At 48.7% G+C, this 121,896-nt stretch overlaps 7 protein-coding genes across 12 annotated transcripts; 3 read left to right on the top strand and 4 right to left on the bottom strand.

Moving 5' to 3' along the window:
• Nucleotides 1–516: 516 nt before the first annotated feature.
• RHCG (Rh family C glycoprotein) lies at nucleotides 517–8,722 on the bottom strand. Its single transcript, XM_032123459.1, has 10 exons — nucleotides 8,289–8,722; nucleotides 4,746–4,932; nucleotides 4,141–4,291; nucleotides 3,652–3,799; nucleotides 3,087–3,253; nucleotides 2,296–2,433; nucleotides 1,804–1,940; nucleotides 1,129–1,253; nucleotides 838–911; nucleotides 517–742 (listed from the first exon to the last, which is right to left on the bottom strand). Exons 1-10 carry the CDS (start codon nucleotides 8,497–8,499, stop codon nucleotides 677–679), a joined length of 1,404 nt encoding a protein of 467 aa, XP_031979350.1. The 5' UTR covers nucleotides 8,500–8,722; the 3' UTR covers nucleotides 517–676.
• A 4,679-nt stretch (nucleotides 8,723–13,401) lies between these two features.
• On the top strand, nucleotides 13,402–30,576 carry TICRR (TOPBP1 interacting checkpoint and replication regulator). The gene is made up of 22 exons (XM_032123452.1): nucleotides 13,402–14,100; nucleotides 14,649–14,934; nucleotides 15,493–15,734; nucleotides 16,001–16,244; nucleotides 16,757–16,892; nucleotides 17,616–17,758; nucleotides 18,462–18,674; nucleotides 19,320–19,468; nucleotides 20,204–20,298; nucleotides 20,658–20,751; nucleotides 20,919–20,998; nucleotides 21,323–21,559; nucleotides 21,974–22,070; nucleotides 22,291–22,363; nucleotides 23,069–23,209; nucleotides 23,696–23,786; nucleotides 24,302–24,363; nucleotides 25,176–25,331; nucleotides 26,063–26,220; nucleotides 26,407–28,669; nucleotides 29,859–29,963; nucleotides 30,102–30,576. The coding sequence occupies exons 1-22, from the start codon at nucleotides 13,453–13,455 to the stop codon at nucleotides 30,218–30,220; spliced, it is 5,832 nt and encodes a 1,943-aa protein (XP_031979343.1). The 5' UTR covers nucleotides 13,402–13,452; the 3' UTR covers nucleotides 30,221–30,576.
• Nucleotides 30,577–31,675: 1,099 nt separating this feature from the next.
• Nucleotides 31,676–43,547, bottom strand: KIF7 (kinesin family member 7). 4 transcript variants are annotated; one of them, XM_032123453.1, is made up of 18 exons: nucleotides 43,232–43,547; nucleotides 40,925–41,125; nucleotides 40,263–40,674; nucleotides 39,165–39,696; nucleotides 38,729–38,866; nucleotides 38,363–38,587; nucleotides 37,751–37,953; nucleotides 37,362–37,468; nucleotides 36,908–37,063; nucleotides 36,402–36,604; nucleotides 36,089–36,286; nucleotides 35,767–35,892; nucleotides 35,113–35,289; nucleotides 34,596–34,811; nucleotides 34,188–34,394; nucleotides 33,522–33,720; nucleotides 33,280–33,429; nucleotides 31,676–33,077 (listed from the first exon to the last, which is right to left on the bottom strand). In XM_032123453.1, the coding sequence occupies exons 1-18, from the start codon at nucleotides 43,530–43,532 to the stop codon at nucleotides 32,692–32,694; spliced, it is 4,137 nt and encodes a 1,378-aa protein (XP_031979344.1). In that variant the 5' UTR covers nucleotides 43,533–43,547; the 3' UTR covers nucleotides 31,676–32,691. The 4 variants fall into 4 exon arrangements, 2 of the variants coding, with proteins under 2 accessions (XP_031979344.1, XP_031979345.1); XM_032123454.1 differs by having other exon boundaries at nucleotides 31,676–33,074; XR_004242931.1 differs by lacking the exons at nucleotides 31,676–33,077; nucleotides 33,280–33,429 and adding an exon at nucleotides 33,824–34,027 and having other exon boundaries at nucleotides 33,629–33,720.
• A 55-nt stretch (nucleotides 43,548–43,602) lies between these two features.
• LOC116450728 (ras-related and estrogen-regulated growth inhibitor-like protein) lies at nucleotides 43,603–47,289 on the top strand. The gene is made up of 4 exons (XM_032123462.1): nucleotides 43,603–44,485; nucleotides 44,900–44,953; nucleotides 45,219–45,295; nucleotides 45,854–47,289. The coding sequence occupies exons 1-4, from the start codon at nucleotides 44,236–44,238 to the stop codon at nucleotides 46,277–46,279; spliced, it is 807 nt and encodes a 268-aa protein (XP_031979353.1). The 5' UTR covers nucleotides 43,603–44,235; the 3' UTR covers nucleotides 46,280–47,289.
• A 217-nt stretch (nucleotides 47,290–47,506) lies between these two features.
• PLIN1 (perilipin 1) lies at nucleotides 47,507–53,580 on the bottom strand. Its single transcript, XM_032123458.1, has 9 exons — nucleotides 53,476–53,580; nucleotides 52,786–52,844; nucleotides 51,954–52,152; nucleotides 51,741–51,823; nucleotides 51,115–51,367; nucleotides 50,650–50,930; nucleotides 49,984–50,130; nucleotides 49,063–49,296; nucleotides 47,507–48,574 (listed from the first exon to the last, which is right to left on the bottom strand). Exons 2-9 carry the CDS (start codon nucleotides 52,828–52,830, stop codon nucleotides 48,197–48,199), a joined length of 1,620 nt encoding a protein of 539 aa, XP_031979349.1. The 5' UTR covers nucleotides 52,831–52,844; nucleotides 53,476–53,580; the 3' UTR covers nucleotides 47,507–48,196.
• Nucleotides 53,581–56,632: 3,052 nt separating this feature from the next.
• On the bottom strand, nucleotides 56,633–62,794 carry PEX11A (peroxisomal biogenesis factor 11 alpha). 2 transcript variants are annotated; one of them, XM_032123460.1, is made up of 3 exons: nucleotides 62,627–62,794; nucleotides 61,235–61,350; nucleotides 56,633–59,699 (listed from the first exon to the last, which is right to left on the bottom strand). In XM_032123460.1, exons 1-3 carry the CDS (start codon nucleotides 62,767–62,769, stop codon nucleotides 59,134–59,136), a joined length of 825 nt encoding a protein of 274 aa, XP_031979351.1. In that variant the 5' UTR covers nucleotides 62,770–62,794; the 3' UTR covers nucleotides 56,633–59,133. The 2 variants fall into 2 exon arrangements, with proteins under 2 accessions (XP_031979351.1, XP_031979352.1); XM_032123461.1 differs by lacking the exon at nucleotides 62,627–62,794 and adding an exon at nucleotides 61,856–61,972.
• On the top strand, nucleotides 62,699–73,567 carry WDR93 (WD repeat domain 93). Of its 2 annotated transcripts, none has more exons than XM_032123457.1 (15): nucleotides 62,699–62,984; nucleotides 63,718–63,913; nucleotides 64,534–64,598; nucleotides 64,840–64,918; nucleotides 65,763–65,890; nucleotides 67,386–67,473; nucleotides 68,054–68,231; nucleotides 68,435–68,502; nucleotides 68,956–69,042; nucleotides 69,363–69,494; nucleotides 70,011–70,242; nucleotides 70,907–70,967; nucleotides 71,684–71,840; nucleotides 71,968–72,169; nucleotides 73,294–73,567. In XM_032123457.1, exons 1-15 carry the CDS (start codon nucleotides 62,724–62,726, stop codon nucleotides 73,403–73,405), a joined length of 2,046 nt encoding a protein of 681 aa, XP_031979348.1. In that variant the 5' UTR covers nucleotides 62,699–62,723; the 3' UTR covers nucleotides 73,406–73,567. The 2 variants fall into 2 exon arrangements, with proteins under 2 accessions (XP_031979348.1, XP_031979347.1); XM_032123456.1 differs by having other exon boundaries at nucleotides 71,666–71,840.
• The last annotated feature ends 48,329 nt before the right edge of the window (nucleotides 73,568–121,896 follow it).

Below are 121,896 nucleotides of genomic sequence, written 5' to 3'. Positions count from 1 at the left end.
TCCAAAAAAGAGGAAAGGATCCTGTCAGTCTGTGCTGTACATCCTAACAAGGTTCCCAGGGAGCTGATGGAGGTCTCAGTAGGGCAGTTCAAGGGAAGGCGATGGCAGAGGCCATCATGTAGGAGTATAGCTGGACTCACAGCTGGCCCTCATCCCACTGTGGATGGCACGATGAGTGCAGGGACAGCTGCTGCACCCCAGCATCCCCTCCTCAAAAAGAACCAGCCTGGCCCGTGCTTCCCATAGGGGCTCATCACCTTCTGAATTGTCATCTCAAGGTGCCAGCTCCCAAACCAAGCGTCTCCCCAGCCTGCACTGTCCAGTACAGTATCTAACTAACACACCCAGCCTCTATTGCCACCGTTCATGCCTCCACTTTGTCCCCGAGGCACCAGGAGTGTCCCAGCGCTTCCACTTTGTCCCGGGCAGCCAAGAGCTCTCCCGACAGCCGGCGGGAGAGACGGCTCTGGGCGACATCCCATCCCGCTCGGCCGCTGACACAAAGCAGCACAGCCCTGGAAAGAAGAACACGTCTTTATTATATCCACAGCAGCTCGTTACGAACGCGGCAGAGTAGGGCAGAGCCCTCGTCGTCACGGGGAGAAGGCGATCCTTCGGCCCCGGCAGCGGGGCGAGCTCCTGCGGCGGGGGAGGCGGGCGGGCGGCGGGGCGCGGCTCAGGGCGAGGCGGGCTTGTCGGGGTTGTGCATGTGGTACGCGTCGCTCTCCTCGTCCTCCGGCACCTGCGGCAGAGCCCCCTGAGCCCCCCGGGCCGGGCCGCGGGCCGACAGCGCCATCTCGTGCCCCCCGCCCCGCTCCCGCCCCGCGCCCCCCTCACCTCCCAGTACACGTCGTCCTCGAAGCAGTTCTCGGCCGCGGCGTCCCCCCAGATGGGCAGCTTCAGGATGCCCCCTGGAAGGAGGAGGGCAGGGCGGTGGGCAGGGGGCCGTGAGGGATGCAGGCGGCATGAGGGTGGTCCACCCAAGGGGGCAAACGCAGCCCTGGCACGTTGCTCAGTGCCGTTCCCCCAGGATGATCGCCCCGGCCATGGAGAAGGAGCAGACTGATGCCTCTGTTTCAGCTGCAGGCTGGCTCAGCCCTCCCCGCTCCGCGCTCCCCTCCGGCTTACCCACAATGGCACCCCCAGCAAATGCCATCAGCAGAGACACCACAATGCCGGCCGCCTGGAACCCTCCCTGGATGCTGGGTGTCCGCGTCTGGTACGCGCCGGTGAAGTCAAACGCCTTGATGAACCTGCCGAGGGCAGAAATGGTGACAACAGCCCCTGACAGGAGATATTCCCTGGCTCCAGAGGAACCATGTTGCCCTGCTCTCCTGGGAACTCTTTCCTAGCCCCATCCCTCTTCTACAATCGACCAGGAGAGTTTTGCAATGACCAAAACACTGCTCACTTCCTTCTCTGGCCCTGGCAAAGCTTTACCAAGGAGAAGCCCAAAATATAAACATTCGCTTTGTAATTCAGACTTTTAGCCTTACCTGACCCCACAAAACAATGCAGGGGGGAGGGAGAAGCACTTCCCTACCCATTGTGGCCCAGAATAATGCCAAACAGCAGGACTGTGGCTCACTTTATGAGGCCACCAGGAATCAGCTGCATAAGATGCTGCTATGTAAGATGGACTACAATTCTGTAAGCCCAACACAGCCAGTGTGCCCCACGTTTTTGAGGGACAACTCTGGGCAACTCTGAACTACTAACAAAAGCTCTTAATTGCTCCCTGCTCCCAGCCCACAGAGTTTCAGATAAAATCTGTTCTCAGGGAAGATTTTCAAGCCATCTTACCCTTCCTTTCCATATACATCTTCCGTGGCTGCGGCTGCTGTGATGGCCCCCACAATGCCCCCAATAAGGCCTGGCATGGCATGGAGGTTGTGGATGCCACATGTGTCCTGAATGTGCAACCTAGACTCCAAAAAAGGCTGAGGGGAAGGGAAGTAGAGACAGATGAGGGAGTTGAGCGTGGCCCGGGAAAGGATTAGTCCCTTTCATGGAGGACTGGGATAAGCAGAGAAAGAGGAGCGATATTGTGTCCCAATAAAGAGCTAAGGGCTTGTAGACAAAGATGTGAACCAAGCTCAAGGTAAAACAACAACAAATCCTCCAAACACACTCCTGTTGGGAGTATGAAACTTCCTGAGCACTTTGGGGCAGCAAAAGGAGTCAGAAGTGCATCTCATAAGGGATTCTGGAAAGCAGGAACCATCAAAGGGAAGTGAATCCATGTCTGGTCTCCTCAGCAGGACCAGGGCTGCAGACCCCTCGAGCAGCACTCACCGTGAAGTAGACATACCCCACCGTGGACACGATGCCAGAGATGGACCCGACAATGAGGGAGCCGTATGGAGTCAGCATCATCTCGGCGCTGGTGCCCACGGCCACGCCGCCGGCCAGTGTGGCGTTCTGGATGTGGACCTGCAGAAGCAACCGCCCTGCCTTGGCATCTCAGGAAGATTGTAATTGCTCAGGGATGGTGCAAATGGCAAAGTGGGAGAATCAGCTCTGAAAATGTTTCCAGAGGAAATATCAGGGCCCATTTTCCTGCTTGGTGGTGAAAAACAAGAAAAGAACAGGCGGCTTCTGTCTGTAGCACAGGAGCACATAGACTCCCACTCCCCGTACCACACACGTTCTTTGCATCCACAGATATGGGTGGGGAGTTGTGATGAGATGGAAATTGTCTCACCCGTGTGTCATGCAAGCTCTGCTGTCACAGAGACATGTCACCCACACATCTAACACGTACAAGTCAGCCCCCCGATTGCTCACGAGCTGCTGCGCAGGCCTGGTTTGCTGGGGAGCGCTGCCAAACACGCCCAGCAGAGCAAGTCTAGTCCCTGCTGTGACTTGGGTCCACCACAGATAGGGCATCACCCCACACCTCAAGCCCCGCAGGACTCATTCCCACTTTCTTATTTCAGAGCTTCTGCCTGGATGCTGGTTTCACCACCATGCCCTGAAACCCTGCATCTGTTCAGCATAGCACAAGTGCCAATTGTTTCCCGGACCCTTGATCAACCTCATTACATGTCCCCTGGGCAGTGCAGAATGCTCTGCTCCCATCTTACCATGTCAAGCTTGCCCTTCTTTTGCAGCATGCTGGAGAAGGCCATTGTGGTGAGGACACAGGCAGCCAGCGAGCAGTACGTGTTAATGGCAGAGCGGTGCTGGGCATCCCCGTGATCAGAAATGGCTGAGTTAAAACTGGGCCAGTACATCCACAGGTACAGGGTACCTGGTGGTGGGATGGGGCAGATGGGATGAGGAGGAGAAAGGGAAAAGAGAGAATACAGGGACTGAAAAAAAACCTCTAAAGAAGATACTTTTGCACAGGGGGAAATTACATCCCATAGTCCTCCTTCCCCCAAGCCGCACCCCGCGTGATGAGACCAGCATCAGGAAAAGCTGGCTGAAAAAGGGAACCAAAATGCATCCTTGTCTTCCCAGGCATCATCTCAGACCAGGCACTGATGAAGGGAGCTGAGTAACTCTGAAAGGTGAAAGCCCTCTGGGATGCAGAGCTCCTCAACTCCATATCCTGGGTTCAATTTTTCCCAGAGACACAGGAGGAACCACCCTGTGCAGCTGAGTGGTCCCCACGTAGCAGCACCCCCGAGATGAGGGCTGACTCACCGATCATAGCAAAGAGGTCGGAGTGGTACACGGAGCCCTGCTTGTCCTTACTCTGCTCCAGGTTGGGTCTGTACAGGATCCGTGTGACTGTGAGGCCGAAGTAGGCTCCGAAGGTGTGAATGGTCATGGAGCCACCCGCATCCTTTACCTGCAGCCATGGGAAAACAGAGGTTTGCTTCTGCAATCGCCACTCATTCTGGAGCTGAGGCCCGATTTGCATCCTGCCCAGCTTGTCTGCGCACTTGACAGAGGGACCCAGTGCTCCTGAATTGCCAAGCTTTCGTGTAAAACCCCAGAAGATCTCCCTTCTCAGGGAAGTACAACCCACTGCCCCTCTCCTTCATAATCTGTCTACTTTTGCTGCCTGAATTCTTGCATTTTAAATGCTTATGAAGGCAGTGGCTTGGTGGAGCCATAGCAAAGGGAGACAGTTTGGAGAGGTGCAGAGAGGAAGGAGCAGAACAAAGCAGGTACTACCTAAAGCCTTACATGAAGAAGGTTGAGGAGGATGTACTCGTTCACTGAAAAGAGCGTGACTTGAAACAAAGTCATGACAAGGAGCTGGATGGGGCTGGTTTTGCCCAGGATTGCCCCAAAGGCGATGCATACGGACCCCACGCAGAAATCAGCATTGATCAGGCTGGAAAACGGGAAGGAAAATTGTGGTTCAATAAAGAAATACTCCTCTGTGAATCACTCTCACCTTCACCCTGCTCTAGAGATCCCACCTGAAGACAAAGAGGTGATTAGGAGACATCCCCGGATTTCCCACTGACCTTCCTCCCATCCTCACACACCCACATTATTTAGATAACGCGGATGATACGTGCTCTCAGCACTGACATCCGTGGTGCTTGGCTTGGCACTAAGGGGTGACACTCATCTCAAATCTCCCTTTGAGCAGTACCACCACAATGGCAGGTACCTTTGGACTGACAGGTGGAAAGCAAGTGGACGTATGTGGAGGGAAAACAACAGTTTAGAGACTGATTTGATGTAAGTGAGGGACAGGTGTTGCCAGCTGCTTGGCTCTCATTCCAGCTCTGCCACTGGCCAGGCAAGAGGTGCCATCCCGGAGCCCAACTCCTCCTTACTTCTCCACTCCAATGAGGATCTTCCCGTTCTTGAAAGAGTGGAACCAGCCTTGCATCAGGAGAGCCCACTGGATCCCAAAGGCAGCAAGGAGGAAATTGAAACCCACAGCTCCGAATCCATAGCGCTTGAGGAAGGTCATGAGGAAGCCAAAGCCCACAAAGATCATCACATGGACGTCCTGGAAGGCTGTGCAGAGGGAAGGGACTGTTAGCTCTGTGAGGACAGCAGGGCTGAAAGTGCCACGTGCATTTGGTGTTGAATAGAAACTAATTACATCAGAAGCAGTACGGGGGAAATTCAAGCAGAAATGTGTGTTTGCCTCATGTCCCCACATTTCTAAGTCTGAAAAGGGCTCAGCTTTTGGAAACTGGCTTTTGGGTAAAAGGCTCAGCCTTTAAAGTAAATGTTTACTAAAAGCTGTGTGCAAAAGAAGACCTGAGAGTAATGGAGTGTACAGAGGAAGACATTTTTCTGTTCAGATGGTTTATTCCCCTTTTGTAAAAAACTCAAAAAAAATCATGTGAAATGAACAGTAAAGTTTTGTTAAAACATGTAAGTGGTCATTTTGGGTAGGTCCATTCATTGCAGGGTCCTGGTGATGGCTCAGAGCAAGGAGAGCACAAGAACAAGGAATGTTTACAAATACATTTTTAAATGCTTTGGAAATCAGCAGCAAAATACCCTTGAAACCAGAAACCCACTTTGTGAGATTTTTAGTGCTTAAACCAGAGAGACCCAGTTCTTCCCACTAATGGTCAGACCTGCTCACTCGAGCCCCTCAGATGCCCTTCCCCGGGGGAAACCAGATCTGTGTGAGCCTCTTGAAAGACCTTCTTGGTGCAGTAAACCCACTGTACTTTTTAATGCTGCACGTTTCTATCAGATAAGCATTGCTTTGCAATTAAGTGAGCTGAAACGCTTGCATACTTACAAATTGAACCATGCAAACCCTCACACTGCAGGCCACTCAGCCCATGGAAAGAACAGGAGGCCCAAGGCTGGGATCCCCCCTGGGAGGCTCCCACCAGCAAACCCATGCTGTAGGACAGATAAACACAGCATTGATGGAGCTAAACCAGAAAGTTCTGCATTTTGCAGTGCACAAATCATTGTATCCACTATATCCAGCAACATCTGTGCACCTCAGAGAGGGTGTAAGCTCAGGGCAAAGGAAATTCAGTGACTGCAAGTCCGCTCTACCCCGAACCTGTGCTGAAATCCATCAGCCCCTGGTCCATTTCCACAGAGCTTGTGTCTGCTACTTCCACTGAGGGCTGGTGAAGACTTGCATGAAGTGCAGCTCTGCAGAAGCCATGACTTTCATCCTTTTGTGCTTTAGAAGACCTTGCAACTTGTTTAAGATGAGCATTTGGACAGGCTTAAGCCATGTAGTGCCATGCTCATCTGCTTGCTCTTAAAAAATGCCTCCCATGCCTATGAAATCACTCTGAAAAAAGGAAGGAGGCGAGATCTGCAGCTGGCACTGTTCAGCAGAGGTCACTTCAAAAGCACTTCTCCACATGTCCTAAGAAGCAGCCTTCCTTACTGTGGTTTTTCCACACAATCCCATAGACTTTCTCTCTGCAGCTGTATTTATTTCCCCTCTCTCTTTTCCAGTGTAAGCAGCACAATATACTGCTAGAATTATCCACTGCCATTTGCATTACATATTCATTCTTTCTTCCTAAAAGCAGAAATACACACGTCAGACTTAAAGCTGTGGACTGTGTGCCTTCCAGAAACCCAGAGGATCCCACTGTGTGTTAGACCCTGTACGAACTCAGGAGGAAGAGCAGATCTTTCTTCAAACCGCACCCAGACTAAAACATTTTTCTAACCCTTGCCTTTGTTTTCCCTTAGTAAGAATAACACTGTTATCACTGAGAGGCAGAACAGGCATTGCCGTGCCCTAAAGGTTTTGTAAGCCCACTTTTGCGGGAGGACAATTGCCATAACTACCAAGAGGAAGTGTTTGGGCTTTGGGAATGCTACCCGGGATGAAAAATCGAATTTCTTTTTCCCTAGAGAGCAGATGAGTTACCCATTATGGAATATCCATGTGCAATCCAAAATGAGAAGGAACTGTCACACTGACTGGACCTGGCAATGGGCACCACTGACACAACCACGCACTGGCTTCCTGAAACCAGGACAACTTCCCTCTGCCCGCCTTCCCAATCATCTCTGGCTTGAAGGACCTTGTCAGTTTGTCACTCCTATCCCTCTGCCATTGCAGACAGGTCCTGTGGACAGCAGTGATCGAAGATATGTGGGTCCAAGTAATCTTTGGGTGTTCAGCCACCACATTATTCTGAGCAGCACTGGATGGACACAAGGATTAAAATTCCAGGGCTTGGCCACCTTGTCATGTTTGTCCGTCTTAGCAGAGAGAGAATATTTCTGATTAGATAAGGGAGAAAGAAAAGCTGCGCTTTTGGGCATGTGAACTCTTCCTCAGATCTGAAACAAACGTAATTCAGAGCTAAACTGAGCAGTTGCCCTTAGATTGACTTAGTTGTGTTGAATCCATGCAGCCATTTGAGGGGGAATATTTGGCACTGCAGAGCAGGAGTGGGATATGAGGACAGAAGAGATGTCACTTCCTTAGCTCCTACACGCTCTTTCTTGGACTCCTGATGTCCTCCCAGCACACCAGTGACAAGAGCAGCCCTCAGGCACTGCTTCTGTTCCACACCAACCTGCGTGGGGCTGGTCCCAGGAGCAGATGTCCAGGGAGAGCCTAGGGCAGCCACGACCGTACATGAACCTGGAGGCTGACTGAGCAGCAGGTTTCTGTAAGCCAATCCTTTTCTGAACTAGCTAATCCTCAGCAGCCACAGGTTGCTATAGCTCCTTTGATTTAGCAGGTGTTTTTAATGGAAATGTTCTAAATAGATGCATGACTCAGGCCTGTTGCTTCCTTGGAAACAATTGCCTACAGAAGCAGCCTGTTCTGAAGGGCTCACAAAGATGACCAGCCTTGGAGATCAAAGCCACCCAAAGGCACTGCCTGGCCAGAAGGGCTTTAACCTTCTTAATAATTTCTGTGTCACTACAATGTAGAGACCCAAGAACCCTGGGATCCTGGCAGCTTAGGAGGACTCTGGCATTGAAATGCCAGTAGCTAAAGGGTAATTCACAAGTGAGGGGGTGGACGGAGGAAGAGGAGGAAGATGTCACAGGATCTCGACAGCTGTTCCTCTGTGTGCACAGAAAGGCTTGCTCTGATCCAGAGCTGAGGGAGGGGGCAGCAAGCTGAAACTTTCAGAGTGCTGGGAACACGTCAGCCCTATTCCTGGAAAAAAGACATCACGATACCCTGCTGACAGAGCCCCAAGGCACTGGAGGGCCATGAGGCTTTTCTCTTGCTCTTTGGTGAGCCCCAAACCAGCCTCAAGGCAAGAGCGCGACTTTCCAGCCATCGGTGAAGACAGCGCCTATGACAGGCTCTGCCACAGGACAGGATGGATGGGATGGGATGGGATGGGATGGGATGGGATGGGGACCAGCCAGCACAAGGATTAGGCTCCCAGAATACTCACAGGGGTATCGGAAGTAGAAATCATTCTCTATGTCACTGGTCAGGTTCATCTCTCGCTTCTCTTCCTCCCAGTGTGCATCAGCTTCGGCACCGAAGTGCACGAAGACCCCAAAGAGGACGATCATGGCCACCTCCCAGAGGAGGCACACGAGCGGGAGCCGCCAGCGCATGTAGGTGTTCTTTGCCATGCCTTGGTGCCTCGGCCTCTCCATCCACAGGGATTCCGGGGGACCGTGCGAGCCCGCGTCCCCCGCGCCCGCCCAAGGCCGGTCACATATATAGGTCGGAGAGGGCGAGGTGGGGCCCAGGGAGGTGCCTCTGGCAGGATCACATTTCAGAGCACTGGAGCTTCAGCAGGGTTGTTTCTCTAAACCCACCTTCCTCCCTGGGAGGAGGGACAGGCTTCAGCACCTTTCCTCTGAGCTGCTCCGAGCACCTCTGAGCCCTGCCTCCACGGGGACGAGAAGATGTGGAGGCCAGTGCGAGTGGGGAGTGGAGGCAGCGTGTCCAGCCCCCTGCTCTGCCCAGTCCCACACCCCTTCCCAGCCCCTGGCAGGAGCACCCTGATCCCTGCTGTCCCCTCCCCCCTGGCTCTGGGTGCTCCCCTCACCCCCCTCCAGTTCTGCGAGCGCCTTTCCCCTGCTGGCACTGAGGGTGAAGGCAGGGTGCCCTTTCCTCCCGCTCTTGGCTTTTGGAAAAGCAGCGGTGCTGCAGAACTGGAGGAAGGGGAAGGTGTGTGCTTCAAACCAGGTACCAAGATCCTGCACTGAGTGCACAGACACGCGACGGCCCCGCCAAGGCTGCCACAGAGCTGTAAGGATGTTCAAGTGACACATGTTCCATAATTTCCCAAAGCGATTTACCCAGAGCATCCTCCTGGCAAGGCAAACGGAGCTGGGGCTGCATAACCAGGGCAATACTGTGAGATGGTGCTGGAGGCCTGAACGCCCCCTCCTCTGGTATGAGGTTTCCTTTAATTAACAAACATAAACACAAAACTCCGTTTTTCCTACTGTTTTGAATTATGTTCTCTTTCCCCAAAGAGCCGGGCAAGTCCTTCAAATGGATCCCAGCTCCTTCCTCTGCCTGCAGATCCCTGGGTTGCTTGTCAGTCTTCAAGAGATGAAAGACTGCAGCCCAGGCAAGCTGCCCAAATTTGCTGATGGCATCTAATTGTGGCCCGCAGGCTGAGCAAGCAGCGCTGATTTTGGTGTTGATTAGGCAATAATTTGAGTTTATTATTTTTTCTTGTGTGCTTTCTTCTCAAAATGACAGATGGCAGAAAAATGCTGTGGATGGTCTTGAAGAGACTGACGGCCACACAAAATCATTCCCCAACCTCATTTGAACCCCGTGCAGGCAGCAGGATAGAGACAGCGCTGGGAAAAAGAGAGAAGCCCATCTGCCTTAGCCCTTACCCTGCATGAGCAGAGCTCTGTGTGACTGGGGTCACTTTTTGGGGACACCTAAAGCAAGTGGATGTTGCTGTTATCTGAAGGATGAGCGCTCCCTCGAGCGATGCTGCTCAGGGTATGTTTTTGGGTCTCCCATTACACAGGGTTTCTGCAGGGCAGTCTCAGCTGTACACACCAGGAAACAAAAGATCTCCAGCTAGAAAGAAGCTGAAATCCCCAAACAATACTTGAGCTCTAATTGCTGGAGCACTGTTGACAGTTGCATGTTCTCGTGCCAACTATGTGGTAAGACCAGTATTCCACCCTGCCCTAGAGCAGCCCTTAAACACCTCAAAAAAGGCAGCACAGAGGAGCATTTTAAAACAAAAGGGAACTTGCTAAGGTACTGTAGCCACCAGCAGCTATGCTCTGTGATTATGGTAGCAAAAGAGTAACTACAGAGCTTTTCTAATCTATGGCATCACTGAAATGGCAGGGTGTCCAGAAAAGCAGCTTGCAAAGTCCTTGTGCAGCCCCAAGAGGCAGCAGTTCTGCCCCTCCTGCTGTCCCCAGCCCCTCTCCCCAGGTGTGGAGGCCAGGAACAAAGGCTAATAGTTTTTCTGCTGGCCTGATAGGCTCACTTTGTTGCATGCCTGGCGCTGCCCCTCCTTACCAACCCGCAGATCAGCACTTTGTCACTGCAGTCCCAGCAGGGCTGGCATGCTCCACTGGCTGTCCATGCCGTGAGAGCCCGTTAAGGGACCAGCTTCTCTTCAGGCTCCTCCTGAGGGCCAGGATAACACTGGGAAGGCTGATGGGGCTGTGCCAGCACCTGTCTGCAGCAGTGCTGGCAGAGCACTTCCTGTGATGCCTTAGACCACCATTGCATCCACCCTACAAGATACCCAACTGTGTGGTAGGACACACAGCGCAGGTTTCACCATGCCCCAGTCAAGAATACCAAGGTGCTTAAATGTCCTGTCGGAAACTCCAGGCTGGTGTGAGCTTGCTCCACCACAGAATTTCACTCATCACGTCCAGCACCCATAAGAGCTGCAAGGTTTCCCCAAAAAATCACTGGGATGATGCTGGGGGAGAAAGAACATTTGCCTTTCTGCTTAAGAGATGTGGGACTAGGCCTGGCAGTGGGCAGGTCTTAGTTGCCTTGGGTGAGGGTTGTACAGTACTGGTCCCAGCTGGGTCTCTCCCACTTTCTCACTTTTATGAGCACTAAAAATATTTGAAAGATGTAGAAACAAAATCAAAAGCACACAGAAATCCCTCTCTCCTGCCAGGAGGCCTTGGGGCAGCTTCACCCTGGATAGGAAGGAATGGGTGCTCCCCAGAATTAGTGGTCAAAGCTGCCACTACCAGTGGCCTTTGGGCACACGGGGTGGAGAGGGCACTGGAGAATGAGGATATGGGGAGGCTTGGAAGCCTTCATGCAGCACAAGGGAGACTCTGGGCACTGCCCAGTATCAAAGATGACTTGTTGCTTGTGCAGGTCCTTGAGGAGTGACCTGAAAGCAAAGCATCTGAGTCAATACAAAACAAAACTTTTTTTTGAGCTGGCTCAGCAGAAAGGTAAACAAACTTTCCACTGGGGCAGGACAGAGTGGTGGTATGAGGGGAGATCAAACAAGTTCACTTAAGTCTGGGCTTTCTCAGCCTTTTTTTTAGCCCCCACCATTAAGTATTGCTTGGAGATAAATGCTGGAAGCAGAATGAAATAAAGCGAGACTTTTTTAAGTTTAAAAAAATCCTATCTGGATCAAAGTGTCAACCACATGTGAGCCAAAGTTACAAATGGTTTTTCTTGCGCCCTCTCCTTCCTCCCAAGAAACAGCATTTATCAGCAAGTAAATGATTGTCCAGAAAGAACCCAAGGACTGTTTGAGAGGGAAGTCAGTGTCCTTGTGGAGCAGGCAGAGAGGGCAAATGTCTCTGTAAGCAGCACAAACACGGGACAGCGCAAGAAGCAGAGGTGTGAGCAACTCTGGCTGTCACACTGGGAAACACCATCACCTGGGCTCAGCCAACACCTCTGCTGGCTTTCCCAAGAGCTGGACAGGCTTCTAGAACAAATACACTGTAGTGGGCAGGAAAGGAGAAAGGGTTTGAGTAGCCAGCAGCAGTTCCTGTGTTGGAAGCTGTCAGACTTTGCTGGGAAACTCCCCTTTGCCCTGGGTTTGTTTCTGGTCCCAGGTGGACTGTGATAAGGCAGGTTTTGGTCACACTCTGCTAAGTGTCCTCAGCGGGCTGCTGGGACAGATGCCAGTGGCTGGACAATGGCAGTGACATGGTGTGGTTGGCTCTTCTTCAGGGCTCAGACAGCAGTGATATACTGGCAAGCAGCACAAGATGTCAACCCTCAGCCAGGAGAAGGGACCCACGGCTCCTCAGGGAGCCCACATCCCCAAGGCTGCAGGCTGCCCTCCGCACTTTCACCCAGGGAGAGCGGTTGTCCTTCTCCTGCTCTTGGTGGCAGGTTACTCCTGCCCACCCGAGTGGATCAGCTCCTTGTGTTCCAGCCCATTAAACCCACTTGTGTTCACAGTCACCAGCAGAGCCAAATGGGCAGTTTAGTGCCCGCTTGTCTTTGTTGCTTTATAAATACGACTGGCTGCTGGTGACACTGGTTTGGGCTGGGGCATTCAAGCTCTGGAGGCGAGGGTGGAGCGGGCAGCTGGGTGGCTCTGCTCTTTGGGGATTCCTCTGCCCTTACCCAGTGTGATCACACCTTAACCACCAACACCATGGGGCAAGATGTGCTTCAAGCCCTGCAGGGAGGAGATGATCCTGGCCAGGGCAGCTGATGACGACCCAGGGTCTTTGTCCTCCACAAGTGTCAGCCCCTGTCCGGGTGCCCTGACCCTACACTTTTTCATAGAACCATCAGGGTTGAAGAGACCTTTACAATCAAGTCCAACCATCACTGTAACTCCTAAACCACATCACCCAGCGTCAGATCCAGATGCCTCTTGAACACCTCCGGAAATGCTCTCTCCACCACTTCCCTGAGCAACCTGTTTCAATGCCTGACCACCCGAACACTACATTTTTTTTTTTTCTAATATGTAATCTGAATTTGAATTTCATCCATTCAGGCCCTGGGCTGTCTTTGCTGCCCTCCAGGGAGGCTCGGGGAGGAGGATGCCGTACCGGCAGGACCCTCCAGGCAGGCTCTGTGTGCCGCTGTCCCTGTCCCTCCTGCCCGCGGGCGGTAGCGGGGATGGGGAGGTGCCGTTGTGCGGACGGACGCAGACCTCTAGCGGCACTAGAGGAGCCTGCCCGGGTGCAGGGTGGGCAGGATCGGGCCGGGGCTCAGCCCCGGGGTCGCGGCCGGTGCCCGGCGAGCGCTGCCACGGCCGCTCGCTCCGCGGGTTTCCCCGCCCGCCCCGGTGACGTCATACCCTCGCACACGGTGACGTCACCGCTACGCGCGCCCCGCCGGCTTTAAATTTTAAACCGGTGGCGGCGGCCAATCGGCTCGGTCCGCGCGCTGGCCCCGCCCCCCGCTCCGTTTCCGGTCCCCGCCAATGGGATTGGCTGCGCTCGCCGCGCGGCCGGCCAATCAGCGGCGAGCGCCCGTCTCGCCGCCGCGCGGCTCCGCCCTCCAGCTCTCCGCTCTCCGCCAATGGGAGAGGGAGGCGCGGGAAGTGGGCGTGGCTCGTGCTCGGCGGCAGCCAATGGGGGCGCGCGCGGGGCGAGGGCGCGAGCGGCCGTACCGGGCGGGCGATGGCGGCCGCGGCGGCGTGAGGAGGCTGCGCCATGTCGTGCTCGCACAGCGCCGTGTTCCTGCTGGACACCGCCGGCCCCGCGCGCCGCGAGCGGCTCCAGCGCGGCGCCCTCCGCCTTCTCGCCCTCCTGGGCTGCCGCTTCGGCCTCTCCCGCCTCCGCTGGGCCTTCCGCTTCTTCGACTCGCTCGGCGGCCGCGGCGGCGCCTCGCGGGGCGGCGGGTTCCGCCCGCCGGGGCCCCGCGCCTGGGAGCGGTTCGAGGAGGAGCTGGCGGAGCGGCTCGGGGCACGGGCCCCCGCCGCCTTGCCCGGCCCCGCGCCGCGCGCTGCCCTCACGCACAGCGGGCTCAGGGAGACGCTGCTCGACTTCCAGTGGGACCGCCCGGAGATCGCGTCCCCCGCCAAGCCGCCCCGCAGGAGCCGCAGGACTGGGCTGGCTGCCCGAGAAGCCCCGGAGGCGCCGCCCGAGGGCTTCGTGAACGCCGTGTTCCTTTTCTCCCCCTGCCCGCACTCGCGGAGGGAGCTCCGGCAGTTCGTGTCCGGGAACGATGCCCCCTCCTCCCCTGGAGAGCCGCCCACGGCGCAGGAGCTGGCGGAGAAACTCCTGCCCAAGAGTGTCCAGGAGTTGCTTACGGAGCAGAAAATCACCCTGTTCTGGGTGGACACTGCCGACTGGGCCCAGGTAACGAGGTTACACCTCACAGCTTTCAGCTGGGAGCACTAGCGGGACATCTGCCACGCTACTTTCTGGCATAAGTCATCTTTGGGTGGTAGGGAAGCGCGCCAAGGTTCATTTACTGCCTCACAATCTTAGCAAGGGACTGAAATCTGGAACGGAATTATCCACCTGGAAGCTGAGATACATCTGCAGTGGAGTAGCTGTGCAGTGTTTATTGATGGGATGTCTTGTGCTTTGAGTTAGGGGGGTGTTACAGTTGTTCAGAATTGCGGATAAGCAGCCCGATAGTTCAGGTGTGTAGACACCAGATTTAAAAAAAAAAAGAGCTTGAAAATATTGCTAGCTTTTAGATCACTGGGAATAGTATAAACTTTGCTAGGTTCCTGTGAAGGCTGATAAAGTCCATAAAAACTCCCAGGAAGCACTGTGTTTAGATGCTTTGGATAGGTTTCCTATACCAGCTTTTCTGAAAACGTGCAGTCTTTATTTGTTTACATGGAAGTTCTCTCACTGCCAACCTTAACTTGAGACCTCTCTTACTTTTATTTCAGCTGATTGAATGCCCGGATCATGGGGGCTACTGGACAATGTTTGAAGTGATTTGTCAGATGGGAGGCACCATCTTGCCAGCTGAAACCTTGGTGCACTGTTTGAGTCACCCTAGGGCAGATGTTGCTGCTGGCTTCCTTGGGGACTCCAGGTTCCCAGTGCCACAGGCTGTGCCTTGGACCACGCTTCTGCCGCTGGATGCGACTTTGAACTGCTTGTTCTCGAGGCCATCCGTGTATCGATCAGTGTTTCCCCAGCAAGAAGGAACGTTGTTTCTCAGCATGCCTGGTAATAAAAAAAAAAATGAAAGAAAAATATAGATATATATGATAGTAACTGATCTCTCATGCAGGGTCCTTGATGAGCTTCCCTTTGAATAATATGTGTAGAAGTAACTTCGGATATTTAAAAGCCTAGGTGTTTTTTTTTGTTAAAGTTCTGCTTGTGCTCTATTTCTGATTTAGCCTCTTCAGTTTTCCATGCTCCTAGAAGTTTGGATGAAGAGCTCTTTGCTGGTCCCACCTTATAGAGGTGTACTCCCTTTTCTCATGCGATTATTCAGTTTAGCTAAAAAAACCCCACAGATTAAAAGCCCCTTCAAAATAAAACAGATCAGCTTTAAAGCAGCATGCAGTATGGGTGGGGTCTTTCTTTAGTGGTCGTTCCATGCACTCAGCTCCTTGAGAGCTTGGGAAGGAGGTCAGTTCTGTAACACACTTACTGCAGAATATATTCCTCATTTAATCTTGGAGCTAACTTTTTTACATTGAACTTGTCTCTTCACCTAGATGGAAAAACCTTTTTTACTTGCTTTCAGACTTTTGTTTTTATCCTATCCTTGCACAGGAGGGAAGAAGCAGGAAAGCTGTGCCGTGATCCTGGAACCTCTTGCCATGAGCCAAAGACACCTGCAGTGTCCAGTCAGCATCTTCCTGAAAGGAAGCTTGACAGGTTGGAGCTTGGCACAGGCTGGCCACTTCCTCACAGAGAGCTGGATACTGCAGAGCTCACAGGCTGAGCAGGGAGAATGTAACACATCTCTGTTTCATCAGCTGTTGAGGAGTCTAGTGGCTGAAGGACTGCACATGGTAAATCTTCCTCTTTGCCTTAAGCTAATATCTGCTCTGAAATGAGCTGTGACAAAAAGGGTGGCAGTATCATGTTGGGAAGACAATAATAGTAATAAAAGCTGCACTGCAAATTGTTCATTTGAAGCTAAATTCAGAACATTTTCATTGAGATCATGTGACTCTACAACCTGCTTGTAAAGTATCTGTGCTCCTTAGGGCTCTGTATTTCCAGATAATGTAAACTCTTCGCTTTTCCCCTTTTTTTTTTTTCTTTTAAAATGCAGGTTGCTGAGGTATCTCTGTCTAAAACTTGCTGCCCCTGCACTGCTGTTCTGTCACCACTTTCTGAGGATACTGCAGTTCTGACTGTGCTTGGTCCTGAGAAGACTGCTGAAATTCAGGGATGCAGCCTTGAAAGAGCTGTAGTGGAAGACTCTTCCCAAGACTGTGCTACTCACCTGCCAGAGATTGTGAATAGTGTGTTGAGTAAAATTGACATGTCAGTGGAAAATTCTCTGGCCAGTCTGGGTAGGTGTCAGGAAATGTAAAACTTGCCATCTTTTGATCATCTCCAGATCTGCAGTGGAAAAAATCTAAGGTTAATGATTTTGTCCTTGAGGAGTCTCCTTTTTGGGACTTGTTCATTGTGTCATCTGTAGCTGAGGCCTTGTGATGTGACACAGAAAGAAATCTGCAGGGGTGTAGCTTTCTGGCAGAGTGTTAGTTTCCATTAGCTTGCAGCTAAAGCACAGCTACATGTGCCTGGGGCCATGTTTTCAGAAGGAGGCTTCCTAAAATGTGTCACATGGGCTATCCCTGGCCAGGAAAGCCTTTGGGTGGGACGGCAGCAAGAAGGCTGCTTTTACTCGTGTGTTTTGTGTTTGAGTGAATCTTTCATCTTCTGATGTATTAGCAATGAAAATGCCTTTCCAGGATCAAAGGTTTGGGAACCTCTGCTTTAGAGCCTCTCTGAAGCCTGGGACCTTCTGCCGCTTCGTTCAGCTTTTCTAATTTTTATGTATGTGTGTGTCTGCTTACAGGAGAAGAAACTCCAGTGCCAGAGTGGGTCCAGCGGGAACTGTCCCACACAGGGGCCTGGCATCCTTCAGTGCTGGAAGCATGGTATCCTGCATCAAATGCTTGTGGAGCAAGCTCGGATCTGATGGAGTCATTCAGGTATTTTTCTGAATGTCTCTGAGTAGTAATCAAGGATTTCTGCTTCCAGTTAAAGGAGTATGGCTGTAGCATTGCTTAGAGTTCTATAATTAAGTGCCTCTTAATTAGTAGTGCTTTTATTTCTGTACTCAGTTTACTGTTGGCTTAAATCTTGGTGTATAGACAAAAGAAAATGGGAACAGGTTGTTTGGGTATCAGTTTGTGTGGATCAAAATCTTGGTAGTTTCAAGAGTTATACAGGTCACTTAAAATGACCTTAAGCTACTTGGGAAATTACAGACTTGAGCTTTTATGGCATGGTAGGATCCAGTGCAAGATACTGAAGATGTGGTTGTGTTCTCACAGTTGGTATTTATTTGGAATGAATGAGCTTGCTTTATTCAAAGAGCTTGCTGAATGAAACAAGAGAGTCTAATGCAGGGTAGTTTAGAAAGCACAAAGCTGCTGATTTAGTTTTGTGGTACAGGTCAGTGCCATATCCATTGTACATTAATGTAATGCTTGTTTCCAGCTTGCCATGACCCTTCTAAGAGGGTGGTTTGGGTTTTTCGCATCTCCTAAGTGTGTTGGGGAACAGATGCTGGAAGAGTTACTAGTGTGTGCTACTTGCATTGTATTGCTGCAGAGTGGAACCTAGAAAAACCTTGTTTCTGTTCACAGGGAAGAAGGGATACACCTCCTATTCCCACCTTTTTTTGATAACTGTAGTGTTCTTTCATATAGGCTCCTGCAGGCTCCTTGTGCTAACAGGAAGGATGATGCAGACCAGTCTGATGTGGAGCTCTCAGAAAGTCTATCTGAGCTGTACCAGAGAAAATTCAGTGAAACTTCTGCTGCAGCTGGACCAGGAAATAACAAAAAAAGACGTATGTATACTTTGGGATTATATGTGCATGTTGTCAAAAAAAGATAATGCATGAACTGCAGAGATATGTACTCTTAAGTAGTAGCATGCTTTGGATTATTTTATTTAGGGACAGTCTCATTTATCTACTAAGTATTAGGTTTGTCCTATAGTAGAACTTGAATTACTGTAATTCAAGGCTGTGCAGTGACTGACAAAGCTGTTAAAAGCAGCATGCAGAGCTCTGCAGTTTAATTAGCTGTTGAAACAGGGACTGCTACAACTACTAGTAAATATTGCAACCTCTCAATTTTGTTCTAATTAGAGAAATAGAACACTTTCTTCTAGAAGAGTTTAATCATTGCATTTCTCTACACTAACCATAGTTGACTTTACCCTAGCCTCATGTATCTGCAAGTCCTACTCTGTCAGCTGTTTCTATTTCTGTGACATAAGCTTGCCTCCTATATATATAAATTTGATTAAATCTACCTAAGTTCTTATGCAGAGCAATGTGCACCTGCTTTTTATTTGGAGAAGCAGCTGCCTACTGTGCTGCCTGTATGCTCATTTCATGAAGAAATGTGAACCTTTTGGGCCACACTTTCCTCTAGGAGGTTACTAATTTCACTTCACAGTTACAGAGTTTAGTGTTGTGCTCTACCTTGGATGGAGTACCTGTCCCAGCATGCCTGATGGTAGAACACTTTTTTGTGGCATTGCAGGTGGAGTTCCCCGAACTCCAGTCAGGCAGAAGATGAAGACCATGTCCAGATCCCTGCAGATGCTCAATGTAGCAAGACTGAATGTAAAAGCTCAGAAGTTTCAACCTGATGCTGTGCCACCAGCAGTGAACGAGAAGGTTCCACAGAAGCTTTCAGCAAAAAGATTGGATGAAAAGGTGGAAGGAAAGGAAAAGGCACTTAAAATATCAATTGGTGTGTGTTAAGTCCTGTTATCTTTCTGTCTTGATACATCCCATATGAACTCTTGATATCCTGATATAGGAGTCCATGCAGGATTTTTATGGAAGGGAGAGCAGAGAATAATGGAGTATTCAGTGCCAAGGAGCAGATCAGTGTTTGCGTTTCTGTATCTTCAGCATGGCAAACAGTAGACATTTTTTTCCCATCTTTACCCCATTTTGTTTCTGTCTCTTTACAAACTAGTGTTACAGCTGCTTCTGGGGTTAGTTTCTTGCCTTATATCCATCTGAAAAAAGCAATAAGGATTTACTTCTTTATTTTTTTAACCAAAAAAAATAGAGGGAAGCACCCATCAACATGTGACTGGAAATGTAGTCCTGTTTACTAATTAGGTGGAAATAAAGGGCATTTCTTGACTGCTACAGTAGCCTAAAAGTTTGCTGACCTTAAGCAAACTTTGTTGATTATAGAATTGATTTAGCTTGTAGTATGTCAAGGGCCTGGACCTGGGACTGCTTCTGTTAGTGTTCTGTGGTCTGGATGTGTCTTTGCTGGAGAAAATATTTATTACTTCCTCTGTTCCCCACTTCAGCTGGGGTGAGTATCGGTGAGGTGTGGGGAACAGGCATTTTGTTAATGTAGACCATTTCCTTGCAGACTTCCAAACAGAGGAGGAGCTGCAGTCCCACCTGACTGCGAGCTACCAGAAGGCTGTTGCTGAGGGAATTCCCTCACCTGCACGTGCCCAGAATATGATCATGGCCATTAAAAGGTTCTTGAAAATACAAGATGCCAAAGAGAAAGAGGTAGGTAAGAGCGTGTGAGCGAGGTTGTTACTGATCTGGAAGTCAGAATTTTTACTGTTTTGGGCTACCTTTCCTTCATGTTCTCTGAAGTTTTATGTGCAGTTGCACCCTGATCACTGACTGCTTCTATCTGTGAGGACTCAATAGTGAAAAACTGTGGATGGTTGTAAAGAACGTAGGAAAATCCAGTTCAGTTATCAGTTTACAACTTTGCTAAACGTTGCAAGACGTCTTTTCTTTATATTGGCCTCCTTAAAAATTCTAATTTCAAAGACAGTATTTTTAAAAATACATTCTTGCAAACTGTATTGTAAAGAAGGTGCATCTTTTGTTTTTCCATTACGTGGCAAATCTAGGCCTGGCTTTGCCAGCAAAGAGAAATTGTTCAAGGTATTTCTTAAAATCTTTAGCACTGTTTACAGGCTTACAACAATCTGAAACCAAAACTGGTAAACCTGTGATTAATTGAACAAAAATACCGTGAGAGACAAATCCAGAGTGAAGAAGGCCTGAAGCTGTGAGCAAGAAACCTCTGTGATTTCAAGCTCTAAGCTGTTCTGTCTCATCATAACTGTGCTACTGAAAAGTAATTCCTTTCCTTGAAAGAAAAGGAAAAAACTGAACTACATCCAAAAGAATGTATTGGGTTGGGGGGATAACTGGGGGACAAGGGAGGAACCTGCCCTTCAGACAGGGAACAGAGTTGAAGTTCTTGCTGTCATTATGTGTCTGCAGGTGGCCTGTGTGGAAAGAGTCAGAAACCATCTCCTGAAGACCAGCAAAATGCTCAGACAACAGCAGGGCTCACAGAAGGAGACCAAAGTCAGAGAGTATGAGACACTGTATTTACTTCAGCTTCTGAGATACTGTGGAGTTGGTTAGCAGTTTTTAATGGTGGCTTTTTTGTACAACTGGAAAAGTATTTCCATGGGGCACATGTTTCAAGGAGAATCTCTGGTTGCAGTAAAACCGTTTCATTAAATGCAGATATACCCATGCTGTGTGATAAGCACTGCAGCCTGTATCTGGAATGAGACATCTCCCTTGCCACCAAAATGAAATGCTAACTAAATTTTGCTGTCAAAAGGAACCACTTCCCTTCCCATTGCTTTTTTTGAGCACACCTTTTGCAGTAAATATGCTGTTTCCATTAGAAAAAGAGGTGATGGATAATTACTTGTTTTCTTAGGTGCCGACTTCAGGTATTTCTGCGCCTTGAGTTGTGCCTTCAGTGCCCTTCGCTGCAAAGCAACGCTGAGGAAATGGAGCAGCTGTTAGAAGAGGCAAGTAAAGTATAAACCAGGTTGTGTTTCTGCATGGCACTGGAAATGCAGACCTGGAAACTGCTTTTCCTTTGATTTTACACTAACACTTTATATTCTTCGGTAAAATATCTGGTGCTGCAGCTGTCACACCTTAATCCATTTTCCCACCTGACTTTCTCTTCCAGATGACAGATACGCTGCGCATTTTATGTCTGACTGAAGACCCAGCCTATCTTACAAAGTTTCTAGAGGAAATATTAGAATTGTAAGTTCTTTAGCATGACTTACGTGTTGCTGGGGACTGTGGTTTGGGTTGGATGTTGTCTGTGAGTAGACAGCAATCAGTAGCTTTGATTACTGCATCTTTGTAATACCCAGAAATTTACATGTGTTCTGTTTCTTATCTCTTGATTAAAGAAAAAGTAGCTGATAAGCAAGTAAACTAATTAAAAAACCCAGTTGATATTCAATTTGTTCTTTGTTTTTAAATTGACATGTAAGAACAAGGATTTAGCTCAAACCTTGGGATTGAAATACCAACAGTTTTGAGGAGGGGTGTATTTGATGTGGGTTCTCTCTGATGCTCCAGGTATATGAATTCTATACCGAAGACCCTTGGAGATATTTATTATGGTCTGGGTACACAAATACCTCCGAAGCTGGCATCTGTTCTGCCTTCAGACTTCTTCAGTGATGACTCCATGACTCTGGATAGCAAATCTCCAGGCCTTCCACCCTCTTTATCATCTGTCTTAACTCCCAGCGCTGTTTGCAGTGAGAGTGATCAGCTGGAGGAGCTGCGCACCAGATCTGCCAAAAAGAGAAGGTAATAATTCCGAACAGGAGGCAGCTTTTTGTTGGCTATAAAAATACAGTCTTGGTTCTGTATTTGTGTCTTATGCAAAAGTAGAGTTCAGGAGCATTGTCCAGGAGAGGAAAAGCAAGTTATGCTGTGCAGTAGCTGACCTATATTGTTAAAAGTGATTTACTGGAGATCTCTGTGTTGGGGATTCTGTGTTCATATTAGCAAATTGTGAATGAGTTCCAATACCAACCTTAGATAGGAATAGCTTTTTATATTGCAAGTCATATCTTAGTATAGTAAGTGAGTTATCAATGCAGTTTGCAATTTCAGTTTAGGTAAACACTTCCTATGTCTCGAGTCAAACCTGAGTTTAATTGTCAGTAGGTTGATAACTGTGCTTCTGATCTTATTTTAACTTTTGTTTGTCTTCTAAAGGAATAATGTGTTAGCCAGACACAGGAGCATGACAGAAGCACCACAGAACTTGCGTCAAATTGAGATTCCCAAGGTAGCCAAGAATCCCATCAGAAAGGTAAAACTCTTCCGGAAGGACTGTGTATGAGTTGTGATGCTTGACTGCAAAAACTCTTGCTCTGTATTCCCTTAGTAAGTGTGCCCTGTAGCAGCTGTACAGAGATCAAATTGTTTCAAAGGAGAAACTGAAATAATGTGTGGTTCAGAGCTTACAGTTAATATTCATACTTAAACATAACATTGCACTGCTGCTGAGGCTGATTTCTCATTTGTTTCAGGAGAACTTGCGTTCTTACCTTGCCACTGAGAAGTCCCAGCAGGTACCTTTGTTGCAGAAGGAGGCAGTGCAAGGTATATTGACTTCTGGCTTGTTCATGGAAAGGTGCATCTTCAGCACATGTTGTCCCTGTAAATTTTACTGAGCCATGATGAAATTATGCTGAGGCATGCTGGAAATGTGAAGGAAGTTTTGCTGAGTTGTGCAAAAACTTTGAGGGGGAAAAAAATACGCGATATTCTGTGTACTCATACGCAGAAAACTTAAATTCTGTGTCCTCAAAAGAAAACCTTGACTCTTGAAATTATTTCCGTCTTCTCTGTCCTGGAAAGAAAATGGGGACAAGAATGAACTATATCTGAAAATAGGATATATCCCCACAAATACTTAATAAAAATAAATCTCACGTGTTTTCTCTGAACCAAGATGTGCTTTGGTTGAGATTTTGTAGTACACCTAATGTTCCACATGGGACACACTGACTGTCTGCTTTTTCTGCTATGGCATCTGCTTGTAGTTTATTGCTGGAATAATGCAAATAATAGAAATTCAGGAGAGAAGGCTGGAATGGATTTAGAGGAGGACATGTTCCAGTAGCAGAAAAAACAACTTTTCAAAGCTTTGTAGCCTCTAAAAAGTTGTCTTTCCATGCTGGTAAATTGTTCCTATCCCTAGTGGCCTGGCAAAATTAACTTTGTATGATTTTTCCTTTCTTTCTTTTTTTTTTTCTTCTGCTTTTCCTTGTAATCTGATCTTTTCTTGCTTTTCTTGCCTCACAGAGGTTACAAAGGTAAGGAGGAATCTCTTCAATGAAGAGATACCTCCACCATCAAAAAGGTCACTGAAAAAGATGCTTAGAAGCCAGTCAGTATCTGCTGTGGAAGGCCTAAAATACAAATGCAACAGTGAGGGCAACAAAGGTAGGCTATGACTTGCGCATGTAAGATTGTTGTGGAAGAGCTTTTGCTAAAATTCCTATTTTTGCATTCTTAGTTCTATGAAACAATTAGGATCTGTTTTTAATAAAGGAGGAGGTCATCGCTGTGGTGCTTGGGGATTGAATAATGATGGTATTGAAGCTGAAACCTGTTTTTTACTGAACTCTTTACATATAAAGAAAATTAAAATGCTTGGTTGAAAAAGGACTTGTGAAATAAAGATGAAGAATGAAAGTTATCTCAGTAGGTTAACTGTGTCTGACATGGTACTATTAATAATATTGAGGGAGTGGGAAGGAGGCGTAGACACTGGACTGAAATAATGATAGCTTGTGAGTGCTGGGAGACAGCACAATGGTTCTATATTGACTGTCATTCTTAAGCTGAAGCCTGTATGAAACTGTATTTATTTATTTGTTCCAAGTGCTTATTAATTGTGGGATGTTACACATCTTGCATGATTTTTAGATCATCGCAAGTTACTGACAAGGAGAGTTGCAGAAACACCACTACATAAGCAGGTGTCCAGGAGACTCCTACACAAGCAGATCAAAGGCCGGTGAGTTCCTTCTGAATTTTTCAGTAAGTATTGGGTGTCTAATTAATGGATGTCTAATTAGTGGCTATGAGCAGAGTTATCAGGTATCGTTGTGGTCGAAGATCATCTTCACTTAAGGCAGCAAGGGAACCAGCGGAGGCTAAATGCCACTGGGGGAAATACTGCTTGCTTCATCATGTGAGTCAGGCTGCTTTAATTCCTGCAGCTAATGTCTGTCTGGGTTGAGTTGCTGATTCCAGGGCTTCTTCAGAAAAGGTTCCTGCTGTATCTTGTGGGCTCCAGGCTGAATTGTAGCATTTTCTTTCATGTAGAACTGTTACCTGTACAGCTAGGGAGCTACCCATACTCAATTACATGTTAATAGGAGGTGAAGTGCTCACTAACTGCTCACTTAGAGTAGCCCACAAAGCAATATATTGGTGTAGAATAGAGTACTGCTTTTCAGTCTCTGTGCAAGTTGTGTTCCTGTAAATGTGCTTACTATGCTAAGCCCAAAATGTCTGTTGTTTCTCAAGGTCTTCTGATCCAGGTTGTGACACTGGTGTTGTAGAAGAATCTCCAGAGAAGGCCATATATGGTAAGCACTGATTTTTCATTAAAGGTGGTTTGGCTGTGTCATAGCTCGTAAGACGAGTGTGCTTTGATTTAGTTAATTTATGAGAAGTCAGCCCAAAAGTGTTGTACTGTTCTGTTGGTGGAGCACAGCTGCCTCTGAGAGAACCACTTGCTGCTCATTGCTTTAACAGCTCTGTACAGTAGAGGTTAAGAAAGAGAGGTAGATAGTAAGTCTGTTAAATGAAAAAACATGAAGGACTTGAAGGGTGAACAAGATTCCGAGCTGCTATAATTACTGTCAAACCAGCACATGCTTATTTTTAATGTAACTTCACCATGTTGTGCTGTGACCCTGCTCTGATTTCTGCTGTAACAGACAGCCACTTGGCTCTGGGGAGCGTCTCTTATGTTGGCTACTGCTGTTCCTTATCCCCAGAAGGGAAGAAAAAGCCAGCATGTCTGGGCAAGGAGGAAAATGAAATTGGTAGCAGAAAGAGACAAGAGTATTAACCCATCTTTTAACCTGGATGTAACTTGCATTGAACATGGCTTTTCTAGCATTCCTTTCCATTTAATTGCTAAAGAGGAATGAGTGTAAACATGACTTAGAGGAGGGGGCATAATAATTTAGAAGAAGATTGGTATGCATAAATATTCCAAATTCTCAAGAAAGCTGAACCTTTTCTTCACCTGCTTGCCTTGCTGGGTGAGATAGGTATCTGTAGAGAAGTTTATTCTGAGAGTATGTTCCTTGCAGTTGGGAACTGTTCCTGATGATGTACCCATTGTTGAGGGAGAAAGAAGGCTCAATCTCCAATGTCCTTGCCTTTGCAGAAGCAGGTTTGAGAAGAAGTCCACGCATCAAACAGCTGTCTTTGAATAGGACCTGCTCTGGTGCTTTCTATTCCACTACACAGCCCAGCTCAAAAAATTCAGAGCACCTCTGCCAGAGACAAGAAAAGGAGAGCTGTAAACTGCAGGATGTAGAAGGTACTGAGTGGGATTTGAGCAGACTGATACTGCTGATCTGAAAAGCTGGCATGGATAGCTCTGAGTTTGATTTGATTTGGCTCTACAAGAGACTGTAAGAAGCTAAGAGCTGTCATGTAATATCTTCTGTAGACAGAAATTCATCCTCAGTAATTATTTTTTTTAATTGGTAATCTGAATTTTGAGGATGGTAAGGCAGCTATTTTGAATTCACTGCCAACTTAACAAACCAGTCAGGCTCATCTAACAGAATACCACTGATTGTCAGTCTGCATTCCTTACATGCAGTGAAATCCTTGTAAAATATGGGACAGAAATCCTATAGCTTACTTTCAGTCTACTCTGTGGCAGCATAAAGCAATGACGGATGGGATCTTCTTTGCGGGCTTTCTCAGTAGGATTATCAGCTAAAAATGGTGACAGTTCTTTATATTCTACTTATTAGAATCCTTAGTCATGAACCAGAACTATCTAAAGCTACAAGCTATAAATAGAATAAGAGGCTGAGGTATTTTGTACCTTTTTTTACCATTGGAGCACTCTTTCTACAGATGGATATTAATTTCATAATGGGAAATAACAATAATTCCGATGAAGCTTTAACACTTGGCTAGAAAAGCACATGCCAGGGATATGAGCTTTTTACACTACTTTTCCACACATCTGATGTGATTCAGACAACTGTGGCACGTTACTTTGTATTAGTTAAATTGTACTGTTCCATATTATAGGCCTTAACCAGCATTCAGAGAGCCCCCCTGTCCAGACTCCCAAGAGGTTTTTCTTTGGTGCAGTCATTGACATGTGTAGTCCTGCAGTGAAGCATTCACCTGGAAGGAGGAGAACAAGAAAAGATTCCTTACACTTAGAGGAGGTCACCTCATGTCAGGTAGAAACAGTTACCTCTTTCTTCCCATCCTTGTTTTCTATTAATGTTTAGTCAGACCTATGCATCTTAAATGTAGTGTTCTTTAAGTCTAATCCAATGGGTTTTTTGTTTTTCAAATCTTGGGAAGTAAATATGAAGATGAGTAGATGATTAAATTAAATTCTTTAATTTAATTTTCCCCTGCAGACTCCTAGGAAAACACCTCATAAGTTTGCCCAGAAGCCACTGAATTCTGCCAGTAAGCTCCCAAGGAGATCGCCTCGCATTGCCCACAGGACGCCACAGAAGCTGGAGAAGACACCTGGCAGAAGTCCAGCAGCTAAGCAGACTGTAGCTAAATGTTTGGGAAAGTACTTTTCTCATCCTTCACAAAGGGTCAAGTCTCCATCTGTGCTAAGTGAGAGCAAGAGGGTTCACTTACTGCAAGTAACTGCTGAGGCCTGTTGTGCAGCACAAACACTTTCCCCTCCTTGCAAACAGTCTGGCTTGCAAACACCAAAACGTGAAGGGTTCGCAGTGCTTAAAGCCTCAAAATTACCTCCAACAGATTCAAACCCAACTGCTTCTTCTTCCCCCTCTGCCATCCAAGAAAGGTGTTTTACAGAACTTCAGACTCCAAGACGTTCCTTGAGATACCTCTCAAAATTAGCATCTCCAGGTAGTGCTCGAAGGCAAATCCTCACAAACGAAATTCAGGTGCAGTTAGATCCGTTACCTCGAACACCTAAAAGGACTCCCAGGAAACTTGAAGATCCAGGTTCAGAGTTATGTACCATCCCACTGAGTACAGAAATACCTCAGCTTTCTGTGAGGCCAGAGCCTTTCTGCAGTTCTCCACTCCGTGAAAGTTCCACAATCACTGAGACAATCTGCTCTCCTTCCCACACACAGGCTGGGGAGTCTGGTGCATCTAAACCATTTTCTCAAAAGACTCCAGGCACTTCACTGAGGTCCCTGCTTCACACATCCAAGCTGGCCACACATGATCCAGATTCTAGAGGAGAGAGCCTCACACTTAAATGTACAACGCTTTCAGAAAATAAGGACAGTCGTCATGATACTGGTGGTAACTGTTCTGTTGAAAGCCTTCAGCTTCATCAGTCTGAAAATACCCCTGTATTGGAGAAAAACAAACAGATGGATAGAGTGTCTCAAAAGCCTCCTTCAGGGGAGGACTTGGAAAACCATTTGTCTCCAAAGCCTTTTGCTGGAGGGCAGGAACATTCACAGAATGCTGAGAGAGACTGTGAGCCATCAGTTAAGGGGGAGAACTGCAGTGCAAACACCTGTGAGTCCTTCCTAAGTGATTTGCAAACAGTTAGTGATGACTTGGAAGCCAGAACTCTGCTGAGGGAAGACTATATGGGGCTGAAGGCTCCAAGTCTCAAGAGACGCTCCAGATTTGCCCTGAATACGTCGCCTCCTATGCAGAAGTCTGCTCCTGCCTATTCCTTACGCTGCACTGCAGACAGGAGGCAGCGGGAGGCTGCGGCACGGATGGGAGAGCCTCCCTTTGTAGCCAAATTCTCGACTCCTGAAAGTCATTGCAAACTCCCTTCTGCCAGCCCACCGACGTACGAAGTGGAAATTGAAATGCAAGCTTCAGGCCTGCCCAAGCTTCGCATTAAGAAAATTTGCTCTTGCTCATCGTTGGAAGTTCAAGCTGAAGCAAGTGCCAGCAAACTCAAGGGAGGAGAAAGCCCCTTCGGTGATCTTGCTATGACCTGGTGCAGCAAGCACCCAGGAAAACTAGCAGCTGCCTGTGTTTCTCCGTCCTGCTGCCGTTCTTTCCACAGTACACCTGGGAAAGGTGCAGGACAGACGTACATATGCCAGTCATACACTCCAACAAGCTGTGCCTCTAATGTCACCTCCCCATTTCCCTTGGAAGCAGGAGTTCTCCAGACACCTTCTCCAAAGCAGAAGGGGAAGACTACTCCTGATGCCATCAATGACTGGCCTCGGAGGAAGAGAGCAGCAGGCAGCACTGCTAACGGGAGCTGTGCTCAGAGCGAGAGGAATGCTGATGAACGGACGTGGGTGTCAACAGGCAGAGAGAGAACGATGAGGGTCTCGGAACACTGCAGCAGCAAAGTAACGAATGCTCTTGGGGAATTTGAACTGGAAGGGATTTGCAGGCTCCAGGATCAGGCATCTCCTAGTGACTCTGAACCGAGGGCTGATGAGGACTCTGCCATGGGAGCTTTTGGCTTGAAATCTCGGAAGCGGGTCTTTACTTACCTATCACCAGAAAAGGAGGAGAGTCACGGTGCCAAGAGATCACGTGCTGATAGGTGCAGCTTGGACCGCACTGGCTGTTCCACAGATGAGGGCAACAGAAGCAAATCAAGGACAGACTCTGTACTACTTGAGAAGCCAGGAGCATGTGCTCTCAAAGCACTGGAGCAGCACAGTTGTCTAGGGGATGATGATGTCTTCCTTTTGTCAGGTAATTAAGTGGCATGAAAGACACTCCACTGACGTTCAGATGTGGTTAAAAGTGGAGGTTAGACAAAAACAAGAACCCAGTTGTTTTCTGTGTAATTATCTGAGGGAGAATGAGGTGAAAGGGGAATGGTTTGTAGATGACATGGAAGATACTTACGTGGAGAGGCAGACTAGATATGAGTATTAATGATGGAAGAGATATCAGAGAAATATGAAAAGAGCAGGAGGCTGGAGGAACTAAAAGGAAAGTTTGAGAACTTGAGAGAGGATTCCAGTGGCATCCAGCTGGTGATTTGTTCAGGTTTGTGTAGATGCCACTGGCTGTTTCTGCCCAGCATCCAGCTCTGAAGCCAGCAGTCTTAAGTTTAAAGCTTGGCTGCTTCAGTGTAGACTAGAGTGTTGGTGGGGTTAATCCTGTGGGTGTTGGTGTTTATTGGTGCTCCAGTTGTCTCTGCCTGTGGTGGTGGGCCCTTTGAAAGTGGCTACCAGAAATGATTCCCTTGCTAGCAGTAATGTTGTATCAGTAGGTGTATAGGTTTAAGCTGCCTCATTGCTTTTGCTGTGGGTACAGACGAGTCAGCTGACCATGGTGAAACAGCTCTGTAAACCAGGCCTTGTGAATTTCAAATACTTAATCCAGTATTGTTGTAGAAATCACAGGGGCTTTGGCAGGTGTTGTTCTGAAGTCATTGCACTTAGCTTTGGTGTCGTTCCTCTTGCAAGGAAAGATCTGTGTACAGAGGCAGTGTCTTACTCAACATTATAACAGAGGAAAAAGGCCAAACCTTTAAGCAACATTACTCCATATTCAGGACATGAAATAATAGCAGTGTTTAGCCTCAAGATGGTCCTGTAAGAGACATTCTGTACCTACAGACCTTGTGTTTATATTTCTAGATCATCGTGGTTATAATAGTTTTCTTCCAGGACATGTGAATTACCTGTGTTTAATACAAGTGAAGTGCCTTTCTGCTAAAACCAGCTAAGAAAATTAAATGTGCTAAGAGCTGATTCCAGACTGCCATTTACCTTTCTTGAATGCCAAAACCCCACTGTGCCAGCCTAGAGTTTGCTTCAGATAAACTCAAAATATCACTTGTATTGATGGCAGTTTTGAGGTAGCATAAAGGCTGTGTGTGAGGCTTAGCAGATGAGTGGTTTTGCTGCAGCATCTCACTGTGCTTCTCCAGGCTCCACACCACCCGTGGAGAGAGGACTTTCTGCCAGCAGCCTTCTAGCCCTGACCCAGTCTCCACTGCTGTCCCCACCGCCAGCTCGGAGAAGGCGTGTCCAAGGTAAGCACAAGTGAGGAAAGGGCTAAGTGAGAAGTGCAGCTTCCAGTTCTTGCTGTCTCCACTTGGTATTTGGCTTCTTGGAATCACCAGTGAACTCTGGTAAATTGTGGCTCTCATGTATTCTTTCTGTTTTTTTAGAAGAGGAGTCTGATGCTGTCCAAATTACTGCCAACCAGGAGCTGTCTCCATTCCACATCATGGTTTCCAGGAGGCGTCCCCTTAGCAGGACTTACTCACGGAAAAAGTTGCTCAGCTGAAGTTTGGAGCCAGAATAGTATGGGAAACTTTGTATTATCCCAGCTGTACAACACACCTTTTAACAAAGACCTGTATTTGGTGCTGGACTGGAGCTGGCTTGTGCTGGTAGGAGACTGGATGCAAGCACATGGCAGTAGAAATAAGGACCACTCTAAAAATTTATGGTTTCTTAAACATCACTTGCAGCATCTCTCCATCCATTCAAAGCCTGGCTCGGTCCTTCTCCTTGTGGAAGCTTAGAGTGAGTTCTGCACTCTAAGAAGGTTCAATTCTCCCAGGTCAAGAGGGAGAATTGTCAGTTCTCTACAGCTTTCTTGTAAAATAAACTGATACGAATCTTCTTTGTGTCCCTTAATCCAAAATCTGTCTTTGGCTTTAGGGATGGGGGCTGCAGGAAGGAGGATGCTGGAGGCGAATGGGTACAGAACAAGCTGCGTGCTCCTGCTGTGTCTTGTCCTGATACTAAATGGATCCCTCTGTTAATTGCATCCAGTTTGCCACAGCTTAGTGGGAAAATAACAAGGGAATTAATTAATTAGCCGAGTGCCAAGAGTACAGAAAAGGGGAAGATAATTTAACTGGGAACATGTTTGTAGATCATGAATGGTTTGGTGTATCCGCTCCTGGCTACTGCTGGATAAGCAGATGCTGATGGAATGACTTCATTGCCCTTTTCTGCAAACTTGCAGTAAGCAAGAGAGAATTGGCTGGGGAAGTGTCCTTGAGAAGTAAAACTTGGATGGAATAACTGGAGATGTCAGTTTCAAGACTACTCTTTACCAAACTGAGTCACGGATTAAATAGTGATTTAGTTGCCTGTGCCACATTTGTGTTCTAACCCCATGAAGAGAGCAGGAGCTGTGGTTCAGTGCCTGAGATGTAGCCTACAAGGGGCTAAAATAGTGCATAATATTGGAAGGGCTGAATTTTTTCCCTTGGGATAGTGATCTGTTTGTGCATAGCAGGATCTTGGGGAAGTCACCCCACTGTGTCTACTGACTGCACAGGAATTGGAGAGCTATGAAGATGGTGTGAGGTCATCCTAAAACAGGGCATGGGAAAGAGGTTTGTTAGGTTGCTTTAAGGCTTTGAGGGGCTAGATGGGATTGAGTGGAGCTTGTTTCCTGGACACACTATTCATTGCAGGAAAGCTGTTCGTTTCCCACTGGGAAGAGGGGTGGAATCCTGTGCTTAACAGGGATTGTTTTGCTTCTGGGAGAGCTGCACCTGCTTCAAGGACGTCGAGTGACAAGCATGGAGCTCTAAATCTACTACTTACTTCCAAGTAGGATGGATTTTTTATTTTCCCTAGTGAAGATCTTTGTTTTCAACAGCAGGAAGTAAAGTCTCTGAACTTAATCTTGTGCAGCTCAGCCACAGCCAGAGCCCTCAGTAATATCCCCCCTCACTGTGACACCACTACAGGCAAGGTCAATGATGCAGGAGATCAGAAGGTGGTTCTTAGAACAGATGCTGGCTTTTAATGTGCTGTGTTACCCCTCAAGTAGTGGTTGTGGTAGCTGTTCTCATGATTTCAGGCTGAAGCAGAGGCTTGTTTTTAGGGTCAGGTAGTCAAGCAGCCCTTTGTCCCTGCCCCTTGCCCTTCTTAAAGCAGATCTCTGGGCTTTCATTTCTTGCTCTGCTGGAGTTAAACTTACGTCCCCCTTCATGAGCTGTCAAGTGTTAAGATGCAGGATTATATTTAGTCTCCCTTAAATCCAGACTGGAAGTTCTCTCCAGAATATTAAAACCCTGCTTAAAAGCAGCTTATAGGCTGCAACAGAAAACCAGAACCACTGAGTTATCATGGATGTTTCAGACAATTCTGCTGCTGGCTGGAGATGCTCTTCCTGTGGCAATTTAATGTAGGAGGCCTACTAGATCTGGTTGGGACTACTTAAAGCAGGTATTTAGACATTAGGGCAACACTGTGACAGCAGCTGACTTCCCATGCAGTGAGATTTAAATACAACTCCTTTCCTATGTAGCTGGAGTACGTGGCCCCTCCGACAAGTGACCATTTCATAAAACTCACTCTGCTTTATTAGAAAAGTTATAGTAGAAATGTAAAAAACTCAAAGTTACTACAAAAATCTATGTACAAATTCTGCAGGACTGCAGAGCATCTCCCTCTGAAGCTGCCAGGGCTGAGCAAACCCTTGAGCTGAGGATTCCAAATTGTAAACAAGTTTTTAGTGTTAAGAGGCCTGGAAGGAAGGTGTCTCCTGCTTCACAGTGTTTAAGCTGCTGAGGGAGCAGAGAAAAAGTCCCATCAGTGCTGCCTGGACTGGCAGCACTGTGGAGAATGTAGGCTGGTGCTCCCACGCCTTACACCCTCAACTCCCTTAGGGTGACAACTCACATCTTTCTCAGGCCTCTGAAATGTAACAGGGTCGTAGTCAGGCTGGCGTGCAGGGTCAGCAACACCCGCTGCTCCCTGCCCGGTGCCAGGTGAGTGTGAAGGCTGTCTCTAGAGCGGGTTTTTCCTCACATCTATCATGGCTGGGTGATAAGGCACTGGGCTCATGTTCAGGCTGGCTCTGCGCAGCTCCCGGCGGGGTTTGGCAGCAGGAGCCAGGCTCCGCGCTGGCTGCAGCTCGTGGGGCTGCCCCGCTCTCAGCGCCTGCTCTACGTCCCTCTGCCGAAGGTCACCGGGGCTCTCGTTGGGCAGCGAGGAACGCCTCCAGGTCGAGGGCAAAGGGGCATGCACCAGGTCCCTGCTCTCATCCCTGGCCCGAGGGCTCTCTTCAGCGACAGCTGGAGGCATGGGCTGTTCCCTGAGGCTGGATTCCTCACAGGTGCCGAGCTCAGGGGCAGCTCTGTCCCCAGCCCCATGAATGCTTCTCTCCATCCCTGCTGAGAAAAATTGAGGGTACAGTGAGGTGAGTATCAGGATCCCTACTTTCCTCATCAAAGTTGGTGCCTGTATAGCAGTTGCTAAAGGATCTATACGTGGACTGCTCTGGACTGCTCCAAGCTCTCACTGCCAGGCATGGCAACTGAAACTCCGTTTTAACTTGGCAGGAACAGCAAAGCCCTAGCCTGTGTTTCCTCTCACCTTTAGTCTGTCCAGGGTGGGGGTTCATGTTACTCAGTCTCTGGTTCAGCTCCTGGTTTGCCCACATGTAACGGCTCAGCTCCTTTTCCAGCACCTGAATCCTCGCCTCATACTGCAGCTTGCTGCTGGCCAGCCCCTCGTCCATGTGCTCTACAAGAAAAAACAAGGCTATTCCAGCCTGGGCGTCCTGTGAAAGACCAAAGCAGTGGCACTGCTGCCCGTTTGGGCAGCTGGGGGGTTACCACGGCTCTGCTGCAGCAGTAACTGCATGTTCTGCTCGTGCTCCTTCTGCTGCAGGGTGAGCTGGCGATCCATCTCCAGGCGCTGGCGCTCCACAGCTGCCTCCAGCCAGTACACCAGCTGCTGCTGCTCCTCCAGCTGCATCTCCAGCTCTGAGAAGGCAATGTGCTGCCTGTGCTGATCCTCTCGCAGTGTCACCACCTGGGCAGGGCCCAAGAGGAAGGAACACTTCAGCTCCTTCATGCCTGGGAAGATTTCCTGCCCCACTGAGCCTCAGTCAAGTTAGTTTTTTGGTACAGCTTACAGAGGTTAGTACTGCTGGGATGTCAGAGCTGCCTCGTGGAGGGAAGAGCAAGATGTGGCTGCACTGATGTGGCAGAGCCACTGCAGGGATCCATGCATCCTATGACTAGTTAAGCCCCTCTCCCAGCTGGGGGTCATGGTGCTGTAGCTTTGTGGCCTGAGTTTACAGGAAAACTACAGTATGATGCAAGGAGAAAGCTTGAAACTGAGGAAAACAAGAGTTTGGTCAGATCATAGTTTCTGTTAACAAGTGCTTTCAAGCTGTGTTAATTTCATAATGTGTTCTGGCTGGCTAATAATGTAATCACTAAAAGCCAGTAAATGAAATACAGCTCCCACCAGCACAGAAGGCAGTTGTCTCCCACCTTGTCAAAGTACTTGCAGAGCAGAGCTCGTGTCTCAGAGGAGGAGAGGTAGCTGAGCTTGGCCATGAGGTTCATCTCACACTGGGACAGCAGGCTGGCCGAGGCCCGCAGGACTCGCTGCCTGCACGTGATGGACTCATTCTTGTACTCAATGGCTGCATCCAGAGCCTCGATTGCCTCATCCAGCTGGAACAAGATCCGTTCTTCCTGCCAGGGCAGAGCTGCAGTTACTAGGGAGCAAAGGGTTTGCTCTGTCTCACCCTGCTCTAACCTTGTCATCACAATAGTGATGGTGGGAAGCTGGGATATGCACTGTTTGGGATGCGGGGGAGCATCTGCTAATGACCTTGTGCTCAGGTTTTTACTTCTCTCCTACAACCTCCTGCTCCCCAGCCCCAGCAGAGGTACCTCTGGGGACAGCAGGGTGCCCTGACGCAGCTTGTTGTCGAGCTCCAGCCTCTGTTTGAGCAGCTGGTCCTTCTCCTGGCGCAGGCTGTTGATCTCCTGGCGGATCTGCTGCTGGTCGTGGGCACTGCCGTGACGCAGCTGCCCGTTCTTCTCGCTCAGCTCCTTTTCCAGGTGCTCCAGGCGGCTGGACACGCGCACGATGTCATCTGTCAGGGCCTGCAGCAGAGGATGCTCAAGGGGAGCTACTCTGAAGGCAAGTCAGGCCCTCAGCCCCGTTCTACTTCCTCTATAGGTCAAGTGACCCCCAGGCAGACGTAAGCCAAGGACTACCAAACCAATGAGCTCAGAGGCACAGCACAACCAGTCTTCCATAGAGACAGAGTTCCCACCCACTTTCCAACACCACCTAATCCTGGCCTGCAGCCCTCTGCCAGACCCAGGATGGCACCTACATCTTCCAGCCTCCACCTCTGCTGAAAATAAAGCACAGGGTTGAGGTGTCACACTCCTGTCCTACCTGGCTGGAGCGCAGCCGTTTGCTCTCCAGGCCATTCTTCTCCTGCAGCAGGGCTTCCTTTTTGGCCACAATAGCTTCCCGCTTCCTCAGCTCATCTTCCAGCTCATCCAGGGCCCGGCGCTGCTCAAGAACTTTATCCATCTCCATGTCCAGCCACTTCTTCTGTTCCTCAATTTTCTGATGGAGGGAGAGGCAAAAGGCATGTGTGTGAACAGACAGCAGCAGTAATGCCCAGGACTCCTGGACTAAAGGGCAGTGGGGTTGAGATCAGAACAAAAGTCTCAATTTCATCTCTGCTAACCCCTTCAGCCCAGACTCCGCTGGTTTTATCCTTCCAGCTCCTCCAAGAGGCAAAGCTAAACTAAATTCCCAGCTGTCAAGGAGTTCTTGGAGGGCACATCTCTCACCACCCTTCTGCTAGCAGACAAAATTTCAAAGCTTCTTTACCAATGCCAGGACTTAGGAGAGATCCTGGTTCTGGGGGTAAGACAAGATCTTAAGTCCTCTGCTACTAGATGCAAATGACACTATGGACTGTCCTTCTCAAGGGCAGGATGGGCTCAGGTCCCTGTTTTCAGATCTCCCCCATCAGCCTGCAGTCTGCCAAGCATCCTCTCTGAACAGGAATGCGGAGGCAAGGCTTGCTGTCTGTACCTGCTGCTGCTCCAGGCTGATGACAGAACCATTGCTGCCACTCCGCCGCTTCCTCTGGAAAGCCGCAATTTCCTCTGTTTTGATGCGCAGGATTTTCTGGTGCTGCTCATGCTTCAGTTCCAGTTCCTGCGTGTGAAAAAGCAGCCATGAGCATGGAGGGAGTGGGAGGTATGAGGGCTGAGGGACAGCTTATGTTCTCCTCTATCTCTTCGGATACTCTCCGTCTTCACGCTCTCCGAGAAAATCGCAGACCACATCAGAGCCCACCCGCTGTCATCCTCACAACCACCACAGAAGCACAGCTGCTCCTGCCCTCTCCTACCTTGACTCGGTGCTGTCCCTTGTGCACCTCAGTCTCCAGCCGCCGTTTCTGCTCGCTCTCCTCACGCAGCCGCCGCTGCAGCTGCCCCTGCTGCCGCCGCATCAGCTGAATGTTCCTCTCCAGCTCCTGCACGCGCTTCTCGCTCTGTGCCGACAGCGACACCAGCCTCTCCGTCGCCTGCTTCTTCCTGCACAGAACCTGCCGGAGGGTGAAAATCGTCCTTGCCCTCGGCATCTCCCTGGTGCCCTTTGCAGAGACGCCCCCAACTCTGCCCCTGCTCAGCGCCGGGGTGGGCAGAGCCCTTCCCCCTCACCTGTGCCTTGCTCTGCGCGGCTGCCACGCGTGTGCGGTACTCCTGCAGCTTGCGCTTCTCCCCGGGGTCCCATGGCTCTTTGCCCTCCAGCTCCTGGAGCTGCTTCTGGCTGTCGCTGAGCTCTGTCCGCACCTGCTCTGCTTCCTGCTCCAGCTCACTGATCTTCCGGCTGTACTGCCTGTTCAGAGCCTGGGCGTCCTTGCCTGCAACACAGTCCCCCTCTCTCACAGCCAGGATCCTGACCCTTTCTCCCCCTCCCCAAGTATTTCTGGCTACAGACACTGAATGTTCCCTTTCCTTCAGCCACTCCAGAGAAGCAAGAAACCAGTGGGAAGGGTTTCTGTCAGCTGGAGGGATGGGCAGACAAGGCCCTGCTGCTTACAGGGGAAGAGACTGAGCACAAGCAACACAGGAAGAGAAGACGGGGATGGAAGCAGAGACCACACACCAAGAGTAGGAGCAGGTTGCATGGGAAGTGGGTGTGTATCCCACCAGTAGTTCTGCACCTGTCTTAATGAGCTCTGTGATCAGCTCCTCTTTCATGCGGATGTTGATCGCCAGCTCTCGGATCTTCTGCTGTGCTTGCACCAGCCTCCACTCAGAGTCCTTCCCTGGCAGGCGCTCCCAGGAACCAAGCAGTGACTCCCGCTTCCCACAGACTTCTGGAACACAGATTCTCAGGTAAGGAAAGTCGTATCTTAGCAGCTGGGTGACAGAAGGATGATCTGTTATTGGATCTGTAGCCAGAGCCTGGCACAGCATTGCCCAGAGTCACCTGAAGCTTCCACCAAAACACACACCCTTGCCAGACCCTAGGAGTTCAAGTTTCTCCCTAATAAAAGCAGCTGGACTGTCAACTGCTCCATTTTTGTCCTCTGGGCTCAGGTGGGACATCAACATTACCCCGTGAAGCACCGCCAGCCCAAGAAGATTGTCCAACAACCTGTGGTTGCTACTTGCCTTTTGACAGCTCCAGCTGCTCCTCCTGAATTGAGTGGGCATTGCCTCCACTTGGCTCCTCACTCAACTTGAAAATCTCTTTCTTGCTCAAATTTTGGATCCCATTTCTAGAAGGAGAAGCAAATTAATCAGTTTGGTCTGGGCAGTGCTAAAGCTGTTCCCAGTAAGGACCCTTATGATCGACAGGCTTCAGGAGGAGATGGAAACAATAGCTGTGGTCAGGAGAGACGGTAATTAGCTCCCCAGGGAGCAGTGAGGTGTCTGGGCAGCATCACTGATCCCTCAGGCAGCATTTGCCCCTACATCAGACATGAGGGCAGAGCTGCAGCAGTGGGACAGCCAGCTCACTGCCCAGGGCACTGCACAGGGCTGGGACAGCCCCAACTCACCGGCGCTGGGACAGGGACCGTTTCTGTTCCCATTCCTCCAGCTCCTCTCCCGAGGACAGTTCTGATGGCTTCTCCAAGTCCTGGCTGAGCTCCCTCTGCAGCACCACATCTCTGACCTCAGGATCACCAGTCAGGCACTGGGTGTGGTTCGGCTGCCAGCCTGCCGGCTCCTCCTTCTGCAAGGAGGAGCTGCTGCTGAGCTTCTGGGGCACAGAATTGGAAAGAGGAAAAAAGCTGTGTGAGAGCCAGTGTTAGAAAAAGCGGCTCCCAGCTGAGCATCGCTGCTAGACATAAAGAAAGGCAACAAAATGGAGCTGAGTGTATTTTCAGGAGAACTGGTGTGTTGCCAGACCCAGCTGCCTGTGCTTCTGCTGCTCAGACACTGAACAAATCTGGGACTCACCCACAACATCAAAATAAAAGCCTCAGTTTTGAAGCTGGGCTGTTTTTGCCAAAGCTGTAAAACTCTGGATTTGAACACTGAGCACAGTCCTCTGGACTACGCTTCTAACAAGGGTCACGCTCAACATAAGGGAAAAAGCAATTCCTACAGTGGGGAGCAGACAGGTGAAGAGGCAGCAGTTCTTCGATGGCACAGCCTCATGCCCTCACCTTCTTGCAAAGAGCTCTTCCCGTCTGCTCAGGAAGCAGCCCCGAGGGAACCCCACCAAGGCCATGGGATGGGGCAGCATCCAGTGGGGCCGTGTGAGGTCTCTGGCTGGCAGTCACCAGGTGAAGATTTTCCAGCAGTCCTGGCACACACAGGTTTGGCATTGCCATCTCCAAGCGCACATGCAGCTCCGAGATCTTATCCTGCTGCTCCTGCAGTTTGTCACTCTAGGAAACAATGAGCAAAATATGGTTACACACATGTTGATCTGAGACCTACTGCAGAGGAACCTGAAAGCTGGGCTGAGTGCCCCTGGGCCAGGAGAGGAGTGGGGCAGGTCCTACAGAGAGAGCAGAGCCCAGAAATACCTGCAGCTTATACTGTTCCATAGCATCCTCCAGGGCAGCCAGGAAATCACGGTTCTCCTCCTCCAGGCGTTCCACTTGCCTCTGCAGCTTGGCCACTTGCTCGTCTTTGATGGACTCACACTTCTTCTCGGTGCTCACCTGCTCCCCAAAATAAAAGAGAGGCAGCATCAGCATCCACCTTGGCCCTTCCCATGCTGAACTCTGTAAGGACACAACAGCTCTGCAGACTCAGATTTTTCCTGTAAAATATATCTCAGCTGCAGCTGAATCCAATTTCTCCCTCCCTGCTGGGATGACCATGTCTTTCTGCCTCCCTAGGGCCTCCTGGACAGGTTGCTTCTCCTCCCATCCCTCTCCTGACCCTTCCATCATGCCACGCTGGGGCTGCTGTGGCCATGAGACGAACCCAACCTCAGAGCTGCAACACCCCCATCACCTGGGCTTTTGCCAGCTTTGAGCCTTGTGCCTCAGCGCCCTGATCTTCCATGGAGGTGCTCTCAATGCCGCTATCCAGCCCGGCTGAGGTCAGCTCGCTCCTCTCACTCTCCACTGCGCACAGCCACTCCTTAAGGCGCAGCACCTGCTCCACGGTGAGGTTGCTGTCCTCCTGGAGCTCCATGAGCAGCCGGTACGCGGCGTCGGTGCAGGTGCGGTAATGGGCGCACTCGGCCAGCAGCCGGGCCGTGGCGTCCGGCGCGCAGCGCTTGGTGCCGGCCGAGCGGTGGATGATGCGGGTCTCGGAGCGCTGCCGCTGCTCCAGCGCCTTCTGCAGGTTCTTTATCTGCAGGTGGAGCTCCTCGATGTGCTCCGTCTCCTTGCGGCAGTTCACCACCGCCTTGTTCTGGATGTTCTGAGCCCGGTTGGCGTAATTCAGAGTGTTGAGGCTCTCGTCGAAGTCAGAGGATGATGGGCTGACACAGGCTATCATCACGGTCTGGGCGTTCCCCCCCAGAGAGTCTTTCAGGATCCTAAGGGAGAGCACAGGGATTAAAATTGCGGAAATACAAAGTAACACAGGAAACAGAACGTTTTCAACCCTTTTCAGAGGTTAAGCTGAAGGAAAATGATGGCCTTGCTCTGTAGGTGGTTTGGCACTAGTGAGGTGAGTGGAATCATTAAGCAGAGGATTAACAGTTTGCACCACGGCAAATTTCCATCCACGTAACTCCTCAGGTTGGGAGCTCCCTGACTCTGTGATTGCTGCTAGGTATGTGCTGCCAGGGCTCCTGCTGGAGACTGCAAAGGCCACCTGCTCGAGCAAAGAGCTAACTGTGGACCATGAACTGAGCCTACTGTAAGTAGTTTTTATTCCTTGCCCGGCAGGAAGGGCAGGATAACCCACAGCAACACCTCATCTCAGCTTCAGCAGCACGACTCATGCAAGCCTCATCTTCTCCAGCACTGCAATGAGCTAGGCCTGCCATTTCTATCCTGGCCTCATTGCTCCTTGAGATTCCCTACACGAAAACCCGCAGAGAGGGCAGACCTGTTAACTGAGCCGGTGAGATGTGGGAAGTCCTGGTCCCAGAGGTACCTGGTAATTTTGGAGTCTCTGTATGGGATGTGGGTGGTCTTTCTCCGAGGATCTCCCAAGGCACTGATGACGTTGCCCAAGGCCAGGAGGCCGCAGTTGATCTGGATGCTCTCCTTCAGCCTCTCCCCTGTGTTTCCTGTCTTCACAATTCGCTCTGAGCCCGCCAGATCCACAAAATGAAACTTGGACACCAGGACCTGTCCGGCGGCGGGGACAGCGGGGGGGCGGTGGTGCAGGGGCAGCCGGCCAGCCCCACGCCGCTGCTCCATGGTCACTGTGAAGATGGTGTGCGAGCGGCTCGACTGCCTGTTGATGTGGGTGGCTCCCGTGTGCTTGGCTGTGTTCCCCATCTCCAGCAGGCTCAGCACCTCGTCCAGCCCTTCCACTTCTGACTCCTTCACACCGCAGAGCACTGCAAAGCAAAGGCAGCTGCGGCTGGGAGGGATGGGCTGCCCGAGGATGCAGCTCCTCTGCACAGCCTGCTGCTGTCACCCTGCCTGTAGTGGGCCTTGCCCAGACCGGCTTTCAGGACTAAATACAGCAAACTGCTGCAGGAGACAAAGGGATGGAGGAAGAAGACCTGGCTCTGCCTTCATGGATAGATAACCCAACTCTGGCCTACAACGTGGGGAGAAAAGGAGCCCGCGCACAGCCACACATACCAATGTTCCCCTTGTCATCCTCCCGGATCTGGATGTCTTTGCTGGCTGTATCCACCTGCAGCAAGTCCCGAAACTCCTCCTTGTACACTTCCAGGTAGGACACTCGGACTGTGTAGTCGATCAGGTCATTCTCATCGATGAGCCTGAAGGTCTCGGCCATGGCTCGTGGGATGATGCCCTGCTCATCCTCATTGATGGAAGCTGGCAAAGAGAGGCACACGCTCACAGAGAGCAGGGAATGTCCAGGGAGCCCACGCTGGCTGGGGACAGAGCTGTGGTCAGAAGCCTGCCTGCAGCACATGTCAGCTGGAAAGGAGCAGCCTCACAACTCTCCCACTGCTCAGCCCTCGCAGCCTGGGTTAAACATCCCACCAGACCTCTGGGCAAATCCTATCCCACTGCTGTGCTGGATTCCAGCAAAGCTTCCTGTTTCCAGTCCTTCCTCAAGAAGGAAAAAGCACCTAGCATTTTAGTGAGTATCAAACACCATGTCTGCAGCTACAGTGTGCTGTGCTTTGAAGCCAACATGGCTCTACAACTTTTTCCAGCTCCAAGAAGAGGTTTTTTTGATGCTTGCAGCTTGCTTGTATCTGACCACAGCACTCTGCTGCCTGAACTTTAAATGTTTTTCCTTTTGTCTCCAACAGCCATGTAAAATGGCAATTCCCAAATTTGGTGCAATGATAGCCTAAAATGGGAGACTGAAAACAGAGGTAGATTAAAAGTATGAAACAATTTAGTGTTTACAAATGATGCAATTAAGTAAAGATGACTGAAATATTTACAGTACATCCTCTGTAAGAAACCACAATGCCGTTAAATCAGAATGAAGAAGTTTCCTCTTTCTCCATTTCCTTCATATAAAGAAACTTACAGGATTAACACTTGCAAACCTCCCTCTCCTTCAGGTTTATTTCAGGACCTAAGACTATCACCACCACCTCCAGAGCTGGTGGAGGACCAGGTCCTGTCACTTGTCCTGCAGTGAAAGAGGAGAAACCTGCACACCCTGATCTCAAATGTGTCCATGGGGGTTGGCTGCAGCAACAAAGGTAGGGGGGAAGGAAAGGCTGCCGGGGGTATGGGGGGGGGGTTGGCTTGAGCTGGAGGGGCTGGCAGGGTGTGTTTGGGAGTGATACTGGAAGTGATGGAGATGATGATGCAGTTGGGCTCGGGTAGAGAGAGCAAAGGTGCTGAAATGGGTGTGGACAGCAGCACCGGTGAGGCTGGTGGGTTGGGAGAGATGGCTGGGATAATGGTGGTGTGGGTGGCTTGGCTGGGGATGGAAGGAGATGGCGATGGAAGGAGGTGGCGATGCGAGGCTGGTGGGGATGCTGGAGGGATAGGGATGCCGGCGGAGCAGGGATTCTGGAAGGACAGGGATTCTGGCGAAGCAGGGACGCCGGTGGAGCAGGGATGCTGGCGGAGCAGGGATGTCGGCAGAGCAGGGATGCCGGCGGAGCAGGGATGTTGGTGGGACAGGGATGCCGGCGGGACAGGGATGCCGGCGGGACAGGGATGTTGGCGGGACAGGGACGCCGGCGGGACAGGGATGCCGGCGGAGCAGGGATGCTGGCAGAGCAGGGATGCCGGCGGAGCAGGGATGCCGGCGGAGCAGGGATGTTGGTGGGACAGGGATGCCGGCGGGACAGGGATGCCAGCGGGACAGGGATGTTGGCGGGACAGGGATGCCGGCGGGACAGGGATGCCGGCGGAGCAGGGATGCCGGCGGAGCAGGGATGCCGGCGGAGCAGGGATGTTGGCGGGACAGGGACGCCGGCGGGACAGGGATGTTGGCGGGACAGGGATGCCGGCGGGACAGGGATGCCGGCGGAGCAGGGATGCCGGCGGAGCAGGGATGCCGGCGGAGCAGGGATGTTGGCGGGACAGGGACGCCGGCGGGACAGGGATGCCGGCGGAGCAGGGATGCCGGCGGAGCAGGGATGCCGGCGGGACAGGGATGCCGGCGGAGCAGGGGTGCTGGCAGAGCAGGGATGCCGGCGGGACAGGGATGCCGGCGGAGCAGGGATGTTGGCGGAGCAGGGATGTTGGCGGGACAGGGATGCCGGCGGGACAGGGACGCCGGCGGAGCAGGGATGCCGGCGGGGCAGGGATGCCGGCGGAGCAGGGATGTTGGCGGAGCAGGGATGCCGGCGGAGCAGGGATGCCGGCGGAGCAGGGATGTTGGCGGAGCAGGGATGTTGGCGGGACAGGGATGCCGGCGCGACAGGGACGCCGGCGGGGCAGGGATGCCGGCGGGGCAGGGATGCTGGCGGGCACGGCGCCTCCGGTCCCGGCGAGACTCACCGACGCTGGCCTCCCCGATGGTGTAGGTCTTTCCGGAGCCAGTCTGCCCGTAGGCGAAGACGGTGGCGTTGAAGCCGCGGAAGAAGGCGCGCAGCAGCGGCTGGACGCAGGCCCGGTACACGGCCGCCTGCCCCGCCGCCTCGGGCAGCACGGCGGCGAAGCGGAACCGGCGGCGGCCCAGCGCCACCTCGCCGGTGGCGGCATCGCCCCGCAGGCAGGGCCGGTGTCCCCGCAGCGCCTCCCGGGGCAGCAGCGGCCGCACCCGCACCGCCACCCGCACCGCCGCCGCCTCCGCCGCCATGGCCGCGCCGGGCGCGCCGCGATGGCGTCAGCGGCTCCTCCCGGCGCCGGGAGAGAGGGAGGGAGGGAGGGAGGGAGGATGCGGCCGGTCCTCGCTGCATCCCGGGGAGAGCGCCCGGCGGCAGCGGGGGACGCTCGTGGGCTCTGGGGGTTGCGCGGCGGCTCCCCGGTGCTCCCGAGGAGCTGCGTCACTCGGGAGGCGCTCCATCACTCTTGGGATGCTTCGCCACTCACAGGGGGCTCCATCCCTCGTGAGATGCTTCGTCACGTGCGAGACCCCGTTAATCGTGAGGTGTTCCGTCTGTGGTGAAACACAGTTCCCCCACCCGTGAGATGCTCCGTCAGGCACAAGGGACTCGCATCTCTCGTGAGCTGCTTCATCGCTGACGAGACACCCCAGCACTTGTGACACTCCTCCACTCCTCGTAGACATTCCCACGATCACTGTGGGGAAGGGAGAAGGGGCTACGTGGCCCTGCCGAGGCACAAAGTGCTTGAGGTGGAGGCGTGGGCACCTCCTGGGATGCAGTTTGCGGAGCAGCTGGTGCAGACAGCTGGTGCTTCCCGGCCGCCCGCCGTGCTGGGGGCTGGCAGGGCCGGCTCAGCCACTGACGTATGTTCAGGACAATCTGAGCGATGACAAAGTTTTTCATCCGGCTGCCTGCAGTTCCCTCTGCACCGCCCCTGCGGCTGCGGGGAGGGGTATGGGGCCTCGTGGGTCCCCCGGGTGCCGTGGGAAGCGCTGGACTGTCGGCTGTGCCGAGCGGAGTTGTACACACGGCTGGGACTGCCGGAGGGGCACGGCCACGCTCGGCATGGGGCTCCGGCTCCCACTGCGCCGCAGCACCAGCTTCACCCCCGACCACCCTGCCCTCATGGAGGTGCCTGGCCCCACTGCCCTGAAGATGGAAGCGAACGTCCTTGTCATGGGAGCAGACAACGTAGGGAAATCAGGTGAGAACTGACCGTGAACTGGAACAGGGGATTCCCAGGCTGAAAACTGCAGCGGTGTTTGGAGGACGAGTGGCAGGGAACAGCCCACGGAGCAAATTGATGAGATGGGGCTGAGCCCTGGGGTGCAGCTGTGATTCAAGGTGGGGACGCTGAGCACAACCTTGTAGGCAGCTGGTGAATGACAGGGGAAGGTATTTTGCACTGAGCTGCAGTTTGCTGATGCTCCGGGTCATGCTGATGCTTGGGTTTGTGCTGTGCCTCTGCTGCACTCACAGACCTGCTGGGGGGAACTCAGAGGTCGTTCTTGCTTGTAGGAGTTTACAATGGGATGGTGCCTGACTCTGCTCTGGATTTAGAAAGGAGAGTCCTCCAGGTTTAGGGTTATTCTGATGATTCCTGTCCTTCCCTCTGCAGCTCTGACCGTGCGTTTCCTGACCCGGCGTTTTATTGGAGAGTACGGAGACATGGGTGAGTGCCAGGCCAGGTCCAGGCCAGTTCCCAGCAGGGACTGGGGTTGAGAGACAACCCTGCTTCTGCCTGTGGGATTTCATTGCAGCCTATCCTCTCCTGCCTTTCTCCAGAGCCTTTGCCTGCTCCCAGGGGCTCAATGTTGTATTTGTTCAGTGACCCATCTGTTTGCTCTGGAACTGCTTCTCTGGGGTGCAAAAGGTCCAGGGTGGCAGCTGGTGACACCATGAAGACGACTATTTTTTTTTTCTTTCATGGGGGGCAGAATTCATCTACAGCCACAACCTGACTGTGGATGGCCGAGAGATTCTCTTCCACATCTGGGACGTCCCCAATTCCCAGGTGAGAGGGCTCCACTCCTATCACCCGCTTCTACCCCAGGGACAAAAAACCCCTTTACTGGATGTTACCTATGGGGAACCACAGGCTGGGAGGTGCAGTTGAGCAAAGCTCTCAAATCAGAGTTTCATAGGCGACGGAACCCTTCTCACCTGCCAAGCACAGGGCAGCAGTGTTGCTGACAGGGTAGCAGTAGTTACCTTAGCCCAATGGCCCTCTGGCTGAGAACACTGGAGCTGAAGCACTGATGCTAATACAGGACTGTGCTAAAGAAGGGCAGGTGCTGCTCTGAGGTCCCCACACTCTTACCACCTACAGCCTGCGGTGCTTGGCAGCTGGGTGAGGGTTAGGGTTAGGGTGTGATGCTGAAAGCTGAATTGTTCCTCCATGGTGAGGTCTGCCAGGTGCTGCTCTGCCCTCCTCAGTACTCCTCTTTCTCTCTGCCCTTTTGCTGTTCTCTAGCCGTCGCTGTCCCGTCAACCTCAGGATTGCCCTCTTCTAGCAGGCAGGCGTGGGGGGAGGGGGCCCGATAAAACAGCCCTTCCTTTCCTCTTTCCCCAGGAGCAGGCAGAGGATGGCTCCTCAGAGGAGAAGCGAATCCAGTGGGCAGACAGCTTTGTCCTGGTCTACAGTATCTGTGACCGTGCCAGCTTCAACATCCTGCCCCTCAAAATCCAGTTCATCAAGGCAGCCAAGGAGGGGCAGAGCCAGGAGAAGGTGCCCATTGTCATTGTGGGCAACAAACGGGACCTGCACCACCAACGGGTGGTGTCCAGCGAGGAGGGGCGGCTCCTGGCCCTCTCTTTAGACTGCGGTTTCTATGAGGTGTCTGCAGCTGAGGCTTATCACGGGGCCCTCATGGTCTTCCATGGACTGGCCAAGCGTATCCCGGACACCAAGCTGGCTCTGAAGAAGGGTACAGGGATCCGTGGCATCGTCAAGACCATGTCGGCTGTGTTTGCCCGTAAGCGAACGGACTCCCTCTGAGCTACTGCATGGATGTTGCTGCCCTCTGTGCTGCCCAGCTGGGCCCAACCTCCTCGCTGGGTGCTCATGGAGATGGTGTATGTCTTTCCATGAGTGTGATGGGTTCCTTGCTGTCCTCCTAGTGTCAGGGTCTGGGTGTCCTGCCATGCACAGCCAGTGCAGCTGAGGACTGTAGTGTGTACTCTTGGCTCTGCCATGGGACAGTCTCATCTCTTTGCTGTACCAGCTTTTTAGGTGCCTCCTGCTTTCTTCTCCTGTCCTCCAGCACTGGAAAACATGGGGTGATTTTGCCAAAGCTCCAGGCAGCAGCATCCCTAGCTCCTGCAACAGGACTGCCCAGGCTGTCAGCGAGTAGGGAAGAGATCCTGCTTTTGTACAGCACACGACTCCCTGTCTCTCCCCTCCTACCCTGGGATCCTTATTCCTCTTTAACACTCATCAGGATCCTCTTCAGTAACCCTGGAGCACCCATGAGCTGGAGAGGAGGTGGTTTCTCCGCTGAGGAGGCACTGGTAGTTCCCACGTCTGTATCACCGTGTGAGAGTGTCCCAGAGCCCACGGCACTGGCAGTCCTGGAGCATTTTGGTGAGGGCTGGTGCTTCCCATCCCCCCGCCTTGCTTTTGAACAGTCCTGCTCGTGGCCTTCTCCCCCACAGCCTTTCAGCGATCGCAGCCGTTTCCCTTGAGCGGGCGAGTGCTGTACAGGCTGTGCCTGGGAAAAGCCAGGCGCGGGGCTCGTTCCCAGGATGGGGATCGCACCACGCGCCTTCCCAAGCCACTCCTTCTGTAGGGCTGCCAGTCCCCGGGGAGGAAAGGAGGTGGGGAAAGGGGTCGCTGGGCTCCTTGATGAACCCTTCTCCTGCTGGGAGGTTTTTCCCTGCCTCTCCCAAACCCTTCCCTTTGAGCCCTGGGAAAGCAGCGTGTTGGAAGAGGGTTTGTGCGTGCTGAATGGACACTGATTTCTCTGCTGTGTTCTTCTGGAAATGCAATAAATTGTCTTTGGCAGGAAGCCCCGGCTCCTTGGAGCTGTGAATTTGTACTTGGGGCATGGGAAGAGACACGTACCGTGCTGGGCATGAGCACCCACTATTCCTGTGGCAGCTACCCACAGGGAATGTAACGGGATGTTTCCCACACCCGCTCCCCTGGCCCTGAGTTGGGGGTCTCACCCCACTCTGTTGCCTTGGTTGGGTGTCTCACTCCCATAAAGCAGCCGAGCACATGGGGTGAGCGGCGTGTGGTTTATTATTGCAGGTTTATTATTGCAGCAGATACAACAAGGTGGTGTGGGAAGCCAGGTGATCCTGTGGGAGAGGGGCTCCAAGAGCTCCACCTGTTCTCACCAGCCTTTTTCCTGACCCCACCAGCTGGGAGGGAGGTCCCAGGGCTTTCCCACTCATGAATCCTGCTGGTTGGTGGGGATCTTCAGCCCCTCCATGGAGGAGAAATCTGTGGCCAGGGATGGGCCCTGCAAGGAGGGATGGAGGGAGGAAGGATGGAGAAACAGGCTCGCTATGGTGATGTTTGACAGCTTTGCCATCCTCCATGCTCTCTCTCACTGCTGTTCTCAATGTGTAGTCCATCTAAGTTCACTCTGTCTGCTGAGCAGGCTCCAAGGTAGCCTCGTGCCAGCCCTGGCTGGTCCCTTTCTTCTGGTCTCATGGCTCTTTCCACATCTCCTTCACCTTTCTAGTCCCACCTTCCCCCACCTTCTCCTTCCAGCAGCAGAGCTTTTGGTTGCCTTTATTCCCCCATCCTGGCCTTGATGCACTCCACAATAAGCTATCCCATGGCCTGTCTACCACTTCAAGCTCCTGTCCTGGAACAGGGGTGTGTGTGGGCAGCTGGCAGGGGCCCAGGCAAAGCGTGCTGAGGGGATTTGAGAGGGGCTGGGATGTGCTTGTCCCCCTCCCCGGCTCAGTCCTTCTTGAAGACAGGACTGTAGAAGTTGCCGTAGTAGGCCCGGCTGTACATGGACTCGGGGCTGAAGCGGTAGGAGCCCTCGCTCACCCGCCTGTTGTAGGGGGAGAAGGCGGATTTCCGTGGGAAAGGGTAGTCGGGATCGAAGGCAGGGCTGCGGTAGTAGTTGTGCCTCAGGAAGAGGGGGTCCTCGAGCCCCAGGAAGGACAGGGGGTGATGGCCGCGGTACTGCCGCCAGTCACTCCTTAGCTGGGATTTCTCCTCAGTGGAGGGGGCAGCAGGCTTGGTCTCCTCCTCCTCCTTCTTCTCTTTCTTCTCTGTGTCGGTCTTGCTGCCCCTGGATGCTTCTTCTTCCTTCACTGACTGTCTGCGGAGCTGAGAGATGGGGTAAGCACCTGGCCAGGCTGTACCCACCTGCCAGCCCTGCTCCACCTGTGCCACACAGCCCACCCTTAAATTGGGATAAGCCAGTTTGCCCCCAGGGTGGAGGGGAGTGGGTGGCTTGCAGCCCTTGAGCAGCTGTGGTGGAGAAATGGTCCCAGGGGAACAACAGGCTGAGGTAAAGGAGAGGGGACAGGATCTCAGCGTGAACTTTCACCTTCCCAGGAGTGTGGTCACACCTTGGCTTGGGCATGAACTGTGAATGTGCCACCACAGTCTGACCTGTTTGTTCTACTGGAGGCCTCACTGTCATGGCTTGGGGGATGCTCAGGAGGAGGGTGGGGCTGAGGGGTCTTCAAGGCACCCCATCCCCCAGTCTGGTACCCCCTGACATTGCCTGGAGTTATGGGGTGCTCATGGGAGGAGATTAAGCAAAATGGGGTTGCTGGAGATGGACAGGGCCTGGCTGGGGACAAACTCACCGGCACGTAGCTGTACAGGGTGCCCAGCAGATGCTTCGGGGCACTGACGAGGGTGCCCCCGAGAGCATCCACTGTCTCCATGGCCCTGGACAGCCTGCGGGGGGTGAAGAGGATCAAGCCCTCTGCCGCATCCCAGGCCACGGCTGGGACCTTCTTCACGCTGGAGATGCCAGAGGCGCAGGCTGTTTGCAGGTTGTGAGCCATGCTGCCCACCAGCCCGGGGTCCTGCCCTGCCTGCCCAGAGAAACCAGCTCAGCTCCTGGCCGTGGCCAGGCCCCTCCAGGCAGAGCAGGGGTGGCCCTGGGTTCCCTATCCCCTTTGCAGCACTAATCCTGAGAGATTTCAGCTTGCTGCTCTGCAAAAGCCACCACAGCTCTTTGCAGCAGGGTCTCTCCCTGCCCCTGCCAGCTCCCCCCACTCCAGGCCCCGGGGGACCCTCTGCTCGGGGCTGTGCTTCCGCTGCAGGCAGAGGCAAAGGGCGCTGACCCCAACCTGCCGCTTCCCGTCCCCAGGTCCCAGCAGAGCCGAGGCTGGAGACTGTTCCCAGCGCCACTGGCTCACACCACCCCTCACAGCTGGGACCATGGCAGGGGGATTTTCAGAGGTGTTCAGAGGCTCAGTAGGGAGTTTGGTGCTGACATCCCACAGCTCCAAAGGAGTTTTGAACATGCAAGCTGGGGTGACTTTGCCTGGCACAGAGGCTGCCCACAGCCCCCAGCTTTGGGGAATCAGGGAAGGGGACAGCTGGGGCTGCCCCACTGCCAACCCCTTCTTGCCTCCTCCAAGCTGCAGTTCAGGGTTGAGCAGGGGTGGGGGCCTGGTCCCCAAAGGTGTGGGGGAACAGCCTCCATGCTTGCATGCTGCATGGGTAGAAGGATGCTTTGGAGCATCCCCAGCTCATTGCTCTGCTTTTCTCCATACCTTGGTGTGCTTGGTGTCTTTCTTCCCTGCCTTCTCCTGCTTCTGCTCTGGTGCCTTGCTCTGGTGCTGGCTCAGCCAGCCCGTGCTGCCCTGCCCATCGCTGCGGGTCTGTGGGGCTGGGGGGACACTCGGCTTGGCCAGGCTACCCTGCAAGGGGAGCAAAAAGCCACGGCTCAGAGGGAGCTGGCTGGTCCCATCCACTCCATCCTGCTCAGCCTGAGGATTTCACAGGGGTGTGCAGGGAGCAGGGAGTTCATTTGTGCATCTGGGGAGAAACCCTGAGGGCAGATGGGAGCTCTGGGATTTTGGCACAGGCCAGGGAAGATATTCCCACTGCAGCATGGGATAGGAGAGGCACCTCCTTCTCCCCATCCCCTCTGGGTCTCTGCAGGGGCTTTTTGCTTTAGGAAAGATGTTATGGCAAGGCCATAAATCAACAATTACACACTGGGAGCCTGCTAAAAATAACTTGTCCCACTAATGTGGTACATGGTTACGTGTGAACATCATGCAGGAACTGCCAGCCCCAGCTTGTCCTGCTGAGCAGGGGAAATGTACCCTGCTCAATTTGCTCCAAGGAGCTTGAAGTGTCTTGTCTGAAAGCAGAACCAGCTCCAAAGAGGATGTGGGGGAGCAGGAACCCAGCAGATGGGTCCTGGCACTCACCAGGATGGGGATCCAGGAGGCCAGCTCCTGCCCTTTGGTTTTGGCACGCTGGAGGCTTTGGGTGGTTTGCTGGTAAGCACGGTGGGACATGGTGCTGACCAAAGCGCTGATCCGGCCCAGGGTGCTGGGAGCACTGGGAGCGCTGGGAGCGCTGGGAGTGCTGGTTGTGCTGGGTGCACTGGGAGCCCTCGGAGCACTGGGAGTGTTGGGAGTGCTAGGAGTGCTGGGCTGCTGCTGGGATACCTTTGATGTTGACAGATGTTTCTTTTTGGGCTTCTTCTCTAAAGGCAGAAGAGTACAGGCAGAAGAATGGTGGGAGGGTTACATCCTGGTGGGACAATCCTCCTAGGTAGCCTTATGCCAAAACCCAGGGGCTGCCTCCTGCCCTGTGCACCCCACAACCGAGGAGCCACCCAGCTAGTTGCCACCAAACTCCCTCAGAGGGGATTTGGGCATCAGGACTACCTGCTTCTTCATCCTCCTCTGGCAGCAGGTATTCCATCAGCTTCTCCAGCCCTCCCAGGGCTGTGTCGACCCCTGCAGCTGCCATCTGGGTCACCGAGTTCTTCCTCGTGTACTTGGCTGTTGTTTCCACAGTGTTCTTGGTGGCCTCATAGCCCTCCGCTGCCAGCTCTATGATCTTATCCACGGAGCTGCCAATGGTGCTTTTGGCGCTTTGGAGGGGGCAGGAGATGGTGTCCTTCAGTTCAGATGCAAGCTGTGGGCACAGAGGTGGAGAACAGCCCCACTGGTGTGCTTGGGGTGGCATGGGACAGCCAGAGGGACTGCAGGGACCCCATCCATGTCCATGCCAGCAAACAGCTCCAAGAGTGACATAACACCTCTCTCCAACCTGGGCTGGGGGTAGCTGGCAGGGATGGGACACAGGGCATTGTCGACTTATATTTGGGAGCCCAAGCTGTTCTTTAGGCTGCAGCAGCCCTTGGAGGAGCCCTCACTTGGAGATGCTGCTGTGTTTCCCAGCCAGCAGCCCCTCACCATCCAGAAACAAGACAACAAGACTAGAGGAGATACACTGCGGGCTCTTCAGAGGGGCTGGGGGGTCCCAGATTGTCCTGCCTGTGACCTACCTTGTCAACAGGGTACTGGAGGGCAGGGATCTTCTCCTCTAGGTGGTCCAAGCCCCGGCAAGCCAGGTTGTTGGCTACAGTGACTGCCTTGGGCAAAAGCATGGTAAGAAATGCGCCTGGGCTGTGCCAGGCACGTGCTTGTGCCAGCACTGTCCCACCAGGGGAGGCTCTGGTGGGGCCCCCTGCCACATCCCCCCCAGCACGTGGACTCACACTGGGGCTCCAGCCGGCGCACCACGGGCTCCATGCCCCACATGGCCAGGGCACCGGCACCCTGCACGCCACGCTCGTACACCTCACACACCGAGGCCATCAGCGGGTGGGACTCCTTGGTGCTGCTGTACTTCCTCTGCAGGGTCTCGCAGGTCGAGCTCACCACGGGCAGCTGCAGGACCCTCTGCAGCACGTTCTCCTGCAAGGGCAGATGGGCATGGGTGAGCCAAGAGCCCTTCCCTGAAGAGTGCCCCATTGCCCACACACCGGTGGCTCTTGGTGGGTTGCAGTGACCAGAGGACCTCGGCTTGCACAGGAGGAGGAGGAGGCCATTTCTCAAGCCCCACTGAGGGTCTCCCAGGTATGTTGTGTAAGGACGAGCAGGCTCGCTGCTGCCACTGAGGGAGCAGGGACACTGCAGGCATGTCCCAAGGGAGACAGTCCCCACTCCTCCAATTGTCCAAGAACAGCTACTTGGGTGCTCCCTCTGGCTTCCCACCCTGGTGGAAACCTCCATGACTTCTGGAGGTTTGGGGACTAAATGGGGCATGGATGAAGGACAGGCACAGTTGGCAGTTATCAGTTAGTCCTTGCATCAGCTCAAGGTTAACTTTTTTGAATCAGAACTATTTAATTTCAAGCAAGTAAAAAGGTTTATCCTTTCCCTTTGATGATGCTCTATACTACTGCAGGTACAGATCCGTATAAAAATAACACAGGCACATGTGGGATGGCGTGAGATGTGGCTGGCATTCATCCAGCAGTCAATACACACTACCTGGCCCCCGTGGCACATCTCTGCCCTCCTCTCTCTCCCTTTCCCTTCACCCACCTTGGCACTTCCATCCTGCAGAGCCTGAGTCTTCTTCACTGTCATCGTGGCACATCCACCTGCAAAGCAAAGTTGGGAGCCGCAGACTCTGCCTGAAGGCAGGGCTGGGCTTGGGCTCCCCCCTCATTCCTGCACCCCCAAGCACAGCAGCTGGGCTGACACACACCTCCCATGGGTGCAATGGACGTGGCATTGCCCAACGCTTGACTTTTTACCAGTTAAACTGTAAAACCAAAGGCTGCATGCAGCCCTGCCCTGCTCATGTGCCTTAACACCCAAAGATACAACAAAATTAGTTGAGAGGCATCTAGTTTAGAGAAATTATGCTATGGGCAGGATAAAAGATGCTGGCAAAGCAAACTCAGAGCAACCAGGATGCTAACAGATGTGCATGAGAATAGACTCTGGCTGAGGAGGGGTAAGAATGCAGCACAGGAGCAGATAGAAGAGCAGTGGGTAGGGATGTTTTGAGATGTCCAGCTGAGGTCAGCATCCCCCTCACACACATCTGCTTCTAATGCCAACACTCGTCCCTGTGAAAACAGCTCCAGCTCCCAGCCCCAGCACAGACCCCCTTTTCTTAGCAGCAGATGAAATTCTGGAAATCTAGAGAGAATGGGTGATCCCTGCTCTCACTCCCTGGTCCCACAGAAGCTGACCCGGAGCACCCAGAGGGTACAGGCTACTCACCAAGGGCCAGCCTGTCCCCAACAGAGCAGGAGCAGAGAGCAGTGTCTGCACCGTCCCTTCACCCGGGTCCTGTGAGGGTGATGCACTGGGCTCTGGCCACTACCACCACCACGAGGCCCCACCTCCCAGTTGCGTGGGCTTGGGAGCTGACGGATTGCGGTGGAAAGGGGCCAAGGAGCTCCCTGAAACCACTGTAATTGGGAACAGATGATGGCAGAAAATCCCCTTTGTTGCCTTCCCTGCAGAGTCCAGAAGCTGCAGCCTGGCTGAAATGCTCCGGGGTTTAACACCACTCCTTCCACAGAAGATCAGAAGAAGCTGCCCTTGGACCTCACCACCTCAAAAGCAACAGATCTTGAGCAGACAGGGAGAAGGGGAAGAGTCAGGCAGGCTTTCCTAAGAGATGAAAACCTTCCTGTATTTCTGTAAGTCCTGTTATGCCTCATGATGGACCAGGATACGATCCTGTCGGGAAACCTAACACAGACCAAGAACATGGTTTCTCCCCAGGAGAGTTTACTAAGCACAGGGAGTAGAAGGCAGACGTGGGGAGACATATTCTGCTTGAAACAATCTGGTTTGGGCAGGTTTGTAATTTCTAAGACGATTCATGAGGCTTTTGGTGAGGAGGCTTTAGCTGAGGGTCAGGGCAGACACTACATTAGGAAAGCTTTAGGCATTTGGGGTACAGGGAGAAGAATATCAGTTTGGAAGTGATCTCGGGAGATCACCTCATTCAACTCTTGCTCAAAGCAGGGCTACTCTCAAAGCCAGATCAGGCTGTTCGAGGTTCTTGTCCAGTCTTAAAAACTTCCAGGGAGAAGATTCTCTTCTCTCTGGGGCCCAGTTCCTGTGCTAACCATACTAATGGTTTAACTATTTTTTCCTTATGTCCAGCTGGAATTTTCTTTGTTGCAATTTGTGTCTGACATCTCCTGTCCTTGCTCTGTGCACCTCTGAGCAGAATTTGTGCCCCAGCTGGTGCTGGTGCAGCATGTGTTCCATGCCCCTCAATGCCTTATCTCTCAATGATCCTCTGCTGGACTCTAGTCAAGATCTCTCCTGTGATGGTGGGACCAAAACAGGACACGGTTCCCCAAATGTGGACTCACAAATGCTTTGTGGAGGAACAACTGCCCTCCTTGACCTGCCAGCAATGCTCTCACTAAAACGCTGCTCTTCCATGGCCTCACTGCACAGGAGGCACACTGAGGACTCACACCATCATTAACAAATTCATTTGTGGTACTGACTGAAAAAAACCCACACCACCTGTGAGGGGCCAGGCCAGGTCTTGGTTATTGACTACGGATGAGCCACACTGATGAGGACAATGTGGTGGAAAGGGGACAAATGCCAGAGGACAAGGCAATAATCAGGGAGATCAGTGCAGATGAGTGGTCCAGGGCTGCTGTGTGTCCTGGACCAGCTGGCACGAGGCAGGGAGACCCTTGGCATGTGGCTCACAACGCCCACAGCTGCCCAGCACTCCTGTGCAGGACATGGAGGTGAGCACCCAACACATCTCTGTGGCTCTCTGCTTGTGGCTGCACTGCTTGTACTTGGGGGTGGGAGGCTTGGGAAAGCCACAGATGGCAGAAGAATGCCCCCTTTCCTTCCCAAAGAGTGCAGAGTTCAGTGCCAGCCCAGGGCTGTGCCTGCCTTGCTGGCTGGGTACAGAGGCACATGAACATGCTGGGCTGCCTCCAGCTGGGTGCTGGGGTCAGTCACTGCCCTTGAGACAGAGGGACAAAGGGCACCAGCCTGCTTAAAGGTTTGCTCTCTTGGCACTGAGATGTTTTCCAGCCCTGCTGGCCTGGCTAAAAGTGCAGAGGGCACGGCAACCTCCTCTCTGCCTTGGCTGGAGTCAGGAGCCAACACAGCCTTTGCCCTACTAACGCCTGTGCTCATCCCCTCCCCTTCCTCTGGGGCAAAGGCTGTGCCAGCCCCAGCTCTGCAGGGCAAAGGTACCACGGCCTCCCTGCCCCACCACTCCAGCTCACACCACAAACACTTCCTGTGCTCCTGCAGGCAATGTTTAGAGCTCACAGGATCTGCAGGGTGCAGGGAAGCAGTTCCACACCCCTGTCTCTGCAGTCTGCTCTGTACTCATTCATATACCATGGCGAGGGGATGAGCCAGATCCCCAAAGCCCTGCAAGGCAGCTTCTCACTTCGGTCTGTGAGGGGGCTAGAGAAGGATCTGATTCATTTCCATGCAGGATCAGCAGCCCCATAACCACTGCTGACAGATGTCTGCCCAGTTTCTTTATAAGGACTGCCCTCCTGGGCAATCTATTTAGATTTTTATTTTACTGGCAGTTCAAAAGAAGTGTGATTTAATTCTTTGTGGCAATATAAAAGTATTACCTCCTGGCTTTAGCAACTGATTTATTGCCTTGCTCTTGGCAGAAGAGCTTTTAGACACTTCAAGACTACTCACACCCTCCCCCAGTCACACTTCCTCTACAGAACTGGTTCATTTGGTATCTCCCTGGAGATGTTGGTTTTTAACCTTTGACTGCTCACCTGGGAATCCCCAATGGCTCACACATTCCTTGAAATGTCATGCCAAGCACAGTGTTAATGTTGGGAAGGCCTTGTCTGTAAGCAGAAGAGAAGATGACCACTCTCCTACTGTTGCCATTACAAAATGTGTATGAGGCCACTGATCCAGAAGGAAACTCTTGCTAAAGCATTCCTGAATGCCATGCTTTATACTTTGTTCAGGAGCTGACATTTTGGAGCTTCCAAGTTTGCAAGACTCTCACTGCAGGGGGTAGGAGCTAACAGTGAGCTCAGTTTAATGGTTATCCTGGCTCCATCCCTTGCCACCTCTGCTGGAGATGTTACCCTTTGTTCCCTCCCTGAACTGGAATTTGTCATTAAACCATGACCATCCAAATGAAAGGCTGTTCATAACATGCAGTTTTACCTGATACTCATGTATTTCTTAATGTTTTTTGCAGCTGAAATGGTGACTCTAAACTAGCTGGATGAATCTGTCTGCCAGCTGGCTACTGCAAAAGGGAAGCTCCAGCACCCAACCACAGGCAATGCCTCTTTAACAGTATCACCCTGCATAAAATTCAGAGATGGGAGGAATCTTCCCTCCTTCAGCATCTTTACACCACCTTCTCAGTTATACACAGACACAGTGCCACACTCATCACAGTTTATTGCTCATTTTCAAACACCTTGTTCTTACTCCAATTGCTGTATTAGAAACAGATACAAAACAAGGCACTAAAAGGATTTTCTCCATATGATCCTGATCCTATGGCTTCAGTTGCATTACATTAACGTACCTTAAATCACCAGCCTCCAGCTGAGGAGCAGAAGGCAAATATTAAGTGCTTAACATCCAGTACCAGAGGTACTCCTGTATGTTCTAGCCTGCATCATGGAGAATGGGACAGGTAGGGCTGAGACAGGCTGAAAACTCACCCCCCATCTCCCACATTAAGGCTGTACATGCTAATCCACACCAGGCCCTACCCAGAGACATCGAAGCCTGGCTCAGGGCTTTGCACAGCGTTTGCCTGCAGGGCACAGGGAGGGGGAGATTGGGCTACATCCCTGTATGGGATTCCCTGCAAAGTGTAAGAGAGCAAGAGAAAGCAGTTTGCAAACCAGTGAAAGTATTTTGTGAAATATTTTGCATCTGAGAGCTCCTCTGAGTGGGATTGAGAACACATTTTTTGCAATAAGATGGAATTCTGTAGACAAAAGGTGGTCAAACCTCCACGGTCAGATCATCAAGACTCCTCCTCCTTTCTTCCAGGGGTTGCTACACACTGGGATAATGATCAAATCTGACCAAGGGAGGGATGGGTTCACATTGCCAGGAGATGAAAGACAAATGGAGAATAAAACAAAAAAATTCCATTGTTATAAAGGAGAGGAAGCCTAGAATATAACATATCCCACACACAATGCTCCATTTTGGCCTGAACTGCCAGTATGCTCTACTTTTAATGCTACTCATTTCCATATAAAAAAGAAGAGCTGCTGAAGGCCACATCTGGTCTTCAAACACAATTATCCTGCCCAGCAACCTCTTACTTTTTAAACACTTCACTGGCAGGCTATCACTTCATAGTCAAACTGGAAGTAATTCCAAGCCCAACCACAACAACTTCAGCTAAACTGGAGCACTGCCTCTCCTGCCTACTTAATTCCATATCCTTTGCCTTTTAATAAAGGAGACCCACACCTTTTAATTTTCTGGTTTTAGACAGCATCAGAAATAATAAGAGAACACGTTGGTCCAGGTTACTATAGTCTGTTCACATCTGCTTGACAGATTAAACAAGGAGTTCTTACACCAGGAAGTGGCAGAACACACAGGCCTAACTCTGATAAAGAAAAAAGTTAAATTTATCCCCTATATAATGTGCAATTTTGTCTCAGACGGTGTCAGACTGGTACTCTGCAAAGTCAGGAGCAGCAAAAACTGCATGCCATGCTAGACAGCTGGACACAGCATTTCTGTTTTAACCCAGTTACACTGCCAGCCATCACTGCCAGTGAGGTCAGTGATGAACAGTAATGCAGTTGCAGGGCAAACATGAAGCGTTTTCAAGTGGTTGAACCCATTCAGCCAGCGAGAGAACACACAACCAATCTTGTGCTCATGAGCAGGGAGGATAGGGAGCACCAGATAGGAAAATCGAAACCATGAATGCCCAAATCCAGTAAAAAGCTTTTCTTCTCCCAGGGAATTCTGATGTTAACATGACCAGCTCCATTCTCTTCCCTCCTGGAGCTTGCACAACTAGAAACACATCCTTGCAGTTTTTCTGACTCAGAGAGCTCTGAGCCAGGCTTCTCTCCTTAACAGCAGGTTCCAAAGTCCTCATTATACTGGAATTTTTAATGTTAAATTAAAAGAAAAAAACAAGGTCCTTATCACAATATGATTAATGGAAAATTGTTGTGCTTGCAGTTACAGGGGTTTGGGAGTTAATGTGCTTTCCTGCACCAAAGCTCTCAGCTGTGGCTGGCTGGAGCAGTTGGAGTCACTGGCCGACAGTCCTTGGCTCACAGTATCAAAGGAAACGAAGAAAGTGCAGATTTCGTGGGACAGGAGTTGGCACTCACTAGAGTACAGCTCCAGCACCACCAGTGCACACCACAGAGATCATCTCCAGGTGCACTCAGACAGTGCCTGCAGGACACACGATCCACCAACCCAAACCCATCAGAATGCTCATCCCTGACTTCAGGCCATTCTAACCTGCCTTAGCCCACTCCAGACAATCTGACTGTTGGGACCTTGGGTTAGTGAACTGAAGCTTTCCAGTGTAAACATGATTAGTCATGAATCATATACCTATTGCAGTTGCCTATGCAGCTATTTCACAACCCTGTATTAAAATAAATGAATATTTTCTTATCTAGCAGCCAAGTTCCAAGTCCTCTTTCTGTTCGTGAAATATTACTTGGCCTCCTCTCTCCACTCCATCAGGGAGTGTGTCATGGCACCAAATTCATCTGCAAAGGCACAAGGAAGGAAAAGGGGCAGAATTCACTTATTCAGAGGAAAAAATTAGTCTTGAGGTTATTGTAAGACACGATCATTCAAAAGTGCCATATGAAGATAAAAATCTATCAGAAGATCAAAGCTGCAGCCTCATACTATGCAGCTCCTTTTATGTCACTGTTTCAGCTTCAGATGTGGGATTGCTAGTGTGAGGATCCCCACCAGGGAGGAGAGGAGGCCGCAGAAACCAATCATTCCTGGGTTGGTTTTGTAGATTCCCAGCGTATCCAAAGGGCCTGAAAGATCACAGAGGTTCTTCATCAAGTCCAGCAGCAAAGGAGGATTCCTTTTCAGTATCTGAAAGAGCTGGCAGAGAAAACCGTGCACACCATCACTTTTCACACCGTTTAGTTCCTTGCTGTGCTTCTGCCAGAAGAAATTCTCCTTGGTCTGTTCTTCCAGCGCAGCTTGTTCCAGCCTCCAGGAGATCTCATACCAGTCCCTGGCCAGATTCATCAGGAGTGAGCAGTAGTAGCACTTGGTAGCCCAGTTCTGCCACTTGGGTTTGTCGATGTCCGGCTGGAGCCCGACGCTCCTGAGCCACAGCACCGCGTCGCACACGAAGTACAGGGCCCGGCTCAGGTGCGAGGCTGTGAGGCAGAAGCGAGGAACCACCTCGGGCAGCTCTGCAGTTCTCCTCGCTGCCACCAAGGCGTGCACCACGTTGCCCAGTCTGAGCACTGCAAGAAACCCCACAAAGGTTAGCACGGCCTGGCCTCACGAAGAAGCCGGCCTGCCACTGTCTGCAAGTACTTTTACAAAACTTAGACGGCTTTGGGCATTTCTGTGCTTAAGCATTTGCTGGAATTAGTGAGGAAAGGGGTGTAAACATCTCAGTTCTGTGTAAACATCACCAGCCCAGGACCTACACACGTGTTTTGTCAATAGCCAGGACTTGCAGCCTCTCCTGCCACTCTGTTCTTGCACCTGGGTGCCCTCTGGACCAGTATCACCCTCAGCTCTGCAGGAGTCAGTGCCAGCAAATAAAGAACACAAACAGAGCCTCTAATTTCAGATGTACACCTCGCTGGATTTTACCTCACTCTGTGGACAGAAGATGTTACTGCATTAATCCTATTGCAATCATGAGCTACAGCTTTCCTAAGTGTCTGTGAAAGCTGGTGATTCACGTGCTGAGCACAGAGACCAAAATCCCTCCTCAAACATGAATCTGTCAGAGGGACTTGTAGCTCCCTGCAAACTGTGTGGAACAGCATATTCCATTTCAAGCTACAACAATCAGGCAAACCTGATTTCACCCGCTGCACAATTTGGGTTTTGTTCCCCGAATGTTAATACAATATTATTCAAAACACTTTTTACACCCTGCTGCCCTGTCACAGTGGCAAATGTTGGCAGCACCCAAGCCTGGTGGAACTACAAGAGCCCTGAATTTAGGCCTGATGTCTGTGAGTGATTTGTTTAGCAGAAGCACGAGAATTATGGCTATGCTGACAAACCAATTGGCCTCCCTACTAGAAATTACCATACTCTGGAGCTAATGGAATAATAAACAAATCCATGGCAATACCATAGATTAGAATATTTGTCTCATATTGTTGCAGTTGTTCCAGGATTGAGCAATTGAGAAGTGGGTGGAAGATCAAGCTGAAAACAAGGGATACAAACATTAGCAACAGCGTAACCATCGTGGATGCAACCGTGACACAGAATGGAGGGATGCAAATGGCCAGGCTGTGCGAGAAGCATGGAAGGGTATGTGATTTAGTGGGGTATAAATGCTAAAGAAAATTAATAAGTAGGATATAAAAGCCATATTGAAGGATGGTCCTTCCAAAGTGATTTTTTTGGATGATGATCTTTTAACGCTGGCTTGTCTCAACCCATCAGCTGGAAGGACTAATGAGCACACAGTGACCCAGCCTTGCCTTGTAACCCTGCTCTGTCCTTGAACAGAGATGACAGCTTGGCCTCTACAACAACAGCTGACTGTTAACTTATTCCTCTCATTGTTCCAGCAGTAATTCCGATTGCCTAACTGGAGAGGAGGCTGAGGAAGTAAAAAAAGTCTATCTGGCCCTACCTAGCCTGGCAAGCCATGGCAGGGATAAGGTCTATCGACAATTTTGTAAATATACTAAAAGAGGTTTTGTGGCTTAAGGTAGGTTAACTGCAGAAAACACAAGGCCAGGAGCTGTTTTACTGGAAGGAACAAGTGAAGAAGGTCTTATCCCTCTAGACACCAGGTACTTACTTTTCCGGCCAGAGCTCATGCTAGATTCCAACTGCTTGAGTTTCATTACCAGCTTCTTTTTATCGGTTTTATTCTCTATTAAATAGCTAAGTAACATGCATGTGTACTGAGTGGCTCTGGAAGGGAAAAAACGAGAGGGAGACACAGGTGAGACACAGACAATCACGGGATGGCAGCAGCAGGACAGGTTTATTTCACAGAATCACAGAATTGTCAGGGCTGGAAGAGACCCCAGTCCAACCTCACTGTCAAGGCAGGGTCACCGGCAGCGGGTGACACAGGAAGGCGCCCAGGGGGGTTTGGAATGTCACCAGAGAGGGAGACCCCAGGGCTCTGCCACCCGCAATCGAAAGAAGCTCTTCCTCACGCTGAGGTGAAACTCCTTGCGTTTTACTTTACGGCCATTGCTCCTCGTCCTGTCGCTGGGCACCACGAGCCTGGCACCGTCCTCTGACAGCCGCCTTTGGAGCAGAAGGTGCCTCTGGCCCGCGCCGCGCCAGGGCCGGGCTGTGTGCGGGGACGGGGCCGCGGCCCGGCGGGACGGGGATGGGCGCGGGGCCGCTGACGGGCCCTGGGTCGGTGCTGGGGGGTCCCGAGGGGGACGCCTTCCCCCACACTCACCGGAAGAGCTGGTCGCGGCCCTGGCAGCGGTTGGTGAAGTCCACGAAGCCCTCCATGGCTCGGCGGCACGGCGGGAGCAGCGCGGGGGCCGCGGCCGCTCCGCCCCGCCGCGCTCGGGCCCCGCCCCGCCGCGGAACGCTCCGCTGCGCGCTACGTTCCCGGGCCGGGCTGCGGCACCGAGGCGCCGTTACCACGGCAACCGTCAACAACGGAGCGGCTGCGGTGTCACCCCTAAAGGGTTCCCCCGCCCGGGAGCCGCCGGCCGCACCTGCGGCGGATCCTGCCGGGAAAGCCGGAGGAGCCCGGCCCGGCCCCTCGAGCCCCGGCCCCGCTTCGGGGTCAGGCCGCTGTGAGGGGTGACGGCGGTGGGAGTGGGTCCGCGTGAGCACGGCCCCGCCGCAGAGGTGAAGCTCAAAACCAGCCGGTGTCTTGGAAATGAGGTATAAAACTTCCAGTGGGAACACCTGCTTTCCAAGTTAATTGCTGGGATTTTACCCAGGCCGAATAAGTCCGTTAATGAAGAACAAGCTACTGTTTTTGAATGCTTTGTCATAATTCTTACACGAGCTCGTGACAAAGTTTTTAGGCTCCCTTTCCCTGTGGGCAGCCTGCAGATCCCTGTGTGGCTGAGATCGCCAGAGCAGGACAAAACCCCCGGGTAACAGAGCTGATACAAGGAGAAATGAGCTGTATAGAACAGGGCTGCTCTGGCTATCAACACTGAAAGGAACCCCCCCCTTAGACATCATTAATCATCTTTTCCCCCATTACCTCATGAAAAAAGGTATTGAAGGTATCCCCTTCCTTCTTCTGCATCCAGGGTGATTCCTGCATCCGTGGTGCATTTTGCATCTGGAAGGGGAGAACCATGGCTGTGAATACATGGAAGTATCCCCTGGGGATTCCCCCACCATCTGAAAAGGACTGGCCAAAGGATGAGGAAGATTTCTTCCTGCTGGATCCTGATCGAGAGCGTGATGCATTGCCGCAGCCCTTCAGGATGATCAACAAACTGGTGATGCAGGTTTTTGAGAGTGCTATGGAAATCATTGAAAGAAGGGAGACGCTCCGAGAAGCACAAAAACGAAAGGTCCAGCCCAAGAAGTGCTTCCCTACAGCTGAATTCCAGGTACAGAGCCTCTCACAGCAGAGATAGCATTAACCACCACAGCAGATTTTGTCACTCTTCTGTTCATGACCTTCCTCAGAATCCACCACCGTCTCACTGGTTCTCTTTAAAAGCCGGCAGCTTCTAAGCTTGTCTGACAGGTTCTGCTTCCCACTCAACTATCACACCTCTCTGGAAAGAGAGAAGCAGGTATTAAACACTAAATTCACCTTGTGCTTCCCAGGCTGGCTCCACCCTTGTTTGCTGAGGAGAAGGTAATTAGTCGGTAGCACACAAGTGGGCAAGCTCAGCTCTGTGTTGTGGTGAATACTCCAGCACCGTGAGCAGAATGACAGTACTGCCTTCCCCATGATTATGTGGGGGTGTCCAGGAGGATACACTGGTGTCTGCTGGTGTTCTGTGATTGCCTGGGGGAGTTCAGCATCCCATCACATCCCTGCTCTAGAATGGAAGGGCTGAGTGCTCCTGAGTTCTTGGCCTTTAAAGCCCCTTCTGTTTGTGGGAAGGGGAAAGGTGGGAGAAAACTTCCTCTTTCCTACCACAGGCCAATCTCTGTGACAGAGATGAGAGACCCTCCCCTGCTTTTCTGGGGAAAGAATGTATCCAAGTTTTACCCTCGTGGAAGAAATCAGCATTTTCTGGTGAAAAGGCCAGGAATATATCATTAGTATGGCTGAGGTGTCCTCCACTGAGAAGGCAGTCGGGTACACTCACCTTTTCTGTTTCTTGGTAGGTATCTGAAAGAGCCAATTGCCTTGCAGTGTCTGGAAAATACGTCTTTGTTGGTCTGTCCGAGGGTCTGGCTGCCTTCAACACGTGTGACTTCAAGGATGTCTGTGCTTGGGATGCAGCCAAGACAGAGATCTGTGCCGTCCATGCCTTGGATTTGGGGAACGAGTGCCATGTCCTGCTTGCTGTGGATGAAATGGGTTAGTGTGACGTGGATTTCCTTGCCCTGGCTGGGGATAACTGTGCTCTGGAGCTGAATTGGCAGCTGCACTACAGAAGACTGCTGGATCAGGAGGAACATTAGGGTGGCTGACAGGTTTCCTAGAAAGCCCTTTAAAGAGGGCGTTAGACAGCTAACAGATTGTAGGGTGACGGGGTGATTAGCAGAAGGTGTGGGTTTGGTGGCCTCTCTGGAGCAGCAGAGGCAGGTGCAGAGCTGAGGATCAAGCACAGTAAAATTTAGGAACATCTTGGGCTGGACGGAAAGAACTAAAAGGCTCGGTATGACCCCCTGCCTGTGACCTGGTCCTGCACCTGTAATAGTTTGTTGGTTCATCTGAAACTCATCAGTTCTGGTGGAAACACTTTTCAGACTGGCTTATCCATCTCTGTACACAATCAAATCTTTACTGGTGCTGGCATAAGGAAGCCAGCATAGGTTTAGTGCTGGAAACAGTGAGATATTGTTCCTTGGGCCCAGGAAATAATGTAGCCCTGTTCACTCTCCTGCACATGTTGTAACATCCATCTCCCAAGAGTGCGGCTAACATTCATTCACTTTTCTCTCCTTCCTCCTGATACTTCTGTATTTCTATTTCAGGGCTTGTCTGGCTCTTCTGCTTTCACAAGCAAAGCTTCCTGCTCGTTAAAATCCTGAATGAAGTGGTAAGTACTGAGCTAATTCCTTAGACTCTGGGCACAGGCTGGGAAGTAATCAATCATGAGGAGTACTAATTGCCCTCAGAAATTTATTCATAGGCAGCAGCACTCCAAGACTGCTGCCCAATATTTATTCTTGTTCTTCCAACAATCTGCCTGGCCTTCAGCCTGTGGAGAACCGTGTAAGGCCATGGAGCTCTCTGAATCAGTGATCTTGCTTCGATGCCAGCCTGTTTTTCCTTGGCAGGAGGATATCAGCCAGCGAAGCACTTGTGTGGAGGAGGTGCTGTCCCGAGGAGGTGATTATGCAGGAATCCTGCTGCAAGGCAAGTGCAGGAACGTGCTGTGTTTGGAGACTCTTGTGGTCTAACAGAGGGGCAGCAGCAATGTTTTTAAAATGCTGCAAGTGGTGTGGGTACCCAGGGACGGTGTTATAACTCTCCCAGTTCCTCCTCCAGCTTAGAGAGCTGCCCGTGCCCCTCCGTGTCCCCTCCTTGGTGTGGATCAGACTGATCCCAAAAGTAAGCTGTTTGGAGCTGCTCAGTGCAGTTCCTAGCTCCCAGGAGACTCAGTGAAAGCAGGGTACCCTCCCTCCAGAAGTACCAAACTCAGTTCTTCCTCTGGCTTGCTATGGCTCACTTTTACACTGGAAAGATGTAGACCTGAAGAATTTTCTCTGCAAACATAGGCCAGAGAACATAGAGAACCTCTAAAAACACTACAAGAAACTCCTTGCTACAACATTCTTCTGTTTCATGGCAGCTGAATCCATGGCAGGCAGGATTTCTGGCCCCATGTTTGGTGGAATCTGCCTGGACACATGCTGAGAATGACACATGTAGCATCCACAGAGAACTAATATGAGACCATGTCTCCATTTCTACTTTCTAGTCTACTACTCAGAGGCTACAAGTCAGATTCTTGACTTAGTAGCTTCATGGAGTTTCTTTGGTGGATGTGGGACCTTGAGGAGTTGAGCTGAGCTATCAGTCTCAGTCAAGCATGTCAAGCATTAAGTGGGAGAAGAGGTGGGCTGCATGGAGTTCACAGAGACTTTACATTTCAAAAAATGCACAAATCTTTTTATAAGAATATAAGATAACAGAGGCTGCTTGCCTGAAAGACCTTTTCTCCTCATTTCCAATTGCTTAACATGCTTTCCCAATGCAGACAGCACAAAAGCTTGGCTGGAGATCTACCAATTGCCTAAGGATTCCTGGCTGAGAGAGATGGAAAAAACCTCAGGAGCTGCAGAAGGGCTGGCTTGCAGTGAGAGGAGGTCAAGCTGCTTATCTGAGGTACAAAACAGTTCCATCTCTCTCTGTGCTATTTTCTCTTACACCTTTTTGCCCACAGGTCTTCCCCCAAGCCTTGCTGCTGCAGACAGTGACAGCAAGACACAGCGTGAACACTCCTATTGGCCCAAGGGGATGATGTGTGTGTGTCTCTGCAGCTGCTGCAGCCACCCATCCCACGTTTCATAAGGCCTCTGTGCTACTGGGACATGTTTACTCTCCCAAGACAGGCTTTCCAAAGAGATTTCCCTGGTCCCAGGGTTAGTGTTCCTGCTGCCCCTCCCTGAAACTGGCAGCTCATTTCTGAGCAGTATTGCTCCATCTGAGGGGGCCCTGTGTAAGGGTATTCCCACAGGGCTTCTCCCTTATGTTACTGGGGGAAGGTGAAGAGGAGTGGGGATCAGGCAGGATGCCTCTGTTTGGGAGTCTGGCCCTGAAGCAGGGTTTGTGTTTTAGATTACATGCAAGAGGAGCCTGGTGGGGTCACGGCCTCACCCACCTGAGCAGGGCAAAGCCTCTGCCTGTGTGCACGAACCACTGTTACCTCTGGTTCTTTGCCAGAAAACTCAGGATCTATGTGGAGATGGTTCTGCAGAGATGGTCACTGGCCTCAGTGACCATCCCTGAGCTGTCACAGGGAATTTTAAGTGCTGAGTCAGTGCTTAACCCTCCCCTTTCTCACTTTCACCCTGCTGGATTTCACCTCTCAGCACACAGACACCTCCTGCCCAGCACCTTGAACTAACCCCCTGGGATAGCTGCCTCCTAACTCTTTCCTCTTCCTTCAGCAAAGACTTGTCTGGACATTTAAGAGGGAACTGCTTCTCAGCCTTGTGTTTAGGACAAACACCCCACTTAACTTAGCCAAGCCAAAACCAAACACTCAGGCATTCCCTCTTTGCTGATTCCATGTAAACTACCCAAGTTCCTGCCCCTTCCTTCTCAGACATGTCTGATTACTAAGCCAAACCTTTTTTGTTTAGCCCAATGTCAGTGTGTGTGGGGTGGTGATGGTGGTGAGCACACACTGGTGTTGGCCCCCTGTTACAATTTTCTATTCCCAGCCAAGCATATATGTGACCTCCTCCAGTCCTGGGCTCTGTGAAGTAAAATCTGGTTCTTGCTTTCAGCAGACACTCTTCAACCTTTAGTCCTGCTTCTTTTTTTTTTCTTTTTTTCCCCTTTATTTTCTGAACATTGCTGTGACTCACACAGGCCTGTGCTGCAATAGGAATAATTCAGAGATGGCACAAAGACAGGAGTCTGGGCAAGACATCCTTAGTAATGTAGCTGAAAATGTAGTGACCTCCCTGGAGCTTCTGTGTTTTATCCTGAAGAATGAGCCTAAACCCTGTATCTCCCAGATGGTGCCAGCCAACCTTTGCATACACAAAGGAGTTTTTCCTAAATCTTAGGAAGCATTTGATTCCCATGGACAGGTGAAACTCATCAGTGTAGCACACAACACAGTTCTCAGGCGGGCACTTTTCTGTTGCAGGAGCTTCCCGTGTCTGCAATCCAAGCTGATGTAGAGCTGGATCTCCCAGTGCTGCTGCTGACAGTGAGGCCACCCAAACCCATTACAGGTCAGGACTGATTCTGTATGTGCAGCCTGCAGCCCGTTTCAGGTGGCAAAGGAATCATGGCCCCTATAAATACAGAACAGGTCAGAAAGTTTCAGTAACCTCCTCCCTGGTCCTTTCCTGACCTGTCTTTCTAACTACATGTAATCCTGTAGTGGGAGTTGCTTCCTACCAGACTATCTCACATGTCACCTTTGCCAGCACAAAATACTTCAGGGTATCTCAGAGTGGGTGTCATTACAGCCTTGGCTTCAGTGTCATTGGAGAGGGAGGAGGCTGCTTCCTAGATCCTAGCAGTACCCCCAGTTCATCACTGAGTCCTGGATTTATAGAAAAATGCCAAGGATGTGGAGGGGACAGACTTTATGCTGGGAAAATGCCACAGAAAGGCAAGGTGAGCAGGATCCTCAGAAGTCTTCCCCTAATCCCTGCCTTCAAATACTGGAAAATGGACTAGAGATGTGGAAAGTCCTACTGAAGATAAAGTGTGTCCTCTGTGCTTGAAGACAATGCCAGCCCCAAATACCTTCGTGGTGTCTGCTTCTCCAGGGCTGTGCCTTTTCCCTCTGTGTTCCCAATCCAGGCACTAGTTTTAAAGACCCTTTGGATGCCTTGAAGGAAGTGGATGATGACAGCATGCTTGGCTTGGGGTACAACCACCTCATCAAGGATTCCCAGTGGGAGCTGCACGAAGCAATCTTCTGTAGCACTTACCGGGAGTATCTGGAGGGTCAGGGCGTGACCAAGGAGGAGATCCCCAGGTGAGTGGGAGCACCAACCAGGATTTCAGTCCACGAGTCATCCACACAGGGCACTGGGCACTCATAGATGGAAGCCCCTGTCTTAGCTTTGCTTCCTTCATCCCAAGGCTTCAGGGCAGGGGGCTGGAGCCATGCCAGGGCTTGTCACAGTGCTGCCTACTCATCAAAGCCTTTCTTTTACATGTATTTCTTCCTTTTTTCAGACATGCTACCTTTCATTTCCTCCTGCCTAGCCGGATCCTGATGGGACCAGAAATGGAAGTACAGCCAGGTAATCCAAATGGACAAAAAGCTGTTAATCTGTGAAGCACGGTTGTTGCATGACACTGAGCTCCAGTGAGAGCTCAGTGGGTCTGGCTTGCATCCACTCTGTAAATTCCATCTCCAAGGACATAGGCCTTTGTAAAACTGTCAGCTCTAGGACTTATAAGTCAGTTATCAGCATGGGGTAAGAATCTCCGTAGTTTAAAAACCCCCCACTACCTCCCCCCTGAAAAAAACACCAAGCAAGCCCCCCCCAAAAAATGAAAAAGAAGGCATATAGTCAAGGTAAAAATGACAGAGGAGAGGTTATTCTGGTTTAGTTTCTGTGGGAGCAGAGCTTCTCTCAGGGGAACTATGAAAGCTCTAATGAGAGCTTTCTAATGGTGTTTTGGTGTCCTGGATTGTTCCTTTCTTTGTCCCCAGTCTTCTTCTCTTTTTGTCATCCCCTTCTCTGTACCAGATATTCCAGTTGGCATCGGTGTGCATTGGGATGGAAACCACAATTTCTGCTTGTACTTACTTAACCATTCTCTCAAGGGGAAAGCAGGTAAGAATGTTTTGCTTTTTCTAGCAGAGCACTCTGTGGGGAGTGGGAGTGTTCTGTGGCCAATGGCTGTCATTCTGCCAGGTCTTCATGATTCAGGGAAATGAGGAATTGGGAGGAGAGCTGACTCATATCTTGTGGGTTAGGCTGGCATTTGGATTGTGGGGCTCAGTGTTGCACAGGCTGGCAGTGTTTTTAGTGAAGCCACTCTGGCAGGAGGCTGCAGAACGGTGCATGTTTAATGGGGAAAATGGATGTTAGTACCATGTGAGGGAATGTTCTGCACCTTCTCACGTCGTCTCTCTTCATGCCACTCTGTTTAGATTCTGATCTGATGCCTGATGTTGTGTGGCCATGTGCTGCTCCAATTGCATGCTCGGCTGTCAGTTCCTGCTCCAGGTACCTGGCACTGGCAGGTGAAGATGCAACAATAACTATCTGGGATAAACACCTAGGTGAGCTTGCCCTTTAGGACTGTATATTGGGATCACTGTCGATAAATTAGGTCTTTGCCTAGGAGTTTGAGGCTCAGACTTAGTGTAAATTAGGGGCTGGTAGTGAGTCTACAAGCAAATCTGAAAGTAGTTTGGATTCAGTTGTCCACTGGATGCTTGGCCAGAAGTTGCCAGCACAGAATGACTGCCCTGGCCTTTTCAGAACCCATCCAGGGCAAGGCATGGCCTGGAACTGCTGCAGCAAGGACTGGTCACAGTCTTTCCTCGAGGCTGTGAGACAGTGACGGTCACTGCTTTGCCACTGCACTCTCAGGTCATCTTTGAGAGTGTTGTGTCATCACAGTTCAGGCTGCCATCAGTGCTGGTGTCATCCTGCCATGATGCAGGGACTCTCCTGGCAGAAGAATCTTCTTCTGCCATCTGCTTGTTCTCCCTCTGAGCGGGCCACACCGGGCCACACTCCAAACTAAGCTTTGCTTGGATAAATTACCAGTTCCTTTTTTCTTCCTTCCTCAGGATACCCACTGTCTGTGACTGCCATTCTAGAGGAACGTTTCATCCGTAGTATCCACTTTCTGTGTGGCTCTGCAGCTGCCAGTGATGAGACACCTGGTACAGATCCTGTCTGTCCTGGTACAGATCCTGTCTGTCCCATCATACAGCTTCTAGTGCTGTGTACAGACAGCTCTTTCTATTTGGTGAAAGCACCCAGGGCTGGGAAGTCCAGCATCACACTCCTGGCAGACAGGTGAGGTAGACTCTGACAGACCTCACTTCAGCCATGGTTATAGTGGTCAGGTCTAACAGGGAGCCCCAGATTTCTGTGGAGTAGAGAGCTTCCTACTGCTCTTACCCAGATGGCTCTGCCATGCTGCTGTCAGCAGCAAGTGTGGTTTTGCTAGTGCTAAAATCCGGTGGTTTGCCAGAATTAAGGGTGTTTCCGGGTTCTTCTGTGCACCAGAACACAAATACTTCTAGCACAGCTCCAGGGCTCACGTTGAAGTATTTGTATCTGTGCCAGGTACCCAGGGGAATTTTTTTCTTCTCTCTTCTGCCCTTAACAGAGTAACTTCCCCCTAGAAGTCAGAATAAACATTTCTTGCCATCTTTCTATCATTTTTGGGTTCACTTATCCCCTTGGTTTGAGGAGAAGGAAAGCTATTGCTCTGAAGACTCTGGATTCATGCCTCCATGGCATTTGTATCTCCAATGTAGTTCCTAGGCAGGTTTGCACAGGGATGGGCCTCGGGGGTTCCTGCCTGGGATGAGACAGGCTTTGTCTCTAGAGGGAAGGGGCTTTGTTGGGACTTTAGGCCACCCAGCATGCTGAAAACTGCCACTGTCATTATCACAGCCTCTCAGTACGTGCCAGGTACATGCAATAGCAGCATAAAGCTGTGTCTCTTTTACAGGCCTGAAAATCCAAATCTTACTATCAGTGCAGTGGTGCCTGTCCTGGCCTTCCCCAGTGCAGTGAGTATTACTGCCAGCTCTCTTACCAACTGGGTGGGAACACATGTCCAGCTGTGCTGGGATCTTGTTTCCAGCAAGGATGGTAACTGGGTGCCTAGAAGATAAAGACAAGGGCAATCAGATACAGTTCTTCCCTCACATCCTTTCCAAGCCTCCAAATATTTTTAGCATGAAGACTTCCTGCACCTGTTACAGGTCTGTGTGTAGCTGGTAATGCTCACAGGAATTATCTTCCATGATGTTACTCAGTATCCCCTTGCACCCATGTCCTCTAACTGGCCACTGAGGTGCACATGGACAGGTCCAGCTGGGAGGTGAAAGGGTTCAGCCATGAAGTTTCAGGCATCAGGGTCAAATACGAGAGGGCATCCTGGGGAGGAACACAAGTCCAGCCAGACCTTTCAAGTGGCCTCAGAAAGTTTTCAAGCGTGAGAAGGAAAGGACTAAAAGCCACTCACCATAGCAGCCATGCAGAAGGCTGGATCTGGCTCATTTCTAATGTATTCTGTTGCCCTTTTCTAATCCCAACCTTCAGCATTTTCAGTCCAAGTTCCCTGCTAGGCCTGTTTTTGATCTGCTGTGGCCCTATGGCTGTGGGGCAGGCAAAGAAAACAGCATCATAGTTGGGGATATGAGGTCCTGAATGTCATCCCATGAACTTTACAGAAAATGTTTCTCACTTCTTTTACACCTACGAGTCAATTTTGGTGCTTCAGGTCCTGATCTTCTCCTGGGATGGCACAGTGTCCCTGATGAACACTGACACATCACAGACTGTTTACTGCTTCTGCACTCCACCTTCTCATGCTGTAGCACCCCCCTGGCAGCCAGTGTTCACAGTGGACAGTATGAACTGCTGCCTGCTGCTTCGAGGTGGGTGATACCTTTGGGTGCTCACAGATACACCATCACTGGGCGCATTCAGCTGTGCAGTGGTCCTTGGTAGTTCTTGTTGGATTGACTCCTGATGCAGTAGCTAACTCTTCTTGTTTCTGTCCAGGAGATGAGCAGCAGCAGGAAGATGAATTGGCTCAGAGCAAAGCCGCTCAGAGCACCATCTTCCTTTTTGACTTCAATTCCTACCCACTGAAGGAGGCTTTCCCAAAGAAACCAGATTTGTCTCTCAAATCTTTGCAGGAGCTGAAGTGGATTGAGAGATGTAACATTTTCTTACGTGATAGGTTTCACTTTCTGCCAGAGAGGTAAGTGCACCTGCATTATTGTAAGCTGTGGTGTTGCTGAGTTCATGCAAGGTCTCACCTTGGAGCTTCTGGGTTGTTCTGAGTGCTGTGACAGATTTGTGTCTGAGTGAGGTTGGTGTACAGGCAGCTGGATTCCTGACAGCCACCCAGAACCCTTCCTCCTCTCCCTTCTGTCCTTCCTAGACAGCTTCAGCTGTAAGTCAGGATGCCTGGAGCAGGCTTGTCCTTCCAGGTAGAGAGGGCTTGCAAGTTCTAATGTGTTTTTGTGCAAAAGTTTGTGCAAGTTTGTCAGGGAATATGATCCTCACGTGTTTGCATATTCCTTTTGATCCCTTTGATCTCCCAGGTAGAGCTGGGATCTCTTTGTACCTCTCTCTTCCCCTGCATTCCCGGGTTCGTGTGATGTTTACATAGGTTTGTGTCGGAGATTCCTCGGTTCGAGGTGGTCCCCGGCAGCCTCGGGGATGATGCATTGCGTCGATGCTGTCGTTAGATGGCGCTGTGACACCTCTTTTTGGGGTCCTTTGCCTTGAATTCTCTTGGGAACCCGGCGCTTGATCCATGTCAACATTTTGCATCTTCTTTTCACTATGCCTTAATTTTCCAAATTGAAACGGGACAGGCGGGTGCAGGTGTGACCTTATAGCACATATTACCTGGCAGCCTTCCCTAATTCCTTGTCTCCAGGGTGAATCCTGTGGAGTTGTCTGGTTAGTTAAGTGCAGAAAAGTGCTATCCTGTGCTACCAGCCACCAGTTCTGTTCCTTCTGGAGAGGAGAGGAGACCCTTGTCTGCCTTATACCAGAAAACCGGGTAGACATCACCTCCAGGGATATCTTGCTCCCTGGGAACTGAGAGCTGAAGCCAGAGCAGTGCAAATACAACTGCAGTGTGACCTGTGTCTACAGACATCTACAGACAACAGAAATTCAGAGGTCCTTGCTGTCAGGAACAGTAAACTTGAGTGTTGATTGGCATGAGGGGATCACCGAGGTTTTTCAGACACAAGAAGTAGAACTGCTTAATTGGTAGTGAGCCCCAGGGGCCCTTGGGGGAGTTGTCTGAGCACTGGGGGAATGTCAGGGACTGTTTTTGTTTTAACCACCCTTGTTTCCCCTTTTTAGGCAGCAGGTACTGCTGGAAATGGAGGAGCAGGAATACTGGGATTGTCTGCAGGCACAAGCAGCTGCCATGGACAATGAGAGAGAGAAAGTGAAGGGAGAGAAGAAGCAGTAGCCAGCCTTGCATCCTGGGGGCCAGGCTCATGATCCAGCACTGACATTTTGATAGACACTCTATTCCAATCGTCTCTCTCCCAGCGACCTGGAGCATCAGAGCAATCTGGTATGTTACAATAATACAGAGGACCTTAATAAAGTCTTTTCTCCATTAAAAGTCTCTTACTCTTCATAGGACTGGCATTTCTTCAGACTCTGATTTTCTGTCCTTGTGTTGCTGGAGCTCACCAGTGGGTCTCATTTTCAGCTCCTACCCTGACAGGCAGCCAGCAGCATCCTTGTATTTAACCAGAGACCTGGTCCTTTCAAAGGAGGCAGCAAATTGGCTGTGGAGGTGTCTGTCATCCCCCAAAGCATAGCAGTGCTAAGCAGCAGTGACACTGCAGAGTGTGACAGGCCTGACACAGGATGTTCTGCAGTTGTTTCTTTTGGCTTCAAAGCAGGAAGTTTTGGGATAAGACCACTTAGGATTACAGCCTGGAAACCCTATGAGAAAGCTTCAGTATTTTTACAACTGATCATGCTTCCAGGATGATTGCCTAACCCACAAAGAATCTGAGAAATCTCCCAGGAACTACTCCAATCTGTGTGCATGGGAGAGGGTTTTTTTCCCCCAGGTCTCTCTCTAGTGCCTCCCCCAAAGTACAGGAGTGCATCAATGCAAGGTGCCAGGGATTCGGCACAGACTGAGCTGTGTAGATGCTCCTATGCCAAGGTCCCATTTCAGTTTTTTACAGCAAGTTGTCTTGTTTTGGGCCAAGTTTTGATGAGAGCTTTCAGCTAATCCCCTGGAAATAAAGTCAGCCACTCTGTTGGGGAGGTAGGAAAAGGGAGAAGCGCATTTCATTTGTTTCACAGTCTCACATGCCTGTCTTTGCTCTGGAGAAGGACAAGCTATTTGAATTGAACCTTCCTATTTGCTACCTTTGTGAAGGCTCTGAGGGCTGTAGTAAAAGCTTTTGTGCTGTCATTTTCCATCTGCCACAGATTACAGCTTCACAGCTCATCTGATTGTTACGGATATTGGGACTGGGCTGTGTGAGCTCTTGCCATCTGCCTCAGTTCGAAGTCAGGTGGGTAAGCCCAAAAACCACCCTCAATTCCTGTTTAAACCAAGCCACCTGGGTCAGCACTGAAGTGAACAAGGAGCAATCCCTGATCCTTCCTTCTGTTCTTGCTGTGGTGGCCATACAGCTTAATTATTTTGTTTCTATGGTACTTTCAGGAACAATAGACCTTCTGCCATAGCCAGGCATAGGGGATGACTCAGGGCAGGAATTCCTATTCCTACGTTGCTTCTCATGCTGCAGAAAGCCAGCACAACTGATATGTGGCCCCTTGAACAGCATTGGGTCTAGTTCTTGCTATTTGTGCAAATATAACGGGCCTGGGGATCTGTGCCATTAATCCTAGCCCATCTGCTTTCCATCCAGAAGAGGAGCAGGACTTTCCTGGCATCAGAAGAGGCAGGACAGGATCTGCTGAAGGGTTAGACGTACTGTGCATCCACCAGTTTCTGTGCATTCCTCTCAAGATGTACTTGTTTGTTTGCAGTTCAAATTTGCTCTAAGATTCTAATCATGTGCTTGGCCAAGATAACCAGGAGCTGGCAGGCTCCACAGAGAAAGGAAAACAACAAGCCAGCTGCAGGAGGCTGATGAAGAGCCTTTGTTTTAACTCATGATTTCAGCGGGGGACCATTTGCTTCCTGCTTCTTCGAGGGATACAGAAAAATTGGCATGATCAGTGTGTTGACATGTGTGTTGGTGATGGAGCTCTGTGCTGAGCTCCACAGCATGTTCTGGAGACAAACACAGGCACCTGACTGCTTATTCAGAGACAATGCCCTTGGCAGCTACGCTTTCATTCCCGGTCACTCTACAGCCCTGGGCAGCTGTGGGTCTGTTCCAATTTCAGCTGTTCTGCTGCTGGAAACTACTGAAAGGCCTTGAGTGTTATCATATATACATATATATATATATCTCACCATCAAAAGATGAAACTGTGAATTCTGGCTGGGCCAGCTCCTAGCTCAGTGCCAAGTTCAGTGAACTCAGCGGTGCTGCCAGGGTATAATAGGAGCAATTTGGCTCTGTATTTTAAAAAATGTAAAAGGAAGGTAAAAAGATCAGTTGATGGATAGAGAAGGCTGTGAGGGAGGAAGAGGGGCTCAGAGCCACAGAGAGGCGCTCGAGCAGCATCATTCCAGCAGAGCCAGGTTCCTGCCCAGCCGGGTGGAGATGGTTTCTCTGCGTGAGAAGGGAGACGAGGCTGTCGTTTAATCTCGCTAAATTATCTGCTGTTCTCTGCAAGAAGCCAAATGTCATCTTACTTCTTTGCATACTTGCCTTTTCTGTGAAGGCAGAGGAAATCAGAGGCTGATCTGATCTGATTCCCCCACTCCCAGGGCCAGCAAAAGTTTGGGCTGTTTGGGTAAACCACTTCTGTGTCTATTGGAAGGAGTGTGGTCCTCAGAAGAGCTGAAGTGCTGTGTGCTCCAGGATCTGCACTCCTTGTTGCCTGTGTTGCCAATTTTAATGCAAAAATCCACGTATCCTGTAGTGTCTAACCACATAAACCTGAAGCCATCCTGTGGAGGAAGCTGCAAAGACCTCTGTGTCCTACCTGGGGGAAATAATGTCCCTGTAAGACACTGCAGGACATGCAGTGGTGCCTGGGGCAGGACAGTCCCAGCAAGCTCTTTCTCAGTTTGCTCTGAAGTAGCAAGGGAAGGTCAAGCTGCCTCCCCTGCTCTATGAATTTGTGTCTAGATATAGGTAGACCATGTACTGCATCCCATTCCTAATTTCTGAAATAGCTCTCGTTGTCCAAACTAGTGTCGCCTCATTACCTCTAATGCCAGTTCCCTGTACCAGGGTGCAGTTTCTCATCTTCCTCTGAGTCCAGGCTATTGCTGTTGGATTGTGCTGTTCAGCCAAGCCATGCAGATCAACTCTTTTAATCTTCCCTAATGCATTGTGCCAGACATCTCAGTCTGGTTTAATTTGGGGCTTCTGCAAACCCTTCCAGTTTGTCCCGGTTTCTGTTCCAGTATGATGGTGACCAGTTTTTCTGGTACTGCTCTATCTAGGGCCTGGTACAGTGTTTGTGTGTGCTCTCACATGGGGAGCCAGGTTCTTCTGGCCTTAATACCAGATTTTGCAAGAGCAGGACAATTGGCTGGGATGAGAAAAGAGCCACGTTTTTGAGGCCAAGATACAGGATGAAGTTGGCTGAGCTTAGCTGAGGGTGCTCGAGAGATAAGAGATCTGCACGATGAGGAGGGGGATGCTGCATTTTGGCTCCTGCCCCGTTGGATTTGCAGGCACTCCATGCAGCTGAAGACAAACAGTGCTTGTGCTCTGAGGAACTCACACCCTACACAAGCCAAGTGCTGGGCCTGGGGTGTAGAGGAGCAGACTCGTTGTGCCGTAGGGGGGGATTTGTCCTTGCAGGAGCCAAAGCCTTCACGTGGCACACCTCTGTGCAGTGCCATGTGTTGGCTCGGCCCCAGGAAGGTCCACGGTTTAAGAGAAGGGGAAGGCGAATGACTCATGTCACTGCAGGGCTGCAGATCAGACAGGAGGGAAATGTACAGTGTCTGAGTAGTGAATTGGCTGTGCTGCCAAGTTTGAAACACTTCCACTGCCTCAAGCTCGTCAGACTGAACAGTTCGTTTTATTAGAAGCTTCAGGTCAGCCCGCTCGGGCAAACAGCAGCTCTTCTTCATGTGAAGGGCTGGATTGTTGGAGGGAGAAGGAATAAATTTGTGTTGTAAGAGGGTGTTCACAGGAAAAGGAGATCTGTAGGGGCAAAACAGCAAGGCCTGCACTCAGCAACGAGGAAGATACACTAATCAGGCAAGGAAGACGAACCTGCTAGGTTGCAATTCTGACCTAACAACCAATTATAGGATAATATAGCACAGCAATACAGGGTAAACACTAAGTGGAGGATGCTTCCGAATTAATTCCATTTTGAAACACAGCAATCATTTAAAGACATCCGGCATCCTAATTTTAAGCTGCCCATCACTGATGCCAGCACAGCCTGTGGTCAGTCGTCACAGTTGTTAAACTACCTGTGCTGTTTGAATTTGCACCCTGTTTCTGACCTGGATAGGTCACGTTCCAGCCTCCAGCTTGTTGGGTCTCTGGGAGATGGAAGACTCCACCAGCAAAAGGTGTGGTTTTCATGGAGGGACTTTAAGCTGAGTGTGGGTGCAAAGCAGATGTAGGGAGACTAAAGAGGCTGCAGTGTCCATGGGGGACCTGAGCAGTGGGTTCAGGTTAGAGGTGAGGGGAAATTTGCACTGGCTGTGGAGGCAGCATAAGTGTGTATTTCTGGGGAGTCATGCAGCATACATCAAGTGGAGGGATCTCTTCTGGCCAGGGAGACTCACTAAGACAGGGGCACTCTTGAACTTCTTCTAGCCCAGGTTCCCTGTGATTCTCAGTTTCTGGAAGTGAAATGGACTGGGTTCCTGAAGTGTTTCCCACACATTCCGCATTTGGGTCCTCTCTCTCTTTGAAGGCTATAACATACAGAAGGAAATGAGAAAAGCATTTCACACGATTCTTGGGACAGTGCAGAGAGGCAACAGGAGCAGGGATACAAACCACAAAAAAGATTTGCAGTTGTCCAAATGGGAATGGGATGTTCGGTTCCATCTAGCAGCTTTTGCTCTTTATGGATCTCCCCCGTGACAGACTCCTGGCAGAGACTGAGGCAGCAGTGGTGGATGAGACAGGACTAAACAGATCTGTCAGGTTGTACTTCCCTCCTGGTTCAATAACTCGGATCCTTTGTGCTTCCCAGTGAGCAGGCAGTGCCTACTATGGTTTTGTCATTTTTTCTCCTGGTCCTGTCTCTGTGGAAGTTCATATTTTAGCAATTCATTTTCCTAAAATTATTTCTGCTAAAAGCATTACCAGAAAGTCCCTTGGCACTGGCAAGTGTTTGCAAAGGCTGAGTTGTGTTGATCAGCGTTGCAGACAAGTCCCCTTCCAGCAGATTAAATCAGAGCCAGTGCTGCTGAGTGGAGTAAAAAGGGGTAAGGCAGGTATGAGTGATAAAAGGAGGAAGCCATGAGTTATTTGGCTTTGCTATGATCACCGTAATCAGTGGTTTTCAGGAACAAGCTGTATTTTTCTTCAGTGCACATTACCAGTGTTGTAAATCATCATTCCTCAGGGATCAGAGAGGCTGAAGTTATTTACTTGTTGGAACCAGAGTGAACAAATAGAGACTTACACATTTCCTTTACAAAATGAATCTGAAGCCTTCCTCTGTATATTCTCCACCCCTTGAGGGAAAACCTGAAATCCAGACCTGGACTTTATACTTGCATCTTGCTATGATTACACTGATCCCCATCTTCCAGACTGGGGAAGAAACTGTAAAGCCCAGCTGCCATTTAGGCTACCTGTTCTGCTTTTGTGCTTCCATTTAGTCAGCCTTAACAGCAGTTTTTCTTTCTGAATGCATTAAGACAGTTTCATTACAGCATAATTATTTTGTGTAAAGACATGCATCTTGTTGCCTCATACCAGAGCTTCTGGAGGAAAAATGCTAATGCAGCCTGCAGCTTGATTATCATTGTGGTGACAGTTGTTTTTCCATTTAATTTTTACTTTGCTTTCATTCTCTGGGAACAGAGGGATGGCTGGAGCCCCTCTCCCTCTTTCAAAGATGCCACACTGCAGCTAGGAAATATTTAGCAAGGCACTGGGGCAACACAACAGACACATAAAAGACACGTAATGAAATACAATGAATTGTTGGTGAAAAGATCAGCCAATTAATTATTTCAGCTGTTACAGCACAAAACCCCCCATATTCCCTTCCCCAAAGGTAGATCAAGTGCTGTTATGAATTCCTAAATCCTCTTTAGAGAATTTAAATGCATCATCCAGCTCTTAGCTGTGGACTCACGTAGCATTCCAGTAATAATATTTTCCCAAGGATGAACTGTTCCTGAGCAGAATGGCCACTGAAGTGCATTTCATATGTAAGGGATTTCAAGTTAGCAGGAGCTTAAGGTTCTAGAAGTAAAGTTTGTATCATCTGTCAGAAAGCTAAATATTTCAAGAAGTTTGTAAAAAATCCAGTGGTTTTCAAATTTTGAATAAAACCCCCGTGTACTTTTACTTGTCTTTGTTAACTTATTGCAGACACAGGGTGAAGAAGGAATAAGAACTCTAAGGAAGAAGGTTTATTTTTTAAAAATTTTTCTCAAAGGAGAAATACTGCTGCATTTTGTTTCATTAGTTAAAAAAATTACAATCCTTTTCACTGGAATTGTCTTTTGAGCAAAACTTGTTTCAGTGCTTTCATGTACATCCTCAATACTTTAGGAAAGAGCAGAGATGTGGTTTGCAAAAGAAATGAATGATTTTGGATGCCTTTATCTCATGTACTCAACTAGAGTTCCTTCAAATGGACTGTTTTCCCTGTACCCCAAAGGCCTCCTTCAAAGCAAATCAGAGTGTCTTGAGATTTTCAGATGAACCTAAGATGCATTGAAGATTTGGCTATCATTCATGTGAAGAAAGAACCAAGTTTTCCACTGCCCCTTAAAATTTCCCTGGGCTGAAGCTGCAAATGCCATTGGGCAGTTTCAATGTACACCTGAGCCTGTGACATGAACTTCCCTGGGTCAAATTCACTCCTGGAATGGGTCAACTTCAGTGGATTTACACCATGGAAAAAAAATAATTCCTATTTAAATCAACAGGAAGGAACTTCAGCTAACTGCAGCCGTGCTGAGGATTTGTAGGTGGGCAGAAGGCAGGTGCCTCCATACGTCCCTCAGACATTGCATCAGGGGTGCATTTGCAGAGCCTTTTGGCTTCACTGCTTCAGAAGCAGGGTGTGGTAATCTGCCATGGCTCTCTGCACCTCCAGGCCAAGGCAGAGCCTCGTGGGCTCCCACCCAAAGCCCCTTTGCTGGAGCACCATGGCCACCCCAGCTCTGAAATGCAGCCAAGCAATGATTCTGTTTGTCAGCCTACACGAACATGAAGTTCTCTGAGCTGAGCCTTGCGTTTGCTGCAAGTCCTTGGGCAGAGCCCAGGGTCTGGGATCAGAGAAGCTGAATGGGGCTGAAATTGTGGACACATCTGCAGTCACTGAGCCCACAGCCCTCCCTGCTACAGCTCTGTGCTGGTGACAAGTGGCTCGTGTGAATGAGACTGTCTGGCAGAGACAACACAGCCAGTGCCCAGGCAGGGGCAGGAACCTGGAAATTGCCTCCCGCTGGCAGCACATTGCTGAGATAGTATGGGGAGGTTGAACTAAATCTACTGGAAATTCAGGGGCCTTCTGGGAAGGATGCTGAAGAGGGCAGGGAGCTGCAGGATGTCTCTTTTTGAGGAACAAATGTGTTTTATGCAATCATTTTAGACCCCCTCTTGGCTTCAGTGCTGTCCCCACAACAGTGAGACTGATTATTTGTGCTAATGTCCTCATCTCTGGTGAACAATATTGGTACTATATTTAATATGAGAGAGGGTTATTACAGTATTATCCAGAATGAGCCATAACCATTATAGGTTGCTCCGTGTCTCAAAGCTAGTTTTAATTAAAGATGCCAATAACTTTGGAGGTGTTTGACTTCTGAAGTTGAGACAAAGAAGATGCTCAGGTAGTTTCATTTGGTTGTACAATGAATTATTAGGAGGGTGGAATCAGGTTCACTGACAGCAGAGCCCTGCACTTTCTGTGTTATCTGTGAGAGTCCACAGAGCCTGACTGGCCTTCCCAACATGTGCATATATTTGGGAGCAGGTTATCATTTCCCACAGGCCCATGGAAGGAGAGATGTTATCCTCCCTCACACCACTCAACTTAATTTTATTATGAGGCAAAACGTAAAGTGGGACTTTATGTTGCTTGGGGTGCCATTTGAACAAACTCCCTGTTAGCCAGGAAGAAAGAACTGGCTCCTCAGAAATTGCTTGGTCTGAAGCAAATTCTGAGATTTTCCAGCTCCCTCCCAAGCTTCAGCAAGTCTGGACTTCACATCTGCTCTGCCAGCACGTGCAATGGAACACAAGGTCACATCTCCCTTTACCTGCAGCAAGTAGAAAAGCTCCTCACAAGGGTGCTATTAAAAGACTGAAATGAACATGCAATTAGAGATCAGAGAAGCCTTCTGCAGGAAAGTGCTAATTACTCCAATCAGAGATTCCTGTATCTCTCTCTACCTGTGCACATCAGAGTTCAAGCTTTTGGTAGTCGCAGCAAACTTGGAAAATCCATTTATATCCACACCTGATGGCTGGTATAAGTGACATAATCGATCTGCTTTGCTTAGACCTTTGCCCATGTCCTACACAACCTCAACAGTCAAACGCAGCAGAGGTGAGCTCAGGGCTGAACTCAGGCAGTTTGCAGTTGGATACATTCTTTGGTTTGAAATGATTCCCCCCTTCACCATGTACCTCCACCACCCTCTCACGCTCTGTGGATGTGCCTGATGAGTTACAGGGCACATTCCTAGGAGGGAAAGGGGAAACAGTCTGTGATTTCATGTGCTTTAATGCAATTTTGTGAAGAGGGGACCACTTCAACCCTAGAACCAAAAAGGAGTAATGAAGAATTAAATAACCTTTTCCACCCTCTTCCTCTGCCTGTGCTTTTTCTCCTCAATATCACGTGGTATGTGACAAGTTTTCTTCCCTGATGGAAGTCACTGGGCAATTTCCCCACCTCAAGTGCTGATGGGTGCCCTTCCATATGCCAGTATGCTTAGTACTGTAATCACTACCTCCAGGAGAACAATCATCTCAGGTTTACACTTCCAGGAGTTTTACACTCAGATTTTCAGCCTGTCCCTTTCCTTGGAGTGCAGAAACAATCCTGCCCCATTACATGGTTTGAATAATCTGGAATCCTACCAAGTCATCCATCTCATTGTTGACATAATATCATTAGAGGTCTTTGTAAGAAACTGTATGAACTTTGGCTTTATTTTGGTATCTAATCAGTACACATTGAGTCAGAATTAGCACCGTAATATGAGAAAAAAGACAGTGCATTTGTTTGGGAAAATGCAGGCAGGCAGTGATGGTAGGTGTGAGTGATATTCTTTCTTAGCTGCGCCATGAAACCATTTTTTCTGAGCCTGAAACTTCAGTCTCAATTTCCTTAATAGCCAATTCTTTCATTTTGTTCTCCTTGTTCAGCCTTAAAAGTTATTTACAAGGTACTTCTAAAAGCATGTGATTTAGGCTGCTCTAATGCTTCGTTTGTTTTTGTCTCATCAAATTGCCTGCTGCCCTGCAAGTAGTGGCCAAATCAGACTGAAATTAAAAAGGTGGTGGAATATGCCCCAGTCTCTCCTCAATCAATACCAGCCTAAATTACTGCAAACCTGGAGCCTTGGTGCATGTAATACATCATTTTGTAACCCCATAAATTGCTTTTAGCCAGTCTCTTCTGATTTCTCTCTAATGGCCTTTCAGCTGAGATCAAGTGTAGCATCAGTTCTGCATCAGCTGTGTACCCTACACAGGGACTGCCTCACACTGGCACTGGGATGAGCTCAGCCAAATGGGGAGAACTCCTCGATGCTGGTCATTTGGAAGCTGCTCTGAGATGCCTCCCCTCTGTGAATCGCATTCAGAGAGCCAGTACCTGGCTGCCACAGACTGTGAAGTCCTGCCCAGGGCTGGGTTCTTATCTCATCCTTTTTTCAAGGAAGTGAGGAAGGGAGGTGGAGAGATGACACTGGAATTTGTTATTTAACCCCTGGATCACATGGCCCCACAGCACTAGCCCTTGCCATGATTTCTTCTGACTGAATGGAGCAGTTTCAATCCCCAGTGGGGACCTCCAAAAGCCACAGCTCTTTCCATGGTCTCAGCAGCCACAGCTGGAGAGGCAGCACCCTGGGCAGTGCCTGTTCTGCTCGTGGATCATCCCTTTGCTTGCACGGAGCCACGTGTGACTGGAAGAGCAGGTGTTGAGCCTCCCCTCCTCCTGAGAGAGCCCTGCAGCTTCTGCTGAGATGGAAGATCCTCACCATCTGCCAGTGCTGCTGGCCTGGCCACGCCACTCTCTTCCCAGCAGGATTGTGCCTGTGTCACAAATCCCACAGCAAGAGAGGCCCTGCCCTGCCTGTGGACCAGTCACCTCTGCAGCTGAGCTGAGAAGGTGATGGGCTCTGAGAGAGCAGCTTGATCCCTTCCACTGGCCCTTCCCAGAGGCTGTGTCCACAGAGTTACTGTCAAGTAACTTTTGAGAGAGACGAGTTAAGCCCAGCCCAACCAGAAGCAGGACCAGCACTGCATCTCTTCGAACAGGACTCTTGCCTTTGATGCCTTTCCCCATGCTCAACCCCTTTTCTGTGGCTGCTTGCACAGTGATCCCAGTTTCTGGAGACACCCCCTCATTTCCCATGAGCTGTGCTGCAGAGAGACATCTGCTCTGGGCGCAGCCCCTGCACCCACCCGTGCCCCCTCCCTGGGACACCCACAAGCTCCCACTTGCTTCTGGGGTGACCCACTGGGGACTCGCAGGCTCCTTGTTCCAGAAAATACAGTAAAAGGAAATTGGACAGACTTTGCAGGACTCCACCGAAAAGAAGTATTTTTACAAGAAAATAACGAGAACTTTAAGAAGAAAAGGTTTAACTTTTGGCAAAGAAAGATGTGTTCTGTGTGTGTCTGCTGAACTGCCAAATATGCATGGCATCGAGAGCAGCTCCTCTTCTCTTGGCTCTTCTGTTCCACTTTTCCCTGGTGATTGTCTTAAAGAGCTATTAGTTCTGGGAAGAACTATGGAATAAGCTGTAATTTAAGTACAGCCTTGGTCTGTGTTGGTGCAACGTGCAAGTCAAGTGATTCCCTGGGCTGGGAGAGATTCTATGAACTGAATTACTCATAAGATGCTTGAAATTTGTTGACTTGATCAGTGCAACTTTTAACACCCTGAAATGTCAACGTAGGCTGCAGAGCTCAAAACACTTTCAGATGTTCAGAGATGGTCAGAGATCAGCTTTCCCTATCAGAAGTATCAAACACCCCCTCCTTCTACCAAAACACAATCTTTTTATAAACATCTTAATAGGAAAAACAGGCTTGCTATTGGAGGCCAGAAATGCAAATGTCCTATTTGAAGCTGGCATTTTAAAATGAAATGAAAATTTCCATTTTGGTTTGTTTTCAGTTTTCCCAAGAGGAACACCATCATTTTCCCACTGGAACAGCTGCCTTCCTTTCAAATGATTTTTACTTTGGAAGAAAACTAATTTTTCTCTTGGGACAGGAGATACAGGGGTCAGTCTCAAAGAAAACAATTTCTGAGACTCTGGGAGAAGATGCCATGTTTCCCTCTGTGTTCCAATGCCCCTTTTCCTGCATAAGCCACGTGTACATAAAGAAAGACACAAAGGGGCAGTGTGTGTGTTGGGGCAAGACTCACACAAGCAGTGGCAGAGCAAACCATGAGTAACTGGCCTTTATTTTTCTAGGAACTGAAAACCAGATGCAACCCAAATCAAGTCAGGGTGGGATTTCCCAGCTCTGGCTGCTGAGGGAGAGAGCAGTGTAAACACTTTGAGGTTTGCTGTACTTCTGCTGCCTTTCATCAGGAGCTGACGGAGGTTTCAAGGTGACATGGAGAGGTCATTCCTGTGGCCTTTTTCTCTTGATGGACTTCCAGTGGATTAAGGGCTGCCCAGAAGTCACTGCACTTTACAAGCAATGCAGTCACGGATGCAGGGATGTTGCTGGTGGCTTCTGGTGAGGGTGCTACTTGTCACTGTTACTGCAGGGAGTCTAAAATCTCCTCAGATCTTCTGCATCTGAATGAAATGCACATCCAGCTACAAAATTAATTCATTTTCATTTCTCTCTGAATGTCAGGAGCAGCATGCTAGTAGGGTAAACCCTAATGCTTTTTTACATATCTTTATTTGAGGCTGCAGTATTTAAAACTTTCTGTTAATAAGAGTAAAGAGGCCTTTTAATTAATAGAGCTTGTAATAGCCACAGTGGCATACAGAGCAAAATTTGACAAGAGAAATTACTTCTGCAGAAACATTATAATGAACTTGTGTGCAGATCACAGTACTGATAGGCATAATGTACTGCATCTGGTTTCAATTTGCAGGTCTGACCTTTCACCGAAAATGAATTTTAATAGGCAATTGACTTAAATAATTCCTATGTGCTCAAATCAATACTGGAACGTGATGGTTAAGCGGTTAAAATAATTGAGGTGTACGAAAGGGGTTTTTAAAGGTTTTCAGATGCCCATCACAAGGCTGGTGTTTGAGGAGTTCGGAGCTCAGGTCCGTGGCTGTGCCGTCGCTAACGCGCCGTGTGTGGCCACAGCTGCAGCAAAACTGCTTTGGTGCCTCCTGGAGCCCTCCCAGCCCCACAGTGCTCCCTCCTCCTGCTCTTGCACAAGGGGTCATGGAGCTGAGTAGGATGCCGTGCTCCCTGGACTGCCATGGGAGGGAGAACCCAGGTGCGCATTCACGCATCCCACACCGCTGACCCGAGCTGGCCACGCACAGGGGGTTTGAGGCTCCAGTGCCTGTGTGGTCTCAGTGAGCTCATCTTCTGCATGTGCAAAGAAAAAACATGTTTTGCAGAGAATCGTTTCTGCAGTGGTCCACAAGAAGGTTCCCTTTGACTGTACAGCATGGCTGTTACTCTGAATTTCATTTGTGATGTGTGGGTAAGAGTAGGGGATGTCTCATTGCACCAGCAGCAAATGCTCTCAGGTGTGTACTGCTGGGGACCTGTTCTTGCTTCCGAAGCTAATGCAAAGAATTCAATCCTGCATACTGAAACAGGGGCTGAAAAGTGAAGGGCGAGACAGCACACCATAGTCTGGGGCCTCATTCTGACAGGTTGTGACTGCAAACCTGCCTTGCTGGCCACTGCACTGGGTGACAACACCAAGCCCTGCCCTTCCTGCCACCCCCAGCCCGGCCAGAGTGAGACCTTTCTGCACAGGACAATTGTGCCAGTGATTTATGAGGCAAAGGAGAGTCCAGGGTTATTTTTCCACTACTGAAGAGCAGAGCAAGACTCTGATGCTTTTATTACATCTGCACAAACATATGGTTTTTTTAGTGCAAGATGTGTGTTTTGCTGCTGACTTGACCCCTAACACTTTTATACTCTGCATAGAAAAGGTTTTCTTTATCCAGAAAACAAAAAACCCAAACCACCAAACTTTTCCGTTTGTGCCATCCCTTTTCTCTAGGTTGGCCTCTTCTCTCTCTCCTGTGAAGGAACACAAATGTTTTGTCACAAAACTCACACGTCTCCTCCCAGGGCAATCCAGGAGAATGGGGTCAAAGCTTTCAGGTGGGGAGGATGAGCTTTTTTGGTGCACTGAATCCGGACCCCCTGACAAAGCCTTAAGGGCCATGAGTTTATAAAAGGCTCTTCCCCAGCTCAGAGGGTGGTGGTAGGTGGGGAGTTTAGGTTGGAGGATGAAGAGCATCTGCAAAGGAGGAGCATGGCTGTGGGAAATGGAGCTGCTTGGGAGCCTGGATGGAAAGCTGAGGTGGTGTCTGCTCTGGTTTTTCTTGTGCTTGGAAAAGCTGCTTTTGTTTGAGGCTCAATCTCTTGTTGAGGGGTGCTGAGCAGCAGCAGAAGGCTTGTATTTAGGCAAAACAAGTGAGAAAGCAAACCTCAAGCATATTTGAGGAGAGAGATTTGTGCTAGTGCAAGACCTTGCAGTTCAAGCAGCTTTCAAGCAGTAGAGTTGCTTCACTTGATGCTGGGGGAGTCAAATGTTGACCCTGAGTTTGAAACAAGCACCCAGGAGAGACTTTTCCAGTGTAAAGTGCAGCGCTGAGCCTGTTTGTAAGCGGTAAATGTGTTCTGTGTTCTGGCACAATTTCCCTTCTGTTGAGCATTTATATCAGGAAGAGGAGGCTGAGTGGCAGAGCTGGGTAATGTGCCTGACTCAGGTTGAGGGATAGGGGAAGGGCTGTGGGCTCTGGCTTTTGCATTTATAACAAATTTTGCCTTTTTGTGTTTTACCTGTCAGCTTCTTTTTGGCAACAGAGAGATGGAACACACACATGCATGTTTCAGCTTCTTAAAGATAGTAAACCCCAAAATCGAGGGGCTTTTGCTGCCTAAGGATTTGTGATAATGCTACCTCAAGTCAGATGAGTGGCCTTGCAATGCTTCCTGTCTGCCTGGTGAGGCTGTGGCTGGTGGGGACAGCCCAGGGAGGACTGTGGTGTTGCTGGGGACCACAGGCTGTGTGGTGCACGATGCTGGTGTGCCCCAGCATCCAGAGAAACCCCACATCTCCAGGGAAGAGCTGAGCCTGCCAGGAGGCATCTCCCTCTCAGCACAGCAGCCTGAATCGAGTTCTGCTGCAAATTCTGAAGCTAAATTTAAGAGTTCATTTGCAAGGAGTTGCCTCTTTTTTTAGCCCAGATCAGTTCCTCAGTCTGCTTTTGCTGTGCAGCTGCATGTGCAGCTGTAGCTGGGTGATGGAGGGAGCAGAACAGGGCTGAGGGCAGGGGAGGGATCAGCAGGGCTGTGCATTGGCTGTGCTCAATTCGTGTGAGGGCACTGAGCTCTCCTTGCGCTTGAAATTGGAGGGAAGGGTAAGAAATTTGGTCTCTGGGGCTGCTGTGATGCTGGTTTGCTGCTGCAGTTCTGACATGGCCCTGAGGACCTTCTGCTGTCCTTATAGCTGGCACCAGTGTCTGCTCACCCCAAACTGGGCAAGGCTCAGTCTCACCTGGGAAACCAGTAAGTGCAAGGTGACTCAGTGGTGGAGTAAAAAACTTGGCTGGACATGCAGCAAGCTGGGGGTGAGCATCATCTGACTCCAAATGAGATTTCTCTCCTCTTTCATCTGCTTTTGATCTTAGAGCTGGACTCTCATAAGTAGACTGAACAGTGACAGCAACATCATTGTATTTCACATGTTTCATACTTAGGAGACTCTTCATCAAAAAGGGTGGGCAGGAGCTGGATGACAGTGAGAAGAGATGTGTTTTGCATGTGCATTTTTTTAAGAGCTGCAAATTCTGCAAAATACAAAACCTTTCTTAGCTCTATTTGCTCCCACAATGGAATAGCTGCCAGCTCAAATATTTTTGTGGTGCTTCTGTAAATAAGGTTCACAGGTATGACTGATATCATCGTGCCAAGTGGCTGCTCCACTCTGCAACTGCAATTTGATCCCTATGCAGAATAACTTCTTTAATATACAGGGGAATAATCATAGACTGTTTTCCCAGCATATCCCTTCTCTGGGAAGATAAAGAAATGAAATCTTTCCATCAAACCATGTTTCCACCTAATTAATGCATGTGCAGACCCTTTGGTGGAGTCGTCCTTCCCAGGCGTGATGCTGATGAACGCAGCAGTGGATGGCAGATGGGCCTGACACGGACAGAAAAGGAGCAGGGGGAGAAATTTTCCCTTTTCTCTGTGAGTAACTGGACATCCTCAGCAGTGCATCTGTCATAATGCTGCCCAGATAATCTATCTTCTGCAGCCTGAAATCTGATAGGATTTGAGACTGACAGTGTGGAAAATAGAAACTGTCTTGGCACTGAGCAGGCTGGCAGGGAAACCTCTTCCTGGGGGTGGGATTGACAGCGTGGCAAAACCAATTACCCTGGACCCCAGCCTCTGCTCTCCGGGGCTGTGACTGCAGACAACACTCCTGATTGTGATGGCTCTGCTTGTGCTCAGGTGAGCAGTTGCCATATGCTGAGGGTTGCTGCTTTCAGGGGTTTTGTGGTCCTGAACAGCTCTGTGGAGCTCGCTCTTACAAACTGCTTTTTGCAGCTCTGCATTATGTACTCCAACGCTAAAGCAATGCCTGGAGGAGCAGTGCCTTCTGGAAACATCACTTCACTCCTCTATCTTCTGGAAAGTTCATTGCTGCTTTGACAAAATTCAGTTTTTATTTAAAATGATTAATGTCTATGAATTTAATCAAGGCGTGTTCACACAGCGGTGGCTTTGCTATAATAGCTCAATTTTAAACAGCTTGTGTCCTGATGCGTGAGGTGCGTTATGTTATTTGACAGCAGTGACATTTATATTTGTAATTACTAAATGGTGACAATCCATTGGAAAGCCTGCCCCACTAGAGGGAAGGAAATGGATGGAAATGCAGGGCACTGAAAAGCACAAAGTGTCACAATACATCAGTGCATCCCGAGATTAAAAAAGCCATGGATGACATTCTCCTACTAATGAAAGCACATATGTGTTCCCAAATAAATTGCTGAGTTTTAATTATTTCTTTTGTATTCATGAAATATCCTCTTCCTGCTTGTTGCCTGGCACAGCTACCTCTCTATTTCATAGCACAGGAGGAGAAACTTGAAAAGCAGAAGATATCATGCCCATGGGTCATGGGCCTCTCGGGGTTTGTTTACAGAATGCTGAAAGATGGCGCAAGCTGGAGCAGAGAACCCAAATCTGGTACAAATCTTGATAAATTGGTCAGGGAAAAATGTTTGGAGCTGCTGTTTGTGAAGTGCTGAGATGTAGGATAAACTTATCAGCTGGTAGACGCTATTTTGAAAGTGGCTTTAGACTATTAACGCTTTGCAGATAGGATCCCTCCCCCTGCAAGAGGAAACTCGGTATTTATCAAAGCACTCGAGAGTGGGTTAGCAGCGAAAGGAGATATCCTCGGGCCTGCAGGTAATTAATGGTACTTATCTCCTAGTTAAGAGGCGCTGCTGGACGAGATCCCTATCTGGATTCTGCAGGTGGTGTAAGAACAAGGAGCTCTAAATGAAATTCCTAACTTAGGCGGTTTATGTGACCTGCTGGGGTTCCTGGCGGCACTGGGCTGTGCTTGTCCTTGACACCAATCTGCTCTTCTCATCTGCTTGGTCTATTAAAACTTCTCCTGCCCGCTCTGGGTCTCTGTCCTGTCTGCACAGCAATGCATGGGGGAAAAGGGACTCTGGTGTTCCTACAGAAACGGGCAAATAACCTCCTGCAGAATTGCTTCTCTGGCAGATGCAACACTTCTCCCTGTCCAGCCAGCCCTTTCCAGGAGCTCTGGCACGTTAACTAACAGCTGGGAAGGATGGTGCCCTGATGGGTGTACATCCATCTTCAGGCTGTGTAAGATCTTAGCAGCTTTGGTTTTGTTTTGGCTTTTTTTTTTTTTGCAAAACTCCCGTTGCTGAAGAGGTCTAGCTGTAAATAACAACCTTGTGACTTCCTCAAGTTCATGTTGCACCTGGAATTTTTCTGATAGTCATAATAGATATTTTCTTTCCTTGTGTATTGGATTTATCCTTTGCAGGTGCTAATTTATACTGATTGCAGCTCATCAGTCTTGCATCTTGTCTGCCACAGGGTTTCTTATGCTTTCTGATTTCCTGAAGGAAATGTGTATTGACAGCTCTCAATGAATGCCACAGTACAAGGAGGTGCATGTGGTGCCAAATCCTTGTGGAGTGCTGAGTCCCAGATACTCCCCGACAATGCCTAATGGTTTTAGACTCAAGGAAATGTTTCATTGTATTAATCCAACAATGGCAAAAGTAGCACAAGACTTATGGTAGTCCTTTTTTTGCCAAAAATAAAAACACTATTGAAAATAAGTGACCTATCTATCATCTTATCATAGGCTGTTCAGTAGGTGGCAAAAACTGTCCTTCAGATAAGACTGAAGTCCTCTTCCTCAAGTGGTTTTCTAGTTTTTAATCAAACTTTCCGTTTGGGAATGATCTATAAACTCTATCAGTACTTATGTAAAAAGATGTTCATAATTCAAAATGAAGAAATGAAATATTTAGGCAAGATTAATCCTGAAAACATCACTGCTTTAGCTGCATAGTCATTCATCTTATGACATGGACATATTTGCTTGGCTACAAACTTTTCCTTTGAAAAAAATCTAGTTCCGTTGTAGCTTAAAATATTAAAGTGGGGAGAAAGGACAAGTTTTGGGAAAGGAACAATATGGGAATAGAAGCTGATGGCATTTAAACTGAAGGTAAAATGCCATAAGTCTGGCACAGGAGCAAGAATAATTAAAACTGCTGTGTTTTGAAGGTGGTCCCTGACCATGTGCACCTACTCAGTGCAGCTCTACAGGTTGCTGTCCGAGATGTCCCTGCAGAGGCAGCAGGACGGAGTAGTTGTGCTGCTTTTCCCCACCTGAGGGAGATGCTCCAATGGTCTTTTTTGTCCTGGGATAAGTTAAAACTTGTAAGAAATACCTGAAGGGCATCTTTGCAGCAAAGAAATTACTGATGTCTCTGGGGTACCCTTCGCTGCCTGGTGGGTCCTTCCATCCCTCAGGCTTTTGGGATGGGGCCACTGCAGAGCTCCCACAGATCCCATCCCCACTTCCAGTACATCTCGTGTGCCCAGCTCTGCTAGATGGAATTGAATCTCCATTGTCTTGAGGCTGGGAGGTTTTTTGCTTACTTGTCTATAGCATTTCCTGAACTAAAGCCTGATTGCTGTTGTGGCAACCTTGAACTTTTGCAGTTTCTCATCTTCCAGCTAAAATGATTCAGTCTGGAGTCTGGTGAGGCTCTGAGCTGCTTATGAATGCATAGCTTGCACCAATAAGGGAAATTAATAATTCCTCAAAACCATGCAACAGTTCAGTCAGCTGTTCATTTTTCTAGTGGCTTTTTAGAGTTGAAAGGCACTTTGGAAATTTTACCCGGTGTGGTTTGGGGGGACTGGTGCACAGACTGAGCTTGAGTGTGTTGAGTGGGGTGAATGGCTGGCAGGGATCAATGCTCCTTCAAGTGCAAGGTCCTGTGAAACCTGCTGGGAAATAGATAACAGAATAGGAAGGTTTCACTGAGCGACTTCATGTGAAATCAAAATCCCCTCAGATCTCAGGCAGGTGGAGCCACAAGGATCTTCCAGAACATGCTGAGTGCCCATCTTGGGACAATCAACTCAAAACAGGGCTTCAAATAAGTACCAGGGGCACGGGGCTAATGTGGAACAGCTGGCACATTGAGCTCAGGCAGCTGTGCAATAAATCTCTAGCCCAGAAGATGCACAAAGTATCTGTCACAGATCCCTATAGACCCGAGAACTGAAGTACAGCATGTCTTGCAGGCTTTGCAAGCTCCAGCACTATCTGCTTTGTCTCCTGGGGTCAGATGTGGCAACTGCTTGGTACACAGCCCTGCCTTTTTACAAACAATTTGGGACTGGTCTGAGGAAGCTGTCTAAATCCTGAGGATGCCTTAAGCACCTTTCAGAGCGAGGGGATGGACCATGGCTTTGGAAAAAGGAAAGCTGTTCTCCTGTCCTCTTGATGAGCAACAACCACCGAAGCTCTGAATTATTCCTGTGTGGGGGACACTGCTGGAGGCCAAGCCCAGCTGAGACTTCCCCACCCTTGCTTTGCATAAGTTGATGTCCACTTTTGAGAGTAAAACAGTTGTACAGAACACGAAAGCAAATGAGCTCTCAGGTGCTGTGCGTATCTCTGATTTATCCTTGGAAAAGAGCATCCTGATGTCATTCCCAGAGGGGGAGCAGCTGAAGCCAGTTGCTGTATTTACAGCTTGTGGTGCTCTGCAGCCTGACCTCTGCTCTGTGGCACAGTCCTTTCATGATGCAGGATGATGCTGGTGTGGAGGTAAGTTAAAGGTCTGAGGGTTTTATTAGCCTATGTATGAATGATGAAATTGCACTGGTGTTCCTGCAGTTGTATAATTTAACACAAGATTCAATTACTTTTATCCTGCCCCTAAATTTTTAATTTTTCAGTATATTAAACTTCCCCCCCCCCTCCATTCCTCTCTGAAAGACTTGGAAATGCTTCATGGAAATATTCAGGGATGAGGAGACTGAAAAACATGGACAGCTTTGGAGATGCTACTGGGGATGTTGGTATCCACACAAATTGCTGTGTGGGGTCAGGGAAAAAGGGAAGCAGCTGAAAGTTTAACTCCGTGTCTTGGCTCAAGGAAGGATCCCAGTCCTGCTCAGAGAACTTCCAAGCAGGTGGGATCCTTTTGATAAAGGATGCTTGTTTCTCCCTCTCCTAAGGGAAAGCTTTTCCAGCTATGCCCTCATCTAACACTTAGATGTTTAACTCGCCAATGTATTTGTGCTGGAAATTAAATGTAAAAAATACCTCTTGTGCCCAAACTGCTTTTTGTCTTGCACATTGTTGGTGGAGTCAGGGGTCACTCCAGCTCTCAGTGTAAAAATAGGCAGGGTCTGATGCTGGTAATCTCCCTGATCTCTTCAAAGACTGCAATTGTACCACTAGACTTTCCATTTGCAAACTGAAATGAATTATTTTTAATCTTCTTTTGTGAGATTAACTAAATATGTATGGTTCTTTTTACCTGTTACCATCTGAATGAGATCTTTTCTAAATTGGGATGCCTGAGCAATGACACTGATCTTCGGCTTCTTCTGTGCAGACCTTCTGTAATAATTGCAGAAACTCATTAGCTTTTCTTGTGGCTCAGTCACATCATCAGCTTGTTCTATCAACAAATACACAAAGGATGTCATTTCCCAGGGCATCTATCACACTCAAATAGAAACTATGTTTTCCTGTGGGTTATTTTTTTTCCTATTCTTGTTTCAACACTTTCCCTGACATGAATACCTGGTTGTTTCAGGATCTCTACGGGCACCTGTGAGATTGGCAGCCATAGTATTGTGTGGCTGAGAAGCATCTCAGGGTGAAGGATATTGGGGCAAATCAGTATTGCTCAGCAATTCTGGTTCCTGAACAGCAAATCTGAGCAGCTGTGTTAAGGGCAGTGTCTTTCTGCCTGGTAAGGGATGGAAGCACTGCACTGGGATGCTGGGAAGATGCCACTGTGGAGATGTTTTTTCTCTCCCTGTGGGGATATTTCTGCAGACCCTGCAGGTGGCTGGAGGGAAGGCTGGTGTGGGCTTTCCAGCCTTTTCCCTAACTGGTTTAGGAAATGGTGGAGGTGGGAATTTAAATGTGTGAAGGTGGCAGGATGAGAGGAAATGGCCTCAGGCTGTTCTGGGGGGGCTTACAGAATAGATGACAGGAAAAATTTCTTCACTGAAAGGATGGTCAGGCAGTGGAACAGGCTCCCAGGGAAGTGGTGGAATCACCATTCCTGGAAGAGTTCAAGTCATGTGAATGTGGCACTTGAGGACAGTCATTTAGTGGTGAACACGGTGTGCTGTGTTAACAACTGGACTCCAAAATCTGAGATCTTTTCCAGCTGTAGTGGATTCTGTGATGTTAAAGTGGATCAGGACTTTACCTCTGATCTCTGACTGCCCAGAGACTGTGGTGGTGTCTTTTACAGTAAAGAAATCAAGTGTTTGTCTCTCAGCAAGGCTTTGGAGGAGACACTGTTGTGAACTCAGGGGGCTGTGTGGCACTGCTTGGGTTTTCACGGTCCAGTCTGCCCTGCTGTGCTGCAAGCTGTCCCAATTTTAAGCTATTTAAATAATAACTATGGCAATTCTCCTGCAGAGCCAAATGCAAAGCAAGTGTGTTGTACAGACATTCTTAGGCAACAGTGGGTGCTGAGTGATGCTTGAGGTCAGGTGGCCTCAAGTACCCAAAATTGGCCACTTGTAGCAAGGTACAGTTGATTTTTCTTCTTCTTGCACTGGATGAAGTAACACAAAGTATTGTCTCTAATCATCAGGTCAATTCCTGTGAAAGGAAGTCTGATCAAACCCTTAATTTATCTTCAATTGATTAGATAGTACTGACATGTTGAGAAGACACTTATAAAGACTACTTCAACCTTAATAAATTCCAGAGGAAAAAAAGGCAGTTCTTAATTTTCCAGTTGGCTACATAGAATTTGTTAAAGCCACATTCTGTGAAAATTGGCTCACCTCAGATAGCTTCAGGTCTATCACATTGTGCTTTAACAAAGGGCCTCAGCAAAGCAGCAGATGAGTATCAAAGATTTGAATGGCTGAGTGTGGTGGGGGGGTTAAAATTATATATGGAAGGAATTGTTATTGCCCTTGTGAGTGGTACAGCTCTTTTAGAGCTTTTGGTGCTCTCAGAAAGGAGGCCTTGGCATCATGAGGAGGAAATACAAATTGATTCAGCCAGGACTGGTGATTTTTGAGTCTGTAACTTAGTCCTTTTGTTTTTCCTCTTGGAATCTAGCCACCCAAAAATGCAGTGGGATCTGTGCAAAGGGCCTGTTCCTTCTCGAGAGTGTGAGGACCCACAGATGTCTGCTCACAATTCCCAAGGAGTCAGTCCCCGAGAGATAAACAAGGCATAGCTGCTGTTGTGGGCACTCATTTACAAATGAGAGCCTTTGCACTGACTTCAGTGAACGGCCTCATTCCCTAATGGAGCAATTACCTTACCAGCAACGGGAATGTGTGTGTTCCTCATGAGTTTCTTTTGTGGAGGTCTTGCAATAAATCTGCTTTATGTTGCTATTGACTAAGCTGATACCCACAGAGGGGGGATGATTGCATGGCAAGGGTACTGTGGAAGGAGAGTGCCTCGTGTCTGGGGATGATGCACCCTCCTTCCAGCGCTGCTCCTGATTCCAGCTCTGTGCAGGGCTGTGGTGTTTGTAGAGCAATCCTTTCAATATTTGTTAAAGCTATCAACAGTACTGGGCAGGGCTTCCTTTTTTGTTGGAATAGAGTTACTGAATGTATGCACAGAGATGTTTCCAATAGGATTATTTTATAAAGCAGAAAATAAAACAGAGCCCTCTCCAGCTTGAGAAACATACTGTTTTTTTTTTTTTTCCTTGAATTCTTACTGAAGGTAGAAATTAAAGCTATTCTTAAAGGAAAAGAAGGTTTTTATTTTTCTCTTGCATGGCCAAGTCTGATCTTGGTGCCATCTTTTCACTGATTTCAATGGCACTGGGTCCTAACTTGTAACCACAAACTTTCTACTATGTGAGCTAGAGGTAATTAAAATCTAAATGGGCTGTTTCTGGCTGAGGTCTAAGGACTTCAAATACTGTAGCTGCAGAATAGAACCTTTTAATCAATTGTAGTTGATCTTTGCTCCTCTTTAGGACTTGGGGGAATGGGAATTTAGTAAAAAAATTTTTTTTTTTAAAAAAAAACCCTTAATTTTGAGGGCAGATGTTCTTATTTCTTTTCCTTTTTTTTTTTTCTTTTTTGCCATCAGTGTTGCTCTTAGTGAGAGCAGGTGAATGAAGGCTGTTTGTGAGGAATGGAGGGGATCCACCGGAGTGGATTAGGAAACTGAATCTGTGGTTTACTTTTCAATTCACTTGTGATGGCTTGAAAACAAATCTAGGTGGAAAACTTAAGGTAAACTAAGCTCCTCTTGATCTAGTGGTTTCAAATAAATGATGGGGAGGGCAGGCAAACACCTAAGGAAATCACTGCCTTGATGTGGAGTGTGGCACCTGTCTTCCAAAGGCATGTGGGAAAAAATGACGTGAGATGAGCTCTGGCCAGATCCTGGATTTTCATCCTTCCCCACCTTGAGCAATACATTCTCAAGGACAAGCTGGAAGCACTGGAGCATTTTGCCTATACTGCAAGTATCACAGTAATGAAAACTTCAGTTCAAATCACTGCATAACTCCAGGACAATTGGAATTTTTTTCATTTAGAGCAAGTAAATTTCTAGGTCTTGTGGAGAGAAACCTTGAGCTAAGTATAGCCTAGAGCATTTAAACAGACGGCAGATGAAAATAATGCAATGGTTGCAGCTTTTTTAATAATGACTCTTAGGGTTTAATTCATGACTTTAAAGCTCTTGGGGTTGGAAGTCTGAGGACTCCTGAGGTCTGAGGCACATCAATAACAGTAATAGCCTCTCCATGGATTGATGAGCTGAGCTGAGCAGTGGAGGGAACCAGCTGGGTTCAGTAATGGTGGCAGATACATCACAACTTCCCAACGGTGCCCTGTCTGCTGCACCTGGGATGCTTTTACCTGGGAAACAGGTCCTGAACAGATCAGCTGGGGCTCCTGACCTCATGGGCGTAGTCTTAATTCTCAGATGAGTCAGACTTCATCATCTCCAGCATGTGCATGTCCTTAAGGAAAGCAGACCTCAGGGATGGTTTCCAGGCTCTTCACAGTGCCCCCCACTCCCATCGTGGCCGTTTGTCTAAATGGAAACTCGAGGTCTTGGTTTGTGCCCTCGACCCTCCCCACACCAGAGCCATCACCCGGGGGTTAATACAGCTTCTGCATATCAAAGGGCTCTGCTGGAGGTGCACAAAAGTAAAATCTTTGAACGTAAATGATTAATGGTGGGGGTTGTAGCTGCAAATCCCTGGATTTTGTTCTTAACAAAAGTACTAAGGCAATATATCCTGGCTGTCAGGGCAGTAGTTCGAGCAGGGCTGCTACTGCTGGAGTGGAAAGCTGCTCCTTTCCAGCAAATAGCTGTATGAGATTCTGACTCCCTCCTCATCTGAATGGAGGAAAAAAAACCCAACCCACCCTGTTTAGCAGGCAAGTCAGCTCTCTTGCAGTCTGATAAATACTCCAGGCTTGATAGTCTTGCTTCCCCCACAGCAGTGCTGGTAGCCATTTGCCAGCTGCTTGCTCTGACCTCCAGTCACCAGTGTCTGTCAACAACACACTGTTTTTCAGAGGTGGCAGTGTGAGATCTAGCAACAATCCAGTAATCTGCACCATTGCCTGAAATCTATTGGGCAAACTGAGCGAGGCTAGAGCCAGAGCTGGAAATTTCCTTATGCTTCCAGTCTTAACTGCAAGAGGCTTAAAAAACAAGAAAAAAAAAAAAAGAGAAGTATTTTCAAGTCATAAAACCACATTCATAAGCCAGGCTGCCTATGAAGAGCTTTTATGAGAGCATCTATTTGGCCTAATGTTGATTTGGTATAAATTAAAATATAGGAGAGAATCAGAGCTCTTGAATGGGCTTTAATGTGCTTTATGCATAGGAGCAGGACAACTGTGTGTTCCTCTGGCTAAACTGAATGTCAGATTGTTTTCCCAGGTGAGAGTTGTTTGGTTAACAGGAACTCAAGAGCATGGATGAGTCTTGTGCAGCTCCTAGCTGTTCTTGGCAGTCCTGCTCCCACACAGAAGGGCAAGTTGGCCCACTTGAGCAGCAGGTGTGTGTGTTTGGACCTCTGAGAGGTAACACCTTTGTCCCAACAAAACTTCTGATGGGGTAAAGGCCTGTGTGTAGAAAGAAGTTTGAGCTGTGCTGTGTGTGTTGATTCTTTTTTATCCCATCCCATAAATATTCTGCAGCAAACAGCAGTGGCTATAAAACAAAAATGTACATGATTTCGTTATCAGCAAAACACTTGCACTGTCACTTGAATTCTCAATCAGAAACTTTGCCAAACCAGCAATTTTTTTTCATTGTTTCAGCTGAGAAAGTTTCTTGGAAACAAAATCACACTCCAGAATTAATAAACGCTGATCTGAAAGTTCCCTTTCAAGGGGATGGTTTGCTGGGCAGGAATTCAAGTTCTCTTGTTTGAATGAGGCAGCTTGTTCTCTTCTGGAGCGCTGCGAGGCAGCACCTGTGCCACCAAGGGTGGTTCCCACTGGGCTCTGGGACACCAGCTGCCACCAGGAGCGGGATGGCAGCACACGGCTCAGGGTCCAGCTCTGCAAAACAGCTGGTGCCCTCAGTGGTCTGGCTGCTGGGCATGATGCCATGAAGATTTTTGCCTTTTCTTTTATACCCCTGTTATACCTTTTTACAACTTCTGTATTCTTAGTGCTTTTTGCCTACATTCTTGGACTTGTTTGTCAAGCTAAGAGACTCAACATTTCAGAAGCTTCGTAGCTAGGGATTAGTGTGCCCCAGACCCCAAGGTCCTCTCCAGAACACATTCTGTAAACCAAGATAGAACCATCCAGGGGAAGGTTCCTTGGGGAGGGGGGCTCACTTGAGCCTCTCATTGGGGAATCTTTGATAGATCTGCTAATTAGTAACACCTATAATGTTATACCCAATCTTTTGGGGGTGCATTGCAGTGTGCACTGAGGTGCATATGACCTGGACATGTGCACCTGAGGATCCTTAAAATAAATACTAAGGTAAAATCCCTTTTCCCCTTCTAACCATGTATGACTCTTGATTTTAAGACCAGGGAAAGGCATCAGGCACAGCTTGCTGTTCATTCAGCATCTCCTGCAAGAAGGAGGCTCAGGTTCTCCTCTTCTTTGCCAACAGCTCTGATACAGTCTAGGGAAGTGGATTTTTCTCTGCCCTCCTGCAGTGTTTATTCTCCTTAGGTGGTGGTTGGCACTGGAAAGCCTCTCTGTAAGGGCAGAGCAGGAAGGCAGCACAAACTGGATGCATGTTGGTACAAAGTGTGCTGCTGCAATCCTGCTGGCCTAGGTTTTGGTTTGGGGTTTTTTCCCAGCTGTGTAGTGTGAAGAAGGTACTAGAAGCCCAGTGTGTTTTTGGACCCCAGAGCCTCTCTGAATGTTTTCTTTCTGCCCCTCTGGGCTCCTTGCACATCAGGTAAGGCTTGGCCAGCACAAAGTCAGTGGCCTCTTGGGTGCTGTGAGCCTAGGGCTGGAAAAGCCATTTTCTGTCTGGATGTGGAGCTGGTGGCACAAGGCTGGCACAATAAGCCAAAGCTGCTGCATGAAGAGAGGCATCTCCCAGCTGCTGCAAAGCTAAGACAGAGGTTTGTGGCTGCAAAGTGCCTGCTATGAGTGCCTTGGCTGATCTCCTGTTTTTTCCTGGTCTCCCTGTGTTGTCCTTTCAATACGAGCTTGCAGGAAAATGTTCTTGCTTGCTTCCCACTCCCAGCTGTGCCCAAGCAGCCCTGTTGGGATCCTGATGTGCAAAACAAACTGGTGATGGACCTGAAGAGCTAACTTCCTCCACCCTATTTAGTGCTGACACTTGAGGTCATTGGCTGTCCTGTGTTAGACCCTTAATGAACTTGAGTTCATTTACCTCTGTTGTGACAAATGAGACAACTCTTAAAAAGATTAATTTATTGAAAACAGAAAATTTGTAAAATAACAGAAATTAGAAAAATAGAAAAATTTGGGATCCTATGGCTCAGTAGATGGTATGCCCCAGGAACGCAGGGATGTGAGATCTTCTGGCTTAGACAGCACTAGACCTCAGGTAGAGAAAAAAGAACTTGCAGTGCTGGGCTGACTTTTAGCTGGTCCAAAGTCAAAAAATTACTAATGGCTCCTTAATAGGAGTAGGCTTTTAACACCCAGCACCGATGTCTCCCACAGCTAGTCTGGAGACAGCAAGAGGGGAAAAGAGGCCCCGCCTCTCTGCTTCATCCTTTTTATATTTTTTGCTCCGCCCCCAGTCCGCCCCTTTGGTCCAAAGCGATTGGTGCTTTCCCTTTGATGGATCATCTCCGTCCACCAATGGCTCATCGTTGTCGGGGGGGTGGTAGTAGTTGAGATAAGGGAAATACAATGCCTTCATTAAAATTCAGGTGTTCAGGTTGCCGTGGAGCTTGCCTGCATAGTAATGGCTCTGTAGCTAAAAATAGCTGCTGGCTATTAGACTGGGTGGGGTTTTTTTTGGCCTTGGAATCAAAATGCAAGTGAAAACACCTAAAAAAAGGTATTAAAATACATCCAACACACCTCAAAACACTTGTAAAAGTATACAGTAAACACAGGAAAGGTAGCTCTTATGGTGTACCAGTGGTTTGAAGTTTGAAAAGGGCAAGTTAGTGATTTTTAGCTGGGGAATTTTTAATTGGGAAGGGTGCAACTCTCTTAATAAATTATTTTGAACAATTGAAAACGCTGATAATGGAACTGGATTTTTGTACCTGGGCTGATGGGTTAATTTTAAGATTCAATTTAAAAATATTTAACTCAAAATTAGTTAATTAAAGCACTTAATATGCAAAGACCAAGCACAAATAGGGATTTCATGTATGACGTCTGTTAAGCTTTCCGGGTGTCTCTGCCTGTAATTACATGGTCTGCATCTCTAACACTCACTTTCCTTACTCATTTTCTCAGCCTGTTTTGAGCCTTCTGCTCAGGTTCCCATGACCCTGGGTAAGCCCAGTGGTCTCTGTAAAACACAACAGTTTGATCAGAGCTGTTCTGCTGTGCTGGGTCTTAGGCTGGCTGTCCCTCTCTTGTCCACAGCCTGTGGCCCTAATTAGAGGTACCTTATTGAAATGCCAAATCTGCCTGCCTTGGGGTCACCTTTTAACCCCTTCTGTCTGTTAATAGCTCACCTGATGCTCCTGCACCAGATACTCATCCTGGCCAGCAAAACCCAAACTGAGCAGCCACTGCCATTTAATTCTTGGCCGATGAATTGTAGACTATCCTGAGCTGGAAGGAACCCACAAGGATCATCCAAATCTAACTGGTCCTGCCCAGGACCACCCCAAGAATCACACCACGTGCCTGACTGTTGACCAAGCATTTCCTAAACTCTGGCAGGCTTGGTGCTGTGCTTGGTGAATGAGCCAGCAGTTTCCTTGAAAGCAAGTGCAGGTTTATTTTCTTTGGGTTATTGTCATTTTTTTTCCTGTTGTATTGCTTCTACACCCATAGCCTGCAGCAGTAGATTAAGGAAACAACTCTACTCTGTGAGATGCAGCAGAGCCTCTGGAAAACAGCCTTCCACCTCCATGCAGGGCAGTGTCTGTGTTGTGCAGAGTAATCTGCACCTAGTGCTTTGGGGTGTGCTTGGCACTGGCTGCCTGTGTTAATTTGGCATCACTGCTGGAGCCCTAAAATGCCTTAAAGACACAATCCAGACTCACAGCTTTCCACTGTTCCCTTTTTATCTCCCTGAATTAAACAGCAGAAGTCTGTAATGGTGATTTTACATGTGCTGTATTCCCATGTCACACTGCAAAGCTTTTGACGCTGCATGGCAGCTCACTGGCACCGAATAGGGGCTGATCCTTGGAGTGCCAAAGGGGGTCTGCTCCACCTCTCCACCCAGGCAAACACTGATGAAATATGGATACGGGGGCCTGGCAACATGGTGTGGTTAGAAGGCTTCCCAAAGCTTCACCTGCTGCTTGAGACCCCTTCTCCTGCTGTTACAGATTCTTCCCTCCCTCAGGAAAGAAGAGATAAACCAAAGTGACTGTTAATCTGTGTCTCATTAGTGCTTCTCTGCCTTTTGCTGATACTTTCCAGTGGCACTTTCTTATCTCCATCTTATGATCTGATCTGGTCAATGATGTCCCACCTTGATTCCTCCTTGCCCACCTTTGACTCAGGGAAGTTATACCAGGACAAAGCTTCACATGAGCTGACAGAATTTGCTGCCCTTTGCTGTGCACAGCTGCTGACTCCAAAAGAGTTCTGTGCAAAGGATGCTCCTTAAGAGTTGAGCACTGGGATGCTTTTGACTGGCTGTACAAATCAGAACACAGGCTGTGGCTGAGAACCACCCAGCTGTGAAGCACAGCCCAACCAGTGACCATGTGGGGTGCACAGGTTGGAGGCAGATTTAGAAAAAAGACCTGGATTTGGTCAGTTTGTGGCCATTCAGAGACCCGTCTCATTGTGGGGGTGGGTGGTGAACCTGGACCTGTATGTGCTCAGCACCCATCCTTCATGTGCGTGGGGAGGGGAGAGCCAGCAAGGGGAATCCTTTGGGAGGATGAACTCTGGACCTCTGCATCTGTAACTTCTTTTGCATCCTTTAATAGCTCTTTGGAGCAGTAAGGTTGTTCAAGAAATGTCTTCTCTAGTGTTGGCATTAATCTGAAGGAAATGTTAGATTACATCTCCCACCAGCAGATTTTAATTTGAAGACACACTGTATTTCAACAATCAGAAGTGTTGTTTGGATATAAACAAAAAATTAATTCCAGTGAAACTTACTGAATCAGCATTAAATATTTAGAGTTCATTGAGTGTGATGTAGATTGTTTTCAAGAAAGCCTTAATTTAAAAAGGAACTGGAGATTTTTAACTGCTTATCTTCCGGTCTTGGACAATTGTACTCTGCAGCCAGAATCAAAAAACATTAGATAAAATATTTTTCCTTTGGAACAGTGAATACGAAGAAAAGGAAGAACCTTGGAATATCCTTGCCTTGAATTTCAAATAAGCTTCTTATCTGATAAAGCTGGAGATACTCATCCAAAGTCTCTGAAGTCAGGAGGGCTGGGGTGGTTGTAAGAACATTCATAAAATATTACCCTGGCCTCACTTGTGTGAAACATTTGCCTGAACACTGAAATTGGCATTTGATCAAGGGAGAATTTTGTCATCCTGTCTGAACAGGCCCTCTGTGTCAACACTGACCAGACCTTGTACCAGCCCACCAGCAGTGCCAAAACAAGGAGGCACTTTCTGCTCTTGGGCTGAGCCTGGGGAATTGGTTGGACTTGAGGATGTTCAATAATACCTTCTTCCAACTTAATCACCAAGACTTTTGGAAAGACTTCCACATGCACTTCTCAAACCTCTAAAACACTTTCTGAAAACTCTTTGCCCACTTTAAACTGCTGTGAAGCATTTTAAGGACAAAATTATTTTCCTTTCAAATACTACAGGGGTTTAAATCCTCCTCCCACTCATTCCTTGGGCCGTATTTTCTGCAAAGAAATTATCAGCCTTTGTTAATTTTTATCAGCATTATTAAATGCTTTTAGTCTTAAGTAGATCCTAGTGAATAGTCAATATTTAAACCCTCTCGCAGTCTTGAACTCTGATCCTGTTGTACTCCTTTAATATGTCTGTGTTGGATGCCAGATTTGCACCAGGGATGATGTGCTGGTAGCTCTGTAGCACTTTGAGCTGAGCTGTTCTGTAGTGCCAAGGAGACCCAGCCCTCCTGGATGGTGTCACAGCTTTCCTGAGGATGCAGCATGGCTCTCCAGGGCTCAGGATGAGGCCCAAGTGGCCCCTCCTGTTGAAAAGTGTGCCTGGCTCCTGCTCTCCAAACTGATTCTGTTGCAATGTTTTGCCAGGCTTCTCATCAGCACGGTGTGCTGAGTCAGAAAAATGTAATTCACCACGTATTAGGAAGAATAAGCAATTATCCCTTGTCAATTATGCCTTCAATCAGTGCATATAAACAGCTGGTGATGCAGAAGAGTCTTCACTTAAAATCAGAGAACCTTTTAGGAGAGTTGGTTCATTTCCATATATTTACCAAATTCTCTTCCTGTAAAAATATCGTGTCTTTAAAAAAAAAGAAATCTGTGACTTAATCCTCTTGGTCTCTGGGGCAAATGATGTATTTTTAGGTGTGACTAATTAGCAAACGTGTGGAGGGGGGATTTTAAAGCTGCTCTGAGAAGAGCTCTGTCACTTGAAACGTTGAGGAGCTTGCTGCTGGTTATTATGTCTCTCCAGCTGTGTCTAGCTCAGATGGACAAGGTTGGCTCCTGATCCACAAGTGTCAAACTCTTGCCCACCAACTTTTCTGGGAGCCTGATGCATGGGAACTCTCCGCAGGTAGATCCCAGAGGGAGCAGCGTTGGTGCTGTGTGTGGGGTGATGCTCCTTGGTGAGCATCACTAATGAGCCATTATAAGGCCAGGCATAGCATGCAGGGCAGCTAATTTTGACTTTAATTTTATTTAATAGTTCATAACATTAATTTCAATATTTAACAAGCTTAAACAGAATGAACAACTTGTGTGCTTTTTATGTTAATTGGCAACATTTTGCTGCTGGCTGCTCCTGTGCTCTTAACCCTTCTAACTCTTTTCCTTGACCTTAATTGATGCTCTCCAGGCTTTCTGCTGTGACACAACTGAAGTTTATTTCTTCTGATTGTTACTGCGTTTGAACAGAGAATATTCACCAAACTGAGGGGGAATGACAGCTGAGTCACTGGCAATGCCTCCTGAGATGGCTGCATGGTCTGGAGGGGTGTGTGGTCAGCAAGGCACCTGCAAAAGCTTTGGGGAGAATGTTTGCCCTTTCCCTTGAATGGTAATGCACAATTTTAATTGCAGACAACGAGTACTTCCAAACATAAATGCTTTGAACCACCTGAGGCCAAGTACAGTTTGCAATTGCAGGCAGAGGGAGGAAAACTGCAGATTTTTTCCATGACTGATACGCTTCATCTACCAAAAGAAGTTGGATTCATTTTGCTTTGCTGAATTGTTGCTGTTTTAGGCCAAAATGGACTTTACCAAGGAGTGGAACAAATGACACCATTTTGTGGGTGTGTGCAATCGATGGCTTGGGACATGATTGGTTTTGGGAAGAGGCAAAAACAATGAACAGCTCTCGGAGATGGTTTTGTGGAGAAAAGGCCCTCAACCCTTGCCCCCAGTGTGGCATTAATTTTTCTCTGCCACCAAAGCTAAGCAAGGATTGTTTTTCTCTTGAGGGATGGTGAGTAAAACAGCAGCAAAACCCCTACTGTGCACTGTCCTCTGATTAAATTTTAGTCAGAGGACTTCTTTCCATCTGTGGCCTCTCTGCCTATCACTTGTAAAGCAACAGAGTACAGTGATTTGTCCAGCCTATGTTCCTCTTAATAGAGTCCATCATAATAGAGGGTTTAATGGGTACTGGGAGCACTTCTACATAACTCATCAATATGCTTATGGAGTGCACCTTCCCTCACCTTTCTCCAGGGTATCTATAAAAGTACAGATATGCAGTCTGTGCTCATCATTAAACCAGAAGTAGTAAGTACTATTTCTTCTCATGGGGTTGTGAAAGTATGGGCAGTGTAACCTCATTTGCACCAGCCAGAGGTAGAGGCCTGTATCTAAACTTCATCTTATCACTGGAGTTAATACATGGTGATAGGTGCAGATAGCAGAATGATTGATTGACTGAGGTTAATTTGTGTGCTGACTGAGATGTGGTAGGGAAGGGAGACATCCATCACAGGAATGGGTTCTATATATATATGTGTGTGTGTATTAGGATTAACTGCTGCTGCTCAGGTTATCAGGAGGAGTAGAAAATTGAAGCTATGTCAAACAAAACCAGAATTATTTGTGTCTCTGTCACTGCTGCTCCTTGTCTTGGCTGGATCAGCCTGTACTGAGTTTGAGACCTTCATGTGTTGGGATGTGGAGGAGCTGTGCCTGGAGGGTTCCCTGGGGTGGGACACATCTCATCCAGTGTGTGCAGAGCTGCTGGTGGTGCAGGGACTCACAGGATCCCACCAGATCTGCCCTTGCCCTGCTCCTGTACCATCAGTCTCCCTGCATTAGCAGCCTGCAGGGATCACTCTCCAACAGCCCCAGTCTGGTGGTGTCCCTTCTCCTGCCAGAGGAAGATCGTGTGTGGAGAAGCATTGATTCTTCTTGCTGCAAAATGGGTGTTCCCACCAGTGAAGTCTGCAGCACACGGGCAGGTAATACCCAAACCACTGTCTGAGGCTCCAGTGATCTGATACTGAACAAGCATGTGCATTTTGCTTGGCTGTGACCTTCAGAGAGGGACACTGGGCAAACCCTCATAATCCTTACAGCTGGGATGGCATGGCCCTGGCAGCAGGGAGGGGCTGGTGGTCTCTCTTCCTTCTGTTCTTCCCTCCAAGCATTCCTAGCTCGTGGACAGAAATGCTTAAAGCCCCGTACTGACCTGCAGAGAAGAACGATTCATTGCTCCTCCCTGGGCTATGAGTGAGTGCCACAGGAGTGACTGATGCCACGAGCCTCCACCCTGGTGTGTTGATGGAGGGCTTGGCAGGACTGGTCCTCTGCTTGGGGCATCTCTGCTGCTCAGTTCACAGCAAGCTCAGCTCTCAGCAAGGGAACAGAACGGCTTCTGGGTGGGAGAAATGTGGACCATGCCAGCCAAAGCTGTTTGTTCTCTGTGGGAAGCAGTGTTAGCAGAAATTGGAATTTACAAGGCTTTGCTGCCCAATTATTTAAGTGTATATTGGTCTCTCCCCTCTCCTACCTCTTTTATGGGTTGGTGCAGTTCCTGCTCTGCTAGGCTCCAGAGGAGCCAGATGACCACTGCCAGCTGTAATAACTCTGTGAGCAATAACAGGAGCTGCTGCAGTTTGGCAATTGTTAACTATGTTCTTTATTGAATTTTGTTATAGCTGTGCAATTAAGCTCACCTTAGTATGTTACCCCTAATGTGTTTATTAAGAAATCTAGTGAACCAAAACAAACACATCTATACCATCTGACAAACTTGTTTTCCACCAAAGTTAATTAAAGAGGAGGATTCCTCCCATCTTAAATATTTTCTTGCCTTGCACCTTAAAACCAGCTAATTTTAAACTAATTGGATTGTTAACCATTCTCAACAGAGAGCAGTTCTGACTGCAGGGGTTTCCCAAATGTGTGGGGACATAGTGGGCACCATGCAGGTTAAGCAGGACCAAGCCTGGTGCAGGGCAGCAGGGCAGGGAATATTTTATGTATAGGTCAGGCAGTGAGAGGGAGGTTGGCTCTCCAAAGCCAGGAGCTGAGATGTCTGAAGAACCCCCTGGGGGATTTTGGCTTGGGTGAGCTCACTGCTAACCTGGAGGGCACTGGCTTCCTCTGAACTATTTTGTCTTTGTCTTGGGGGAATTTTGCAGTCTCTGCAGGACTGTTCAATTTAGCAGGCATGCTGGGTTTTGATGGCAATGTCTCTTTCAGGTGGATGTTATTGCACATGCTGTGGGAACTGTTGTGTCAAGGCGGAGCCAGGTCAGCAAGCTCTGCAAATTCTTTAGGTGTTCATATGTCTAGAGAAGGTTTGCAATATCTGTATTAATGTAAAAGGAGGCAGTGAGGAAGGCTTCCAGGCAAGTGTGTCCCTTCCTATTTTGTTTTTTATTATTTTTTTTGAAGCTACATTGCTGTTCTAATAAAATACAAAGCTTCCAGGAAGAAGCACTGTCTCTCTCTTACACTCATAGACCAGAGGTTATTGCCTTCCTAAAATCTTCCAGAGGGAAGATGTGCCAAAATAGGTGATGGGTGGAGGCAAGGTTGAACACCAACACCTGAGCTGCACTGGCTTCCCCAGTGCTGGAGGACAGGCTCTGGAGAAATGAGGGATGTGCTGTGAGGGACAAAAGTCTCTATCTGACCATTTCCATGGAGAGCTAGTCTTTCCCAGAGAGCTTCTGAGACAGCAACTTTGAAGTTTGCAAGCAAACTTTGTTTTCTAAAGAGAACTGAAGAGACACTGTCAGCTCTGTCATTTTGCTCAACTTAATGCTGCAATCTCTTTAAAAGCCATCATTACATCTGCTATCTGTTAAGTAAGAGTGATTTTTTTTTTTAATAGTGAGAAAGCTGTTTACTTATACTTGAATGCCATCTAAGATTAAAAACTTTATTCAATTACCTTCTGAACGGTACCTAAGTATGATCTGATGATAGACAAGTAGTAATGTGAATTGATTTGATTTTGTCTGAGAGATTCATCACAGGAGGTGAAAAACCAAAATATTCCTCAGCAGTAAATTAAAATTCCTTTCCTGCTCATAAAAGATCAAATGTTTGTTGTATTCATATATTTTAAGCTTGTTAAGATTCACACTGTGGATGGTCTTGTAAAGTTTTCTATTGCCCTTTGTGAGGAGTAGCTGTTTATTCATTATTTCTGTAATGAAAAGTGAGCTCTGGCTCATCATCACTGATTTCCATTTCACAATGTCTGAACCTCTGGTTTCAGGGAAGGCGGAACCGTGAGTTGCTGCATGGCTAAATCTCTTTTAAACAGTTAAGCCTCAAATTACACCAGGACTGGACCTTCTTCTGTCTCCCCATGGAAAGACAGCTTCTGATTTTACATGCTGCTGCTCTTTGCAGGTGCTTTCTAGGCTGGATCAGCACCTTCCCCCCCCATTCCCAGTGTCTCTCCCACTTTCTTCACTGTACCCAAAGGCTGAAAAACATGCTACAGTGCAATTAAACCAAATTATCTTCAGCATCCTTGAATGAGTGATGCCCTGGAAAGCCTGGTTTGGCTGTACTACTCAAATCCTGGCTGTGTTGCTCCTGTCTGGTTCCTGCATCGGTGTATGGACATACCAAAGCACAAAGACACGTGTTTGGAGAGGGTAGCAGACCCTGCTGAGGCTTCTTGGTGCTGGACTCATCTCTTCTGTAATCTCTCTGATTGTTTGTGTGCTGCTGGTTGTTCCTGCAAATAGCTGCTGAACCTGAGATCAGGATGCTTTTGATTAAGACATGCTGGGATGGAGACAGAATGTGCCTGCCTGATGTTTCCAAAATAGGAAAACTTCCTAGCACTGCCACATTATGGCTTGGAGACGGGAAAATTATGCACTGGCTTCTCAGGAATTGTCATATTTTTTTTTTTCTTTCTCTGTAGCACTTGAGTCACATTCATTTAGTAACCTTATATGGGGTGGGTTTGGGGGGAATTTTGTGCAATGCAGTGCAGCTTAATTTGAATTTTATAGCAGTTTAGCACCACTTGGTGTGTGCAGCCTTTCTGGGTTTTATTCCTTTAATAGCCATACAGACATTTTCCTGCTGACGAACTATCTGCCACTTTGCCCATACAGGGGAAATTGTGCTTGCAATGTCGGAGCTGAAGAGTCACTGTGCCTGGGCAAAACTCAGGTTGGGAATGTGCTCCTGCAATGTGCCTTTGTAGGTGTCCCAAAGGGCAACACAGCCAGCTAAGGTTCAGGCCAATGTCACTCCTGTTTGGTACTGGACTTTCCTGGTGTGGCCCAGGGAAATTGTGCTTTGGGCTTTTCCACAGTAAGGCTGGGTTTGACTGGTGCTGGGACTGTGCTGATTAACAGCCATAAACACTGAGCTTCTCTGTCTGGTGGCAGAAGAGTGGTCCTAGTCCTTTCCTTTGCCAATGGTTGTATTTTTCTAAACATCACCTCAGTGCTGCTGGTCCTCGTGGGGCAGGGGATTTGGCACATGCCTGATGTCCATCTTTGGTGCCTCAGGGGAATCCACACTGTAAAGCTGGAGATGGAGTATCTGGGCCTCCCCTTTGTTGGCATGAAGCAAACTTCACACCATATCATTGGCAATGATGTGAGTGAGTTTGCAGAGGAGAGGGGATGGACTGAAACTATGTGAAGAAACACAGTTGTGCTGCAGCTGTGGAGAGAACTGCAGGCTTGGAGAGCATCAGAAACTGGATGGTTTAGGGCATAAAATTTCTGCAGAACTTTCCTGAAACTAAGGACATACACACCACTGTGTGTCTACTTCAAAGGACAATAAATTGTTACATTCCCTAAAAAAAACAACAACTCATTTTGTGTGTAGGCTTCTTAAGTACCTAAGATGTGAGAATTGAATTTCGTCAACCACAGAAACTCAGATTAACCTTAAAAAATTAAGCCACGGCTGAGATAAAAGGTGGGAGGGCAAGAACACAGCATGTGTGTATTCTGGTCACCTCCTTGGAAAGTTTCTTGCTGCTAATAATTTTTGTAGCCCTCCCCCTTTTTTTTTTCTAGTTCCAACCAGCACTTTCTCATGCAGTTTTATTTCCAAGTTCCTTACAGATGTCCAAATAGATTAGACTTACCGCATTTTTCCCGTTGAAAACTGGTTATCTTTTTAAAGGAAGATATTGGATTCAGTCTGGCATGAGCTTCTCTTTGTACACCCATGCTACATTTTATACTGCTTTCCATTAACCACCATATCTTTTAATTATTGTTCCCTTCATAACTTGTTCAGGAAATCTTCCACACTACTGCAGTTGGATTAATGGGCTTCTCTTAAACATAGTTTCATATTTGCTGTTTCCTAGCACACACTGCCGTTTATGCCTTCATAGATTTAATTTTTTTAATTATCATTATCCTCAGGAATTAACCAGTCCCCAGAACCTGATTGTGTTAAGCTCTGGCTCTTACTTTCACTTCAGATGGGAGTGATTTCCATTTCTATTAACTCATTCATATTAGTCATCCTATTTGTGCCCCATCACTCAAAATCCACTTTTTGGAGTGTAAATTGAAGTCCAATTTTCATTTAGGCTTGAGATTGTACCAAGTTATATTTATTTTCTATTCCATTCTTGTCATGCAAGAGCCCCCTCCATGGTAGATGCTGCACTGAAGAGGCCTCGGTCTGTGATGGTGACCCTACAGGAGAAGCAGGGCATGCAGTGACTCTTTCCTGGTACGATCTTCCCGTCCTCAGTGATTTGCTTTGAACGTGCCACGAGCAGCCCTGTGCCTTTTTGCCATCTGTTTTACAGCCTGAGCAGCATCTCGGTGCTCGCTCTGGTTTGTTTGGGCAGCAGTGCCTGCAACACCCTGTGGCTGGCTCTGGGTCCTGCCACACTCCTCTGGGTACTGAAGGCTCTTGCTCAGCGCTGTTCTGTTGTCACACACGTTCCTTGGTGGTTTCTCACCTGCCATATTCAGTTCCATATTCCGTTCCCTCAACGAGCTGAAGTGTTGTTAACTCCATCACCACCTTGAACATGCTGCTTGCAATGTCCCTGGGGTGTTTCTTCACTTCCCCTCCCTGTGCTCAGGGATCTTAGCCCTGATTTAGGCGGGGAAAAGCGGCACTCTGGGAATCCTCTCATCGTTCACCTTGTTTGAGATGCAAGAAATCCCCAGGTCTGCTGTGACATTGGTGTCACTTTACATTTTACATTTATTTTCTTCCTTGCACTTTGATGTCTGGCCTTATTATCAATGCAGGGCACTTTGAGCCTTTGCAAGAAGTGCTCTCCACCCATTTCCACAGACTGGACCAAATGGATAAGGGACATGGCATAGTAAAATAAATTCTTTGATGAACGGTTCTCTACACACAGTGAGTTTTCATACTCCTTCCTACAAGCCATGGCTTGACTGGTGAACTGTGGGGATGCCAGATGGGAGTGGTAAGTTCAGAAGGGTAGGAGGATGGAAGTCCCCAAGGAAGGCTGGTAAATGGGATGTGCTTAGGGAAGGGGACCTGTGTCTGAGCCGGGGTGGAGGGAGGAATGACTGTAATTGGGGAAAACGAGGGGAAAACAGAGTTCTCCTGCCAGGACTTTATGTAGGTTGCTGTCATGGGAGGTAAAGAAGAGATTTAGAAAAACCCAGCACCCACTGGAATACTGAGAGCAGAACACTTTCTGCTAAACCAGAGTCTCCCATTCCCCATCCTTGGCTAGAAAACAAGTTTTTGTTAAAAGAGGCACTGGCACTGTGCCTCAGAGCAGAATGAGAAATGCCTTGGGGTTTCACCAGGGAGAAGAGGAGGAAGAAAAAAGCAGTTCTTCCTAATTTGATATTCAGTGCAGCTTGTCCTGTGTTTCTTAACACTGCCTTAACACACTCTGGAAGAGGCCATTCCTTCCACACTGCTGTTATTTGCTTTATAGTTATCATTTATTTCTATTTATGCTATCTAAACTGCTCCTGCCCTGGGCATAAGTACAAGACACTTTTTAGAAAGGGAGGAGGATGATAACCTAAACTGTCTGAGCTTTTCCTGAGCAGGGAATGGCCTTGAGATGACAGTGGAGGTTTGCTGGGTCAGGCCAGCCACAGGAGTGGGATGGAGCCAGAGGCAGGAGCTGAGCCCTGGGGCTGTAGCCCCCTTCCATATTCTCCCTGTTCTGAGGACCAGGAGAATCTGGTCCTGAGGGAAATGCAAAGACCTTCATGAAGCCCCCTTTCTGCTGGGGTTTGCTCCTGTGTATATTTGACTCACACATCTTGCTCCTCACGATATTCCGAAGGCTCTCTCCCTGGTGCCAGGGAGGGAATTTGTTGGTGAGGAGCAGGGATGCAGCCTCTATAGATCCAAGTATTGACAGAGGTGTCAGGAATTGGAGCAACTCTCCTGACCTCACTGACAAGAGGCCAGAATCTCCCATTAGATGCGTCTGAAGCCCCTGAGAAAGGGCTGGGATACTTTAGCTCCAGGAAAAACCTTTTCTTTCATGAAGGAGACTATGCTGTTTCTACATGTTTCTCTTTGGATGGTTTTAGTAGATTCTTTTCAGGCCCAGTCTAGACATGGGATTGTGTTTACTAGAAAAAACTATTTTTCTTAACAGCAGTTTAAAGAATGTTCTTGGCTAATGTAGTTTGCCCCTCACAATGGCAGAGAGGGTAGTGTTATTTAAGACAAAGATTTCAATTTTGTATAAGCCTGAAATCTACCCTGAAAGAAACGTGCTTGCAATTTTATTTTTTTTCCTTTCAGCCAGGAAAACATGAGAATGCAGCCTGAAAAAGACCAAAGTCTTATTGTGCTTACAGGCTTTTACTGTGATCAAAACCAAGTCCTTTCAGCTCAGACAGGGATCTGCTTTATATCTAAGTCTGATTTACACTGAGGTGGTTGTACAATGCCCCGAAACATGTTTGTATTGGTATTTTTAAATAATTAATTGAGGGGTTCATCGATGTTGTTGTGTATGTTAAAATCAGTTAGGTTAAGGGAGAGCAACCAGCTTCACAGCAGTGTTAATTAGGAGAAGAGGAAAGAAAATTGCAACAAGTAGAAAATCCTGTTAGCAGCCTCTAGGGGATGGATCTGTTCTCAGTCACAGCTGTACTTGTAGGGCACTCAGAGGGTTGAAGAGGCAAAATAACCATGACTGTAGGTCTTTCTGTGCTCCACAGAATAATAGTGGAACATATGATGGCAAAACACTAGCTGGGAATTGCTTGTGCACAACCATTTGTCTGTACGTGGAGGGTTTTCCTATAACAGCTGGGGAGGCTATGATGAAAGGACACTTTTTATTTGAAATAAAAAGAAGTGGCCTTAGTCTAGCTCAGAATTTTTTTTTGTACAGAAAAAAATTTCTGCTTGCTGGACCTGCTGAAATGAGGATTCCGGGGAAGTTGTGGCTGAGGAGGGTGGGGATACAAATTGCTTTGATGAGATAGGGTAGAATAAGACAGAAACAAATCCCTGAGCAAAATGTTACCTAAAAGCATGCAAACAAAACCTGCAGAGGGTTGCAAACTGGCAGCTACTGTGTGATGTTGGTGGTTGGCTGGAGCAGTGCTGTGGGTCGTAAAGCTTCCTGAGCACTCCCCTCTGGACCTGCCTGCCTGGAAGCACCGCTATCTTCTTACTGCTCTAAGTGAAGGGATAATTCATCTGTGTGTTTTTCTTCCTTTTTTTTTTTTTTTTCTTTCTTAAACATTGCTAACCCTGCAAATTAAAAAGGGACTCATGAGTAATTAGGCTTTTCTTTTTCCTTTGTTAAGCGAATAAGTGATGGTGACAGCTGAAAAATGCACGTGGTCTTTCCATCTGAGTCTCCAGACCTTGAAGGTCCCCAAGTAGAGGAGAAAATGTTTTGAGATACAGATTTTTTTGGATTCCCCATAGAATATTTTTCTTGGGATTTTCAATTGTCTATGTCTACACAGGTTATACATCTAGTTCAGTAGAAGCAAGACAAATTTTAATGGAAGTTTTTGTTAAAACTAATTAAACATCTGGCTCCCTCATCACCACACACAGACAGAAGTTCAACTATAAAATAAGGGCCAACTTCAAATTTGAACAGGAATTTTGGAAGACTTAATAACTTGCATTCACCTTTTGCTTTATCAGTTGCTGTGTTTTCTGGCTGTTACAGGAAGCTACTGGTAACTTAGGTGTCCTTGGTCACTTGCAAATGGCCTGCAGAACAGACACTGGCAAGCATTCAAGGAACAGAAACTAATTGATTAAGACCACTGTCTCCAAGAGTGATTCTTATTTCCTTAGTCACATCTTCATCATCTGCAGTTTGCAGATGAATCTTGACTTCACAGATTATAGTTCTGTCAGAAACCACGCCATCTGTAATGGAAATGCTGGGAGGCACTTGACAAATTTGGATTAGACACCTTTATTTCCCTTTGACATTTTGATGTAAGCAAGCCCTAATTGGGTTTCGAGAGCGATCGCTGTTCCTGTGGATAGTATCTTCCCACAAAAGATGTTCAGAGCCCCTTGCCTCATTCAGCTCTTAGTATGGACAGCAAGAATCTCTTGTGCTTCACTGCACCTTCTTGGCTGTTCCTGCTCTTTGCTTCACAAGCCCCATCTATTACTTCTCTTTGATGCTCTTGAGCCAAAACTTGGTGTTGAGTTGCCTTCAAAGTAGGCTGAGCTGGAAATGAAATCTTCTCCAACAGATGGTCTGGATCCAGCACTGGCCCCAGCCACACCTCTCTGCTTTCCCACTCCTCATTCCCACCTGCTCCTCGGGAAGGGGTTGCTGATGGTCTCCTGAGCCCGAATTTGACCTGATCTACGTTTGCTTGTTTTAATTCCCAGCTGTCACCACGCTTGTCCCTTGCCCTGCTCTTGGACATCTGCAGAAGGCGCTGTTCCTCTAGAGCCTGGGGTTGTGATTTAGGGTGGTGAAATGCTGAGAGTAATGTCTCAAACAGGACCCCTGTTCTGGGGCTGGCAGGGAAGGAAGGATAATTCCAGCTCCTGAGAAGAGCTTGGATTCTCATGGATAGTGGAAATGCCTTGGGATCACAGTTAAGATTCTTCAGACAGACCTTCTGTTCACCTTTTTTTTTTTTCAATTGTTCAGCATGTTCTTTTAGTGATTTCAGTCCTTTTATTCTGTCCAGATTTCAGCTGTGAAAGTCTTTCAAGTGATTTTGGCAAGAAATCCTTGAGAACATTGGCTTGATACTCTCCCAAGTTTAATATTTTGATGCAGTTTTTTAATTTCCATTTTTTTCATTCTTTTTCTCTTTTGGCTTTTCAACCTTCATTTGTTAAAGAAACCTTTAAAACCAAAGAATATTTCTCATCTATAATGGCATGAATAAATGAATGTGAGCTCTGTGATTAATGTGCCTTTATGTAGTTTTATATAGTTTATCATCCCAGAAGGGGGGGGAAAGTGCTTTGTACTTGTTTTCTAGAGAGCGTGCAGGGAGCTTGAGACAGGGTCCAGTACTTAGGGAGAAGGCAACAGAAACAAAAGAATGAGGATGCTCTGAATGCAGAAGGTAGTTATTAAAAGAGAAAGATCATTCAATGAGCCCAGGACTTGTGCAGGGCAGAGGGTTTTTCCTTCTCTCATTTGACAGAGCTGCCATCTTCCAAACTGAAGTTGTGATTTCAAGTTGAGATGTAAGTCCTGCTGCTGCACCACCAGCATTGCTTGGTCCCACTGTGCTGGTATGTGATGTCAGTGATGTCTGCAGTCATTTTGGTACAGAAGGGAGGCAGTGAATTACTCTGGGAATAATTTTCCCACTGGAAGCACCAAGAGGATGCTCTCAGGACATGAGGAGTGTCTCCTTCCATGACAGTGCCCTGAGTACTTAGGCTGGCACTCGCCCTCCAAAGGGCTGAGATCTGTGAATAAGCAAAAACAAAACAGAAAGTGGTACTTTGACACTGATAGAAACCAATAACATGGTGCCAAATCAGAGCAGATCCAAATCCTGTAAAAAAAAAAAAAGGCTGGAGCCAAGATCAATATCTGTGACATTCATCTGCTTTTAGCACAGAAATCACATAAGATATTCACAGGAGGCAAGAAGGTTAAAATGGTTAGCTGAGAGAGCAATTAGGCAATCTCCACTTTTTTTTTTTTTTGTATTAAACAAAAGCAAATTTAATTTTCTGGCTGTGCAGGCTCTTTTCCATTGTTTGTGCCCGAGTGAGGGTGTGGGATCAAATGTCTCTGATTTGGAGAGTCTCCTGGTGCCTGTGGCAGGCAGGAGGGAGCAGCAGCAGGGGATGGGGCACTGAGGTGATCGTGGTGGGGAACCTCAGGCAGGAAGGGTGAGGCTGCCTTGGAGCTGCAGCCCACGGGGCTGCTTTATCTTTAGGTGCAGCTGTTATTTGTCCATAGAGGAGATTTCAAGCTGCTGGGGCAGGGGGAAACAGGATCTGTTCCTGCACCAAGCTCTCTTTTCAGAGGAGCAGTTGGAAGTGTAATCTCTTAATTAGTTTGTTCCTCTGCTGTAGAAATGCCTTCCACTTTTCAGGGCTGGAGTCTGTACTGTAGAGGTGAGCTAGGTATGAATTATAGATGTGAGGACCCAAAAACAGTGCAATTCACTGAGCTCTGGCTGTAGACCCTCTTGAAACTGAATAGATTTCCCCCTCCTTTCCACCTTCCCCCATTAAATCTAAGCTATTATGACATTTCAAAAGACTTTTAAAAAAGGCATGATGTGGTATATTTTACATCACTTGTTATCCTGAGGGATGGTGTATTTTTTGCACTCATTTCCTCGGCTTTGTCTGTGATGGATAGAACTGCCTTCGTCTCAGTGAGGTCTTTGAATCTAGCAAGCCTTGACATCTAATGCAATCTGAATAATCAACAGAAGCAAATAATGAGATGCCAGTGTCGAGAGGAAAATTCCCGCAGCTTAATGTCCCAGTGCAGAGCATGGTGTACCAGCTTTGTAACCTGCTAATTTAATAATGGAGCCAACCGAGCTGTACACATAAAGCATCTTCCAGTGCACCTAGAAATTAACCTTTAAAAGCCAGTTGACTTTGTCTCTCAAAGTCTGTGATTTTAGGCCTGTGGGTTTTCTGTAAGATTTAAAGGTTTTGGGTTAATCAGGTAGAGGGAAGCTGGATGAACCTGGTTTGCCTATGAAAACTCAGGTGAGGATTTTTTTTTGTTGTTGTTTTGTTTTTTTTGTTGGTTTGTTTGTTTCAGTGCCCAGAAATATGGATCAGGCTGGACCCCTGAAAAACTTCCTGTAGCCTTAGTATCTGCAACTGTGAGCATCCAGAAAGGCACATAGTAATGTATGGCAACAGGCACATCTCTGCTTTAATAAAACCCTGCTGTTTTGCCTAACAGCACTTGAGAGCTTCAAGTTGAAGTTTACCCAGCTACATAGATCCTCAGTTTTCTTTTTATTTTTTTCTTCATAAAACCCAAACTTTCAAAAGAGCTGTAAAATATTTCCAGTCCATTTCCAGTGCAGCATTAAAATGCGCCAGCTGGATAAATATTTTGGCATCTTCTGGGGAGAAAAGAAACATGGGGAACAGTAACAAGTAAGGACAGCCTTTCAGCCTCTCTTTCTGGGCGTTTGGTGAAAGACAGGCCAAGTTTTGTGCTTGTTTCTTTATTGAAGGTCCCAGCAGCTCCCTTGCTCCATCTTTCTCCTGCTGTGAGTGTGCACCATGTAACAGGATTTGCATTTGCTCTTTGTAGCCATGGAGCCAAATCCAGCTTGATCTGAACAATTTTCTGGGTTTTCCATCTGTTTGAAATTCTGATGCAAACTCACATGTCACTTGTACAAGAGGCTGCAGATGCAGGATGGGAGAAAACTCCTCTAAACTGGTTGGACACAGGTGAATGATTTCATTATGCTTATGTGGGTGTCCTTAGTTCATTTGGGCTTCTAACACTTAATGTGTGACAACATTAATATTGATTGCTGACCAGTGTGATAATCACTAGAACAATCTCCAGTTGTTTTTCACTATTTTCTTCTGCTGTGCTTTTCTGTTGGCAACTGATCTCTTTTAAGCTACATATAAAAACATCCTTCTTCAAAATAACATGTTTCCTTTGGAGATATTTCAAACACATTTAAGAATAAACTTGCTCCAGTGACTTATTGCAAGCCCAGAGGAGTCCTCTAACATTGCAGCATCTTTTCTCTCTCTTTAGGAGCTGTTTTCTCCTTTTTTTCTCCCTGTGAAAGGCAGCCTTTGTGAGACAGGCCCTCGTGGGAGCTGTTGCGTGATTAACCCTCCCAGCACCATGGACAGATTGTGCCCAGCATGTTTTTTAAGCTCTCCCACACCTTAGGCTGCCTTTTGCAGCCCCACACCAGCTCCCCTCACTCAGGTTTTCCTACATGCTCCCAGGCATCTGGGTCACCTCCTCTCATGGTTTAGGTCTAGAGTTGGTCCATCAGATCCAGGGGATTGGCTCCTTTGGGCAGCTGAAAACCATAAAACGTAAAACACTGGCTGTGCATAAGGGGCTTGTAACACTCCCTGTCTCCAGGGCTGTGTTGTGCCAAATGCTCCTGGAAGATGGGAAAACTGCAAAATTCTGAGAACCAGTGCTAGATACTGTAGTCCCTCCAGAAGAGCCTGGGAGATTAAGAAGCCCAAAGTCCACTCGGAATTGTCCATGCCTCTGTTGTTTTTGGAAACAGGATGCAAGGTTCATAACTGCTGTTAAACATCACCCTGTCATTACCTGTTCAGAGTCCAGGGTTTGCTGGAGGAATAATTGTTTTGGCTTTGCTAGCAAGTGCTGCCAGCACCATTCCTGTCTGTGGGAGAGTCCTCCTGGGGAAAGTGGGGATTTTTGGCTGCTGGGTGCCCACGTGCTCCATGGTGTCCTAATGACACGAGGAGAGCATGAAAGACCACCTGATGGGCCCAGGGGTGCTGCTGGCTGCAGTGAAGGTGGGACTGTGAAGAGAGCTGGGCTTTTGCTGATCAGGTTAGCTGAAAATAGGTGAGGTTGCATTAAAGACAAGTTTAATCACATTGAGAAAAGCAGTAATAACCTAGTTTTGGGCAGGCCCTGGGATACTTTTCTGCAGTTTTTTTCTGCAGTTACTGCCTTATGAGAAAAAGAATGGGGGAGAGAAAAACAGTTGTCCCAGATACAGCAGGCGTTTCTGATAACTTGACTCCTGAAATAATCTTGCTTTATAGAAATTGATTTTGTTCTTTTTCTTTTACAAAGAACAACAGAGAGAAGGAGTTCATGTTTCCACAAATCCTCTCTAAAGGAGCAGTACTATATTAATCAAACTCTGGTTCAGGAGGTTTATTTTTTTTTAATCTTTAATATTTAATTTAAGCCATCAGTTTGGATTGACATCTATTTGTCTCTAAAGGGCATAGGTTTTTTATTTTCTATGAGAGAGTGGTATTTTCCCTTTTAGTAGACCCTTTATATCATGCTAGGGAAAGAGGAAGAAGCTACAATATTGCCCCAAGCGTATCACACTCATGACACCTTGTTTTCTCTGCTATAGATTCAGACTAAAATAAGGTCCTTTAAGTTTTTTCCCTTCTCCTAAAGCCCTGGCACATTAGGAGGATTTAGAGTCCACCAGAATAAAAGCAAGGGCTGGGATGTCTGCAGCTGCCTTTGCTGCCATATTTCCCAACTCTTGGTGACCACTGCATCAGTTGGAGCTGTCGCTGACCCGTGCCCCAGTTGGGGTTTCTGAGTTGATGCTTTGAAAAAGGAGGGAGGATGTGGGTCCTGAGGTCCTGAGACCCCCTGTGCCCCTGTCACATAGCATCCATCAGTTTCAGAGAGAAAGTTCCCAGAGCCAGAAGAGCTTCTGAGCAAATACTCTATTAGTATTTTTTTTTCTGAAGGCTTTCTTTATGGAAAAGAAAACAGGCTTTAAGATCCAGCAGTAAGTATTAAAATGAAGGTGTTTCTCTTCCAGGAGTTTGTTCAATGTGCAAATAAAATCAACCTTCATGCACAAAAATCTGGAAGGTTTCAATTTAAAATTCATTGGGTTTTCAAGAGCAGAGTGTGGGGCTTTTCTCTGCATGTGCAGTAATGTATTGAGAAAGATCCTCCTCTGCATAACACATCAGAGAACAAATGCCAATTATGGATTCATAGACTAGCAAAAAATGTTATTCTTGATTTACCCTTGTGATAAGATTTATAAAGCACAGTGATAGTCTATGCTAAAAAGAGTGACTCCAGTTGGTATAAATGAAACCAATAAACTTGATGGTAAAAGTGATAATATCAGCCTGCAACATGATCTGAACAGTATGAGGCAACACACAAATTGGTAGTTGATGTCCAGAGGAGAGGACTGCATTTCCTATTCGCACTTGAGGGATATATGAGCTCATTTGGGTCTGCAGGAGAGTTCTCGTGTGTGACTCAGAGGAAGAGCAATGAGAATTACTGCCCCACTCATTGAAATAGGAGGTTATACTGAAGTCTCCACTTCTGAATTTAACTTGCTCATTGCAGGATGGGTTGGCACTTTCCAGTGTGATATGCAAGGACTCAAAATGTACATCTCAGGAGCCCTCCATCTAATTTTACTGCAGACTGCAACAAAATGTAAAAGCGAAGTCCCACATTAGTTGTGTGTCATCAGAGCAGCTCTGCTGTGATAATGTAAAAACACTCCAGAAGATGATGTGTTTGCCCCGAGAAAAAGCTGCTCGGAGATGATCAAATGTATTATGTGATGGAGGAGGGCCATCCAAGCGAGTGTGAATGTGCTGCACTGAAAGCCTCAGCCTGACAAAATGCCTTCCTGGGGTGCTGTGCCTCTGCACAGGGAGGGAGGTCGTGGCCAGGGCTTGAGCAAAGTGCTACAGAGCTGGCAAAAGCTGCTCCTGATGTCTGCAGGGATCTCCTTCCAGCGACAGGCACGACTTTTACACCTCTTGTAAGGCTAGAGCAGGATAATTTGACTGAAAAGGAATCATCAAAGTATTGACGAGTTGTGGCATTTACTTTCTGTGCCTCAGTTTCCCACATACTGTTTAGTGCCATGGTACGGGATGATTAGGCATGGTATTTTTTTAAGTTAGTATTGCTACTGTGTAAGTATGGACAATGGTTATTTTCTGTGATTTAAAAGCCTGCTCTGCCACTAGCAAAAGGACTGAGCCAAGCATTATGGTTTCTGATCCCCATGAATGTTAAAAATCCCATTATTATGAGCTCTCCTCTGTATGAATCTGTTCTGGCTGTCAGCAGCAATCAGGACAGCAATCAGCAGGTTGGTCCTGCAGGGATAGAGGGCCCCAGGTGTTTG

This window comes from Corvus moneduloides, chromosome 13 (genome assembly GCF_009650955.1).
Source record: "Corvus moneduloides isolate bCorMon1 chromosome 13, bCorMon1.pri, whole genome shotgun sequence".
NCBI lineage: Eukaryota > Metazoa > Chordata > Aves > Passeriformes > Corvidae > Corvus > Corvus moneduloides.
The sequence above is the reverse complement of the archived record's forward strand: the minus strand, read 5'-3'. Positions and strand labels throughout refer to the sequence as shown.

Coding starts and splice junctions, on each gene's coding strand:
- KIF7 (XM_032123453.1), bottom strand. CDS start 43,532: ATGGCGGCGGAGGCGGCGGCGGTGCGGGTGGCGGTGCGGGTGCGGCCG. Junction 37,954..38,362: donor GAAGAGCTCTTTGCAAGAAG/GTGAGGGCATGA, acceptor TCTGTGCCCCAG/AAGCTCAGCAGCAGCTCCTC. Junction 37,064..37,361: donor GCAGCTGGAGCTGTCAAAAG/GCAAGTAGCAAC, acceptor TCTGTGTTCCAG/AAGTCTGTGGGAAGCGGGAG.
- RHCG (XM_032123459.1), bottom strand. CDS start 8,499: ATGGAGAGGCCGAGGCACCAAGGCATGGCAAAGAACACCTACATGCGC. Junction 2,434..3,086: donor AGAAGGGCAAGCTTGACATG/GTAAGATGGGAG, acceptor TTGCTTCTGCAG/GTCCACATCCAGAACGCCAC. Junction 912..1,128: donor TGCTGGGGGTGCCATTGTGG/GTAAGCCGGAGG, acceptor TCCTCCTTCCAG/GGGGCATCCTGAAGCTGCCC.
- PLIN1 (XM_032123458.1), bottom strand. CDS start 52,830: ATGACAGTGAAGAAGACTCAGGCTCTGCAGGATGGAAGTGCCAAG. Junction 52,153..52,785: donor TGCAGGATGGAAGTGCCAAG/GTGGGTGAAGGG, acceptor CTGCCCTTGCAG/GAGAACGTGCTGCAGAGGGT. Junction 50,931..51,114: donor AGAGGAGGATGAAGAAGCAG/GTAGTCCTGATG, acceptor TTCTGCCTTTAG/AGAAGAAGCCCAAAAAGAAA.
- PEX11A (XM_032123460.1), bottom strand. CDS start 62,769: ATGGTGGGGGAATCCCCAGGGGATACTTCCATGTATTCACAGCCATGG. Junction 61,351..62,626: donor TCAATACCTTTTTTCATGAG/GTAATGGGGGAA, acceptor TTTCCCTTCCAG/AGCCACTCAGTACACATGCA. Junction 59,700..61,234: donor CATGAGCTCTGGCCGGAAAA/GTAAGTACCTGG, acceptor GGTTTCTTGCAG/TGCTCAGACTGGGCAACGTG.
- LOC116450728 (XM_032123462.1), top strand. CDS start 44,236: ATGGGGCCTCGTGGGTCCCCCGGGTGCCGTGGGAAGCGCTGGACTGTC. Junction 44,486..44,899: donor AGACAACGTAGGGAAATCAG/GTGAGAACTGAC, acceptor TTCCCTCTGCAG/CTCTGACCGTGCGTTTCCTG. Junction 44,954..45,218: donor TGGAGAGTACGGAGACATGG/GTGAGTGCCAGG, acceptor CATGGGGGGCAG/AATTCATCTACAGCCACAAC.
- TICRR (XM_032123452.1), top strand. CDS start 13,453: ATGTCGTGCTCGCACAGCGCCGTGTTCCTGCTGGACACCGCCGGCCCC. Junction 14,101..14,648: donor ACACTGCCGACTGGGCCCAG/GTAACGAGGTTA, acceptor CTTTTATTTCAG/CTGATTGAATGCCCGGATCA. Junction 20,999..21,322: donor CTAGAGGAAATATTAGAATT/GTAAGTTCTTTA, acceptor CTGATGCTCCAG/GTATATGAATTCTATACCGA.
- WDR93 (XM_032123456.1), top strand. CDS start 62,724: ATGGCTGTGAATACATGGAAGTATCCCCTGGGGATTCCCCCACCATCT. Junction 67,474..68,053: donor GCCACCCAAACCCATTACAG/GTCAGGACTGAT, acceptor TTCCCAATCCAG/GCACTAGTTTTAAAGACCCT. Junction 72,170..73,293: donor TTTCACTTTCTGCCAGAGAG/GTAAGTGCACCT, acceptor TCCCCTTTTTAG/GCAGCAGGTACTGCTGGAAA.